This window comes from Helianthus annuus, chromosome 16 (genome assembly GCF_002127325.2).
Source record: "Helianthus annuus cultivar XRQ/B chromosome 16, HanXRQr2.0-SUNRISE, whole genome shotgun sequence".
In the NCBI taxonomy this organism is placed as follows: domain Eukaryota; kingdom Viridiplantae; phylum Streptophyta; class Magnoliopsida; order Asterales; family Asteraceae; genus Helianthus; species Helianthus annuus.
Genome location: NC_035448.2, coordinates 144,045,779 through 144,189,267, shown reverse-complemented (window position 1 = coordinate 144,189,267; position 143,489 = coordinate 144,045,779). Strand labels below are relative to the sequence as shown.

At 37.4% G+C, this 143,489-nt stretch overlaps 4 protein-coding genes, 1 non-coding gene and 1 pseudogene across 5 annotated transcripts; 2 read left to right on the top strand and 4 right to left on the bottom strand.

Annotated features, from left to right (window-relative positions):
• Nucleotides 1-13,486: 13,486 nt before the first annotated feature.
• LOC110880463 (extensin-like) lies at nt 13,487-18,001 on the bottom strand. Its single transcript, XM_022128986.1, has 3 exons — nt 17,900-18,001; nt 14,069-14,695; nt 13,487-13,975 (listed from the first exon to the last, which is right to left on the bottom strand). Exons 1-3 carry the CDS (start codon nt 17,999-18,001, stop codon nt 13,487-13,489), a joined length of 1,218 nt encoding a protein of 405 aa, XP_021984678.1.
• Nucleotides 18,002-30,919: 12,918 nt separating this feature from the next.
• Nucleotides 30,920-35,100, top strand: LOC110883871. The gene is made up of 8 exons (XM_022131524.2): nt 30,920-31,524; nt 32,104-32,418; nt 32,500-32,710; nt 33,284-33,393; nt 33,470-33,669; nt 33,973-34,076; nt 34,173-34,360; nt 34,437-35,100. The coding sequence occupies exons 1-8, from the start codon at nt 31,257-31,259 to the stop codon at nt 34,886-34,888; spliced, it is 1,848 nt and encodes a 615-aa protein (XP_021987216.1). The 5' UTR covers nt 30,920-31,256; the 3' UTR covers nt 34,889-35,100.
• Nucleotides 35,101-38,429: 3,329 nt separating this feature from the next.
• LOC110880464 (histone H2B-like) lies at nt 38,430-42,593 on the top strand. Its single transcript, XM_022128987.1, has 2 exons — nt 38,430-38,605; nt 42,437-42,593. The coding sequence occupies exons 1-2, from the start codon at nt 38,430-38,432 to the stop codon at nt 42,591-42,593; spliced, it is 333 nt and encodes a 110-aa protein (XP_021984679.1).
• A 4,988-nt stretch (nt 42,594-47,581) lies between these two features.
• On the bottom strand, nt 47,582-47,688 carry LOC118488589. Its single transcript, XR_004885133.1, has one exon. It is a non-coding gene; the product is annotated as a small nucleolar RNA R71 (small nucleolar RNA).
• A 12,273-nt stretch (nt 47,689-59,961) lies between these two features.
• On the bottom strand, nt 59,962-80,302 carry LOC110880465 (annotated as a pseudogene).
• Nucleotides 80,303-84,942: 4,640 nt separating this feature from the next.
• LOC110883872 (lipoxygenase 3, chloroplastic) lies at nt 84,943-89,675 on the bottom strand. Its single transcript, XM_022131526.2, has 9 exons — nt 89,254-89,675; nt 88,894-89,168; nt 87,819-88,056; nt 87,397-87,711; nt 87,212-87,297; nt 87,042-87,149; nt 86,623-86,924; nt 86,181-86,447; nt 84,943-85,975 (listed from the first exon to the last, which is right to left on the bottom strand). Exons 1-9 carry the CDS (start codon nt 89,630-89,632, stop codon nt 85,216-85,218), a joined length of 2,730 nt encoding a protein of 909 aa, XP_021987218.1. The 5' UTR covers nt 89,633-89,675; the 3' UTR covers nt 84,943-85,215.
• Nucleotides 89,676-143,489: the final 53,814 nt, after the last annotated feature.

Genomic DNA, 143,489 nt, shown 5'->3' with positions numbered 1-143,489 from the left:
AATCGATACATAGACGCATCGAACCATCTTTCTTCTTGACGAATAAAATTGGTGCTCCCCAAGGAGACGAGCTAGGTCTAATGAAACCTTTGGCTAGCAAATCATCTAGCTGCGTTCTCAATTCCTTCATCCCCGTTGGTGCTAGCCTATAAGGCGCTCGAGCAATAGGTGCAGCTCCAGGAACGATATCGATTTTGAACTCTACTTGTCTGTCTGGCGGCAAACCAGTCAGTTCTTCTGGAAAGACTTCAGGGTATTCGGATATAACGGGAATATCTTCAATCTTGGGCTTTTGCTCATCATTGGTTACTTGTGCCATATAGATGACACAACCATTCTTCAAACATTGGGATGCTTTAAGCATAGACATCTGCTTAGGCAATCCATGACGCGTATCTCCTTGAATGGTGAGAGACTCACCAGATGGAGTCTTGATTATTACTTGCCTTCTACTGCATACTATCTGGGCTTGGTTATGCGATAACCAATCCATGCCCAATACTACGTCGAAACCGGCTAATTTGAAGGGTAATAGGGATAGAGGAAAAGAGTGGTTCCTAATGGATATAGCACATCCATCTAACACAGTCGAGACTGTTTCTAAGGTACCATCTGCTAACTCTACCTCATACTTAGCACTAAGGGCTTTAACAGGCAATCCTAACAGCTCACAGAATTTACTATCCACAAAAGACTTATCTGCGCCAGAATCAAATAATACTCTTGCGAAAACGTCATTAATGAGAAACGTACCAGTTATGACGTTATCGTTCTGGATGGCTTCTTGAACATTCATTTGAAAGACCCTGGCATTGGTCTTCTTTCCTTCTTCCGCCTTCTTGGCATTCTTTGGGCAGTTGGTCTTGATGTGCCCTTTCTCATTGCAACTGAAACAAGTTGCATCTTTTAACTTCTTGCATTCAAGAGTCCGGTGTTCAGAAGACTTGCATATCCCACACATCTTAGACTGGGATTTCTGTTCAAACCTGCACCTCCCAAAATGGTGCTTTTGACAGGTCTTGCACTTGGGCTTATCGCCCGACCGATGCTCGTTCCTTCTGGCCTCAGAGCCTTTCTTACCGTCATGGTTTCCATTATGCTTCTTATTTGATCGACGTGAATTATCATCTTCACGTTTTCTCTTGTCAGATTCCGAACTTCTTAGAGCTCTCTGTCTCGCTGCATCCTGAGTGAGAGACAGAGATAAGTCGGTGACAGATCGGAATGTAACAGTCGCGAGGCCTTCACACTGGCCTTGATCTCTGGGGCCAAACCCCCAATAAAACGCGCGATCCTTTTTGGTTCAGGGGTTACCAAATAAGGAACCAATCTGGATAGGGTGTTGAAACTGGTGAGGTATGCTTGGCAATCAAGGTTCTTCATAACCAAGGATAGGAAATCGAATTCAATACGCTCAACCTCATGCTGAGGGCAGTAGTTTTCCTTGATAAGAGCAACAAACTGCTCCCAAGACATACTGTACAGGGTAGCTTTTCCAGAAGCCTGGATCAATGCTCCCCACCAGGCTAGAGCCTCACCTTTGAAAGACTGGGATGCAAACTTAACCATATCCCTCTCAGCACATCCACTGATGTCTACCACTGTCTCAATTTCATCAAGCCATGTCATACAGTCAACTGCCCCTTTCTCCCCTGTAAACTCTTGAGGTTTACATGACACAAAATATTTATACGTGCAACCCTTAGCACGTGGGGCTTCATCAACCACAAGCTTCTTGGGGTGAACACTGTTTTCATTTGAGGAATGACGATCCTCATCTTTCTTAGGTTTGGGAGAAGTAGGTGGCGGCTTGTTGCGAATCTCAGAATGATTCTTTGGTTTCGATGTGGTGCAGACAGAGTTCTACTGCGGGTTTCACTGTACTCACTGTACTGTCGTGCTAAGGCTTTCTCAACCGCTTCATTCACAATCGCTTTCAACTCGGCACTAGTCACTAGGAACTTTGCATCATCATGATTCTCAACCGGATGGCTATTGGCTTCCTCTGATCTGGTCATGTAGCTTCAACGCTACATATAATTAATAGACAAGATTTTCACTTAAAGGCTCTTTATAGTATTTTATGTTTTATTAACCAAGGTTTTAAATTGCCATTTTAGGTTAATTCATTAAAACATTAGGATGTCGTTATTATCCTATAATACTTTATTATTAGCACATAAGGCCTAGTCATAAAGACAGTTAAGATATTTAATAACCAAGATTTTACAGTATCTAGGTGTTTTAGGTCGAATCATAGTTCTCTACCATTAATTAACAGGGAGTCATAAACTGCCACTGTCTTTAGTCACGGAGGACATTTAATTATTGCCCACAGGCACTTCACTTTCGAAGAAGTGGTTAAATAATTTAAGGGAATTTAAAATTAACCCAAATATACATGGCCTGTATGACTTTACTGATTCACAGTTTGCCAAGAGCATTATCATACTAGATGTTAATGATTGGAATCTTTTATGTGGGTTATACCATCTTGGCCAGGTTTGAATAACACAAAGGCTAGGTTTTACCTCTAAGATTCTTTTAGTAATTAACGCAGAATAATCCTAAATTGAGATGTTAATTATGGATCTTAACCTAATTATGGAACTACCATCTTGGCCTTGTTTTATAAAGCTAGGTCCTGGTTCACTTTAGATTTTACCAATTAATTATAATGGCAGATCCTTTTAAATATTTCATTTATTTTCATAATTTATGCATGCAATAAAATGAAAAACTTAATTAAAACATCTCACCAATTGTTTTAAAACAGTACAATAATTGCCCAAACGGGACTTATATTAAAAATAAATAAAAATGCCCACGCAAGGGCGGGAAATAAGAACAAACCCACGCAGGGGTTAACTAACCAAACTTGCTCACGCAGGAGCGGAATACAAACCACATGCCCACGCAGGAGCTGAATACTGGAATAACAAGTCCACGCAGGGACTGAATTATAACATAAAATATAACAAGGGTTATTAATGACCCTTCCTCTTCGACTTCCCCTTAGCAAGTCCTGACAGCCTTTGAAGAAACCTTGCCGCTCTCTGCGGTCTTCACGAACTTCCTGTTCAACTTGGTTTAAGCCTCTCAAGGACTTCCTGCTGAATCTGTGGTTGTGGCGGCTGATACACCGTGGAGGAGGTGGCTGATGCTGGTACCCACATAAGTCGGGTAACCAGTAGTCCATGGTCCTCCATAATGGTCCTTCAGGATGAAGGGCATTGTAGTCCCGAGCTACTTGATACGGATCTACCTCCGCATAACCGTAGTTGTAGTTGTAGTGGGTGTGCACCGGATGCTCGAATGGGTTGTATGCTGCTGACCCAGCATACGCAGGAATCAGGTTATCGAAACCCAAAGGTGGTAACACAGGTACTGAGTTGACATCTGGTATAGGGCTTGACGGACCACCATTATATGGGTCCTCTTCCTCCTGAAGTGGCGGATAATGGCTGCCACTTGATGGCTGGGGAGTACTAAATCCGAACTCCACCTCGCACAGGACATTCGTGCATTTGACCTTCTCCGCCTGGTGCTCCGGAGGCGGCTGCTACTCCACTGGCGTGGTGGCGGCGGCGTGACTGCACAAACTGTTGACCCACTGAAGGATCCTGTTGCTGCTGATGATGGCGAGTGTTCAGACGGGGTGAAGTACCAGTCAATGTTTCCGGACCTCTCCTCGTAGCTGTCTGGACCACGATAAGGCGATCCGTGGAAAGACGATCCGTCAGATATCTCTTTCGGGTGGTTGGGCGTCCCCGTAGCAGGCTCCATAGGGTCAGTATCCTCATCCATGTCGTTTTCCCCTGAAAAGTGGTCTTCCGGTCCAAGTGGGTTAAAACCCACGGGTTTCAGGCAGAAGTTAAGCCGGGTTAATATCGGCTTTGGAAAACGGGTGTTGGGTCGCCAAAAAGAATGATGAGAATTGGATCTCTGAAGGGGTATGAAAGCTGGCGGCTGTTGTTGGGCTCGTTTCAGAATGGGGCCCAAATGAGTGTTGGTACGAAGGAGAGAGCTAAGGGATACTGATCGCCTTCCGGGTTCGACATAGAGCCTCCATGGCTCTTGCGGGCTGGTTGCTCATGGTGATGGAAGGAAGTACGTCGATGCGACGGCCCGGCCTCGGATCATGTCCTGACACGGGTCCTTTGCCTCTACGCGGAAGGAATCTGGGTGGCATGATGACCTGCATACGATAATCAGACAACAACAACAACATAATAAAAGACTCAAAAATAAAACAAAACAGAGTTTGTCCTAATGTTCGATGTCTAGACTCGGAACTCGAAGAATGTGCAATTTGTGACTGAGATTAAACACAAAAGGCTAGTGTTTAATTCACTCATGTTGGCTCTGATACCAACCTGTCACACCCCTAATTTCCAACGTTTCACCGGTGGGCCCGGTGGGGGATTACGTGACGTAGTTGATATCATCATTTGTCAAACAACACAAATTATAATGCCAGCGAAGCAAATGAAAATAGATTTATTTCAACCATTATTGTAATATCAAGTATCACAACCAGTCAAAATAGATCCACAGGCGGATCGAAGAAAAAGAAAGAAATTGTTCAACAGATAATTGCATCCCAAAAGCTTTGCGAGACTCTACGATGCTAAGGAGAAACCAGCCTATTGCGTATAGCACCTGCACTTAATCTTTTGGGGAAAATACGTCAGTTTGCACTGGTAAATACAATTTAACTGACTCATTTTGAAAAGGTTTAAAAAAATTGATTTGAATGCACAAGGCACAAAACATTTATAACTTGGGAATAATTAAACAGAGTTAAACTTGTAAAAGATTTACATGTTTGTTAACCGTTCAGTCGCCCGAGTCGTATCGGGTTTAAGGTTAAATGACACACCACATGGTATAAGTCCGCGGCGGGAAGCCAACGTTAATACCGGGTGTACGCCTACACCCGGGTGTCAAGGTCGTGGCCAAAATGATGCCAAGGATATCCGGGACATGGTCATTAAGCTCCCAAAGGCATAAAAACAAACAACACCAAGTTTTTAAACGGGTCCCATTGATAATACCCAACTACTAATGAGATGGGGTCAATCGCCCGACCAAGCGGTATTTTATATACCGTACCCCCAAGCCCGTATAAGGGAAAATAAGTTAAAAGTATTTACCTGAGCAAGTATAACCACAAATTCAAAAATGCACGTGTCTTTACTGGGCTCCTATTCTGGAACGAAGGTTATAATAACCTATTAGAATCCTAACGGGTCTTTTAACATAGCCTAAGCTTAGACCGGTTAGTTTCGAAGAATAAATATGGTTTAATCGCGAGGAATGCGAAAATCCGGGAAGGAATGTGATTTAGACCCTACAAGCTTGGATACTTGTATAATATGGGTAAACTAAACACATTCTGAATTTTGAGACTTAGATGATATGGTTTGACCCGTTTTGGCTAATATGCGTGAACTAGTCACATAAACCGATCCGAACGCGAAAGTGCGTAACGAGTAACCATATAAGTCATATGCAAGTTTTCCTGAGATTATATGCAGCAAATATATTGTAATATCAGTAAGGTATGTCCAAATACGCCCCAAATGTTTTTATACGCCAATTACGCCTCATAAGGGCATTTTGGTAATTTTACATAGGCTAAAAGGGTAAAAACGGAAAATCTGAGTTTCCAACTTTAGTCTACTGTTATAATATATATTTTTATAGAATATATCAGTAGGTATTAAACTTTTATATATAAACTCGTTCTGACATATACTATGTCGTAAAATGCCTAAAAGGCGATTTGGAGCCATTTCCGGGTTTTAAAAGGAAAGCTGATATTTTTATATTTCCAGAAGGCTCAAAATATCGTATTTAATATAACAAATCAGTAGGAAAAGGTTTGGGGTCAAAAGGTTACGTAAAACTCATTTTATGACCGTAAAGGGTAAAACCGGCATAAGCCGAAATAAGCTTAGAACCTCTAGTTATGCTCAGCCTAAAAATGAATAAAAATCTTTAAAATTCCCAAAATATTATTATATAACAGTGGGTATAAAGTTTTGGTATAAAATTCGGGTTTAGATAGGTTATGCGTTAAATACGCTAATTATTTATTAAGAAAGCTTCTAATTACGCTAACGAGCATAACTCTTAATCTAGACCTCAAACTGATGTCAAATTTTGGGGACAACTTTATATTTCAGTAACTAAGGTGTCTACCCTTTTACATTTTCAAAAATTATAATCTTTGGACATTCGGGCATAATGGTCAACATATGGGCATTTAACGGAAACATGCATATGAACAAGATATCTAATGAACCATATTGTATAATCACAGGAGGATACACTAACATGTTAATAGGTTCAAAAGAAGCTCTAAGGTATTTTTAATCTTGACTAAAACGGGTCAGAACTGAAAGTCAAAGCGAAAGTCAAACTATGCGACTTTCGGTTCCGAACCGGGTCTAAACAGAAAATTGTCGAGTTGAACATGTTGGAACATGTTCTTATACTTATTACCAAGTTATATTAATGTTCAAACAGGTTACATACAACCTACATTGCTAATTATGCGTTAATTTGAAATTAAGCATTCTGTTGACTTTTTATAATTAGCTTTGACTCGACAATTAGCATGCTTAGAGTGGGAATCTGGAAACACCCTTTTAAGGGTTTGTTACCCACTTAATTACCTTCCTAAAGGTATCTTTAATTCGTGATTAGACAAAGCACATTATGCTTAATCACGAAGTCAAACCTTAATTACGACGGTTTGACTTTTACTTAATTAACTAAGCTAGAAAGGATTAAAGACGGTTAAGGACACTTACAAGAGTCCTAAGATGGATTAGAGAGCCTAATAAAATGTGTTGGTGACCAGAGGAGTTCCAGAGAGCTTTTATCCAAGGTTCCAAATGAGCAAGTTCATATGGTCACACTTCAAGCTCTTTATATAGTGAACTAGAAGCTCCAAGATCTTGACAAGCAAGTCTAGGGTAGTTACAAGATCAACCCAAATGTCCCTAAGGGTCTATATACTGCCTAGGAATCCCATAGAATCAGAATTTTACGTTTTAAGTCGGTTAAAGGGCTGGACAGGCAGCTGTCCAAAACATACTGCCAGCGACGGTCTTACGGACCGTAAGCTTGAGGCCTTACGGTCCGTAAGGACCTCTTGCGGACCGTATGCTACATGATTTGCGGTCCGTAACAGACTTTACTGAAACATGGTTCAGGTGCCCACCTTACGGACCGTAAGCCTTGGGCTTTGCGGTCCGTAACCGGTCCATGCGGAACATTCCCAGGTACCCTGCTTACGGACCGTAAGCCAAGGGCCTTGCGGTCCGTAAGCGGTGGCCAGAAGACAAAAGTTTGCAAACTTTTAAGTCTTGACCATGCAACCACAAAACTCGAAACATGCATTTCTTTTCAGATGTGGGACTTCAAGGCCAGCCATTGCATGTCCTACTTCTTCTTACATGTTCCTATTCAAATCAACTCAATAAAGGACTTGTATTTTGACGGAGATTCAAAGAAATGAGTCTTGGAATTTTATAGAAATTGGCCAAGCTTATAACAATTCTTATTCATAAGAATATTATTAAATTTAGGAGTAGTAACAACCTATAATTCCATCGCCCTTAATAAAGATAAAAGTTTATTTATTCAAGAGCAACCGGTTATCGAATGAGATGATCATCAATTGATTTAAGGATCTCGGGATTTATAAAATTTGGGTCGCTCAGAGGTGATTTAATAACGTGTCGCCCTTGGGTTGTTCAGAGGTATTTTAAATAACATGACGCCCCTTTTTATTAGAAATCCTACCACAAATCTCTTTATTAAATCCGGTTTTTCTGACATGTCTGTCACGGAGGACACGTGTCTTTATTCAATTGGACAGGAATTTTCGAGGTGTTACATCCTCACCCCCTTAAAAGAAATCTCGACCTCGAGATTTACTGAAACAATTGAGGGTATTTCTCCTTCATCGTGGATTCTAACTCCCACGTATAATCAGGACCTCTGCGGCCCTCCCATCTAACCTTGACAATGGGTACGTGCTTCCTTCGAAGCTTCTTTACCTGTCGGTCCTCAATCGACACAGGTTTTTCTATAAACTTCAAGCTTTCATCAATATGCACATCTGTATGTGGTATGACTAGTGATTCATCAGCCAGACACTTCTTCAAATTGCAGATGTGGAACACATTGTGAATACCACTAAGCTCTTCTGGTAAGTTCAACTTATAAGCCACTGATCCTACACATTCGATGATCTCGAATGGTCCAATGTATCTTGGGCTTAACTTACCTTTCTTGCCAAATCTCATTACCCCTTTCCAAGGTGATACCTTGAGCAAAACTTTATTGCCAACCTCAAACTTGAGGGACTTTCGCTTACCATCGGCATAGCTTCTTTGCCTATCACGGGCAGCTTTTAGGTGCTCAGTGATTTGGGTAACTTTGTCGGTCGTCTCCAGGACTAATTCGGGTCTTGATACTTGAACGTCTCCTACCTCTGCCCAACAAATGGGTGTTCTGCATTTCCTACCGTATAGTGCCTCAAAAGGCACAGCCTTAATGCTGGTGTGGTAGCTATTATTGTATGAGAACTCGATCAGAGGCAGGTGTCTATCCCAACTTCCTCCTAGGTCTATCACACATGCACGAAGCATGTCCTCCAGGGTTTGAATAGTACGCTCGCTTTGTCCATCCGTCTGAGGATGATAGGCTGTACTAAAATTCAGTTGCGTACCCAGAGACCTTTGGAAACTTTTCCAGAAGTGTGATGTATATCTGGTATCCCTATCAGAGATGATGGATACTGGTACGCCATGCAGGGCTACTATCTTATCCACGTACAGTTGGGCTAGCATGTCAGAACTAAAAGTTTCTCTAATGGGTAGGAAATGAGCTGACTTAGTCAGTCGATCAACTATCACCCAAATAGTGTCATTTCCCTTCGGCGTTTTAGGTAACTTGGTAATGAAATCCATTGTTACCATTTCCCATTTCCAGGTGGGAATCTCAGGCTGTTGCAGCAAACCTGACGGTTTCTGATGCTCAGCTTTAACTTGAGCGCACGTCAGACATTTAGCCACATGGGTGGCTATAGACTTTTTCAAGCCTATCCACCAGTAATTTGCCTTTACATCCTGATACATCTTGTCCGCTCCAGGATGGACGGAATATTTGGAACTGTGGGCTTCCTTAAGGATAACGTCACGAAGACCTCCAAAAACAGGAACCCATATTCTTCCATTTAACCTCAGGATTCCGTCTTTGCCATAGGATAACTGTTCTTCAGTCACTCCTAGCTTTTCATTGGGGTAGTTAGCTTCTAATACTGCCTCTTTTTGTGCGGCTAACAACCTTTCATTTAGACTGTTCCTGACCTCAATGCTTTTGGCATTGATTCTGATTGGCTTTATCCTTTCCTTCCTGCTCAAGGCATCTGCGACTACATTGGCCTTGCCGGGATGGTATCTTATTTCACAATCATAGTCGTTTAGAGTTTCCATCCAACGTCGCTGCCTCATGTTCAATTCTTTCTGGTTGAACAGGTGCTGAAGGCTTTTGTGATCAGAATAGATCACACATTTGGTGCCATACAAATAATGTCTCCACAACTTTAGTGCAAATACAACGGCACCCAATTCTAAATCATGAGTGGTGTAATTCTTCTCGTGCACTTTCAATTGTCGTGAAGCGTAGGCAATGACCTTGCCTTTCTGCATCAACACACAACCCATCCCGGTGTGTGATGCATCACAATATACTATAAATTCATCGATCCCATCAGGTAACGTCAACACGGGAGCGTTACTTAATTTCTGCTTCAAAGTATCGAATGACTCTTGCTGCTTAGGTCCCCAATTGAACTTGCTATTCTTGCGAGTCAGCAAAGTTAGGGGTGCTGCAATTCTTGAGAAATTTTCGATGAATCTCCTGTAGTATCCAGCTAAACCTAGGAAACTGCGGATTTCCGTAGGCGTCTTTGGCTCCTGCCAATTCATGACAGCTTCAACTTTAGCGGGATCCACTTGAATACCACGCTCACTAACCACATGTCCAAGAAATTGGACTTCTCTCAACCAAAACTCACATTTGGAAAACTTTGCATACAGCTTTCCTTGATGAAGCAGCTTTAGAATACTGCGGAGGTGCTTCTCGTGATCAGCTTTACTCTTGGAATAAATGAGAATGTCGTCAATGAAGACGATGACGAATTTATCCAAGTAAGGTTTGCAAACGCGATTCATGAGATCCATGAATGCGGCAGGTGCGTTTGTGAGCCCGAAAGGCATCACTAGGAACTCGTAGTGGCCATAACGAGTCCTAAACGCAGTCTTATGCACGTCTTCTTCCTTAACCTTCAACTGATGATATCCCGATCTCAGGTCGATCTTGGAGAAGTAGCTTGCCCCTTGAAGTTGATCGAATAGATCGTCGATCCTGGGTAGAGGATACCTATTCTTAATGGTAACTTTGTTGTGCTCTCGGTAATCGATACATAGACGCATCGAACCATCTTTCTTCTTGACGAATAAAATTGGTGCTCCCCAAGGAGACGAGCTAGGTCTAATGAAACCTTTGGCTAGCAAATCATCTAGCTGCGTTCTCAATTCCTTCATCCCCGTTGGTGCTAGCCTATAAGGCGCTCGAGCAATAGGTGCAGCTCCAGGAACGATATCGATTTTGAACTCTACTTGTCTGTCTGGCGGCAAACCAGTCAGTTCTTCTGGAAAGACTTCAGGGTATTCGGATATAACGGGAATATCTTCAATCTTGGGCTTTTGCTCATCATTGGTTACTTGTGCCATATAGATGACACAACCATTCTTCAAACATTGGGATGCTTTAAGCATAGACATCTGCTTAGGCAATCCATGACGCGTATCTCCTTGAATGGTGAGAGACTCACCAGATGGAGTCTTGATTATTACTTGCCTTCTACTGCATACTATCTGGGCTTGGTTATGCGATAACCAATCCATGCCCAATACTACGTCGAAACCGGCTAATTTGAAGGGTAATAGGGATAGAGGAAAAGAGTGGTTCCTAATGGATATAGCACATCCATCTAACACAGTCGAGACTGTTTCTAAGGTACCATCTGCTAACTCTACCTCATACTTAGCACTAAGGGCTTTAACAGGCAATCCTAACAGCTCACAGAATTTACTATCCACAAAAGACTTATCTGCGCCAGAATCAAATAATACTCTTGCGAAAACGTCATTAATGAGAAACGTACCAGTTATGACGTTATCGTTCTGGATGGCTTCTTGAACATTCATTTGAAAGACCCTGGCATTGGTCTTCTTTCCTTCTTCCGCCTTCTTGGCATTCTTTGGGCAGTTGGTCTTGATGTGCCCTTTCTCATTGCAACTGAAACAAGTTGCATCTTTTAACTTCTTGCATTCAAGAGTCCGGTGTTCAGAAGACTTGCATATCCCACACATCTTAGACTGGGATTTCTGTTCAAACCTGCACCTCCCAAAATGGTGCTTTTGACAGGTCTTGCACTTGGGCTTATCGCCCGACCGATGCTCGTTCCTTCTGGCCTCAGAGCCTTTCTTACCGTCATGGTTTCCATTATGCTTCTTATTTGATCGACGTGAATTATCATCTTCACGTTTTCTCTTGTCAGATTCCGAACTTCTTAGAGCTCTCTGTCTCGCTGCATCCTGAGTGAGAGACAGAGATAAGTCGGTGACAGATCGGAATGTAACAGTCGCGAGGCCTTCACACTGGCCTTGATCTCTGGGGCCAAACCCCCAATAAAACGCGCGATCCTTTTTGGTTCAGGGGTTACCAAATAAGGAACCAATCTGGATAGGGTGTTGAAACTGGTGAGGTATGCTTGGCAATCAAGGTTCTTCATAACCAAGGATAGGAAATCGAATTCAATACGCTCAACCTCATGCTGAGGGCAGTAGTTTTCCTTGATAAGAGCAACAAACTGCTCCCAAGACATACTGTACAGGGTAGCTTTTCCAGAAGCCTGGATCAATGCTCCCCACCAGGCTAGAGCCTCACCTTTGAAAGACTGGGATGCAAACTTAACCATATCCCTCTCAGCACATCCACTGATGTCTACCACTGTCTCAATTTCATCAAGCCATGTCATACAGTCAACTGCCCCTTTCTCCCCTGTAAACTCTTGAGGTTTACATGACACAAAATATTTATACGTGCAACCCTTAGCACGTGGGGCTTCATCAACCACAAGCTTCTTGGGGTGAACACTGTTTTCATTTGAGGAATGACGATCCTCATCTTTCTTAGGTTTGGGAGAAGTAGGTGGCGGCTTGTTGCGAATCTCAGAATGATTCTTTGGTTTCGATGTGGTGCAGACAGAGTTCTACTGCGGGTTTCACTGTACTCACTGTACTGTCGTGCTAAGGCTTTCTCAACCGCTTCATTCACAATCGCTTTCAACTCGGCACTAGTCACTAGGAACTTTGCATCATCATGATTCTCAACCGGATGGCTATTGGCTTCCTCTGATCTGGTCATGTAGCTTCAACGCTACATATAATTAATAGACAAGATTTTCACTTAAAGGCTCTTTATAGTATTTTATGTTTTATTAACCAAGGTTTTAAATTGCCATTTTAGGTTAATTCATTAAAACATTAGGATGTCGTTATTATCCTATAATACTTTATTATTAGCACATAAGGCCTAGTCATAAAGACAGTTAAGATATTTAATAACCAAGATTTTACAGTATCTAGGTGTTTTAGGTCGAATCATAGTTCTCTACCATTAATTAACAGGGAGTCATAAACTGCCACTGTCTTTAGTCACGGAGGACATTTAATTATTGCCCACAGGCACTTCACTTTCGAAGAAGTGGTTAAATAATTTAAGGGAATTTAAAATTAACCCAAATATACATGGCCTGTATGACTTTACTGATTCACAGTTTGCCAAGAGCATTATCATACTAGATGTTAATGATTGGAATCTTTTATGTGGGTTATACCATCTTGGCCAGGTTTGAATAACACAAAGGCTAGGTTTTACCTCTAAGATTCTTTTAGTAATTAACGCAGAATAATCCTAAATTGAGATGTTAATTATGGATCTTAACCTAATTATGGAACTACCATCTTGGCCTTGTTTTATAAAGCTAGGTCCTGGTTCACTTTAGATTTTACCAATTAATTATAATGGCAGATCCTTTTAAATATTTCATTTATTTTCATAATTTATGCATGCAATAAAATGAAAAACTTAATTAAAACATCTCACCAATTGTTTTAAAACAGTACAATAATTGCCCAAACGGGACTTATATTAAAAATAAATAAAAATGCCCACGCAAGGGCGGGAAATAAGAACAAACCCACGCAGGGGTTAACTAACCAAACTTGCTCACGCAGGAGCGGAATACAAACCACATGCCCACGCAGGAGCTGAATACTGGAATAACAAGTCCACGCAGGGACTGAATTATAACATAAAAATATAACAAGGGTTATTAATGACCCTTCCTCTTCGACTTCCCCTTAAGCAAGTCTGACAGCCCTTTGAAGAAACCTTGCCGCTCTCTGCGGTCTTCACGAACTTCCTGTTCAACTTGGTTTAGCCTCTCAAGGACTTCCTGCTGAATCTGTGGTTGTGGCGGCTGATACACCGGTGGAGGAGGTGGCTGATGCTGGTACCCATAAGTCGGGTAACCAGTAGTCCATGGTCCTCCATATGGTCCTTCAGGATGAAGGGCATTGTAGTCCCGAGCTACTTGATACGGATCTACCTCCGCATAACCGTAGTTGTAGTTGTAGTGGGTGTGCACCGGATGCTCGAATGGGTTGTATGCTGCTGACCCAGCATACGCAGGAATCAGGTTATCGAAACCCAAAGGTGGTACCACAGGTACTGAGTTGACATCTGGTATAGGGCTTGACGGACCACCATTATATGGGTCCTCTTCCTCCTGAAGTGGCGGATAATGGCTGCCACTTGATGGCTGGGGAGTACTAATCCGAACTCCACCTCGCACGGACATTCGTGCATTTGACCTTCTCCGCCTTGGTGGCTCCGGAGGCGGCTGCTACTCCACTGGCGGTGGTGGCGGCGGCGTGACTGCCACAAACTGTTGACCCACTGAAGGATCCTGTTGCTGCTGATGATGCGAGTGTTCAGACGGGGTGAAGTACCAGTCAATGTTCCGGAACCTCTCCTCGTAGCTGTCTGGACCACGATAAGGCGATCCGTGGAAAGACGATCCGTCAGATATCTCTTTCGGGTGGTTGGGCGTCCCCGTAGCAGGCTCCATAGGGTCAGTATCCTCATCCATGTCGTTTTCCCCTGAAAAGTGGTCTTCCGGTCCAAGTGGGTTAAAACCCACGGGTTCAGGCAGAAGGTTAGCCGGGTTAAATCGGCTTTGGAAAACGGGTGTTGGGTCGCCAAAAGAATGATGAGAATTGGATCTCTGAAGGGGTATGAAAGCTGGCGGCTGGTTGTTGGGCTCGTTTTCAGAATGGGGCCCAAATGAGTGTTGGTACGAAGGAGAGGAGCTAAGGGATACTGATCGCCTTCCGGGTTCGACATAGAGCCTCCATGGCTCTTGCGGGCTGGTGCTCATGGTGATGGAAGGAGTACGTCGATGCGACGGCCCGGCCTCGTGATCATGTCCTGACACGGGTCCTTTGCCTCTACCGCGAAGGAATCTGGGTGGCATGATGACCTGCATACGATAATCAGACAACAACAACAACATAATAAAAGACTCAAAAATAAAACAAAACAGAGTTTGTCCTATGTTCGATGTCTAGACTCGGAACTCGAAGAATGTGCAATTTGTGCACTGAGATTAAACACAAAAGGCTAGTGTTTAATTCACTCAGTGTTGGCTCTGATACCAACCTGTCACACCCCTAATTTCCACGTTTCACCGGTGGGCCCGGTGGGGGATTACGTGACGTAGTTGATATCATCATTTGTCAAACAACACAAATTATAATGCACAGCGGAAGCAAATGAAAATAGATTTATTTCAACCATTAATTGTAATATCAAGTATCACAACCAGTCAAAATAGATCCACAGGCGGATCGAAGAAAAAGAAAGAAATTGTTCAACAGATATATGCATCCCAAAAGCTTGCGAGACTCTACGATGCTAAGGAGAAACCAGCCTATTGCGTATAGCACCTGCACTTAATCTTTTTGGGGAAAATACGTCAGTTTGCACTGGTAAATACAATTTAACTGACTCATTTTGAAAAGGTTTAAAAAAAATTGATTTGAATGCACAAGGCACAAAACATTTTATAACTTGGGAATAATTAAACAGAGTTAAACTTGTAAAAGATTTACATGTTTGTTAACCGTTCAGTCGCCCGAGTCGTATCGGGTTTAAGGTTAAATGACACACCACATGGTATAAGTCCGCGGCAGGAAGCCAACGTTAATACCTTAAAAATAATGGACATAATACCGGGTGTACGCCTACACCCGGGTGTCAAGGTCGTGGCCAAAAATGATGCCAAGGATATCCGGGACATGGTCATTAAGCTCCCAAAGGCATAAAAACAAACAACACCAAGTTTTTAAACGGGTCCCATTGATAATACCCAACTACTAATGAGATGGGGTCAATCGCCCGACCAAGCGGTATTTTATATACCGTACCCCCAAGCCCGTATAAGGGAAAATAAGTTAAAAGTATTTACCTGAGCAAGTATAACCACAAATTCAAAAATGCACGTGTCTTTTACTGGGCTCCTATTCTGGAACGAAGGTTATAATAACCTATTAGAATCCTAACGGGTCTTTTAACATAGCCTAAGCTTAGACCGGTTAGTTTCGAAGAATAAATATGGTTTAATCGCGAGGAATGCGAAAATCCGGGAAGGAATGTGATTTAGACCCTACAAGCTTGGATACTTGTATAATATGGGTAAACTAAACACATTCTGAATTTTGAGACTTAGATGATATGGTTTGACCCGTTTTGGCTAATATGCGTGAACTAGTCACATAAACCGATCCGAACGCGAAAGTACGTAACGAGTAACCATATAAGTCATATGCAAGTTTCCTGAGATTATATGCACCAAATATATTGTAATATCAGTAAGGTATGTCCAAATACGCCCCAAATGTTTTTATACGCCAATTACGCCTCATAAGGGCATTTTGGTAATTTTACATAGGCTAAAAGGGTAAAAACGGAAAATCTGAGTTTCCAACATTAGTCTACTGTTATAATATATATTTTTATAGAATATATCAGTAGGTAATAAACCTTTTATATATAAACTCGTTCTGACATATACTATGTCGTAAAAATGCCTAAAAAGGCGATTTGGAGCCATTTCCGGGTTTTAAAAGGAAAGCTGATATTTTTATATTTCCAGAAGGCTCAAAATATCGTATTTAATATAACAAATCAGTAGGAAAAGGTTTGGGGTCAAAAGGTTACGTAAAACTCATTTTATGACCGTAAAGGGTAAAACCGGCATAAGCCGAAATAAGCTTAGAACCTCTAGTTATGCTCAGCCTAAAAATGAATAAAAATCTTTAAAATTCCCAAAATATTATTATATAACAGTGGGTATAAAGTTTTGGTATAAAATTCGGGTTTAGATAGGTTATGCGTTAAATACGCTAATTATTTATTAAGAAAGCTTCTAATTACGCTAACGAGCATAACTCTTAATCTAGACCTCAAACTGATGTCAAATTTTGGGGACAACTTTATATTTCAGTAACTAAGGTGTCTACCCTTTTACATTTTCAAAAATTATAATCTTTGGACATTCGGGCATAATGGTCAACATATGGGCATTTAACGGAAACATGCATATGAACAAGATATCTAATGAACCATATTGTATAATCACAGGAGGATACACTAACATGTTAATAGGTTCAAAAGAAGCTCTAAGGTATTTTTAATCTTGACTAAAACGGGTCAGAACTGAAAGTCAAAGCGAAAGTCAAACTATGCGACTTTCGGTTCCGAACCGGGTCTAAACAGAAAATTGTCGAGTTGAACATGTTGGAACATGTTCTTATACTTATTACCAAGTTATATTAATGTTCAAACAGGTTACATACAACCTACATTGCTAATTATGCGTTAATTTTAAATTAAGCATTCTGTTGACTTTTTATAATTAGCTTTGACTCGACAATTAGCATGCTTAGAGTGGGAATCTGGAAACACCCTTTTAAGGGTTTGTTACCCACTTAATTACCTTCCTAAAGGTATCTTTAATTCGTGATTAGACAAAGCACATTATGCTTAATCACGAAGTCAAACCTTAATTACGACGGTTTGACTTTTACTTAATTAACTAAGCTAGAAAGGATTAAAGACGGTTAAGGACACTTACAAGAGTCCTAAGATGGATTAGAGAGCCTAATAAAATGTGTTGGTGACCAGAGGAGTTCCAGAGAGCTTTTATCCAAGGTTCCAAATGAGCAAGTTCATATGGTCACACTTCAAGCTCTTTATATAGTGAACTAGAAGCTCCAAGATCTTGACAAGCAAGTCTAGGGTAGTTACAAGATCAACCCAAATGTCCCTAAGGGTCTATATACTGCCTAGGAATCCCATAGAATCAGAATTTTACGTTTTAAGTCGGTTAAAGGGCTGGACAGGCAGCTGTCCAAAACATACTGCCAGCGACGGTCTTACGGACCGTAAGCTTGAGGCCTTACGGTCCGTAAGGACCTCTTGCGGACCGTATGCTACATGATTTGCGGTCCGTAACAGACTTTACTGAAACATGGTTCAGGTGCCCACCTTACGGACCGTAAGCCTTGGGCTTTGCGGTCCGTAACCGGTCCATGCGGAACATTCCCAGGTACCCTGCTTACGGACCGTAAGCCAAGGGCCTTGCGGTCCGTAAGCGGTGGCCAGAAGACAAAAGTTTGCAAACTTTTAAGTCTTGACCATGCAACCACAAAACTCGAAACATGCATTTCTTTTCAGATGTGGGACCTTCAAGGCCAGCCATTGCATGTCCTACTTCTTCTTCCATGTTCCCATTCAAATCAACTCAATAAAGGACTTGTATTTTGACGGAGATTCAAAGAAATGAGTCTTCGAATTTTATAGAAATTGGCCAAGCTTATAACAATTCTTATTCATAAGAATTTTATTAAATTTAGGAGTAGTAACAACCTATAATTCCATGGCCCTTAATAAAGATAAAACTTTATTTATTCAAGAGCAACCGGTTATCGAATGAGATGATCATCAATTGATTTAAGGATCTCGGGATTTATAAAATTTGGGTCACTCAGAGGTGATTTAATAACGTGTCGCCCTTGGGTTGTTCAGAGGTATTTTAAATAACATGACGCCCCTTTTTATTAGAAATCCTACCACATATCTCTTTATTAAATCCGGTTTTTCTGACATGTCTGTCACGGAGGACACGTGTCTTTATTCAATTGGACAGGAATTTTCGAGGTGTTACAGTATGCATAGTTTTCTAAGAAACGACCTGTGTTTGCACACGGGTCTTACCGCTAGTACTATATAATAAAAGAAACCACTTTAGACTTGTCATCATATTAGGCAATCTCTTATAGATAATTATTATTTTAGTTTAATCTCTTCTAATTAATTATAAATAATACTCCTACTAAATATTAGTTAATTTAATATCTTATATTATACATAATCCTCCTACTAAATATTATTAGTTTAATATCTTATGGATAATTATTATTTAGTTTAATCTCATTCTCATTTATAATATTATTTATTTGAATTAATTATATTTGAACGTTTTGTTTAGTTTGGTATCAAATAAATTTTACGAAACTTAGAATAAATTTAACTAATATTATATATCATTTATACATTTACGGAGTTTTAAATAAATGGCTAAATTTATTGAGACTTCGTTAACAAATTTTGCAACAACAGAATAATCTACTTTTATCACCAAAACCAAACTTTGTATTAATATATTAAATATTTTTATTTTCACTATACAAATTACATTTACTCGACCCATGTAACACATGAGGTTTTTTAAGATAGAGTAAATTACAAGTTTTGTCCTTTATGTTTACATCAAATTGCAGGCGCTGTCATTTTGGCCAAAAGTTTACAAGCAGTGTCCTTAACCTTTCAAAATCTTACACGTTTTGTCTTTTAGGCCAAACTTGGTTAGAAATTTCAGTTAAAAACTGTCATGTGCAATGCACATGAGGGTAAAATGGTAATTTCCCTCACAACAATAAGAGCAGCAACAACAACATTATCATCAATCATCATTGTTAAAGTAAAGAAAAAATTTAGAAATAAATCATTTCAGTAAAAGCCATCCACCCTTCCGATCTCCGATCAATTAAACTCCGATAACCCACTGTATATCCGTCGTAACCCTAAACATACAAAACCACCGTAATCTCGCCGGAGTTTGTTCATCTAACCGAAAGATGATGGTTCCGGCGGTCAAATTCTCTATATTCTTATGCGTCCGGAGCTTAGGACTATTAGTGGCGATCTTTGTTCTCCTCTGGAACATTCATTACAGAGGAGGATTAGCTCTATTCTCCCAAAACAAAAGTCTACTCTTCAATGTAATTCTTCAATTTCATTTTCTCTTTACTTTGTTGAACACTGTTCTGTTGAATTAATATGTTCTTAGCATGTTAATTTACAATAATTTCAATCTAGTAGTTAGTTATATGGATTAGGTTAACCTAGATTAATCGTTTGTGTTGCTGCTTTTATTGTTGTTGCTGCTTGATGATAGAAAGGGGGAATAGAAAGTGGATTTCCGGGCCTGGAGGCTTGATGATGCTTCGCGTTCTCAAAGTCCGCTAAATTTGCTAAAACAAAATAGTTTCCCCATGAAATCAAGGGGTGTTCAGTTTGCTCCATCATCTTGTCCTATATGTTGTGAAGATTTAGACATAACCGATTCAAGTTTTCTTCCTTGCCTGTGTGGGTATAGACTGTCTTTTCTGCCACAAGAAAATTCTTGAAGATAATGGTCGGTGTCCTGATGTAGGAAGCAATATGGCCAATGTTGAAGAAAGAGGGTTGAGGGTTATAAATGGGGGAATATAAAGGGTTAAGAGGGAAATTATCATTTTACCCTCATTTGCATTGCACATGATAGTTTTTAACTGATACTTCTAACCAGGTTTTGCTTAAAGGACAAAACGTGCAAGATTTTGAAAGGTTAAGGACACCGCCTGTAAACTTTTGGCCAAAAGGACAGTGCCTGCAATTTGATGTAAACATAAAGGGCAAAACTTGTAATTTACTCTTTAAGATATAACTTTTTTATTATTTAATATATAAAATTAGATTTATTCAATTCGTAAAATATACGGGGTTTTTAAGGATATATATTTTTTATTATTTAGTACAGAAAATTACTTTATTCAAACCGTGTAATGCGCATATTTTTAAAGATGTAATTTTTTTTACATTTACTCAACCCGTGTAATAAATGAGGTTTTTTAAAGATGTATTATTTTATTATTTGGTAAACAATATTACATTTATTCAAACCGTGTAATACACGTGATTTTAAAGATATAACTTTTTTATTTGGCATATAAAATTACATTTATTCAACCCGTACAATATGATTCTTATAGATATAACTTTTTATTATTTAATATATAAAATTATATTTATTCAACCCGTACAGTAAATGAGGTTTTTAAAGATATATTATTTTATTATTTAGTATATAAAATTTATTTATTCAATCCCGTGTAATACACGGGGTTATAACCTAGTAATACTATAAGCCACGATGTTGTTCGACTTTAAGTAAACTAAGGGTGTCCGGAGTGGTGCGGCAAAGGGTTTTGCCGCGAGGCAACACCGCTGCTGACCCCTTTGCCGCGCGGTAATCAAAGATGAATCGGTAAGGGCTTGCCGCTGCGGTGAAGGGAGTGTATGAGAGAGAGAAGGTAGTGTGGGGTTGGGGTCCATTCCAATCTCAACCAATCACACTTTTTTTCTTTTTTTAAAGTTTACCACTTCACCAAGTGTCTAATCATTGCCAACACTTTTCAGCAAAGTTTAAACACTTTTCAGCAAAGTTTAAACACTTTTCACTGATTGATGTGGCGCACTCTGATTGGTTGATTTTTTAATTTGCCACTCTCAAATGTTTAACTACTTCTTACACCCTAAATATATTGAATATCAACCAAAGGGTGTAGCAATGCAAAAGTGTTTTGTAAAGTTACGATAACTTAACTGGGCACATTGTAATATTTTTTTTTGAACGACAAAGGTTACATAACACTACTCCTAAATTACATCAAATTTTACCCCATACCAGGAATTGAACCCTGGTCACTCCTCAAGAGACACAAAGCCTCTACCACCCCACCAAAGTGGTGATGGGGGCACATTGTAATATTTAGAACTTTAAATTGAATTTTAATCAATAAGCGACACGTGCATCCCGACCATTATTTTCAATACATACAATTTCAAGATGATGATGTCATCGGGTAATAGGTCCGCCACCCAATTGGGTGAAATGGGCGGCAGGCTCAACAGTGCCAGGCACCTGCCTGGCACTCCCTTATTGGCCAAGCAAATTTACGATTTTGTCACGCCTTAAAATTACGACTTTGCCATCAGTATAAAATTATGTTTTTGCCCCCACTTAAAAATAAATTTGCGCTTTTACTCTTAGCTAAAAATTTTGATTTCGCCCTCGGTTAAAAATTACGATTTTGCCCCGTTTAGTTTTACACTTTTGCCATTAGTTTTTCCCCTTTAAAATTACGATTTTGCCATCAGTTCAAATTATGTTCTTACCCCACTTAAAACAAAATTTTCCCTTTTACTCCCAGCTAAAAATTTTGATTTTGCACTCGGTTCAAAATTACGATTTTGCCCCGTATAAATTTATAGTTTTGCCATTAGTTTTTTTTTTCTCACAGCCAAATTACGATTTTACCCTCAACTTTACATTTTCCCAATCGTTTTTGTTTGTTTTCCTTGTGATATTACAATTTTCCCCCCAGTGTAAAATTGCAGTCGTGCCGGCAACTTCCTGGCACTCCCCCGTTGGTCCATTTAGTTTACAATTTATCCCCGAATTAAATTTATGATTTGGCTCTCAGTTAAAAATTACGTTTTTCCCATCATTTTTGTTTTTTTACGAAAACTATAAAGATTTTTTGTTTTAATTGGTTTACTACGGTCTTATCATCGTTTTTGTTTTTTTTTCCCTAGAAAAATTATAGTAGTCTTTTTTTAATTGGTTGAGAATTATTCGGCCCTCGCCCCGCAACGCGGGCGGCGCATCTACTAGTTAAGATACAGTTGTTGTATTACATGTATGAAACGATCATGAGTCATGACAGAACGAATTGAATATGTTATATTTAATATTTAATTTAATGAAATATATAATTATTCAAATAGTGTGAAATTATGAATAAGACGTGGTATATTCTGGATGATAAATTAATACTTAATAGAAAATATTGAAAAATAAAAGTGTGACAAACGGGATCTCCACTGATTATGTTGACTGATTAATTATATGATTTAGGAAATTAAATTCGTTTCAAATTTCAAAATTTCATCCTATTTTTTTAGGTATTTAAAACCTTTTTTTTTAAATAATTAATTAATTAAATTTTAAATATTTTATACATTACTCGATGACTTTTCAAACAATCACTCTTACTTTTCTTGTTAGAAGTAATCGCCATTTTTATAAATCACAAAACAAAACACACTTGTGTATGAATATATAAATTAGGACAAATCAATAATAGAAGAACTATGGTTGGTGGACAGATCAATTGTATCATATTTGTGCAAATCAAATAAGTTTAATCTTAATATCTCAAATTAACAACGATCCTACACACTTCTTAGCATACACATCATGACACGTTTATTTAAAAACAATTAGCTTGTGCTTAAATTTAAGGATAAATGATTTGTGTTTTTTAATTTAAAAATCAATAGGAGGTCCTGTTTGTGGTGTGCACACATAATGTATAAATGTGTGGGTCCTCAAGGGGCAAAAGTGACATTGCACTAATTTTAACGTTATTTTACTAATTTCATTAATCATGCATCATGTGGTGGCGTTTATAGCCGAAAGACAAACGTCATTTGTCCCGATTGCTGAGTGTTATGTATCTCATGTTCAAGGCTTGATACATAACTACCATCGAACCGAAGGTCTCACTAGAAGCAATTTCTCTATTCCTACGAGATAGAAGTAAAGCTGTCTAGTCTACATCTTTTCTTTCTTATATCCTACCTTAGCTTCGTTAGATAGGATTTACTAAGTATGATGATGATGAATTTAAAAATAATTGGATGATTTGGAGTTCGTTTCACTTAGAGCATTCACATCCTAACCATCAAATTATGTGAGGAGGGGTTTTTATATTATAAAGGGTATAAAAAGTGGTTGTGAGTAGAGGAGAGAGAAAATGTTACTGTTCATCTGTATATTTGGGGGGATACTGTTCACCCGTTATAATTTTTTAATATATTTTGAAAGTGGTTGTGAGTGGAAGTTAGAGAAAAATGTAATGATAATATTATTTAATTGAAAGGAGAGAGAAAAAGTATTTGTTTTTAGTGGAAATATATTGATATAGGAGTTGTTTTTTAGTGGAATATATGTATAATTTGATGAATTGGATGTGAATGCTCTTACACCATCTTTCCCCAAATTGTTGATATGATCATTTACCTATTATAAATTAACAACATTGTGATGCATAGAGTAGTTGTACTCTTTGCTTAGTGAGGGTTTCAAAAAAGTTTGATATAATTACAATTTTAATCTAAAACTATTTTGATTTTTTACTTTTAACCCCAAAGCTTTCTATCTTTGTCAATTTAACCTTATAATTTTTTTACTTTCAACTTTGGTACCATATACTTTTCGTATTTCGCAAAAATTCCGTTTTACGTTTTGTTCTAAATTTTGCGATATAACACAACGCAACGTTCATGTGTTGTTCAACGTTTTTACCTTTTGTTGCTTCGTTCTAAATTTTGCGAGTTAACATTACGCAACGTGCATGTATTGTTCAACGTTTTTATGGTTGTCTAATTTTTCCCGTTTGGTAGGTTCATCGTGACGCACGGGTCCTAAATCAAATTAGTTATAATTTTCTATGTTTTATGTTTCGGTCTAATTTCTCCGCATTAGCACGTCACAACTTCAGTGTTGGTGGTCGTTGACGGTGTTGTTGCCTTGGTGCTATTTATCACGGTTTTACGCCCACACCGCAACGCGGAGGATTAATACTGGTTTATCTTTAAATTCATCTAAAATCAAAGCTACGTGTTTAAGTTGGTTACGCTGGCTGGAGATTTCATCCAAAAGTTTTAAATTCGTCCAATAAAGTTAGCATCAAGCAAAAATATTATAAATAATATATATTGTAAAAATTAGCACCAAACAGTTAACATTCGTCTTTTAAACATATCTTTTTTGAGATCACTGATGATATACGATGTACCAAAAGGTCTTTCAACCAATATTAAAACAAACGTTTTTAACCCGACAAAATGGTATTCTTGTCAATTGTAAAGTATACCTAAAAGCTCATTTATTTCTAAATATGGTGACACATTGTCCAAACAAATACTTTACTGAAATTAACTGCGTACCAAAATTGTTGATGAACTTTACATAAAAGACCATTAACGATAAAAAAAATAAATATTTCTATATGCGCTATAAATATATATATTTTAAAAAATTCTATAATATATGTTATATTGAGGGAGCTTGTGACAAGACAATAGTACATTGCTTCAACGGCTTATAAATCAATAGTTTAAGCAAACCTAACTACCTAAGTTATTAAACATTGAGTCGTCTAATACATGTTTGATTTTGTGTTAAGGCAATGATTAATGATTTGATTTTGTGTTAAGGTGTTTTTGTTGAGCCACACTTAATTTGAAACATTATAGAAACAGTTAAAATATAGTTCTAAGTAGGTTTTAGTTAACATTTTTTTAATGTGAAATAACCAAAATAGTAAATAGTAGTAACAATAATAGTGGTGGTCCTGGTTATGGTAGTACAGGGATAGTAGAAGTGATAATAATAGTAGTGGGAAATGGGAATAATAACAATGAATTGGTATGATAATAATATAAAAAAAAATATTACTGTGAGGATGTTCAAACCCACTCACTCAGTGTGTATACATGTCTTAAAGTAAAACTCAAAAGACAATGTTTGTCAAATTTTGACTTATTTCTTATAAATCCATTTCAGGTTTGTTAACTCATGAGATAGTTGTTCATTTGTTACCTTCTTTTAGGTTTTATTTCAAATATCATAACAAGTATTCACATTTTATTTATCTTAACTCATTGCAAAGTTTCCATTCAAAAGAACATAAGACGGTAAATTATCTATTCTAATGTTCCCGTTAAAGTCAAACCCATACTATATTTACTCACAACCGTCCGATCATGTTGAGGTTAAATCTCAGCCGGTAAATTATCTATTCTGATGTACTTGGTTTGTGGATTTTGTTTTTTCAATACACTTACCTACTAAATTTTAAATGTGATGGGTTATAGAACTTAATTGGTTTTATATTAATCAGTTTGTCCTGGCTAAACAGCCTTGCTCAAACCTGCTGGTTTTGGTCAGACACCGTCTAAACCCAAAATCGGATGCGTATGATGCTGAAGATTAGACTGTCTTTATGTTTTGGAGGCTGGTTGGTGAATCAGTAAGCAACGGGGTTGACGTTTTAAACGTACTGTTTTAGTAAAACAGGTCTGATTAATAATTTTTATTGAACGCGTCAAAGTTACCATTTTCACGGAACAGGTCAAATTTACCATTTTCAGGATAACGACTTTAGGTGAAGTGAGTGCCTAGCTTTTAGATACTCAGGTGAACCCGGCCGTGTGGGAAATTAGTGGACGCATGGTGTTGAAAACAGAGGAATATTATCATCTCATTAAAGAAAAAGCATGGCGACTGCTTGCAGAGGTTTCTTTAATTCTTTGTTGAAACAAGGTTTCAAGAAGTGATGATTATCTTCGATACAGTTTCATGTGCTGCCATTGAGAAAATGTTGTCGGAGGATAAGCAAGATGCTGCTGAAGTTGGTACTTTTAATAATTTTCACGGTGCAGCCATCATGCAGCGAGGCATTAAATACACAATTTTCTTTAAATATTATGTTATGTTGTTTAAATGTTTTAATCAGTTTTCATATGAGTACATCGAAAAACCCGTCCAACAGACAGGTATAGAACTAGTTGTTGTTGTTGTTGTTGTAAGTTAGCAAAAATATTTTTGTCTAGTTTTTGAACAAAATTCACTTGCAAATAAGTGTTGCATTTCATACAACTCATTAGTTTGGAGTTATGCTCAAATGTTCTTTTCATTTACATATAGTCTAACCACTATAGAGACAAGGAAGCAGCATCATCATCATACTCAGTAAATCCTATTAACAGCAAAGCTAAGGTAGGGTCTGAGGAGGGTAAGATGTAGACAATCTTACCTTTACCCCGTAGGAATAGAGATGATGCTTCTAGTGAGACGTCCGGTTCAATAGTAGTTTTGCATCAAGCTGAAGTGTTTTTCATAGTATAAGATCTCAAATATAAATACACCCTTAGTGTTATTTATACCTTTCATGAAATATAGAATATCCTATAGCTTACTCACAGTTAGGGGTGCAAACGAGTCGAACGGTTTGCGAGCTACTCGAGATTGAATCGATTAAAAGCTTAAATGAGCCGAGCCTTGTTGAGCCCGAGCTTGAAATAAGGATCGATTAGATATCGAGCCTAAGCTTGAGCCTTGTATGTGTAGATCGTTTAGGCTCAACGAGCCTTATCGAGCTTAGTATACTTTAGGGTTCAAACTATATTTTACATTTTGAATGTTCTAAATGTTTTTTTTATTTGAGTTTTCAAACTGTCAAGCCGAGCCTTGGCTCATTAATAGCCAAAAAATGAGCTAGAGCCGAGCTCTAGCTTGTTTAAACTCGCGCCACATATACTTAGATTGAGCTTTTGAGCTGAGCTTGAGTTTTAAATTTTTCTAGCGAGCCGAGCTCGAGCTCCAAAATCCAAGGCTCGAATCGAGCTCGAGCTTCAGAAAGTCTTAACGAGCCGAGCTCGACTAAGGTAAAGCTCGGGCTCGACTCGTTTGCATCCCTACTCACAATTTACATCTATATCATAAGCCATATAATAACACTAATAATAATATCCTTTTTTACAATATTGATTTCTGATGAAGCATTTTAATAAAAACAAGGGTTATTAGATTTTATCACTTCTAACTATTGGCTATTGGCCGCTGCCATCCCAACTATCACTTTGATGCCCGCCACTTTCAACTTAACACTTAACCTCTGTTCCCGAGTTAACTTAACGAGGGATAAGAAAGGAAAGCAAAAGTAAGAAAGGAAAGGATGAGAAAGGAAAAAAAAGATGACTTTCCCACCGCTTCCTCCCAAATCGGAAGGAAAGAAAAATTAAAGAATTTAGCCTGGTTTTCCTGTCATTTCCTTTCTTTTCCTTCCTTAAATGAAACTCGGGAACACGACTTGTTTTATTTTCCTTTCTTTTCCTTCCTTAAATGAAACTCTGGAACACAAAATATTTTTACTTTCTTTCTTTCTGTTTCCTTTCCTTTCCTTCCGTTAGTAAACTCTGGAACACAGTGTTAGTCTGTTCTATCACTATATTATTAACTGATCACTAACTTTCGATCATATTACTATACTTTTGGGGGTGTCCTAAGATCTCTAAAACCTTCCTAAGATCCCTATGACATTCCCAAAAGTATAGTAACATGATCAAAAGTTAGATCAGTTAACGACGTGGTGACAGAACACACTAAGTGTTAAGTTGGGGGTGACGAGCATCAAAGTGATAGTTTGGGGTGACATCGGCTAATAGCCAATAGTTGGGGGTTATAAAATCCAATAACCCTAAAAACAATCAAATATTTTTAATTTTATACATACCCTCATGGCCGGCCCTGGGGGTGGGCAGGGAGGACCACCGGCCAGGACCCGATATTTCGAGGGGCACGTTTTTTTATGGAAAAAACCCGATATGTATATGTAAAATATTTTTTAATAGGGTACACCCATACAAACACCAATATAGGCCCTCTTACAAAACTATTCTTATGGTTTAGATTAGTTATTAACCCATTTGTCATTAGGTTTAGACCTTTAGTGAGTCAAATACCCAATTTCGTTAAGGGCCTAAGGACACATTTTTTCGAGCTCGAACAGAGTACACGAATTCTCAGGGCCGACCCTGATACCCTGCATGACATATGCTCAAGCACGACAAGTAAACAAAATTAAATGGTTATAGCATTAAAATCTTTCGCTTCTAGAATAGAGAGAAAACACCTTATCAACACACATGTTTTTTAAAGCCAAATTTTTATTGACAACACGGAAAGAAAGAAACATATACAAGGCTACATGAAATTAAAATCACATCAGTCACTTCAAAGCAAAAGGGAAGCTTGGCTCTATATTTATCCAAAGGAACCCAAGTGACGTATTATCCTGAAAATCTTCTCTACCAAGATTGCCGCCTTACGTGTCGCCGCATTCCTAGCTCTTCAAATACCCCAACAAAAGATGTTGATGGCTTGAATGATCTTCTTTTAAACATTACTTCTAGAGATAAATTTGTGAATCTCACAAACCAAAAAAGTAAAGACGTTAGGGATTCCGCACCATCTACTAACCCGACTCCAAATGACATATAACAGAATGTTTAAAGGTGACCAGCCGTTTATGAGGAGTCTCCACATTATAAGATGCAAGTTGAGAAGCGAACGGGACATTCCTTTTAGATAAAGCTACCAATGTAAGAATTTGATCCATCTCCGCTCTCCAATAAAAGATATTGCACTTAAGAGGACCCATTTGTTCCACTCCGTAACAAAGATAAAGCTATTGTCGGCTGCCAAACAAATTAACCTCTTGACTAAGCCAACCCAGAATCATGCTGAGTTATTACCAATCCACATCCACCCATAAACTAAAGCTGACCAAGATGCTAGAAAACTGCTAAAACTCGTGATTATTGATTGCCATCCAAGGGGGTCGATTCCAATCCCAAGAACAAACATTTTAACTAGTAATGCCGCACATGTTAAGGGGCATAATTTTGTATTTAGCAGGGTAGAGTTTGCTATACAGAAGGAGATAACGGCACAACTTTTTACCGTCTACCTGCTATTAGTTTGTAATCATCTATGTTTTAATGAAATATTAATACGGTATAAAAAAATTAGATTTATGACACACAAATAATTGCATTAGGATTATCGGCCTAAAAAACGATATCATGTTGAAACAAGTTGTACGATGATTCCACTTGTCCCTATAGATAGTGCCTCATTATAGAGTAGATTGTAGACTATTGGTGGTACATAATTTTCATCAACATTTTTAATATTCTTATAATTAAACAATAATGGAGGTGAAGTGTATATCATCAAAGATTAGTTTATTTTTTTCTTAAAGGAAATCGTTTATTTAATCTTTTATGTGTTAGGGGTTGGAGGCGTTCTCAGTTCTGAGCCAACAAGTAAAAGTTGAGATTATTTAAATTTAATAACTATTTAAAAATGCAACAACATTATAGTATATGTATATGTATTGAAGTCAAGGACCCCTCTACGTCATCTTCACCGGAGTTGTCCTTACCAAAAACCATTTTCTCTCTTAAAAGTCATGGACTTCTATACATTCTCTATATCACTTTCTCTCTCTCTTTGTGTCTCCCTCCTTTAAGGATGGTCCTCCAAGAAGTTTTTCTTGGAAACCTACGAAGTCCATGATCACCACCCTAACATCCTTATGTAAAAGAAAACATTGTCGATGGTCTTATGTTGTAGTTATTATTAGAAATTAAAAATATTTCAATTGTTTGTTAAAATGTAGTTATACTTGACATTGGAAGTTAGTTTTTGAGGCGATTTTAAAATATGGTTTCAGACAACAATATCCAGTGAATATTCTTTTAATCATCTAGGCGATAAACAACTATACTTGGACCATAAGCAACTATACATGCAAACCCAATAGATGAATGAGGATATAGAGAAAACCTCTTTGAGTTTAAGAAACTCAAAAAACTTAACCTCCACCATTCATAAAAAAGATCTATGGATGAGATTGAATATTACAAAAAAGCAAAATTTCTCACCATGTAACACACTGACAAAAATAAATGTAATGGGTTTTTGCTTTTTTACTATTCTATCTGACACAAAAAGTATAACAAGTTTTATCTGTCACACTAAAAATTTTCTATAAAACATATTTTTTACATGCACTACACATTAAAAACTCGTAAAAACTAAGTTCGAAAATGTTATAGTTCGTAAAACTTGCAAGAATCTACTATTGAAAAAAATGTAACTTGTGATGTTACATATATGTAACGGATGAAAAAGGTGTAACATATACATTTTCTCTCTCCTAACAAAAATTGTTACGTGTCAAGACTCTGAAAAAGGTGTAATACGTGACAACATGTGGTCCATCCATTGAGTTTCTTGAGTTTTTTTTCTTAACTCACATGGATTTTTCCTTATTACTTGCCCCCAATAGATAATTTACAAGTATTTGACAAGTATGGACCATACGTAAAACCTGGTTTAATAATAAGGTATGAGAACTGAGATTATCAATAATCATACAAATTTTATACATGACCCATCAAGGTTTTGATAAACACTACACAATCAAATTAGATAAGAGATAACCCTCAAAAATAAAACATCAATGTTAGACTTGCTTTCATTCTAGGGTACACTCTTATGACTTATCACATCACATCGCAAAAATAAAACAAAATATTAAAATAATAATAAAATTCAGCAACAAAATGATGGGACCGTAGGATCAAAAGTTACACGAATTCACCACCCATAGATTGTGCCACTAAAATCTTTAAAAGGATCTTTTACAACTGAAAATAACCGAGCAGCTGAAACATGCTCTGCACATCTTCTTCTTCTTCTTCTTCACCTCAGCAACAAAACCCCAATTCTTTGATCTAACACAAACCCCAATATCAAAAGCTTTGTGGGTGTTTCTGAAAACCAATCAAGAACACAAGAAAACCATCTAGATCTGCAAAAACAACAAAAATTTAGGATCTTGAGGCTGCCAATGAGGTAAAGTTTCTTGCTTTAATGTCTTTATAGGGTTTCGAGATTCAATCAATTGTGGGTATTGTGTGAATGAGATGAAAGAGATTTTGGGGGAAAGAAAGCAATGACTAGTGGGTCATTGGGTCTAAGATCATCAAGCTATGGGTCTTTGTTACAACATCAACAACAGTTTCAAAATGGTGGAGTGTTTATACAACAAAAAGCAAATCAATCTACTCCACCAATTGCTTCAAGGAAACCTTCAAAGATGTTTGTTAAGGAGAATTTGTTGTTGTGGATCTTTAAGCTTGCTCATAGGAAGAAGGTTGGAATGATGTTCTTGTGTCTTGTTTCATTAGCAGCTATGTTGTGGGTACTTTATGTTGGCAAAGGTTTGATTTTTATCCTCTTTAAAGTCCAATTTTTTACTTGAATTTGCTTGATTTTAGCTCAATTTTGTACAATTTTAATTCATTTAACTTTCTTATGTCGTAGTTGTAATTCATTTTTGTGAATATTAACTTTTTTTTGACTGATTCTGAGCTGAATTAAGTTTCTGGGTCCTTATTAAATTGTCCAATTTGTACAATTTTAGCTCAATTTAATTTTGTTGTTTGTACCAATATTTAAGTTATATTAACTTACTGCATTTTGATTAATTTTGGGCTCAATTTCATTTATGGGTCTTTAACTTGACTGCATATTGTACACATGTTGATTGATTTTTAACTCAATTTGGATTCAGGGTCATTGTACATTGTACTGCATTTTGTACATGTTTAGCTTAATTTGTATTTTTTATTGTTGATCGCAATCAAACCGTCGTTTTAATTGGTATTTACTGAATCTTGATTGATCTTGACCTCAATCTAATTTTAGGTTTTTTTTTATTCTAACCGTTTTTCACTTCATATTTTTCGATTGTTGTTAAATATGATTAGTTAAGAGTTCATGTTTGGGGTTCTTTGCAGGCGAAGTTACACAAGAAGTTCACAATATCCAAAGTTTAGACTTCAAGAATAATTCCGTCACTGATTTTTCACCGATGAGTGATGATGAACTAAAAGTAGATGTGGTTAATTCTTCATTAGCACATCATGAAATCATGATCACTTTAAATAGTGACGAAACAATTATAACCGTCTCACCATCACCGCCACCGCCACCGCCATCACCGCCACCACCACGTGTTTATTTCACCGGATACACCCTTCCTCATGGCCATCCTTGCGAAAACTTCCCAATGCCGCCACCACCCGCAGACAAGAAAAGAACGGGCCCACGTCGTATGATTTCATATACTCACACTTCATTATACACTTCTATGTTTTTTTGTAATTTTTTTTTTCGTTTTTGTCACATGTTAGCATGTCCGGTGTGTTACCTTCCTGTCGAAGAAGCTATTGCGATGATGCCAAACGCCCCATCGTTTTCTCCCATTCTCCAAAACCTAACATACATTCATGAAGAAAATCTAACCAAAAGTGAATTTGGTGGCTCCGAATTCGGTGGATATCCTTCTTTGAAACAAAGACTTGAATCTTACGACATAAAACAGTCAATGACTGTCCATTGCGGGTATGATTTCTTATCCAAACGGGTCAAGTGGGGGTGAGTAACTGGTCAAAATGGGTCATTTGTTGGTACGGGTCGAAACGGGTTGACGGGTCAAAATGAGTAACACTTGACCCCGAAACACTTCTTGTCCATATTTTATAAGAATTTTCGAAAGCTAGTCTATAAAATATGATTATGGTAATTATATTATTTAAATTATTATCTATATTTAAAAAATATATATGATTTAGGAGGTAACAAATAATTTTTATTGATTCTTTACTTTTACATGTTTGACCCGTTAGCAGTGGCGAAGCTTGAGATTTCCGACCGGGGGGTTGAAAACGTATATACCAAAATTTTCTATAAAACCGGGGGGTCAAAAACGTATATACCCAAAAATTTCTACACGAAAACTACATACTCTCCACTAACGAGCGAAAAGTTCGGGGGGTCGGCCGCCCCCACAAAGCTACGCCCTTGCCCGTTAGGTAATACATAACCAGAATCAGCCCGTTCATAAGTAAATTGTTCAAAATATATTTAATTAATTTCATCAATTCTTCTTTGATTAATGCATAACTATGCAAGCAGATTTGTTAGAGGAGATAGGCCGGGCAACAAAACCGGATTCGATATTGACGATTCGGATCTTTTTGAGATGGATCAGTGTCGGGGAGTGTTGGTTGCATCAGCGATATTTGGTATCATGTTATAACACTCTACGTAAACTTTCCCACTTTTAACCTGTCGGTTTTTACTAAAGTTGGTGTTTGGCAGGTGCTTATGATTTGATTAAACAACCCAAGAACATGAGTGAAACCGCAAAGAAAGATGTATGCTTTTTCATGTTCATTGATGAAGAAACCGCTAGTTTTTTGAGAAACTCAGGTGATCTTGATAATAGCAAACGAATTGGATTATGGAGAATTGTTGTTGTCCATAACTTACCGTATACTGATCCAAGACGCAATGGAAAGGTATATTATTTTCATGGTTTAACTTTTTTTTTTTTCTACAAAAAGCGGTCATTTTCCCTTTTATCTCGTGATATATAGTGAAACACCCAAAAAGTTGACAGCATTTGTAAGAAATTCTTTTGACCCATTACTTAAGAATGGGCCCGTTTGGGCTGTGTGTTTTGATCTCAAATGGGTCAAATCTCTACAATAAATATCGGTGATGTATAGACTTGTTTAACCCGAATTAGTTTTGACCCGTTACCAACAAGCCCTATTTGAAGTTACATATAGAATATTCCTAATGAAGTTACATATTTGCAGGTTCCAAAACTTCTGTTACATAGGCTTTTCCCAAATGTTCGTTATTCGTTATGGGTGGATGGCAAACTCGAGCTCGTTGTGGATCCTTATCAAATTCTTGAAAGGTGTTATTTTTTTTTTCCGTAACGTTTATATATACTCTTCTTATATAAGATTAAATGCCAAGAAAAACAAAAGGTCTAATCGTTAAAATTATTCAGGTTCTTATGGAGGAAGAATGCTAGTTTTGCCATATCTAGACATTACAAGCGGTTCGACGTGTTTGTAGAAGCCGAAGCTAATAAAGCAGCTTCAAAATACGACAATGCTTCCATTGACTTCCAGATTGACTTTTATAAAACAGAGGGTTTGACCCCATATACAGAGGCTAAACTTCCTATTAGAAGCGGTATGATACACACAATTATAATTAGTTTGTATAATTTATATATCAGCTTGTGTTTAATTTGTTTTTAAATATGCAGATGTACCGGAAGGCTGTGTGGTAATACGGGAGCATATTCCTATCTCGAACCTTTTTACGTGTCTTTGGTTCAATGAAGTTGACCGGTTTACTTCACGAGATCAGATTAGTTTCTCAACAGTGAGGGATAAGATCACGTCCAAAACGAATTGGACCGTTCATATGTTTTGGGATTGTCAAAGGCGAAATTTTGTAGTTCAGGGATACCATCGTGATATTCTCGAGCATTGGCCTCCGCCACCACCACAGCCGCTGCTGCTGCCGCTTCCACAGGCACCTGCTGTTACTATGCCGCCCTCCATTCTAATCGATGAAACACCAAAAGTTTCGGCTTTAGACAAAACCATGGAACATATTGTAAGTAATCCCACAAAGATCCCATCAGCAAGACGCCGAAGAAGAGTCGGTTCAAGGCGGCCCCGCAAAGTTGCTGTTCGGACAACTCCAAACTAAAAAGATTTGTATATCAAAAAGCTTTTTCCTTCCCTGTTTAGAGAAATCATTTTCGGGCTAGGAAAGATTATGCAAGATGAGTATTTTCCACATACCGGTCTCGATCTTCATCTTTATATACGTGTTAGTTTTATCGGTTTATCATTTTTTGTTGTATATATACTTTTAAAAAAAATCATGATCACGAATTTCACCGCCTATTTTGCTTCTAATTTGTAATTCGAATATGTACTATTATTATTACACATTTTTTTAATTCATTATTTATATGGTAAAAAGTTGAGGGAAAAGGAAAAATACAAGTTTCAAGGTGTATTAAACTCCTATGCAGCTGAAGTGCAGCCAATTGTTGCTTCATGGGCTGCAAGTGTGCAATATTGTTATTATTATAATATAATTCAGCTTGTGTACATTATTATTATTATTATTATTATTATTATTATTATTATTATCTATATTATTATTATTATTATTATTATTATTATTATTATTATTATTATTATTATTATTATTATTATTATTATCTATATTACATTTATCAATTTATCAAATTGCATGAACAGTGCAATATTGTTATTATTATTATTTTTTTTTCTTTTTGACTTTTTTGTTTTTTTTCCCTAAACCAATTTATGATTTTGTCCCGCTTTAAAACTATGATTTTACCATCAGTTTAAAATTCCGTTTTTACCTCCACTTCAAATTATCTATATTACATTTATCAAATTGCATGAAGAGTGCAATATTGTTATTATTATTATTTTTTTTTCTTTTTAACTTTTTTGTTTTTTTCCCTAAACCAATTTATGATTTTGTCCCGCTTTAAAACTATGATTTTACCATCAGTTTAAAATTCCGTTTTTACCTCCACTTCAAAATAAAATTATACTTTTGCCCCGGTGAAAAATTACAATTTTGCCATCGATTCAAAATTACGATTTTGCCCCGTTTAAATTTACAGTATCGCCATTAGTTTTGTTTTCTTCCTCCCAGTTAAATTACGATTTTGCCCTTAATTTAAATTTACATTTTTGTCATCGTTTTTGTTTGCTTTCCCAGACAAGTTACGATTTTGCCCCCAGTGTATAACTATAGACACAAGATGGAGTAGTGCCAGGCAGCTGTCTGGAACTCACCAATTGGCCCAACCAATTTACGATTTTATCACCGCTTTAATATTACAATTTTGCTATCAGTTTAAAATTATGTTTTTACCCTCAGTTCATAATAAAATTATGCTTTTGCCCACAAAAAAAAAAAAAAAAATAGAATTTTGCCATCGGTTAAAAATTATGATTTTTACCCATTTAAAAAATACAAGTAAAACACAGGTAAGTACCGGTATTTATGAGTAAAACACCGGTAAGTACCAGTATTTACGAGTAAAACACCGGTAAATAACGATACCGTTTCGGTACCGGTACCGCCCAGACAAATTACGATTTTGCCCCCAGTGTATAACTATAGACACAAGATGGAGTAGTGCCAGGTAGCTGTCTGGAACTCACCAATTGGCCCAACCAATTTACGATTTTATCACCGCTTTAATATTACAATTTTGCTATCAGTTTAAAATTATGTTTTTATCCTCAGTTCATAATAAAATTATGCTTTTGCCCACAAAAAAAAAAAAAAAAATAGAATTTTGTCATCGGTTAAAAATTATGATTTTTACCCCTTTAAAAAATACAAGTAAAACACAGGTAAGTACCGGTATTTATGAGTAAAACACCGGTAAGTACCAGTATTTACGAGTAAAACACCGGTAAATAACGATACCGTTTCGGTACCGGTACCGAACCGGCGTATTCGTTACCGGTACCACTTTTCCCCGTTTTCCAGTACCGGTACTTTCACTACCGGTTTGGTACCGAACGGGTACTGTGCTCATCGAAACAAATCCATAATGTTCAAATTTCCCACCGCGCAGCGCGGGGAATTTTACTAGTTATTTTATAATCATGAATAGAAATTTATCACGACTAAGAATACTAACATAAGTATTATACATTATATCACGAGGGGTTGATAAGCTAACAGAAACAAGTACCGCGTTATAAATTGTCGCCGCCGCAGCATCACACGAGTTTCTACTAATAGTATATATTCATTCACATTTTGTTTACCGTTGAAAACTATAGCTTCTACCCAATCAACTAGTATTAGTGACGGCTTCTTCACGGAACAAAACTGTCACCATGTTATGACTGATTTGAAGATGGGAAGTGTCAGTCGTCGCTAGCTTGCATGCGATGAGATATTTTACGACGTTTATTGTGATGAAATATCTGTCAATTGCAATGTGTTTTTCTATATAATTTATGTCAACCTCCGTGCAGCCTATGCGAGCTCTGTGAAAGACAAAAATTAGCTTGTGTAGGCCAATAATCTAGCATAGCTTACGCTGAAGTCAATGTAGGCTGTCAATCAAGCGTAAGCTACGCTGGAGTCAACATAAGCAACTCTCCAACTCAAAATCCATTTTTTTGTTTGAACGTTTCTTTCTGATCTCGAGCTTCTTGTATATGTTTCTAACGAGTTGACGTAAACCCGCGCATTGCGACGGGTTGTTTACTATAATTTCTCATTTTCTAACCACAAACCAATAAGTCTCTAGAAGTGGCAAAAACTCATTTTATCCATGTAAAAATCAAATAAAAAGGACAACAGATTCTTTTTAATTATCTTTTATTTATGTATTGTATTGAAGAAAAAGTATAGAGTAAACTTCCGTTTTGCTCCCTGTGTTTTGGTCACTTTAACGGTTTTGCCCTAAATCTTTAAAAATAGCCATTTTACTCCCTCATCTTTGAAGCCTTTTATGATTTCACTCCCCGGCTCTAACTCCATCCATATTGCATGTTAATTAAAAGGGTATTTTGGTAATTTCAAGTATAAAATAAGGGGCATTTTAGTCTTTCCTATCCAACCTAAAAAGATATTTTATTATATTATTATTATACATATATAACACAAAGATACACCATCTCCTCTCTCTAGTTTCTCTCTTTGCTCTCTCTCCATAACCACATAACCAGACATCACCACCAAGAACCTCACCGGCCACCACCTGCCGACACTCACCACCATCATCACCTGTCGACCACCGGCCATAACCACTAACCTTCATATCATAACCCCCAAACAAACAACCTGTTTATCCCTAAATTTTTACACACATATGAGTTCACACCCTCAAACCCACCTGCAGCAATGGCGAAATACGGCGAAAGAGACAAGCGTTGGATCGTCGAAGACAAACCCGACGGAGCCAACGTCCACAACTGGCACTGGGCCGAGACCGACTGTCTCAAATGGTCGAAAAATCTGCTCACAAAACTCATCGCCAACCAAACAATACTCGTCGGAGAAGGTAACCTCTTCATCAAAACGACGTCACCGATCCGCATAACAACCCAATCATCCAATAAAACCCATTCACCTCTCATATATAACCAACACCCGTAACCTCTTTCAATCACACACAATTCCCCCAAATTACATTACAAACCCTAGAATTTTAATTTCCCTCAAAAAATCAATGGCACCAAAGGCAGAGAAGAAGCCTACTGAGAAGACGCCGGCAGAAGAGAAAGTACCGGCTGAGAAGAAGCCAAAGGCCGACAAGAAACTGCCCAAAGAAGCCGGATCTGCAGTTGCTGATAAGAAGATGAGCATACATGTGTTAGGGTTTCAGTCTTTTGATGTGCATATATGGTAAATCGTTGCTAATTGTTGATGGGGTTGTTAAGATGAGGGTCCGATTGGAAAGGGGTTAAAGGATGCGTCTAAGGGGAATGAGTTTGTGTTGAAGCAGGTTAGGGTTTATGTTGATGCTATGGTGGTGGTGGTGGTGGTGGTGGTCTTTCTGTTGATTTTGTAGAATGAACTGATAGTGGTAGGGTTTCAATCTTTTGATGAGCATATACAAGGTATTTTTGGATGATAGAATAAAAATTAAATAATTAGATATAAATTTACTTAAATACCCTTACTTTAACTAAAAATTTTAACTTAGTTAGAGCCGTGGAGCAAACTGGCGACAAAACTGAAACATCAGGGAGTAAAATGGTTATTTTTAAAGGTTTGGAGTAAAACCATTAAAACGACCAAACCACAAGGAGCAAAACGGAAGTTTACTCAAAAGTATATTATTACCTGATTTTCAACGCAAAATGATATGATTATGTTTAGAGTAAATTACAAGTTTTGGCCTTTATGTTTACATCAAATTGCAGGCGCTGTCCTTTAGTGCAAAAGTTGACAAGTTTTGTCCTTAATGTTCCAAAATCTTGCACGTTATGTCCTTTAGACCAAACCTAGTTATTTTTTCTGTTAAGTTATGTCATGTGCAATGCACATGAGGGTACTATTGTAATTTTATCTATTTAATTAAAAAAAAATTGCATATACACCCATTAACTTTCTCTCTCTCAACACTATTTCTCCCTCAACACTCTTTCCCTTTCTAAATTATCTCTCTTTCATTCAAGAATGGTGGTGTTCGGCTGTGAAGTATGGGAGGAGTGTTCGGTGGTGGTGTGCGGCATGGGTGTTCGACGGTGGTGTGCGGCGCTGGTACAAATGGGTGGAATGAGGGATGGTGGTTTGGGGGGTGAACGGTGGAGCTATGGCGGTGGTGTGTCGGTGCAGTGGTGGTTGGTGACTTGGTGGTTAGGGGGTTTTGTTTATGAATGATGGTGGTGATTGTATCCAACGATTCCAGCCACAAGTATAGCTTAATTAGCCACCACTTATACTTATACTAACACAAAACAAAACTCAATAAAAAATTCACTCATAGAACCCATCTTTAGTTGAATTACAAGAATGTTAGGTGCCAGAAGAATAGACATTTGCTTTCTTGCTGGAACCAACTTTTTACACCTACAAAAGCATCTTTAAGAGAATTGCTATTTAATACATCGATACTAATGTCCAATATCTCGTTAACCTTATTGGATTCATTGACACAAGCAAGAGACTTTACCTGGCTCTGCAAAGCTTCTCTAAATATCTCCTTAACTACTGAACTGCCACTGAAGCCATCACCACCTCCATTACTGGTAACCTTTCATCTTTGTTGCTGCAATTTCTTCAAGCGAAGACAAGTGGTATGACAGGCGTCAATGACATACCGAAGAAATTCATGAGCATCCTCTTGCCTTCCTAGACGAAAATGCTCCGCAAATACTTTCAAGCCACCAATGATCTTGCCAGGTGTATCTAGGGTTAAGTTGCTACTAAGAGAACGAAAAATTCTCTCCTGTAGTAGACAAAACGGACAATCACTCTTGTCTTGCTGCGCTAGTAATTTGGGGGTTTCGTTTATGAGCGATGGTGGTGGTTGCAGTGGTTGTTGGTGATTTGGGGGTGGTGACGGTGAACAAAGGGATGGTGGGTTTTAGTTGGTGCAGTGGTGGTTAGTGATTTGGGGGTTATGTTTATGAACGATGGTGGTGGTTGTAGATGGATGCTTATGGTGGCGGTGATGTGTTGACGGTGGTGAAGAGTTGTGACAGTTTGATGTGGTGTTGACTGTTTAGTTTTCCGGCCGGCGAAGCTTTCGTGAACACAGGAGTTGAGAGAGAGTGAAGAGAGAGAGAGAGAGAGAAGAAAGAGACTGAAGAAAGAAATGAGTATAATGTTTTAATTTTTTAATTAAATGAATAAATTACAAAATTACCCTCATATGTATTCTAAAATTACAAAAATACATTTATTTAATAGAAAAAAAAAACTTGGTTTGGCCTAAAGGACATAATGTGCAAGATTTTGCAACATTAAAGGCAAAACTTGTCAACTTTTACGCTAAAGGACAGCACCTGCAATTTGGTGTAAACATAAAGGATAAAACTTGTAATTTACTCTTATGTTTATGATTAACATGAAGAAACTGAACCTTGAACTTTGCAAAAATTGAATTGGTTTCTTCCTTGTTAGTCATCAACGTTGTTAATGAATGTATTAATCATGATTATAAACTTATCATCATTTGAAATATTTCATAATATATTATCTGTTGAGAATCATTCTGGTTTGCAGCGGAATTAAGAGGGGCATTTGGATTCATGTTTGTGTTTCACAAGAACAAGTATGTGCAGACTTGTAAGAGTAAATGGACAATTCGAATAAAATTCAGAATGTCTTGGTACCCGGCAAAGATTGCCGGCAAGTGTCTTATATACATCATGAACGACGGTTATGTGGTGGTTAATTTGAGTGGGAACAACCGTCATTTAAACGGTGTCTAACCAACCGACATAACTCTTTGCTAATATTGTCACATATAGATATAATCCTAAGTTTAATTATCTTAACGATACATAATATATAACTATAATTAAGTTTACATGCTAACATTATCCCGATGTTGTAAGCTTCAAGTCGTATGAAAACAACATAGGTCAACAAATCCTTCTTCTTACACAAAATATCTATGGTTGATGCCATATTGGAGTAGTGAATCCATCGTCGGGTGCACTAAACCAATATCAAAAATCATGTTGAGCCAAGATGTATGGTAGACACCATTGTGTAGTGTGTATCTAGCTAGCGTTAAGGATACACGATAATCCCCATAATCGCCGACCATAATTTCTTTATTTGAGTTCCAATAACATGTGCACAAAGGATATTAGGCATGTCCACATTGATGCAATGGTCGTACCTAGGTGTTCAAATTTACATTCTATTCATCTCTTTTTGCACACAATAAGGCAGAATCACAGGTAGAAATGGTCATCAATTTAGAGTGACACATTTTTTATTCTTAAAAAAACTCAAGACTTGTCAAAGGAGACATGTGAACTGGGATGAACTAATAGATGGAATAAATCTACCCTCCAAACCTGTTAAAATACTATGAGACATTGGTCATCCATTTGGGCTTATATTGTTTATCTGGGCATATATTGTTTCGTTGAGATTGGGCCTGTTAAAGTGGGCTTCTTGTTACTAATGGTTTAAGTTGTTAGTCTGTTGCAACAGTTATCTTGGGCATGGTATTTTGGAGGATGTGAAGTGTAAAATACAAGGGTTGCGATCGTCATCTTGATATCTTGTGGGGCAAAGTGTAATTGTGGTGAACTGGCATATAAAAGGGTGCACTCTCTCTCATTCATTCAGTTGTTCACTCCCAAAAGTTGTTTACATTCTCTCTGTTTAGATCTAGGGTTTCACTGCAAGTGTTGCAGCTGTATTCATTCCTGTGATTGTCTCTCCTTTGTTTTGAGAGATTGTTGATACGGTTTGGTTGATGATCATCATCTGTAGATGATCATCAGATTTGTTTTGTACTTCTGTATTTGTTAGATCTTACTATTGTAAGATCATTTGGGATTTGGGGGGTAATCTTTTTTGTTTGGGTTAATAAGAGTTTTGTCACGTTTTGTCGCTATTTTTGTTGTTTATCTTTGTTAGTTTGTTGTTGATTCACCACAATACCATTGTTTTGACATGGTATCAGAGCTATATAGCTCTTGGTGCTGTTGATTCTTGGATTATCCGCTGCATATTTGTCTGATTTTTGTCTATTTTTCCGTTTAGGGTTTCTGATTCTTGGAAATTGGTGACAGATCTTCTCAGATCTGTGGTGATTGGTGACAGATCTTCTCAGATCTGTGTTTCTGGTGTTTTGTTTGTTCTTGTTGGACGAAACCCTAAGTTAGGGTTTGGTGACTTCTGGTATTATTCTCCGATTTAACTCCTGCGTTAGTCTCTGAAACCCTAGTTGGTTCAGGGCAAACTAACCAGAAGAGTTTCTTGCTGATTTTCTAGAATCAGGTCTTGTAGTTCTTGAAAACTACAGATCTGGTGTTTGTTGAAGATATCTGCACCCGCTGTAAGATCGTTCTTATCCCTCTGTTTCTTTTCTGTTGTTGGTTAGTTGAAGTCGGGGTAGTGAGGACCAGCACTTTTTATTTGTTTCTGTTGTTTGTTTGGCTGTCTAGGTTTTAGTGTGGCTCCTGAGTAAAGGCTTGTCCAGGCACCTCTGAGTGGCGAACCTGGAATCTGGTCCCTGACTCAGCTTCGCCCTTGTTTGTTTGATATTTTGTGTGTTATCTGTTGCTTCTTGTTGATATCTGTGTTATCTGTTGTTGTTTGTTCATTATGACTGGTGGTGAGGGAACTTCTGTTACCCTGATCAGTAAGTTGGACATAGGAGACCCTCTTTATATACATCCTAGTGACTCAAGTACCCTGACCATAGTTAACATAAAACTAAAAGGCACTGAGAATTATTCTGTATGGTCCAGTGCAATGAAACTTGCACTGGAAGCAAAAAACAAGTTTGGGTTTATAAATGGTAAATGTGAGAAACCTAAAGATAATGATGTCCTAGCTGCTCAATGGGATAGATGCAATTCTATGGTGTTAACTTGGTTATTGAATTTTGTGTCTGAAGAGTTGTTTTTAGGGCAGGTCTTCTCCAAACTTGCTTCTGAAGTTTGGACAGATCTGAGAGAGACTTATGATAAGGTTGATGGTTCTGTTGTCTATGACTTATATAAAAAGATCAATTGTATTTCTCAAAACGGTAGTTCTGTGGCTGAGTATTATAATAAATTGACAACTATGTGGAAGCAGTTTGATGCAATGGTGCATCTGCCTTCATGTTCTTGTCAAGCAGCCAAAGACTACAATGATTTTTCTACTTTAATCAAACTAATGCAGTTCCTCATGGGTCTTGATGATGTGTATCAACCTGTGAGGACTAACTTGTTGACAAGAGAACCATTTCCTTCTGTTAAGGTTGCTTATGCCTTAATTTCTAGAGAAGAGTCACATAGACTTTCAAGTAGTGGGTCTAAGGGCCAAAGTGTTTCATATGTGGCTAGGTCTAACCAATCTAATCAAAATACATCTAGAAGAAACTTTAGAGGACCTAATTCAACTTTAAAATGCACTCATCGTAACATGATAGGTCATACAATTGATAGATGTTTTGAGATAATTGGTTATCCACCTGGTATGAAAAAGAGAAGTAGTGGGTCTTTTGTAAGAAACAACAGTAGTAATAATACTAATAAATCTAGTATGTCTTCTGGACCCTCTAGTTCTGCTACCTCTGTATTACCTTTTACTCCTGAGCAGATTGCAAAGTTAATAAGTCTTGTTGGTGAGAAGTCTGAGGGAGATCAGGAGAAGTCCAATATGGGAGGTATGTCTGCTTGTGTGTCTGAGTTTGTTAGTTGTTCCAGCAGTGTGAGTTTTAGTCATGATTATAATTGGGTTGTTGATTCAGGAGCTAATCAACATATGGTTAAAAGTGATAAAGATATGTTTAATTGTGTTGATGTTTCTGAATGTGGTTTAAAGGTTGGTCACCCTAATGGAACTAGTGTTAATGTGCTAAAAATTGGAGAACTCAGGCTGATTAATGATGTGATAATTAAAGATGTGTTTTATGTTCCTGATTACAGTGTTAATCTTTTGTCTGTTCATAAGTTAGCAAAAGATAATAAAATAGGAGTGTTGTTTAATGAAAGTAATTGTATGTTACAGGATTTGAGATCAAAGAAAATTCTGGTGATTGGTAAACAAGAAAATGGGTTGTATTTTATAGGTAAAAATGGTAATACTGTGAATATGTGTTTTAATAATGTTGTAAGATCAAATTTGTGGCAGTAGGTTAGGTCACCCTTCAGATCAAGTTTTGGCTGTGTTAAAAGATGATTTGAATGTTAAATCAATTGAACATGGTCCTTGTGATATTTGTCATAGGTCTAAACAAGTTAGAGTCTCATTTCCTTTGAGTGATCATAAATCTAAAGAGTTAGGTGATTTAGTTCACCTTGACTTATGGGGTTCTTACAAAATATCTAGTTATGAAGGGTATAGGTATTTCTTAACTGTTGTTGATGATTTTACAAGATCTGTATGGTGTTATATGCTTAAAAATAAAATGGAGGTTTTTGAAAATCTAAAATATTTTTATGAACTTATTTTAACTCAGTTTAAAAGGAAAGTTAAAATGTTTAGGAGTGATAATGGGACTGAGTTTATAAATAATCAAATGTCTATGTTTTGTAAACAAAAAGGTATTATACATCAAACTTCTTGTTCATATACCCCACAACAAAATGGGGTAGTTGAACGGAAACTGATGTGTGTAAAATGCAACATATAAATCACATCAATTAAGGCATAAAACTAACCCTTTTTAAGTACTAATGTTGGAAAAAGAGTGTTTTTGTCTTCCTTTTGTATTTCCAGGATGAAATGAGCTCAAATTCACAAAAGAAGCAAAAAGACAACTAATTCAGCATAAATACAAGGGAAGGAATAAAAGTAGACTGCCCGGACCCTCAACGGCATCCTCCAAAGCAAAGAAGAGAAAACAGAAGTCTGAACACGCCCCGTGCTCAGCCAGCACGGGGCCGTGCCCAAGAAGCAGCATAAAAGACAAACTTGTAGAAGCTTCTATTGCCCACCACGGGGCCGTGTCCAGTGAGCACGGGGGCGTGGTGAAAGTACAGCAGGCGCATTAATTGTAATTGCGAATTACAATTAATGAGGAGAGAGAGTGTCAGACGGGCACGGGGGCGTGTCCAGCGGACACGGGGCCGTGCCCAGCCTTCTGTTCAGCCTATAAATAGGAGTGCTTGGTTTCATTCAATCTCATCCCTTGGCACACCACCTCTCTCACACTTCATCCACCACCCACCACCACCATAACACCATCATCCACCACCATCATCCATTGTCCATCGTAGAGTGTGTGAGTCGTCTCGGGATCCAAGATTGATAGTAAGAGTTCTTGACAATCAAGGCCATGTTTGCCTAAGTCTCTTACATCACTTGGTGAAGACAAGTGTTTAGTATAATACTTTTTATTTTTAATCTTTTGCACTTTTTATTTGGTTTTGTATTAATGACTTTAATAATTAGTTGCTTATGTTGAAGCTGATCTTTCCTTATCGTTTATCCGTGGTGTCTTGGCATTATTTTACTGTCTATATAAAATAAAAGATTTTCACCATTCATATCTCCACGGTCTATATGGAGGTATGTTGGCTACCTGGTCGGGGGTTAAGGGAACGGTTTGGTAAGGGTCTTGCCCTTGTTCAGCGTTTAGAGGTCCTGCAAGGGACCTGGGTCAAATTTAGTAGGATCTCCTTCAATGCCCATAGGTATTGGATGGCGGGGATCCAAACTCTTTGACCCCCTCATAAGTTAACTACTATTAATACTATAACCCGGCTATTTAGGACTGTATCCCTGCTGACTCAGACTACTTAGTCGAGGGTAACGTCACCGCCAAAAGCGGGGCCTACCATAATTTGCATTAATAACTTAATTCATTATCTTCCAATAATCCGACCCTTTAGGATTGTATCCTTACTGACTCAAACTACTGGGTTGAGGGTAACGTCGCCTTCAAAAGAGGGGCCTACTACAATAACTAAGATAATCTCTTAAACAAGTGCAAAAGTGCGAAAATAATCAAAGGTTATACTAATACACGAGTCGGATCCACGTGATTCATCTTGTCTATCTGTTTTTATTGTATTTTATTTTTCAGCATTTAGTTAGTTTTTATTTTCTTAGTTTAAAAACATTTTTCTCACTTTTTGATTTGATTAGACGTTAAGGATAAACCGGTATTAAAAGCTCTTGTGTCCTTGGACGACCTCGGTATCTTACCAACACTATACTACGTCCACGATGGGTGCACTTGCCCATATGTGTGTTTAGTGTTAGTGAATATCGTGTTTATATAAATTTAAAACTTGGCTAAAGGTGTAAAAAAGGGCTTAATTATACATATAAATTATATATACACCAACACACATCAAGTTTTTGGCGCCGTTGCCGGGGACACAAGGATTTTAAGAAAGTTAGGAATCAACGGCCTAATCATATTTTTATTTTTCTTTTTAATTTTTAGGATTTTTCTTAGTTTTTCAGCTTCTGCAGAGCTCAGCACGGGCTGTGCCTGGTCGGACACGGGCCGTGCCCAGCATCGTTACTGGCAGTTTTTAGTTTTCCAGGTTACAGAAGGCTGACCACGGGGCCGTGTCGGTGCAACACGGGGCCGTGTCCAACTTCCAGTAACTGGGATCTGGAAAGCATTAACTGTAACTCCGACCACGGGCCGTGTTCGCTGAACACGGGGCCGTGGTGAACCTTCTGACCAGCATTCTTTTCTGTTTTTATTGCAGGACTTGGAACCCGACGCCAACCTTACATAGTGTATGAGCTCCAGTTCTAATAAGGACATAAAAGAACCTCTAGAAGAACCCGAACGCTTTCTCAGAAAAAGATTAAAAGCTAAAAACCAAGAGAAAGTTTCGGGTGATCCACCTCCAATGGCGGACCAACGTACCCTCATGGATTATCTACGACCCACCGTAGGTAACCTAGGCGCCGCTATCAATGCTCCGAATGTTGAAGCTAATAACTTCGAACTTCGGCCGCATTTGATACAAATGCTCCAAAACTCCGCAACCTTCCATGGGCTTGCGGACGAGGATCCCCATCTACATATCACTAATTTCTTAGAAATATGTGATACCTTTCGGATCAACGGGGCATCAAATGACGTCATCCGCCTCCGTATGTTTCCTTTCTCACTGAAAGACCGAGCGAAAGCTTGGCTCAACGCCCTCCCAGCTGGATCGGTAAACACCTGGGATGAACTAGCCCAAAAATTTTCTATATAAGTATTTCCCTCCCGCTAAAACTGCTAAATTAATGACTGAAATTAATACATATTCACAAGATGACGGGGAATCCTTATATGAAACTTGGGAAAGGTTCAAGGAATTATTACGCAAGTGTCCACACCACGGCCTTGCAATATGGCAACAAGTATCCACTTTTTATAATGGATTGTTGCCACACACAAGGCAGAGACTTGATTCTAGCTCCGGGGGACTTTTAGGTAATCGTCGCCCGCACGAAATATATAATCAAATTGAGGAAATTGCTCAAACCAATTTTCAATGGCACACCCCCCGGGGGAATAAATCTATTGCCCCGGGCGCCCATAAGGTCGATGAAAGCACTTCTTTACAAGCCCAAATCGAGGCCCTTTCTTCAAAAATAAAAAAATTGGAAATGACAAAAACAGTCTCGGTTATGGCTTGTGAAGGGTGTGGTGGGTCACATGAAAATTGGAGTTGTATGAAAGAAACAGACGATCAACAAGAAATGGTAAACTACATTGATAATAGACCTAGGCCGTCGGGTCCCCCAGCGGGAACTTACAACCAAGGATGGCGAAACCACCCAAACCTTGGTTGGAGATGTCACACCCTCAGAATACCACCTAGGGAGTGTCCCTATTAGGCGTGTGACCCACTAGCAACGAGCCACCAATTACATTGAATCCATAAGTTTAAAAATAAAGTTTCATCACTTTATATTAAAATCCAAACATAAGTTATTCGGAATCAGCAAGTTCAGCGGAAGCGTTAACGTATCACAATATAAACATTTTCCCAACAGATGTAAGAAACAATGTTCAACAAATAAAACCAATCGGTGTGAACCATGACCACTCATGCCCTCCAGCCAGCAAGTTCCTATTCCAAGATACCTAACGACCTGCGAGCATGTAACAAGTGTATCAGACAAAGCTGCGAGTTCACAGTTTAAGAAAACGTTTGTTACCAGTTGTATGTAAAATAGTTCACTGACAAATGCAAGTAATATTGTTAATATCTCAATTCCGAACAAGACGGCTCCTGATGTACATGACTGCCCTTCCCACGTACTCCTATCTAGTACTGGGCCACGACTGGGTCATTAGTTCACATCCGTCCTCTCTAGGAGCGGTGTGAGGGTGCCAAACCTAAGTAGCGCTACCAACTAATACCCGTTACCCTCCAGGTAACATAATAAGGGACTTACAAAAATGATAGGTGAGAATATTAACCAATATACCCGTTTTTACCCAAAAGACTTATCCCTCCACGGGATACCCACTGACTGTCCCCAACCACTGGGACGCATGCTCGAATGTAGTGAACTCACATTCGGTTTGCTCGGTAAAATTAGTTACGTGTTCAGGTGAGTCAGCCAAGCCCTAATACGGTAAATTCACAATTAGTTCACAAGCACTTACATTACATGATTACATAATTAACATCTTGCAGAGTATGCATATAATCTCGTGGCACGCCTTATGCATTTAGCACACATACTGAATCAATCATAGACTAACATAGCATGTCATAATTTCATAACAATTCTTCACTAGTTGTTGGCTCACATACAACACATACACAACATATCATGCCTACACTACTTAACAGTCCACCTCCGTTTTCTTAACAGTGTGCGGCCCCTTTGGGCACCGGCCCAAATAAGTCAAGTCCAGCCGGGTGTGCTGGATGTGTGCATTTACAGTTGGGTACGGCCCAATGTTAACCCTCGGCCCAATTCCGTTACACCATCCGATCCCCTATTATTTTTTTGTAAATTGCCGCAAGCAACAATCATCAAAACCACACTTGGTTCGGATTGATCAACACGAGAGTTCTCAAAACAACTAATAGTTCATCGACTAACCACATAATATCAATATTGATTTCAATAACAATCAAAATCATGTAGTCAATTTAACATAAACGCCAGTCCATTCAATAGTCATGACTATCACAGTATGAACTCATTATATGGTCATTAACCGAAGTCGGCGTCCTAACCCAATATCCAGTTGGATCGAGTAGTACACATGTACTAACTGTGCAGCCCTAAATCATTGTCATTGATTAGCATCATAATTCTTAATCACCATTTATATATTAACCCGTAAATCATCGTTAATCAATTAATACACAAAACATTGCTTACAGGTTTGTCTTTTATGCATATAAGTCATCGGTCCTATTTCATGCAGTTCACCATGCTTACAATTAATTGTCATGCATGAACACTCCTCATATGATTCATACGGCCCCAACAATAACACACATCACAAGCATATACTGATCATAATAGCACTTTATCATCGAAACTCACAAATGTTATTATCATTTACCACTTGTTCTTCAATCCACATAAACATTAATAATATCATCATGTGACCGTCAATTTTAGATTGACATCCTATCCAACCAATTGCACAAGACCCGAGAGCACCCACCCACTATACCCTAGTGCACATAAACTTTATATAATAACTGTTTCAACCAACTGAATTCGATGCATGCTAGACCATGGGTGGATCCCCAAGTCTTCCCACTAACGTGTACAATCATTAGCACACATACAATTTTAACCAAAACATATTACCACTAAAACATATTAAACAGCCTACAATACTTTCAGAAATCGGTCAGCATGAAGTCTTATCACATGATTGAAATCAACATCCATACCATTATAACCGTAATGAATCATCGTCCTAAGCTACCTATTACCGACAATGTGTACATCCCTAACAAGTTAACATCTGTGGAGGCATACATCGAACCAGATAAATCACCCCTTTGATTGCCTATACGCATTGATATCACCCAACACATATGTGCATAAACGAAACAGTAATAAACATACTAACCAGACCAAATGAGAGAAGGAGACGTGGACAGTTAACACGCCAATGGGAGAGGGGTAGCGATTGCACTGGTTCTCTTTCTCGTTGCCGCACACAAAAATTAGGGTTTGATGTGTTTTATTTTGCCAAACAAGATGAAAGCCACGTACATGTATATATGCGTTCAAATCTTCAGTTATGAGGGTTGGGCTTAGTTGGTTTAGTTTGGGCTTAGGGAAAGTGAGCTAAGAAGTAAGAATAGAATTGGGGAGTGTGGTCATACGGGTTTGCAAGTGACCGATTGACTATACTTAAACTCTAAACATGTATCATTTGATATGTAACCATTCACAGTCATACAAGCATATAGTCACATATAAATCCCTTGAGCTTCACATAAATCACAATGGAACTTGATGTGTGTGCATGATTAAATGGTGGCAACAAGGCCGGCCCACTTGTGGTGTTAGTAGGTGCGTGTGGACTCGAGTTTGGGCTTTAAGTGTAATGAGCTGAGAAAGAACAATGTTCGGGTTGGGCTTTAAATGTATGCGGCCCAACCAGGATGGCCTAACCCACACCCAAGCATCACCCCAATACGTTTTCGTTTTAGCAAAATGATCGTTCATAACAAGAACACGAAAGAGAAACAAAGACATTAACCTTGAAAGTTCGGGTTGTCACATCATCCCCAACTTGAAAGAAATTTCGTCCCGAAATTTGACAAGTAAACACAGAAAGTGAAGCGATAGAAACTCTAATTAAACTATATTTAATACTACAACAATAAAATAATAAAAAAAAACAAGCATTACACGCAATCACTTAGCATTCAGATAACTGCACAGACACCACGTAAACCAAATTGTGAAAACAGGATTGCGAGGTCAGTTGGGTGTCACAGGAGAGAACCTGGCAATAGTAGTAACCAACAAACCCAACGAACAAACTTTCAACAACCAAGAAATGAGTCACAAAATTTCACTCAACAACAAAGTGGAAGAGAAAGGCTTGAAGATACTGTATCTCGCCTCATCTCCGACACTGAAAAGAAAAACTCGGAAAGATTTCTACAATTAGAATCAAATTTTAGAAATCAACAAGCTAGTATTCAAAACATAGAAAAACAATTAAATCAAATAGCTCAAAATTTTGCCGAGAGACCGCAAGGCGCATTACCTAGTAATACCGAAACAAACCCAAAAGCGCAAGTTCACCTCATCACACTACGAAACCGCACCGTAGGGCCTGCAGAAGTGCCGCTGCCAAACGAAGAAACAATACCCACACCTCTACAGGAGAAGAACTCCCCTCCATCACCAGAGCTTACCAAAGCTCCTCGCGTTCCGTACCCCGGTAGGTTAATTCGTCAAAAGACCAATGAGCAATTCGCAAAATTCGAAAGTCTATTAAAGCAATTGCATGTCAATATTCCTTTTATCGAGGTCCTAACCCAAATGCCAAATACTCTAAATTCATGAGGGACTTCCTTACGCATAAAAAGAAAATTGAAAATTTGCAATTAGTCAATTTAGGCGAAGAATGCTCTGCACTCGTACTCAATAAACTTCCCCAAAAGAAAATCGATCCCGGAAGCTTCACAATTCCCTGTTCAATAGGGGAATCCCCCGTTCGTAATGCTCTAGCCGACCTTGGGGCTAGCATTAACCTAATGCCCTCATCTATGTTTAAAAGACTCGGCTTGGGAACCACGAGTCCCACGAAAATGAGCATACTACTCGCTGATCGCTCCGTCAAATTTCCACAAGGTGTCATCGAAAACGTTTTGGTAAAGGTAAGCAGATTCGTCTATCCAGCCGACTTTGTCATACTAGATATGGAAGAAGACACCGAGGTTCCCCTCATACTAGGAAGACCCTTTCTTGCCACCGCCCAAGCGGTGGTAGATATGAATGACGGAACACTCACTTTGAGATATGGGGATGATGAAGTAAAATTCGGAGTCGGGAAAAGAATAGAGGACGACGACCCGGTCAACTACATGAAGGTTATTGATTCGAGCTTGGATGCTGCTCTCCGACGGTGTAACATGGGACGCCAAGCATCCCACTCAGAAAACATATAACCTCGCATTGGGTCTAGCCAAGGACCCTTATAAACGTGGCGCACCACGGAGGCATTCCGCGGAACTATCCTTAGTTTAGTTTAATCTTTTAGTTTTAATTTGCAGGAATAAAACACACTCATGGTGGTAATGGATGAAAAGGGGAACGAGAAAAATGGCCCCATGCACAAAGAACAGAGCAACCCGACACAAATCTCCATCACAGAAGGCTCAACACGGGCCGTGCCCAACCAACACGGCCCCGTGCTGAGCCACCTGCAGAAAAACGCCCAGTTCAGGTAACTGGACACGGGCCGTGTTCACCAGACACGCCCCCGTGTCCAGGCTTCTGTTTCATTTCTTTAATTTCTGTTACTGGCACCTGACCACGGGGCCGTGTCCAGACTGCCAGTAACATAAATCTTTGCTTTTTAACACCACACCACACATCCAATCAACCTAAAAATTTATTTTTGGGACACATTGAGGACAATGTGTAATTTAAGTGTGTGTGTGTGGGGGGGGGGGGGAAGCTAACACTTTGAAATTTTGCAAGTCCTAACAACAAGCCTTACACAAAACTCTATTGGAACCGCTAAACACCCCAAATTTTTTCAAAAATTTTCATTTTTTTACTTGTCTAAAGTTTAAGTTGGGAATCACAAGATTAATAAGGTTATATTTTTATAAAATTTACAACCGAAAGCGTCGTGATAACAAGAACCAACATAAGAAATTTATGAAACGGCATAACAAGTCTAGTTAAAATTTAATTATATATACTTGATCACATTAAAAACCCATTCCCACAAAAGTGAGTTTTGAGCCTTTATTGAGCATACAAATTTACATCTTTAGACTAAATGCTCATTTTTCGTTTCTTGTGTGAATAGCCGCTTGGTTCTTACAACTCTAGAACTTGCCACGACGATTCATTCCCGGTCCTTACCAACTTAAACCCAAGTAAGTAAATGATGGAGGCATTCGGACTAACCATTTTTCTTTCTACACCATTATTTTTCATTTTTTTTACCACCTACCCAAAATCCCCTTAGTTAACCCCTTTGAGCCTAAACCTTTCATTTCATTACCCTAAAACCCTTTTTACCCACCAAAAACCTTTTTATTTTTCACCCCTTATTTTAGTAACAAAGCTCGGTTTTTCGCAAGCTCGTTCTTTTATGTGACTAAAAAAAAAAATATATGATGATGAAGTTAAAAACAAACAAAGCTATACAAACAAAAGCTTGTTTGGAGAAATACTTCAAAATAAAAAAAGTCACTAAAAATTTTTGTTACGAAAACCGACGTTTTTTTATGCTTTTCGCCCTTTTACTAACCACTAACCCAACCACCCACCTTTAGCCCAAGCCTAACCCTTCGCCCAAAAAGTCCTCTTGATATTTACAAAGGTATAAAGTTAAAAAGGAGGAGGATTGATTGCTTGGCAAGCCTATGGAAGGCGTAAGCTCCATGCCGCTCTCGAGTGATTCACTAAAAATACACCTTCGGCCGAGTGTTGAGTGATTTCTCCCGTGAGGTATGTGAACTTGTATATAAATAAAATTTTAAAAAGGCATGTTATGCCCAAATAAGTAATTTATCCTATGAAACGTTCTAAATAAATCATAATGAATAGGATTGTAAATAAATAAAAAAAATAAAACCCGAAAAGATCTTGGATTCCCGACACTCTATGACAAGCAAAAAACATTCTCTTCTACCTATTCCATTTGGGAGTGTAAGCCACATTTAAAGAGTTTTGCTTGAGGACAAGCAAAAGTTCAAGTGTGGGGGTATTTGATGTGTGTAAAATGCAACATATAAATCACATCAATTAAGGCATAAAACTAACCCTTTTTAAGTACTAATGTTGGAAAAAGAGTGTTTTTGTCTTCCTTTTGTATTTCCAGGATGAAATGAGCTCAAATTCACAAAAGAAACAAAAAGACAACTAATTCTAGCATAAATACAAGGGAAGGAATAAAAGTAGACTGCCCGGACCCTCAACGGCATCCTCCAAAGCAAAGAAGAGAAAACAGAAGTCTGAACACGCCCCGTGCTCAGCCAGCACGGGGCCGTGCCCAAGAAGCAGCATAAAAGACAAACTTGAAGAAGCTTCTATTGCCCACCACGGGGCCGTGTCCAGTGAGCACGGGGGCGTGGTGAAAGTACAGCAGGCGCATTAATTGTAATTGTGAATTACAATTAATGAGGAGAGAGAGTGTCAGACGGGCACGGGGGCGTGTCCAGCGGACACGGGGCCGTGCCCAGCCTTCTGTTCAGCCTATAAATAGGAGTGCTTGGTTTCATTCAATCTCATCCCTTGGCACACCACCTCTCTCACACTTCATCCACCACCCACCACCACCATAACACCATCATCCACCACCATCATCCATTGTCCATCGTAGAGTGTGTGAGTCGTCTCGGGATCCAAGATTGATAGTAAGAGTTCTTGACAATCAAGGCCATGTTTGCCTAAGTCTCTTACATCACTTGGTGAAGACAAGTGTTTAGTATAATACTTTTTATTTTTAATCTTTTGCACTTTTTATTTGGTTTTGTATTAATGACTTTAATAATTAGTTGCTTATGTTGAAGCTGATCTTTCCTTATCGTTTGTCCGTGGTGTCTTGGCATTATTTTACTGTCTATATAAAATAAAAGATTTTCACCATTCATATCTCCACGGTCTATATGGAGGTATGTTGGCTACCTGGTCGGGGGTTAAGGGAACGGTTTGGTAAGGGTCTTGCCCTTGTTCAGCGTTTAGAGGTCCTGCAAGGGACCTGGGTCAAATTTAGTAGGATCTCCTTCAATGCCCATAGGTATTGGATGGCGGGGATCCAAACTCTTTGACCCCCTCATAAGTTAACTACTATTAATACTATAACCCGGCTATTTAGGACTGTATCCCTGCTGACTCAGACTACTTAGTCGAGGGTAACGTCACCGCCAAAAGCGGGGCCTACCATAATTTGCATTAATAACTTAATTCATTATCTTCCAATAATCCGACCCTTTAGGATTGTATCCTTGCTGACTCAAACTACTGGGTTGAGGGTAACGTCGCCTTCAAAAGAGGGGCCTACTACAATAACTAAGATAATCTCTTAAATAAGTGCAAAAGTGCGAAAATAATCAAAGGTTATACTAATACACGAGTCGGATCCAAGTGATTCATCTTGTCTATCTGTTTTTATTTTATTTTATTTTTCAGCATTTAGTTAGTTTTTATTTTCTTAGTTTAAAAACATTTTTCTCACTTTTTGATTTGATTAGACGTTGAGGATAAACCGGTATTAAAAGCTCTTGTGTCCTTGGACGACCTCGGTATCTTACCAACACTATACTACGTCCACGATGGGTGTACTTGCCCATATGTGTGTTTAGTGTTAGTGAATATCGTGTTTTTATAAATTTAAAACTTGGCTAAAGGTGTAAAAAAGGGCTTAATTATACATATAAATTATATATACACCAACACACATCAGAAACACAGACATCTTTTAAATATAGCTGGAACTTTGATGTTTCAGAGTGGCCTACCTCTGAGATTTTGGAGTGATTGTGTGCTAACTGCTGTTTATATTATCAACAGGCTGCCATCTTCTGTGTTAAATGGAAAGAGTCCTTATGAGCTCATGTTTAGTTTTAAACCCTCTTTGTCACATCTTAGAAATTTTGGGTGTCTTTATTTTAGTACTATATTAAATGAACCAGAAAAATTTGCTTATCATGCTGATAAGTGTGTCTTGATAGGTTATTCGAATGTGAAAAAAGGATATAAACTTTGGAGTTTAGATGAAAAAAAGGTTTATTATTCAAGGGATGTTAAATTTTATGAACATGTTTATCCTTTTAAATCAAAACAAGCTATTGGTAATGTTGAGCATGATGAGAGTTTAAATCTGTTAAACTTTTTTTGATAAATACGAAACAAATACACCTGAAGTTTCTTCAATTCCCAATGATGAAGAGGGTGCTACTGAATCTCATGACACAGTCAGTGATGATCAGCAGCCAGCTCCCTCTACATCTGCCACTCTAGAACAAACTGACTTGAGTCATGGTTTTGATTCTAGTGTTGATAGTAGTAATGGAGTGGAGTTAGGCGAGGCAGAGGACACTGATGTGTCAGCAGATGAGATTAACCCATCTGAGGGGACCCAAGTAGGTCTAAGAAGATCTTCTAGGAATGTTTCTGTGACTAAAAAATTTCAAGATTATGTGCTTAATTGTTTTGTTAAATATGATCTTAATAAAGTGCTGAGTTATTCGTGTTTGTCTGCTGAAAATACTAGTTTTATTAGTTGTTTAAGTAAGTCTCCTGAACCTGGTAGTTATGGTGAAGCTTCAAAGGACCCCAAGTGGGTTGAAGCTATGAACCTTGAAATGGAAGCTTTATTAAGAAATCAAACATGGGAACTGGTTGAGTTGCCTAAGGGTAGAAAACCAATAGGCTGCAAGTGGGTTTATAAAATAAAATATAAGGCAAATGGTGAAATTGAACGTTATAAAGCTAGGTTGGTTGCGAAGGGGTACAACCAAAGGGAAGATCTTGATTTTGGTGAAACATTTTCACCGGTTGTGAAAATGGTCACAATTAGGTGTGTTTTAAGTTTAGCAGTTCAACATAATTGGACTTTATACCAGTTAGACATCAATAATGCCTTTCTATATGGTTCGATTACTGAAGATGTTTATATGACCTTGCCTGAAGGTTATTATGATAAAAGTGAGTCAAAAGTGTGTAAGTTGGTTAAATCTTTGTATGGGCTTAAGCAAGCCCCTAGAAAGTGGAATGAAAAACTGACTGATGTGTTAGTTAATGTTGGATTTGTACAAAGTTCATGTGATCATTCCTTGTATATTATGTGTAAATCTTCTGTGATGGTTGTGTTACTTGTATACGTTGATGATATAATTGTTACTGGTAATAGTGATGCTGAAATTAAAAGGATTAAAAGTTTGTTAAGTGACAGTTTTCAGATCAAAGACTTAGGTGTTTTAAAATACTTTCTTGGATTAGAAGTTGTGTATGATAAGTCTGGTTTATGTCTGAATCAACGAAAGTATTGTTTGGAGTTGTTGGCTGAGTTTGGGTACCTTGGGTGTAAACCTGTAGGTACTCCAATTGAGTTGAGTCATATTGTCAATAAGAAAAATGTTGGTGAACAGGAAGAGTTAGTTAATGTTACAAATTATCAAAAGTTGATTGGTAAATTGATCTACTTGTCATTGACTCGTCCAGATATAAGTTATGCTGTGCAATATTTGAGTCAATTTATGCATAAACCATTATCAGCTCATCTTAAAGTTGCTTTAAGGCTGTTAAGATATCTAAAACTTAGTCCAGGAAGAGGTTTATTGTTCAAAAGAAGTAATAGTTTTGAACTGTCATGTTTTGCTGATTCCGATTGGGCTAAGTGTGTTGATACTAGGAAGTCAGTTACTGGTTTTTGCATATTTTTGGGTGAGAATCTTGTATCATGGAAAAGTAAGAAACAGTCGACTTTTTCTAGATCAACAGGAGAGGCTGAGTATAGAGCTATGTGCTCAGCCACCTGTGAACTTGTTTGGATAGTGAATGTTCTTAATGAGCTTAATGTAAGTTGCAAATTACCTATTCAGGTATTATGTGACAGTAGTGCTGCTATATCTATAGCAGCAAATCCGGTGTTTCATGAACGTACAAAGCATTTCGAAATTGACTTGTATTTTCTGAGAGAAAAAGTATCAATTGGGTTTATAGTTACAAGAATGGTTGATACTGAAGATCAACTTGCTGACATTTTTACTAAGGGGTTGAACATTACCCAGCATAATATATTTTGTAAACAGCTGGGTATGATAGACATGTTTAAACCAAATGGATGAAGGGGGGATGTTAAAATACTATGAGACATTGGTCATCCATTTGGGCTTATATTGTTTATCTGGGCATATATTGTTTCGTTGAGATTGGGCCTGTTAAAGTGGGCTTCTTGTTACTAATGGTTTAAGTTGTTAGTCTGTTGCAACAGTTATCTTGGGCAGGATATTTTGGAGGATGTGAAGTGTAAAATACAAGGGTTGCGATCGTCATCTTGATATCTTGTGGGGCAAAGTGTAATTGTGGTGAACTGGCATATAAAAGGGTGCACTCTCTCTCATTCGTTCAGTTGTTCACTCCCAAAAGTTGTTTACATTCTCTCTGTTTAGATCTAGGGTTTCACTGCAAGTGTTGCAGCTGTATTCATTCCTGTTATTGTCTCTCCTTTGTTTTGAGAGATTGTTGATACAGTTTGGTTGATGATCATCATCTGTAGATGATCATCAGATTTGTTTTGTACTTCTGTATTTGTTAGATCTTACTATTGTAAGATCATTTGGGATTTGTGGGGTAATCTTTTTGGTTTGGGTTAATAAGAGTTTTGTCACGTTTTGTCGCTATTTTTGTTGTTTATCTTTGTTAGTTTGCTGTTGATTCACCACAATACCATTGTTTTGACAAAACCCATCAAAGAACATTATCAGATCTGCATAATATCGATGCCATTTGATGTTTGACAAGTCCCTTGAAACAAATTCCAATATAACTAAAACAATACAGAATCCCATTCTACGGAACAAATACCGCCAATCGCCACTCTTCACAAATGAATATTCATTTCGATTTGTCGTGTCTGATGTTGGAACCAAAAATATCGACCGAACGTGAAACAGAGACTATCGACAGAGGGGTTGATAAATTTTGATTAATATTTATAAGTTTTATGCTGAGATCTAAAAGGATAACTACTGTAGCACACTTACAATTAGCGCTGACACGGTTTAGATGAAATGTATCAAATCATGATTTGCTTTTAAAGAGAGTTATCTCAGTTAACATACTGACAGTGGCTCCTCTCCCTCACAACTTATATAGTGTCGATGATTAAACTATATTGGGTAATCGAGATTTACTTGAAGACCAAATGGACAATTATAATAAACATTGGTGTAAGTAAAGAGGTGTGGAGTACACACTTGTCCAAGACTATTGTAATTCCACGAACCAAGGGGTTCAAGGGGGCAGCAACCATCTGCATCTCTCATGTGTTTGCAAGGGTTCAACCCCATATGAACTTTAGTAGTGACAGAATGACTACTGAGCAGTCACAAATGTAACTGCCATAACAGTAAAACCACCAACTGAAAAGTTTGCGATGGTTCAACCCTATATAAATGTTTTAGGTGTGAGTGTATATGTATATGCAGAAACAATTTTATATATGTATATGCAGAAACAATTTTATATATGTATATGCAGAAACAGTCTTGTACAAGAGTTAGATATTAGTAACCACTCACTCTACTTATGATCTACGTGAGCTCATTTCCTACTCGTAAATCAGAAATGTTTTAGGTGCGCGTCTATCCTATTCAAAGAAAGGCATCGCGCCGAAACTTTCAGGGAGCACTGGATTTAATGATAAAACAAATGCTAGTATTTTATCATATCGTTATGCTGCACTGGATTTATTGATACTAGCATTTTATCATATCGTTATGCTGTTTGGTACACCTCTTCCAGTAACCCCAGGTTCTGAAGTTGGTATGAGCAGCTCGTAAGGTGGAACACCAGCACCACATCTGTTCCTAAGCCTTGGATCAACATTCCTTCTATGTATCTCATTTTTAATTTTTTTAATATTCACCGAAAATCTGTAGAATGCATCAATAATATCTGGTTCACCTGGCCACCTAGTGTATGCATCCTTAATCTCCCCAAGATACTCCTCCTCGTGCGAGTGTGCTGAGATAATATCAATTACAGCCATGTATTTTGTTGAATCAAATAAACTAGGCAAGGATGAAAGAAAATAGCCCTGTGGATCAGCCATGAAACTTGCATACTCATGATCATGTGGTTGGGGTATAAGTTTTTGCATAAGTGGTGGCCTATTCGGAACATATGTGTCACACCCCGAATTTTCCACGTGTCACCGGTGGGCCCGGTGGGGGAGTATCGTGACGTAGTTGATATCATCATAGTCAAACAACACAAATTATAATGCACAGCGGAAGCAAAAGAAATAGATTTATTTCAACCATTGAATGTAATATTTAAGTATCACAAGTAGTCGAAATAGATCCACAGGCGGATCGGAATAAAAGGAGAAAATTGTTCAACAGATGAATGCATCCCAAAGCTTGCGAGACTCTATGATGCTAAGGAGAGACCAGCCTATTACGTATAGCACCTGCACTTAATCTTTTTGGGGAAAATACGTCAGTTTGCACTGGTAAATACAATTTAACTGACTCATTTTGAAAAGGTTTTAAAAATTGATTTAAATGCTCAAGGCACAAAACATTTTATAACTTGGGAATAATTAATCAAAGTTAAACTTGTAAAGGATTTACATGTTTGTTGTGCGTTCAGTCGCCCGAGTCGTGTCGGGTTTAAGGTTAATTGACACACCACATAGTATAAGTCCGCGGCGGGAAGCCAACGTTTATACCTTAATAATGGACATAATACCGGGTGTACGCCTACACCCGGGTGTCAAGGTCGTGGCCAAAAATGATGCCAAGGATATCCGGGACATGGTCATTAAGCTCCCAAAGGCGTAAAAACAAACATAACCAAGTTTTCAAACGGGTCACATTGATAATACCCAACTACTAATGAGTTGGGGTCAATTGCCCGACCAAGCGGTATTTTATATACCGTACCCCCAAGCCCGTATAAGGGAAAATAAGTTAAAAGTATTTACCTGAGCAAGTATAAACCACAAAAGCAAAAATGCAAGTGTCTTTTACTGGGCTCCTATTCTGGAACGAAGGTTTAATATAACCTACTAGAATCCTAACGGGTCTTTTAACATAGCCTAAGCTTAGACCGGTTAGTTTTGAAGAATAAAATATGGTTTAATCGCGAGGAATGCGAAAACCTGGAAGGAATGTGACTTAGACTCTACAAGCTTGGATACTTGTATAATATGGGTAAACTAAACACATTCTGGTTTTAGAGACTAAGATGATACGATTTGACCCGTTTTGGCTAATATGCGTGAACTAGTCACATAAGCCGATCCGAACGCGAAAGTGCGTAACGAGTAACCATATAAGTCATATGCAAGTTTCCAGAGATTATATGCACCAAATGTGTTGTAATATCAGTAAGGTATGTCCAATTATGCCCCAAATGGTTTTAAATTCAATTTACGCCTTATAAGGGCATTTTGGTCATTTTAAAGGGTATAAAGGAGTTAAACTAAGATTCTGAGTCTTATATCTGAATAAATCATTAATAATACTTAGTTTATCATGTTATAACAGTAGGGTATCATATATATGTGAATTTTATTGATTACAACCATCTTATGTACCAAAAGGGCATTTTGGTAATTTCACATAAGCTTAAAGGGTCAAAACTGGGAATCTGAGTTTCTAACTCGGGTTTACTGTTATAATATAAATTTTTATAAAATATATCAGTAGGTATTAGACCTTTTATATAAAAACTAGTTTTGACATATATTATGTCGTAAAAATGCCTAAAAAGGCGATTTGGGGCCATTTCCGGGTTTTAAAAGAAAAGCTGATATTTTTATAATTCCAGAAGGCTCAAAATATTATATTTAGCATAATAAATCAGTAGGAAAAAGTTTGGGGTCAAAAGGTTTTGTAAAACTCATTTTATGGCCGAAAAGGGCAAAACCGGCATAAGCCGAATTAAGTTTAAAACCTCTAGTTATGCTCATTCTAAAAATAAATAAAAATCTTTAAAATTCCCAAAATATTATTATATAATAGTGGGTATAAAGTTTTTGTATAAAATCTAAGTTTAAATAGGCTATGCGTTAATTACGCTAATTATTCACTAAAAAGGCTTCTAATTACGCTAATGGGCATAACTCTTAATCTAGACCTCAAACTGATGTCAAATTTTGGGAACAAGTTTATATTTCAGTATCTAACATGTCTACCCCTTTTATTTTTCGAAAATCATGATTTTTAGACCTTTGGGCATAATGGTCTACATATGTGCATTTAACGGAATCATGCATATGAACAAGATATCTAATGAACCGAGTTGTATAATCACTGGAGGATATACTAACATGTTACTAGGTCCAAAAGAAGCTCTAAGGCAATCTTAATCTTGACTAAAACAGGTCAGAACTGTAAGTCAAAGCGAAAGTCAAACTATGCGACTTTCGGTTCCGAACCGGGTCTAAACAGAAAATTGTCGAGTTGAGCATGTTGGAACATGTTCTTATGCTTATTACCAAGTTATATTAATGTTCAAACAGGTTACATGCAACCTACATTGCTAATTATGTATTAATTTGAAATTAAGCATCCTGTTGACTTTTTATAGTTAGCTTTGACTCGACAATTGACATGCTTAGAGTGGGAATCTGGAAATACCCTTTTAAGGATTTGTTACCCACTTAATTACCTTCCTAAAGGTATTTTTAATTCGTGATTTGAAAGAGCACATTATGATTAATCACGAAGTCAAACCTTAATTACGATGGTTTGACTTTTACTTAATTAGTTAAGCTAGAATGGATTAAAGGAGGTTAAGAGCACTTACAAGAGTCCTAAGAAGGATTAGGGACTTAATGAGCACTTGTTGCTGTCCAAGGAAGTTCCAGAAATAAGCTCCAAGTGAGTGACACAATGAAATGATCAAAGTTCACCACTTCACTTCCTTATATAGGGACCAAGATGCTCTAGGATCAAGACATGGAAGTCTAGGATAGTTACAAGATCACCCCAGGTGTCCCTAAGAGCCTAAATACTGCCTAGCAAGCCCCTGATTTCGAAAACCATCCTTCTAAGTCAGTGCAACGGGCTGGACAGACAGCTGTCCAAAATCTGCTGCCAGCGACGGTCTTACGGACCGTAAGCTTGAGGCCTTACGGTCCGTAAGGACCTCTTGCGGACCGTAAGCTGAAATGGTTACGGTCCGTAACCGACCTTGCTGAAACATGCCCAGATACCCCCCTTACGGACCGTAAGCCTAAGGCTTTGCGGTCTGTAACCGATGGCCAGAGGACAAAAACTTGTGAACTTTTAAGTCTTGACCATGCACTCAAACCAACTCCGAAATCAGTCCCTCTTTTTCAGATGTGGGACCATCTTGATTAGCCATTGCATGCCTAGCATGCTCTTACATGTTTCCCATTCAATTTCAACTCACAAGGGTCTTGCAAAGTGACGGAGATTACCAAGAATGAGTCTTGGATTCTCATAATAGTTGGCCAAAGAAAATAACTATATTGATTCCTATTTACAAGGATTTTATTTAACAATTTCAGTAGTAACAACCTATAATTCCAAAGTCCTTAATAAAGATGCAACTTTATTTATTTGAGAGCAACCGGTTATCATATAGGATGATTATCTAATGATTTAAGGATCTTGGGATTTATAACAATTCGGGTCGCTCAGAGGTGTTTTAATAACATGTCGCCCTTGGGTCGTTCAGAGGTATTTTAAATAACATAACGCCCTCTTTAAAATCCTACCATACATCTCTTTATTTGATCTGGGTTCCTGACACGTGTCCTCCATGACACGTGTCTTTATTTTATTGGACAGGAATTTTTCGAGGTGTTACATCCTCACCCCCTTAAAAGAAATCTCGACCTCGATATTTACTGAAACAATTGAGGGTATTTTTCTTTCATCGTGGATTCTAATTCCCACGTATAATCAGGACCTCTGCGGCCCTCCCATTTGACCTTGACAATGGGTACATACTTCCTTCGAAGCTTCTTTACCTGCCGGTCCTCAATCGACACAGGTTTTTCTATAAACTTTAAGCTTTCGTCTATATGCACATCCGTATGCGGTATGACTAGCGATTCATCAGCTAGACATTTCTTCAGATTGCAGATGTGGAACACGTTATGAATACCACTAAGCTCCTCTGGTAAGTTCAACTTATAAGCCACCGATCCTACACATTCAATGATCTCGAATGGTCCGATATACCTCGGGCTTAACTTACCTTTCTTGCCAAATCTCATTACCCCTTTCCATGGTGATACCTTGAGCAAAACTTTATCGCCAACCTCGAACTTGAGGGATTTTCGCTTACCATCAGCATAGCTCTTTTGCCTATCACGGGCAACTTTTAGGTGCTCACTAATCTGGGTAATCTTGTCCGTTGTCTCCAGGACTAATTCTGGTCCTGATAACTGAACGTCTCCTACCTCTGCCCAACAAATGGGTGTTTTGCACTTTCTACCATATAATGCCTCAAAAGGCGCAGCCTTAATGCTGGTGTGGTAGCTATTATTGTAGGAAAATTCGATCAGAGGTAGGTGCCTATCCCAACTTCCTCCTAGGTCAATCACGCATGCCCGAAGCATGTCCTCCAAGGTTTGAATAGTACGCTCACTTTGCCCATCCGTCTAGGGATGATAAGCTGTACTAAAATTCAATTGCGTACCCAGGGACTTTTGGAAACTCTCCCAGAAATGAGATGTGTATCTGGTATCCCTATCGGAGATGATAGATACTGGTACGCCATGCAGGGATACAATCTTATCCACGTACAGTTGGGCTAGCATGTCGGAACTGAAAGTTTCTCTAATGGGTAGGAAATGTGCTGACTTGGTCAGTCGATCAACTATCACCCAAATAGTGTCATTTCCTTTCTGCGTCTTAGGCAACTTGGTGATGAAATCCATTGTTACCATTTCCCATTTCCAAGTGGGAATTTCAGGCTGTTGTAGCAAACCTGACGGTTTCTGATGCTCGGCCTTAACTTGAGCACACGTCAGACATTTAGCCACATGGGTGGCTATAGACTTTTTCAAGCCTATCCACCAATAATTTGCCTTTACATCCTGGTACATCTTATCCGCTCCAGGATGGACGGAATATCTGGAACTGTGGGCTTCCTTAAGGATGACGTCTCGAAGTCCTCCATAAACAGGAACCCATATTCTTCCATTTAGTCTCAGGATTCCGTCTTTACCATAGGATAACTGCTCTTCAGTTACTCCTAGCTTTTCATTAGGGTAGTTAGCTTCTAATACTGCCTCTTTCTGTGCGGCTAACAACCTTTCATTTAGACTGTTCCTGACCTCAATGCTTTTGGCATTGATCCTGATTGGTTTCACCCTCTCCTTTCTGCTCAAGGCATCTGCGACTATATTAGCCTTGCCTGGATGGTATCTAATTTCATAATCATAATCGTTCAGAGTTTCCATCCAACGTCGCTGTCTCATGTTCAATTCTTTCTGGTTGAACAGGTGTTGGAGGCTTTTGTGATCGGAATAGATCACACATTTGGTACCATACAAATAGTGTCTCCACAACTTTAGTGCAAATACAACGGCACCCAACTCCAAATCATGGGTGGTGTAATTCTTCTCATGCACCTTCAAGTGTCGTGAAGCATAGGCAATGACCTTGCCTTTCTGCATTAACACACAACCCATCCCGGTGTGTGATGCATCACAGTAGACTACAAATTCATCAATCCCATCAGGTAACGTCAACACGGGAGCGTTACTCAATTTCTGCTTCAAAGTGTCGAATGACTCTTGCTGCTTAGGTCCCCAATTGAACTTGCTATTCTTGCGAGTCAGCAAAGTTAGGGGTGCTGCAATTCTTGAAAAATTCTCGATGAATCTCCTGTAGTAGCCTGCTAAACCTAGGAAACTGCGGATTTCCGTAGGTGTCTTTGGCTCTTGCCAATTCATGACAGCTTCGACTTTAGCGGGATCCACCTGAATACCGCGCTCACTGACCACATGTCCAAGAAATTGGACTTCTCTCAACCAAAACTCACATTTTGAAAATTTTGCATATAGCTTTTCTTGATGAAGCAGTTTCAGAATACAACGGAGGTGTTTTTCGTGGTCAGCTTGATTTTTGGAATAGATGAGGATGTCATCAATGAAGACAATAACAAATTTGTCCAAATATGGCTTACAAACGCGATTCATGAGATCCATGAATGCGGCAGGCGCGTTAGTGAGCCCGAAAGGCATCACTAGGAACTCGTAGTGACCATAACGAGTCCTAAACGCAGTCTTGTGCACATCTTCATCCTTAACCTTCAACTGATGATATCCCGACCTCAGATCTATCTTGGAGAAATAGCTTGCCCCTTGAAGTTGATCAAACAAATCGTCGATCCTGGGCAAAGGATACCTATTCTTGATAGTAACCTTGTTAAGTTCTCGGTAATCGATACATAATCGCATCGAACCGTCTTTCTTCTTGACAAATAAGATCGGCGCTCCCCAAGGAGACGAACTAGGTCTAATGAAACCCTTGGCTAGCAAATCGTCTAGCTATGTTCTTAATTCCTTCATCTCCGTAGGTGCTAGTCTATAAGGTGCTTTAGCGATAGGTGCAGCTCCAGGAATGATATCGATCCTGAATTCCACTTGCCTGTCTGGTGGCAAACCAGGCAGTTCTTCTGGAAAAACTTCAGGGTACTCCGAGATAACGGGAATGTCCTCAATCTTGGGCTTCTGTTCATCAATGGTCACTTGTGCCATATAGATAACACAACCATTCTTCAAACATTTGGATGCTTTGAGCATAGACACTTGCTCAGGCAATCCATGATGTGTATCTCCCTGAATGGTGAGAGGCTCACCGGATAGAGTCTTGATTACTACTTGCTTCCTATTGCATACGATCTGGGCTTGGTTATGCGATAACCAATCCATGCCCAATACTACATCGAAACCGGCTAACTTAAAAGGTAGCAGGGAAAGAGGAAAAAAGTGGTTCCTAATGGATATAACACATCCATCTAATACAGTTGAGACGGTTTCTAAAGTTCCATCTGCCAATTCTACCTCATAATTTGCACTTAAGGCTTTAACAGGCAATCCTAACAGCTCACAGAATTTACTATCCACAAAAGATTTATCTGCTCCAGAATCAAACAATACTCTTGCGTAAACGTCATTAATGAGAAACGTACCAGTTATGACGTTATCGTTTTGGATGGCCTCCTGCACATTCATCTGGAAGACCCTGGCATTGGTCTTCTTCCCATCTTCAGTCTTCTTGACATTCTTTGGGCAGTTGGTCTTGATGTGCCCCTTTTCATTGCAACTGTAACAAGTTGCATCTTTCAACTTCTTGCACTCAAGAGTTCTGTGCTCAGAAGACTTACATATCCCACACATCTTGGGTTGGGATTTCTGTTCGAACCTGCACCTCCCAAAATGGTGCTTCCTACAAACCTTGCACTTGGGCCTATCGCCCGACTGTTGCTCGCTCCTCCTGGCCTCAGATCCCTTCTTACTGTCACGGTTTCCCCTATGTTTCTTGCTCGATCGACGTGAATTATCATCTTCACGTTTCCTCTTGTCAGAATCCGCATTCTTCAAGGTTCTTAGTCTCACTGCATCTTGAGTGAGGGACAGAGATAAATCGGTTACATATCTGAATGTGATAGGTCTAGAGGCCTTCACACTAGCCTTGATTTCTGGGGCTAAACCCCCAATAAAACGCGCGATTCTCTTGGGTTCAGGGGTTACCAGGTAAGGAACCATTCTGGACAAGGTGTTGAAACTGGTGAGGTATGCCTGGCAGTCTAGGTTTTTCATAACCAGAGATAGGAATTCAGATTCTATTCGTTCAACCTCATGCTGAGGGCAGTAGTTATCCTTGACAAGAGCAACAAATTGCTTCCAAGACATATTGTACAAGGCAACTTTTCCAGAAGCCTGGATCAACGCTCCCCACCAAGCTAGAGCCTCCCCCTTGAAAGACTGGGATGCAAACTTAACCATATCCCTCTCAGCACAACCACTGATGTCTACCACTGTCTCTATCTCGTCAAGCCATGTCATACAGTCTACAGCCCCTTTTTCTCCAGTAAACTCTCGAGGTTTACAAGATACAAAATATTTATACGTGCAACCCTTAGCACGTGGGGCTTCGTCAAACACGATCTTCTTGGGGTGAACACTGTTTTCATTCGAGGAGTGTCGGTCATCATCTTTCTTAGATTTGGGTGGAGTAGGTGGTGGTTCGTTGTGAGCCTCAGAATGATTCTTTGGTTTAGCATGCGGTGTAGGTAAGGTTCTACTACGGGTCTCACTGTACTCACTGTACTGTCGTTCTAAGGCTTTTGCAACCGCATCATTCACAATTGCTTTTAACTCAGCACCAGTTACTAAGAATTTTGCATCATCACGGTTCCCCACCGGATGGCTATTGACTTCCTCTGATCCAGCCATGTAGCTTCAATTGCTACATATAAATGATGGATATGGTTTTAACTCAAAGGCTCTTATAGTATTTTATGTTTTATTAACCAAGGTTTTAAATTGCCATTTTAGGTTAATTCGTTAAAATATTAGGATTTTACTATTATCCTATGATACTTTATTATTGGCACATAAGGCCTAGTCACAAGGACAGTTAAAATAAATAATTAAGATTTTATAGTATCTAGGTGTTAGGTTGAATCATAGTTCATTTCCATTTAATAACAGGGAGTCATAAGCTACCACTGTCCTTAGTCACGGAGGACATTTAATTATTGCCCACAGGCACTTCACTTCAAAGAAGTGGTTAAATAATTAAGGGAATTTAAAATTAACCCTTTATGAGAGATGGCCTGTGTGACTTTACTGACTCACAGTTTGCCAAAATCATTAACATACTAACAGATGTTAATAATTGGAATCTATTGTGTGGGTTGTACCATCTTGGCCAGGTTTGCAATAACACAAAGGCTAGGTTTTACCTCCAAGATTCTTTAATAATCAACGCAGAATAGTCCTAAATTGAGATGTTAATTATGGATCTTAACCTAATTATGGAACTACCATCTTGGCCTCATTTTATAAACCAAAAGGCTAGGTCTTGGTTCTCTTTAGATTTTTACCAAATTTAATATAATGGCAGATCTTTTTAAATTTTCATTAATTTTCATATTTCATGCAGATAATTAATCAAAATGAAAACTTAATTAAACCATCCCATAAATTGTCTTAAACAAGTACAACATTTGCCCGAACGGGACTTGTACAAAAACAAATGCCCACGCAGGGGCGGAATTCAAGAACAAACCCACGCAGGGGTTAACTAACCAAACATGCCCACGCAGGAGCAGAGTACAAAATAACAAGCTCACGCAGGAGCTGAATACTGAAGCAAAAAGTCCACGCAGGGACTGAATTACAACTAAATAAAAATAACAAGGATCTTCAATAGTCCCTCCTTTTGGACTTTCCCTTGATCAGGTCTGATAGTCCTTTGAAGAATCCTCTGTTGTGTCTGCGCTCAGTCTGAATTTCCCGTTCACAACGGTCTAGTCTCTCAAGGACTTCTTGCTGGCGTTCTGGAGGAATTATCTGTGGCTGTGGCGGCTGGTACACCGGTGGAGGAGGCGGCGGATGCTGGTACCCAAAAGTCGGGTAGCCAGTAGTCCATAGGCCACCATAAGGCCCCTCTGGGTGACTAGCGTTGTAATCCCATGCTTCCTGATATGGATCCACACTAGCGTAGTTGTAGTTGTAGTGGGTATGCGCCGGTTGCTCAAAAGGATTATACGCCGCTGAACCCGCGTAAGCAGGGATTGGGTTATCGAAACCCAACGGTGGTGCCACAGGTACTGAGTTGATTTCTGGAATGGGGCTTGATGGACCCCCCAATTGTGGTTCTTCTTCTTCCTTCTGAAGTGGCGGATAATGGCTGCCACTTGATGGTTGGGGTGTGCTGATGCGGACACCCCCTCGCACGGACATCCGTGCGTTCGACCTCCTCCGCCTCGGTGGCTCCGGAGGCGGCTGCTGTTCCACTGGTGGTGGTGGTGGCGGGGTAACTGCCACGAAACGAGAATCCTGAGAAGGATCCTATTGCTGTTGCTGTTGCTGTTGTTGCTGCTGGTAGGGGGACGAGTGGTGTGAGGGGGTAAAATACCAGTCGATGTTTCGGAACCTCTCCTCGTAGCTGTCTGGACCGCGATAAGGCGATCCGTGGAAAGATGATCCGTCAGAGATCTCTATTGGGTGGTTGGGCGTCCCCGTAGCAGGCTCCATAGGGTCAGTATCCTCGTCCATATCGTTATCCCCAGAGAAGTGGTCTTCCGGTCCAAGTGGGTTAAAACCCACGGGTTCTGGAAAAACGTTGGCCGGGTTGAACCGGCTCTGGAAGGTTGGGGTTGGGTCACCAAAGGAGTGGTGAGAGTTGGATCTCTGCAGAGGTATAAAGGCTGGTGGTTGGTCGTTGGGCTCGTTTTCTGATTGGGGCCCAAAGGAGTGCTGGTAAGAAGGTGAAGAGCTAAGGGAAACTGACCGTCTCCCGGGTTCAACATAGAGCCTCCATGGCTCTTGCGGGCTGGTGCTCATAGTAATGGATGGGGTTCGCCGGTGCGAAGGCCCGGCTTCGTGATCATGACCCGTGACGGGTCCCTTGCCCCGACCGCGGAGAAATCTTGGTGGCATGATGACCTGCATACATGATTTAAATAACAACCACAATATAATTATAAAAGACTCAAAATAAAACAAAACAGAGTTTGTCCTATGTTCGATGTCTAGACTCGGAACTCGAAGAATGTGCAATTTGTGCACTGAGATTAAACACGCAAAGGCTAGTGTTTAATTCACTCAGTGTTGGCTCTGATACCAACCTGTCACACCCCGAATTTTCCACGTGTCACTGGTGGGCCCGGTGGGGGAGTATCGTGACGTAGTTGATATCATCATAGTCAAACAACACAAATTATAATGCACGGCGGAAGCAAAAGAAATAGATTTATTTCAACCATTGAATGTAATATTTAAGTATCACAAGTAGTCGAAATAGATCCACAGGCGGATCGGAATAAAAGGAGAAAATTGTTCAACAGATGAATGCATCCCAAAGCTTGCGAGACTCTATGATGCTAAGGAGAGACCAGCCTATTACGTATAGCACCTGCACTTAATCTTTTTGGGGAAAATACGTCAGTTTGCACTGGTAAATACAATTTAACTGACTCATTTTGAAAAGGTTTTAAAAATTGATTTAAATGCTCAAGGCACAAAACATTTTATAACATGGGAATATTTAATCAAAGTTAAACTTGTAAAGGATTTACATGTTTGTTGTGCCTTCAGTCGCCCGAGTCGTGTCGGGTTTAAGGTTAATTGACACACCACATAGTATAAGTCATACCTTAATAATGGACATAATACCGGGTGTACGCCTACACCCGGGTGTCAAGGTCGTGGCCAAAAATGATGCCAAGGATATCCGGGACATGGTCATTAAGCTCCCAAAGGCGTAAAAACAAACAAAACCAAGTTTTCAAACGGGTCACATTGATAATACCCAACTACTAAAGAGTTGGGGTCAATTGCCCGACCAAGCGGTATTTTATATACCGTACCCCCAAGCCCGTATAAGGGAAAATAAGTTAAAAGTATTTACCTGAGCAAGTATAAACCACAAAAGCAAAAATGCAAGTGTCTTTTACTGGGCTCCTATTCTGGAACGAAGGTTTAATATAACCTATTAAAATCCTAACGGGTCTTTTAACATAGCCTAAGCTTAGACCGGTTAGTTTTGAAGAATAAAATATGGTTTAATCGCGAGGAATGCGAAAACCTGGAAGGAATGTGACTTAGACCCTACAAGCTTGGATACTTGTATAATATGGGTAAACTAAACACATTCTGGTTTTAGAGACTAAGATGATACGATTTGACCCGTTTCGGCTGATATGCGTGAACTAGTCACATAAGCCGACCCGAACGCGAAAGTGCGTAACGAGTAACCATATAAGTCATATGCAAGTTTCCTGAGATTATATGCACCAAATGTGTTGTAATATCAGTAAGGTATGTCCAATTATGCCCCAAATGGTTTTAAATTCAATTTACGCCTTATAAGGGCATTTTGGTCATTTTAAAGGGTATAAAAGAGTTAAACTAAGATTCTGAGTCTTATATCTGAATAAATCAGTAATTATACTTAGTTTATCATGTTATAACAGTAGGGTATCATATATATGTGAATTTTATTGATTACAACCATCTTATGTACCAAAAGGGCATTTTGGTAATTTCACATAAGCTTAAAGGGTCAAAACTGGGAGTCTGAGTTTCCAACTCGGGTTTACTGTTATAATATAAATTTTTATAGAATATATCAGTAGGTATTAGACCTTTTATATAAAAACTAGTTTTGACATATACTATGTCGTAAAAATGCCTAAAAAGGCGATTTGGGGCCATTTCCGGGTTTTAAAAGAAAAACTGATATTTTTATAATTCCAGAAGGCTCAAAATATTATATTTAGCATAATAAATCAGTAGGAAAAAGTTTGGGGTCAAAAGGTTTTGTAAAACTCATTTTATGGCCGAAAAGGGCAAAACCGGCATAAGCCGAATTAAGTTTAAAACCTCTAGTTATGCTCATTCTAAAAATAAATAAAAATCTTTAAAATTCCCAAAATATTATTATATAACAGTGGGTATAAAGTTTTTGTATGAAATCTAAGTTTAAATAGGCTATGCGTTAATTACGCTAATTATTCACTAAGAAGGCTTCTAATTACGATAATGGGCATAACTCTTAATCTAGACCTCAAACTGATGTCAAATTTTGGGAACAAGTTTATATTTCAGTATCTAACATGTCTACCCCTTTTATTTTTCGAAAATCATGATTTTTAGACCTTTGGGCATAATGGTCAACATATGTGCATTTAACGAAATCATGCATATGAACAAGATATCTAATGAACCGAGTTGTATAATCACTGGAGGATATACTAACATGTTACTAGGTCCAAAAGAAGCTCTAAGGCAATCTTAATCTTGACTAAAACGGGTCAGAACTGAAAGTCAAAGCGAAAGTCAAACTATGTGACTTTCGGTTCCGAACCGGGTCTAAGCAGAAAATTATCGAGTTGAGCATGTTGGAACATGTTCTTATGCTTATTACCAAGTTATATTAATGTTCAAACAGGTTACATGCAACCTACATTGCTAATTATGTATTAATTTGAAATTAAGCATCCTGTTGACTTTTTATAGTTAGCTTTGACTCGACAATTGACATGCTTAGAGTGGGAATCTGAAAATACCCTTTTAAGGATTTGTTACCCACTTAATTACCTTCCTAAAGGTATTTTTAATTCGTGATTTGACAGAGCACATTATGATTAATCACGAAGTCAAACCTTAATTACGATGGTTTGACTTTTACTTAATTAGTTAAGCTAGAATGGATTAAAGGAGGTTAAGAGCACTTACAAGAGTCCTAAGAAGGATTAGGGACTTAATGAGCACTTGTTGCTGTCCAAGGAAGTTCCAGAAATAAGCTCCAAGTGAGTGACACAATGAAATGATCAAAGTTCACCACTTCACTTCCTTATATAGGGACCAAGATGCTCTAGGATCAAGACATGGAAGTCTAGGATAGTTACAAGATCACCCCAGGTGTCCCTAAGAGCCTAAATACTGCCTAGCAAGCCCCTGATTTCGAAAACCATCCTTCTAAGTCGGTGCAACGGGCTGGACAGGCAGCTGTCCAAAATCTGCTGCCAGCGACGGTCTTACGGACCGTAAGCTTGAGGCCTTACGGTCCGTAAGGACCTCTTGCGGACCGTAAGCTGAAATGGTTACGGTCCGTAACCGACCTTGCTGAAACATGCCCAGATACCCCCCTTACGGACCGTAAGCCTAAGGCTTTGCGGTCCGTAACCGATGGCCAGAGGACAAAAACTTGTGAACTTTTAAGTCTTGACCATGCACTCAAACCAACTCCGAAATCAATCCCTCTTTTTCAGATGTGGGACCATCTTGATCAGCCATTGCATGCCTAGCATGCTCTTACATGTTTCCCATTCAATTTCAACTCACAAGGGTCTTGCAAAGTGACGGAGATTACCAAGAATGAGTCTTGGATTCTCATAATAGTTGGCCAAAGAAAATAACTATATTGATTCCTATTTACAAGGATTTTATTTAACAATTTCAGTAGTAACAACCTATAATTCCAAAGTCCTTAATAAAGATGCAACTTTATTTATTTGAGAGCAACCGGTTATCATATAGGATGATTATCTAATGATTTAAGGATCTTGGGATTTATAACAATTCGGGTCGCTCAGAGGTGTTTTAATAACATGTCGCCCTTGGGTCGTTCAGAGGTATTTTAAATAACATGACGCCCTCTTTAAAATCCTACCATACATCTCTTTATTTGATCCGGGTTCCTGACACGTGTCCTCCATGACACGTGTCTTTATTTTATTGGACAAGAATTTTTCGAGGTGTTACAATATGCACCATAGTGGTACTGCCCAAAGTTAAGTGCCGCATGTTGTGCTGAAGCAGTCCATATTAGAATGGTCAATATCTCGGTAAGACTGTCAGGATTGCTTAGTTTAGGCCACCAATTAGCTTCACGAAGATCAGCATGACCCACATTAATGGCTTCACTATACCATGATTATAGTTCTTTGTCAGATATAACATCATTTTCATCTGGGTAGTAGTGGGTAACATATGTGTGCACCAGCTCTTGAATTGCAGACCAAATAAGAAGCCCATCATTGGCATATGGGTAGTCTTCAATGAGGATTCTCAGTCCATGGGGCTTTGTCTCATCACATACTGCCATTCCTCTACAACCAAAGTGATGTAAAATACTTAGAACAATGTTATAGACAATTTTTAAGCTATCATCATTATTCTGTCTTATTTGCATATATTGATGAAGTCATAATCTTGGCATCAATATATTCATTTTATATGTGTAATATAAAACAACAGGTTAAGACATTTATTATTCTACTTTATTTGCATATTTCAGTTTTGATTTAGTGGCTTTGTATTCGTACCTTCGTATCAAATCTGCAGGAAGGCCTTCTAAGTCGAAGCGCCACCAGTCACGATAGGCAGCACTTATTATCTCCGTTCTATATTTTCCAGGAGAAAAGCCACATTCTATAATCCCGTTTGCGGATATAAGACTCTCACGGGCCATCGCATTTATTGCAAGTGCATGTTCCATGTGGTGACTAAGAAGCTTGAAAATCGGATGCATTATGCTCAGGTTTCGGTGAGTGGCTATTATGAATGGTTCGATACACGCATGAACTCGTAACCTATATATCAATTACACCAAATCATAGTCATTTATTTGTTTGCCATTTTGGTAGCCAACATATTTTATTACTTCCATACATATAATGAGCATTTAGGAATATAGATTAGGGATAAATAAACACTTTGGATCCTATCTGAATAAGTGTGCAAACTCAACAAATAGATGTGACTTACCAATGATGGACAAGTTGGTGAACACCATTGTCATTAGAGTATACATGAGCTTTGCCTAGTCTCCACAACCAATTGGTGGTTGCATCAACCGGAGGAGTGAGAACTTGTTTTGAAGGGATATTGGTGTCATTAGGAGGAAGGCTAAGCTCGATTGCAATGGGCTTTAGAGTTCCCATTGTTGTCAAGAAGAAGATTGTACGGGTTGCATATGCTTTTCGGTTTTCTTGAGCATTTATCTTCTCCAAAAATGGTAGGTAAATGTCATGGTACTCTCAACGAGCTTGAGCACGCGCTTTGGCCTAATAGACTATGTTCTTACCTGAATGCGGCTACAACATTTGTCCTTCTAGTTACTACACGGCTCGAGTCGTTGGAACAGTCGAGACTTTGGTGAGAGTTTTTGAAAAACCATTTTAGGGGGGGGGGTGGAACGGGGTGTTAAGATACGGGTTTCACCCCTAACTTAACAACTTCGCTCCTAGCTGTGGTTGTGCTCACCGAATCAATCCGGGAGTTCCACTAGATAGAAATGAAGATTTCCGTTGAGATGTGGATGTCACCCCTAGTTCTTCGAAAGGTTCTCGTGCTGAGAATAATGCGCTGAGTAAGTGATCTTATCGAGAGTTCTTGGTTTTCACACCTAATCTTGATACGATCACTCGTTGTGGTATGCGGTATCGTCAAGCGTGTGTATTGTGTTAGCCTTAGGAAAGGCAAAAGTGTGTTTTCAGCCTTAGGAAAGGCTCCTTCGTACGAAGCTATATGTGCGGGAGTCCGTACGAAGATGTAGTTTTCGCGAGTTCGAATGAGAGCATAACAGCATGTTGGTTCGTATGATACCCCAAGTGGGTTCGTACGATGGGTCTGTTGATACTTAGACTATAGACTAGGTCAATCCTAAGACATCAAAACCCGGACTAGGTCATGTCTTTCCTAATTCCCTAGAGTTATGGCTCTGATACCAATCTGTCACACCCCAGCTGATGGCGGAATCATCGGGGCGCGACACTAGGCGAATCAAATTGCTCAAGAGAATCCATAACAACTATTTAGTGACAATATTTAATGCGTTCATTATCCTATACTAATAAACAATATATCAGCAAACAGTTATACAGATTTCATGTTCTCTCAAACAATTCAAATCCGACAACCTAGATTTATTGTGAGTTTCTAGACTTCCTAGCTTGTTTTCGAGATAACCTGCGATTAACCTGCAACATACGTTAAAATAATGTCAATACAAAAGTAATGGCGAGTATACAGGTTTGAAATAGTAATAAAGTAGATAAAAGCGCTGCGAATTTCCACATACATAAACGAGATACACCACATACACACTACAAGACAAATACTACCAGCTAAGTCACTCGATGACTGCGATGGGGATCCCAAAGAGGGCGTAATTTTCCTTAACCAGACCACGTCGGGTGCGAGTCCAACTATAGTACCATACTAGCTAAGGTGGGATGTCGCGAGTAAAAGTCCTAGCACATATGTATTAAGCAACACGTGTAAATATGTACGTCAGTTATTCGCATGTGATAATAGTTTAGAGTATGCACTGCATTTTGATAGTGCATTTTCGATAGGAACGTATGTTACACCCCAAAGTGTGTTTAAAGTGTTTAAAAGGGGGTCAAGTATATTCACAGTGGGTTCGTAGCTGCTACACACACACATACTGTATTAGATTGAGGGGGGCGCGTTGAGTTAGCCTGAGCATGGAACAGTAGCGTAAGCGTTGAATGGTGCGTAACAGTGTGTCGGATGTGTTGGGTGACGAATGATGATTCGATCGAATGAGCATAGCCCATCTGAGCAGATGGTCATCCGAGCGGATGACCATTCGAACGGATGGCCGTTCGAATGAGAGTTGTGTGTTTGTAAATCGGTTTCAAAACTTTTGAAGTTTTCGTTGTAGTATTTTAACAAGTCATCAGGTCGGATGGTCATCCGGACGGATGGCCATGCGATCGGATGGCTATTCGATCGAGAGTTTGGTGGTTTGAAGTTTAACTAAGTTGTTTTTTAATAAGGAATAGTATAAAGGTATAGTCACCTGGTCGAATGGTCATTCGATCTCATGGTTATTCGATCGGATGGCTATTCGATTGGATGATCTGATTGTTTGAAAACTTCACACAAGTTTTCTAAGTTAAAAAGTTTGAGGTTTAACGGAGACGGCATGATGATGTGTCAAACAACGGAAACCACACCAAGCCCAGCTCATTCGATCGGATGGGAATCACCCCATTCGATCAGGTTCACTGTGTTGATGGAGTTTTATGTTCAACCTGTGAATCGGTCATCTCTTCGGTGGAAATCAATCCTCAAGCCGGTTCTCAACTAGAGAATGAGTAGAGAGCCTAAATGAATCTAGATTCCATCGGTTTTGAGTAGAATGTTGAGGAAAGCTTGAAGAAAAGTAGAAAACAGTTGAAAAATGTTGAAATCTTGTTGAGACTCGTGTTGAAGAGTGTGGAAATCCTTTAGATCTGAACCATTCTTGATGAGGTGACGTCACACTACAATTTGCATAAGAAACCGAGTGAGAACCATCTTCAAGACGTCCAAATTAGACGATTTCAAGAAGAAAACTAGTGATTTTGATGGAGAAGATGATGTAGAAATGTGTGGTGATGATGATTGTACAAGATTTGGGGAGAAATACTTACGGAATAGCCTTGAATCGTGATGAAAAGTGACTTGGGAGCGAGTGATTGGATGAGAGAACCAAAGTGTTGAAATGAGACATAATGGCCCTATTTATAGGCAAAGGCGAAAGTTAAGGCGATTGAACGGGTCGGATGGCTTCCGGTCGAATGGCCATCCGGTCGGATGGCCATCCGGGCGGATGGTCATCCAGACGGAAGTCCATTCGATCGGATGTCCATTCGGACAGCCCGACTTCGTTTGTTAGTTTTCCAACTTTCGTTTCGTTCGACGTGTGTTGTTGCGTTAACCATTTTGGGTACTTTACGCGTTGTAGCGAGATAAGTAGCGTCGTGTTAGGTTGCGTTTCAGTGCGACAAATTGAGTTGCGCGTGCTAGCGAATGCGCGTTTAGACATGTTTAATATTCAGATATTATAATATATATAATAGGTCATAGCATAAGTAACTGCATTTCGAGTTTGCGTTGCGTTTGTGTTGCATCACGACGAGCGAGGGGAGTAGTTTAAGTACTCACGCGATGTCATTGTTAGCATTAGTGTAGTATGCGTTGTGTTGTGCGATATAGCGTGTTGAAAGTATGTGATATATGCGAAGTAGCGTTGTTAGCGATATAGTTACATTTTGATCCGAATCTCTGGTGCTAGGCGTAACGAGTGTAACGAGAGTAACAAGCACGAAAGTGCGGGTTGTTACAGTAAATCCTTTTGGTTTGGGTTAATAAGAGTTTTGTCGCCTGATTTTGTGGCTATATCTTTTGTTTACTTGTATTCTTGATCATCATATCATGTTTGTTAACAGTAACTATATAATATAAATAAGGTTATATATCTTTTGTTTACTTGTATTCTTGATCATCATAACATAACTTGCATATTCTAAGAGTAGATTAGAATATCATCCACAACGAATTTTCCATGAATCAACCCAAGACAATTGGCTCTACTACCTAACAGTATTATCTCATTATTTACTGTGGTTGGTTAATATTTATAAGTTTCATGCTGAGATCTAAAAGGATAACTACTGTTGCACACTTACAATTCGTGCTGACACGATTTTGTTGAAATGTATCAAATCATGATTTGCTTTTAAAGAGAGCCATCTCAGTTAACACGCCAACAGTGGCTCCTCTCCCTCACAACTTATATAGTGTCGATGATTTAAGTGTGATTAAACTATATTGGGTAATCGAAATTTACTTGAAGACCAAATGGACAATTATAATATATACATTGGTGCAAGTAAAGAGGTGTGGAGTACACACTCGTCCAAGACTATTGTAATTTCATGAACCAATAAGCCCGGGTTCAAGGGGGCAGCAACCATCTGCATCTCTGATGTTAAGAAATGTTTGCAAGGGTTCAACCCCATATGAACTTTAGTAGTGACAGAATGAGTACTGAGCAGTCACAAATGTAACTGCCATAATTATACCCTAACAGTAAAACCACCAACTGAAAAGTTTGCGATGGTTCAACCCTATATAAATGTTTTAGGTGTGAGTTGTTGGCCATCAGATTGTGATGCAGCGGAATTACCACATAGATTTGAATTCATGATATCAAAACAGATTGATAATGAATTGATAATAAGTCAATAGTGTAGTATTAAAGTGGACAATTAAAGGCGGTTAAATTTTCTTGGTACCGAGTAATGTTCCTGGCAATAGACATAAGTACATTGAGAGGAGAAACGGTTGGGATGGCAGTTGAATTTTGGCGGGAATAACCGCCATTCGAGACCGGTGCCAACCATCAGTCACACCTCTTCAAATTATTACACACATACATATAGGTATACATATATCCTAGGTTTAATACATAACATAAATACAAAATTATGTTTATAATATTCTAACACTCTCCCCTAAACATAATCGTGTTTACGGGAGTATTTAAGAACACTCTCATTCGCCTCATCCATGGCTGCCCTTGCTCTGTTGAAGTCGAAGGTTCTTCTGATCTATCTTCTCCTTTTGATCTCATTTCATCCATTATTAGTGAAAAATGCATAGTGCTCCTTTGGACTCCCAGCAACCTCTTGACTGTCATCTTCACCTTCAACTTGTTTGACGTCTTCTCCTTCACTTCGGCTGCTCCGCAGATCCGTCTTACTGACTGGCACTTCCTTCACATCTGTTATCTCTTTCTCACAGGCTTTTGATTGAATGATCTTGAATTTATAGTAATAAACGAGGACGTCCAGGTACATCGCATACATGAGACGCATAAGTTCATCCATCACTGTACTCGAATCCCATATCTTTGGCCACCTTAGGCCACAGATTGTTTTCAGTCACTCTTCTATGTCCTCCTTCCTTCTCTATCTCTAAATACAGATCCAAGAGACTCACTCTACGATTGTTTGACGCATAGGCCGAAACTGGTCTAGTAGTTACTCCTAGTTTCTTTGTTATAAACCTTTCCACCATTTCTTCAAATTTTGTTTGAAGAATAAACTTATATTTCCCGATATACTCATCATCGTCCATCATGTCAAGTAAAGCCTTGCAATCTAAGAACTCCTTGAATTCCATTGTTTGAAGTATCATCACGTTCCAATCCGGTTCGTTGGATGATATTTCAAGTTCTTCGAAATAATTATTCAAGTAGTTTGTTTTGAATACCATAAAATCTGTTTCTTTATTCATCATCTTCTGTTTTTCCACAACACCCATTTCTTCTTCTTTTGTTAATCCAGTTTTTGCACTTATATTATTGTTTAGGGGAACACTAAAGGTAGGATACATTTTACACTTATCCCCAGTGAATTTTACCGTAAAACCCTGAGTGATTAACTGATCATAACTTAATACATTCCTATCAATGTCTTGTGAGTAAAATACACTTTGAACACGAACTTTTTCAACCCCTGAAATAATATCCACAACCCCGATACCCCTTATAAAGTAAAACTGATTCTCACCCGTGTTTGTCTCTACACCATTCATACTCTTAATGCGCTTAAACATGTTTAAATTTCCAGAGAAATGATGTTTTAGAGTTTTACTGACATACCACATATCCGACCAAAAACCCCCGCCGGTTCCGGCCACTAGAAATTCTTGTTTCTGACTTCTTCTGAGATCTTCATTCTCGACATCCCGTTGTTGCACCCCGGTGTTAATAGCAAGACGTATTAGTTGGGATTCTTCATCATCCTCTTTCCTTTTACAATTTGAAACCTGATGGCCTGGGTTGTTACAATAGTAACAACGTTTCATTAGCCATCTTCTTTCCCTTTTTTCGTCTGCACAGTGTTGACACGGAACTGTTGTAGATGTTGCCCTAAGATCGGAATAACCTGGCGCTCTGATACCACTTTGTTGGCCATCAGATTGTGATGCAGCGGAATTACCATATAGATTTGAATTCATGATATCAAAACAGATTGATAATGAATCGATAATAAGTCAATAGTGTAGTATTAAAGTGGACAATTAAAGGCGGTTAATGTAACACCCTGTGTTTTCGAATGTCAAAGTCAAAGTCCAAGTCAACTATGACTTTCTTTGACTATGATTAGTCTATTTTCAGTTTTATTTGTATTATGTGGAGTAAGTGTTGTAATCAGGAAGAACTGAGGTAATCGAATGTTTTATCTACGCGAACCGACTTACGACTGCGAATAGTAGGAAGTAACAATGCGATAAAGTTAACTAATCTATAATCAAACCGATCTAACTATCATCGAACTCGAATCTCGAATTATGCGAACTTTGGTTGTTGTATACGTGTGTGTGTGCCTTATGTTTGGTGTGTTACTCATGTTTGGTGTGTTACTCAATCGAATCAATCGAAACTCGAAACTCAAATCGAATACAATCGAAATCGAACTACGACGAATGGTAACGTAAGGATGGGGTAAAATATAGATGATTGTATGTTAGATATAGTGGTTGGGACTGAAAGTAATTTGAATAGGAAACTCTATCGTGCTCGTCTTCAATCGAAATCGAAATATTGAAAATCGTTGCACCGAACACTCGAACAAGGCTGTTGATCGATCAGGCTGTCAGCGGATCGAACAGCCCAGCCGATCGGACGGACTGTCCGATCGAGCAGGCTGTCCGATCGGGAAGCCTGGCCGATCGGCCAGTCCTTTCCTCTTTTGGAGCCTATAAATAGGGCTGTCATTGTCACTCTTTACCACTTTTGGAAAGTTCTGACCGACCAGCTCGTGCTCCTCCTTTTTCCTCAGATTTCTTCCGATTTCGGTAAGTTTCCAACCTAAATCTTGTACTTTCCTAATCAAAACATGCTCCTACACCTTTCTATCTTGCAAATCTTGATTTCTAACCGTGAAATCATCAAGATCTAAGCATTCTAGGATGATGTCATCATGGTGTTCTTCAAGAACATCATGTTTTGGCCTCAATCCGCCATGAATAGCTCGGATCTAACCGATTTCCACATAAACAAGTCAAGATCTATCAGAGATCTAAACATTTACATGATGTAAAGGATTGAAAGGAGGATTTCCAACTTTCTTTCAACTCTTTTACACTCAATGCCTTCACACCGGTAGAAAAGGAGCTTGAGCCAACTCACTAATCATTCTAATGGTTGTGTGATTCAAGATTCGTGTTCTACCTACGAGGTTCACCGACTTCAGATTAAACGTTAAACCGACGTTTCGAACCGTTCACCGGCCGGACTTGGGTGATTCCTGTCCGAGCAGGAGAAACAAGTAAGAACTAAAGTGTCATGGTTCAATTCGTTGTCAAACTACCTCGATATAACGTCAAATAATCAGAACGGTCAAGTGTTAGACGAACAGGCCGACCAGGTCAGGATGCTGACCGAACGGTTAGGCTGTTCGAACGAACAGCCCAACCGATCGGACTTGTCAGCCGATCGACCAGGCCAGCCGATCGACTAGCATGTGACCCCACACTTTGACAAATTCATGAAGTATGGTATTGAACGAGGTGATGTTCGATCGAACAAGCTGTTTGGTAACATTACTCCTCGGATCATGAGATACTATGCTTCAACACGTAATCGATTTTCAAACTCGTTCGACGCATTGGGGTGCCACCCGATCGAACATGCTATCAGAACGAACAGGTTGTTCGATCGGATATGCTGCTCGATCGAGTGACAACCTGATGAGGACTACTACTGAAGTTCCTAACCGATCGGATAAGCCGACCGATCGAACAGACCGTTCGATCGATCGATCTGGAAGGTAAGAACACTTCAGTGTTCTCAAATGCTACAACGAAAACTTCAAAAGTTCAAACCATCATACACAAACACATCCTACTCAAAGGAAGAAACAACCCACTCGAACAGTCCAACCGATCGAGCCTGCCGGCCGATCGAGCAGGCTGTCCGAGCGGATTGTCCAGCCGAACGAACAACCCACTCGATCGAACCTGCCGTTCGATCGACCAGACTGTTCGACCCACTTACACTTGTTTCCATTATTCGTGTATTCATCGTTGTGCTATCGAACTGTTCAGGCTAACCCTACTCTCAAGCGCTCCCTTCAATCCATCAATCAATCGCTGTGAGTATACTCGATCCCTTTTTGCTTTTAGCACTTTTGGGTGTTACATACGTTACTTATCAAAATCACTATCGAACGCACTACTCAATTATTTGAACGCTAACCGATTCGCATGTATTACGTGACTAAATGAATGCTTGTTGATTGTGTTTACACGTGGAATGCTGTCTACCTGCCTTAACGACATAGTACTATAGTTTGGACTCAGCACCCGTTCACACGGGGGTTGTTAAGGACAATTACTTGCATGGATTACGGTGGTAATCATGTATTGCGAACCATCTCGGACGGTCAACCCGCAGTCATTGGTATCGATAGATCCATGTCGATAATTAACATGCTTCGTTTTCCTCTGTGTACGTGCTGGTTATGCGTAAACTATTCGAACTCTATATGCTGTATCAAACTTGTATGCTCACCTTTACATTTATGTATTGACTGTATTTTAACGTATGTGACAGGTGTTTAAGATGTTTGCTTGCTAGGAAAGCGAGGCTAGAATAAAGCTCCAGAGGCCCCCAACAAATAATTGTCTGTCAGAAAAGAGCAACTAGAGCATAGTTGTCTGTAGATCTTGTTAGGCTGGGTCTTTAGGAGCCTTTGAACAATATTTATGTTTTGTATTAAATTATATCTGAGTTGTCGGAACAGAATTACTTGTTTGGATGTTATCTGTAATAATGTATTTGTTTATTCGGGATACGGTATGGGACGTATCTTTAACTGGATTATATAGATAGTTGATGGAAACTTCTGGACAATCTGTTTCGCTCAGTGCCATGCCCCGATGATTCCGCCATCGGTTGGGGTGTGACAGTTAAATTGTCTTGGTACCGAGTAATGTTCCCGGCAATAGACATAAATACACTGAGAGGAGAAACGGTTGGGATGGCAGTTGAATTTTGGCGGGAATAACCGCCATTCGAGACCGGTGCCAACCATCAGTCACACCTCTTCAAATTATTACACACATACATATAGGTATACATATATCCTAGGTTTAATACATAACATAAATACGAAATTATGTTTATAACATTCTAACATGAGTGTATATGTATATGCAGAAACAATTTTATATATGTATATGCAGAAACAGTCTTGTACAAGAGTTAGATATTAGTAACCACTCACTCTACTTATGATCTACGTGAGCTCATTTCCTACTCGTAAATCAGAAATGTATTAGGTGCGCGTCTATTCTATTCAAAGAAAGACATCGGACCGAAACTTTCAGGGAGCACTGGATTTAATGATAAAACAAATGCTAGTATTTTATCATATCGTTATGCTGCACTGGATTTAATGATACCAGCATTTTATCATATTGTTATACTGTTTGGTACACCTCTTCCAGTAACCCCAGGTTCTGAAGTTGGTATGAGCAGCTCGTAAGGTGGAACACCAGCACCACATCTGTTCCTAAGCCTTGGATCAACATTCCTTCTATGTATCTCATTTTCAATTTTTTTAACATTCACCGAAAATCTGTAGAATGCATCAATAATATCTGGTTCACCTGGCCACCTAGTGTATGCATCCTTAATCTCCCCAAGATACACCTCCTCGTGCGAGTGTGCTGAGATAATATCAATTACAGCCATGTATTTTGTTGAATCAAATAAACTAGGCAAGGATGCAAGAAAATAGCCCTGTGGATCAGCCATGAAACTTGCATACTCATCATCATGTGGTTGGGGTATAAGTTTTTGCATAAGTGGTGGCCTATTCGGAACATATGCACCATAGTGGTACTGCCCAAAGTTAAGTGCCGCATGTTGTGCTGAAGCAGTCCATATTAGAATGGTCAATATCTTGGTAAGACTGTCAGGATTGCTTAGTTTAGGCCACCAATTAGCTTCACGAAGATCAGCATGCCCCACATTAATGGCTTCACTATACCATGATTGTAGTTCTTTGTCAGATATAACAGCATTTTCATCTGGGTAGTAGTGATTAACATATGTGTTCACCAACTCTTGAATTGCAGACCAAATAAGGAGCCCGTCATTGGCATATGGGTAGTCTTCAATGAGGAGTCTCAGACCATGGGGCTTTGTCTCATCACATACTGCCATTCCTCTACAACCAAAGTCATGTAACAATGTTATAGACAATTTTTAAGCTATCATCATTATTCTGTCTTGTTTGCATATATTGATGAAGTCATAATCTTGGCATCAATATATTAATTTTATATGTGTAATATAAAACAACAGGTTAAGACATTTATTATTCTACTTTATTTGCATATTTCAGTTTTGGTTTAGTGGCTTTGTATTCGTACCTTCGTATCAAATCTGCAGGAAGGCCTTCTAAGTCGAAGCGCCACCAGTCACGATAGGCAGCACTTATCATCTCCGTGCTATATTTTCCAGAAGAAAAGCCACATTCTATAATCCCGTTTGCGGATATAAGACTCTCACGGGCCATCGCATTTATTGCAAGTGCATGTTCCATGTGGTGACTCAAAAGCTTGAAAATCGGATGCATTATGCTCAAGTTTCGGTGAGTGGCTATTATGAATGGTTCCATACACGCATGAACTCGTAACCTATATATCAGTTACACCAAATCATAGTCATTTATTTGTTTGCCATTTTGGTAGCCAACATATTTTATTACTTTCATACATATAATGAGCATTTAGGAATATAGATTAGGGATAACTAAACACTTTGGATCCTATCTGAGTAAGTGTGCAAACTCAACAAATACATGTGACTTACCAATGATGGACAAGTTGGTGAACACCATTGTCATTAGAGCATACATGAGCTTTGCCTAGTCTCCACAACCAATTGGTGGTTGCATCAACTGGAGGAGTGAGAACTTGTTTTGAAGGGATATTGGTGTCAATAGGAGGAAGGCTAAGCTCGATTGCAATGGGCTTTAGAGTTCCCATTGTTGTCAAGAAGAAGATTGTACGGGTTGCATATGCTTTTCTGTCTTCTTGAGTATTTATCTTCTCCAAAAATGGTAGGTAAATGTCATGGTAATCTAATATGAAAAGCTTGTTTTCATCCAAGGCCTGAAAGCAAAAAAAAAAAAAAAAAAAATGTTTGAAATCTAAACAAAAAACCCAACACTTGGTGTATTAATTTTTTTTTTGTGCTCATATATTATTAACTATTGGCAGCTGCTATACCTGTTGTACAGACATTCCATTGAGGTGGCCTATGATATGTTCCTCTTTAAGATCTGATTCTGGTGGGCCGTATATCGATGGATCAAGTTTGCTCACAGGGGGATATACCTGTAGAAGCAAATTTAAATGGTGTGAAGTTATAATAACTAAAGTACTTAATATATGTTTACCTTCAACTTTTCTATGCTAATAGGGTTCATCCCAGCAAGTGTTTGGCGGCCAAGTTCATGATCATCTTGTTCATAGCTTGTTACACCTATAATGTCAATGATGTTTTATTATAATGCTTTATATATAGAGAAAAAATATATACAATTTGTTAGAAAGATGTTTTTTTGATTAGGGTGACACTTACAGGACAAGTTTTTTGGAGTCTCAAACTTGAATATTTCTTCAATAGATCCACTTATATCCAAAAACTTTAATAGTCCATGCATATTTACATTTATCTCTGCTTCTGATCTACTCCTATAAAGACGAGTAAGATCTGCGAAGTCCATACAAACATCATTCTCATTGCAGAAGGTGGCCACCATGGGTGGAATGTTGTGCAGCACTCCCTTCCAAATTCCCATCTGGATATCATTGCGCCTAGTCCCCTCCATAGCTTCATCTCGTGGCACATATGTTGAAGAAATCAAGGTATTCACTGGTATTTCACTAGTTACATCTGCATAATATTGCTGAATTATATTAATTTTTGTGTGTTTTCATGAGTAGCATGTTACATTACTTCAAATGAACTAATAGTAGGATTAGAAAAGAAAAGAATCCGACCAGCAATCGTGGAGGGACGTCCTGTGCGACAACGTCTGGGATGTGGGTTTGTTTCACCTCCTAGTGTTGGCCTTGCATATTCAGGTCCTTTATCAGGATTTCCAAGATCATTATAAGTGTCATAATCATATATCCTGTCGGAAGGCAATCTTTGTCCATTTCCATCACCTCTCTTATATTTGAGCTCCTTAGTTCTCAAGAATTTCAACCCCATAGGTGTTTGACTTGGTAAGTATGCCTATTAAACCCAAGAATACATAAGTCATTTAACCATCTTTATTAGTTATGTAAATTGTCACTACATATACTTTTGTTAGTTATGTAGATGGCATAAGAAATTAGACTTTGGCATGCCATGTGTGCACAATTCCAAATGTGGCAAGGACTTTGGGCATGTATTTTATTTTAATATTGAGTTATTTGTCGTTCATTACTATTGATTTTATCACTTTATATATATATGGTTTCTATCACAGTAAGTTGATTTTATCACTTTATATATATATGGTTTTTATGACATCAAGAATAGATATTTGCATAAACTGTCAAGCTAGCATATGTACATCAAAATGTCTTTGTAATAGCATCCACATTAATATTGCTTAGGGTGAACAGAGTGGATCGATAAACACAACGTCAAAGCGGTTTACCGAGCGGTAACATCGCCGCCGTCTGTGTTTACCGCTAGGCAAACATGGATGATCGGTGAACCTTTACCGACTCGGTGAGAGGGAGGGACAGGGGGGAGAGGGAGGGTGTGTGGTGGGGTCCATTTCTTCTCAACCAATCACACGTTTTTCCTTTTTTTTTAAATAGTTTGCCTAAACCCCATTAGGTAAACCACCGCCAACGTTTTTGAGCATTAGGTAAACAATTTAGGTGAATTGACGTGGCACTGTTTGATTGGGTGAATGAGGAGTTTACCTATTCCAAATAGGTAACCACTCCCTTCACCCTTACTTAACAAGTTAGTTGGAGTCGCATTATCATTTTTGTTACTAATTAAATGGCTCCAATTAAGTTATAAAGTGTAATTTAGAATCTAAATGAACTAGGTGAATGATGCTATATGCACCTTGTTGGAAAAGAATATCCTTTTTTCTTTGCTAATGTGAGCTGGTTGAACCCAAGATTTGCATGAAAAATGGACAAAACCATCCAGAGAGATGGTCTCCACATACAATTCCTTTTCATAATTGTTTCCCACTAGGATGGCCCCTGGTTCTCCAAAGTCTGCATCAATTACCAGCTCAACTTCAAAACTGAAACACCCGGTACCGATAGCTTTGCGAGTAGGACATTTGCTCCAATCTTTTACACATTCCTTGCTCACCTTTGGCTTCATGGTACCTTTCATGCACAAATTTACAATACATACATATATCTAAAACAAACATAAACAAAATATTAAAAATGAACCCATGTAATTACATACTTGGATCTAATTCAGTGCTAACAAGTCGAAAACGGACACCCTTTTCCACAGGCTCCATATCATTTTGTGAATATGGCCATGGGATCTTTACCAATGAGACGTCGTTGCTTATCTTCACGGTAACTGTTGCTGTTACCTTCAAAATCGAGGAGACTTCAACCTTAACTTCCTCCTCCAGGAAATCCATAGCCAATGTAGCTCTTGCAACCCTTAGAGTACTTTTCGAATTCTTCTTGCAAGAGGAAAAGGACGTTGGCACACTTAGTGTTGTTCTTTTCCCACACACACTAATACATTGGGTAATAGGGTAGATGGGATCAGTGTTTAGTATACTCTTCCCCCCTTGAGAAAAAGAGATGAAAGACTTTGTTCCGGCCATTTGGTATTCACAAATAATTAAACTTAAACAGCCTACTTAGGTTATGTGGTTGTGAGTTATTTTGAACTGTATATATAGACAATGGCATCTCAATAAAACCAAAACACACATTTCAATAACCAAAACTAACACATACATAACAAGCATCCCACGTTGAGCACGTGTGTTTTTATTAGCTGGTTGTAATCTTTAAAAATATACACGAGGGGCAATGTTTGAGTCTATTATACACATTTGACCATTTCGTTTTATGCTAATCATTTTATTTGATCGATTGGCATCGATTTTAAGATATAACTCCATAGTTACAAGTTAATTTTTTTCTATCGATTACTCTGATTAGTTTAGATCATTAGATGGGCAGTGGAACCAATCAGTGGCTGATGTCACATTGCATGTATATATACAAATCTAAACGGATTCAAAACACCATGAATCAAAACGGATACAAAACATATAAGGCTATACGCTATCGTTTTACGTCCTTTCATTCCATATCACTCTCAGCAACTTTGCTTAAGAAACCTTTTCCAGTTTCTTTATGCCCAGGCTATATAAGTGATGCTTCCCGGACGTTCTCACCAGCCTCACGTGGCAGAAGAGGATTACCCGCATGACTATCCTGTAGCGCATCAAAACTCCCGTCCTGTAGGTCACCATACCAATAAGTAAATGTCACCTCACTGACACATCAGCACCCTACTTTCTTTCACTAACACCATATTCACTCCACATCACCCCTTCGCAATTATTTTTTAAGCATTACCAATTTATTTAAATCTTATTTTTATATAAACTAATTTACAATAATAATTAAATAAGTATAACAATATATTATAAAAAAATGAAAAACAATTAAATTTATATTAACTAACATAAAATTTCATTAAAATACAAATAAGTTAATACATTAATATTCGAACAACTTAAAAAAGGCCAATTAAAATTAAAACATGCAAACGAAAATATAAAAAATAATCTTCATCATCGGCATCCATAGCATCTTCAACCCGATCTGACCAAAGATGGTCTACTAAGTCCGTGTAGAGTGTTGCATTTATTGCTTCTAAGCAAGTTTCTCATCGAATCTTCAGGTTGTTCAGCACCTTCTTCGTAATTTTGACAAATCATTTTCCCCTTTTCCTCCAATATCATAAAAAATAGAGTATGATACAAGTGTACATAATGTCTCTTAATAAACGTCTTTCCAATGATTGTGCCCGTCGTGCGATGATACCCCATCTTATTTTTAAAACTCCAAATGGCACGCTCAATATCATTTGTAGCCAATTCTTGTTTTTTTGTGAAATCTTTTCTTTTTAAGTAAATTACAAAACTCGTACTTTATGTTAACACTAGATTGCAAAGTGTGCCCGCTGTCTCCAAAAAGTATAAAAAACGTACTCAATGTTTGCAAACCCTTACACGTTATGTCCTTTAGCCATAACTTAGTTAGTTTTCATGGTTAAATCTGACCAAATAGACCCATGCGAGGGTATTTTGGTCATTTTAGCCTCAACACTAAAATAAATAATCCAAAACCCATCTCTTTCCCTTAAATCTCTCCCTCTCTCTCTCTCTACAAACTCTCTCTATATATATACACACACATATCCACCTGTCCATAAATCCGTCGTCGTCCATAAATCCGCCGCCGCAACACCGCCATAGCTCCGTGCACCACCACCATAGCTTTTCGTTCACCACCGCCATAGCTCTGTTCATTACATCACTAGATAATGAACTAACGAATCTCTAATTCCAGTCACACTTACACCAAAAATCACACAAAATTGACCACATTCTGTTACACGTTCACAGAATCAAATTCAAATAGATACTCGCATAAACCAATAAACACGAAAATCAAAATCACCGATTAATCCTGTATACCAAGTAACACCACGGTAGATAGAATCCATTTTCTCGCAGCACACGGTGGCATCTCACTGATCCGTTCTTTCGTCGTACAACCTCTCTCCTTCGATTTCTTCAATCCTCTATACTTAACCATCAACTTGTAAGACCCAGTCTTAATTAACTAAAAAGATTATAAAAATTTTTGCATTTATATATATAATGCAAATACACGTCCATATATATTTTTGAGTTTCATAAAACGTCATAAGTGTTAGGATATTTCAACATGTTATCGTTGTTCACTTTCGGAAACGACTAAACAAAATGCAGAAGTTTCATCTTTGACTGTGATCGGTTCTTCACTATGCTTGATTGCAATCTGTAACTTCAAAATCATTACCTAGATTTCATAAATCATCAAATATGTTAGTTATAAAGAGTGTATAACGTAACAAATTAAATTCGAAGGCCAAAAACATCAAAATCATAAATCAGCAAAAACCCGATGTAACCTACGTTTGAGTGGCCGTAGTTTACGGCCAAATTATTCACACGAAACAGTCAATACCTGCCGTAGCCTATAGCTGGCATACCGACATGGTGAGATGAATGTCTGGGCTGTGACAATTCATCTAGGTTATGTCTCAATTGAGTCACGACTGATAACCAAGATGACCAGGTAAATCATCTGGGTTATGCCTCAAAAATTAACTAATAACCCAGACAAAGATTTAACAAGTCTGGGTTACAGAACTTAACCATTTTTGTCCTTTTTAGTAAAAGCTGCGTAACTTCTCCGATACTTATACGTTTAGCTTGAAACTTGTTTCAAAATGACCGTAAAATGTTTACCCACATAATTAACCCAAAATCCTTGACATGGATTCATAACTTTTATGAATTACGTAACCATTACCTGGTTTAAGCGCATTTTTATTTTGACCCGTTATGGATCTAAGCACTTAAACTTAATTTATCCACATCCCTTCACATCTCTTATTCCCACTTAAACTTAATTTATCCACAACTTCAATTGTGATGGATTATAATAGGAAAAATCATTATATTCTCATTCTACCTTAGAGTTTGCCACTTTTACGAAATTTACTCATTATGTATTATTAAGCCAAATTGATTTAAACCTTCCACTTTATATTACCAGAAAGATTGTTCAATTTATAAAACTCATATTTAAACCACCCTTAAGGGTTGTTTTCCCAGTTTGTAATCTGAGGGCGTATTGGTTAACATAGTCCTTTTTACCACGAAGGACTTTTAAATGCATATTTTGATCAAATGAGCACCTTAAACCGTTGTTCTATTTAAATCATTGAATTCCTAAGAACATGATGTTCTCAGATTTCAAATTATTAGATATACATCACTTTAGGTAATCCAAAGCCCACTCATGACTCGATTAGTTCTCATCGGACCTTAAGTCCTCATTGAGAGTTTGACCCATTACACATACCTGACTCAGGTTTTAGCATTGACCCGTTTTAATACCTTGCACTATTAATTGCTAATTAATAGAAATGCAAGCCATACGCTATCCTTCCTGTGGCACAAAACTCGGCAAGCGACCATTAGTCATTATTGTCAAATGATGATAACATCACCTTTTGACCTCTTTGGCCTAAATGACCATTTTATTATTGTGAGATGGTAATTATTTGTCATCTCCCTCATTTAGCCCGTTACCGCTTGCACCATATGATCATTTTACTAAAAATTCGTTTCTTAATTCATTTGACCCATTATGGCTTATGCCATAGGGTATCTTTTTCAAAACTCATTATTTATCCGTCAACTCGTGACCAGATTACTATTTTACCCTTTTTACCCATTATGAACTACACCATAAGGTAACTTTTCAAAACTCTTTGTTTATTCGTCATCACATGAACAAATTACCGTTTTACCCTTTTTACCATCAAAAATGGTTTCTTACCATTTTCACTTGTTTCGACCCGTATCATTCCGCGTCGGAACATCATATTTCAAATACTAATTTACCTTGTTCATAACCAATACAATAAGTAGGTGTTCTACTAGAAGGGTGTAAGCTTTACTTACCTTGCATCCAATTATGCTTTTCCACGTGTTTGATCCGTTTGACTCGCTTCTTCCCAAGCTTCCACCTTGCTTGCTAAGCGTTAAACAATTATTTTATCATTCGCGAGATGGTTAAATTAGCAATCATTTAAATTGCTCCCACCTTACGCATTTTACATCAAAATTACCATTTGATCTTATTATAGGTCAGTTTGACTTTTAAAAAGTCAACTGCCTATTAACATGTGTTAATGCATAAATAAGTTCAACAACTCATTTAGGCAATACGTCAAATACCTGGTAGGCGTTATTTTTAAGCTACCATTTTAACTAGATTCCCAACCAAATTCATATCATTTCTTTCACTTTGACAAGTTCGAGCGATCATTAACATCAAGTTATCTTAGCTCCTAATTATCAATGCTAATTTATCCATTCATTGTGCTAGAACTATGGGTTTTCATCTCTATGTAAAACCCATTTTATCATATTACTAGACATTCATCCGAATACCTAATATAATCAAGTTCTACATACAACTAGTAGATAACATGATTTCAAGCATCTATTAACATGAATATAACATCAATTTCGTCATAACATACAAAACCCATTTCATGGCAACTATGAACATATACTCAAACTCATAAATTGTTTAAGTATCTTCCTATTACTACCATCCATGATGATTTTAAACATAAGTATATCCTCAACTTAATCTTATTATCAAAACCCACTTCATAATCTACTCGGTCATATGAGTCAATCATCATATTTATTTCATGCTAATCCTATAAAGATAAGTATATTAAACAAGTTTTAAATTTAAACTTAACCTTGACTGGTCTTGCCCGTTAGACTTATCAGTGGTTACCTTGTACCCCATCGCTCAGGTATACCCACATTGCCTTCCCGAGGCTGACAAGTGTTTATGACCCCCAGTTCCGCAGCTCGTGATACAATGGAGTCATATACCATGTTATGTTTTTCTTGGTCGTGATTGTATCACGTCATGTTTAAGTTCATATCAATCTTTTCGTTTTCGAAAATTTTCTTTTCGGATTTATCGTCTTGCAACTATTGGTGTCAAGACCTGTTCTTTTAATATTAATCGTTTTCCAATTCCTCTCATACTATTTATATTTGTTAAAACGTTATTTCTAACTAAATCTGAATTTAGTTTAACGTTTTCTCTTTAGCTTATGATAATTACTCGTATCAAGCAATTGGTAACCGAGCATTTCTTCTTTATTGTTATTATTTTATGCGGGGATTCGTAACCGATTCCCTCGCTTTGTCTAAGTAACCCATAAGCCCCTTTCACTTAGCCTCGTAGGCTATTTCTTTAGGCTTTCACCTTTTTAAGTGAGACCTCTAAGGTTCATTCCTCTCGATTCGTGACCCGAAGATCATTTTGGTCCCGTAAACCACCCCAAACCCGAGTTATTCTTTAAGTACGTTTGGTGTTAACACACTCATTTATCGTTAAAAGAAGTCAACTATCATTTACCTTGTCTTATCTTTTATCCGCCATTCATAGCCATTTTGACCATGAAGGCTAATTTATTTTGTATTTCTACTATGGCCCTTGGACCATGTTTGATCCGTATTGGCAATATTTGTGTTTCTATGACCCCATGAGTCATGTACGTGTCACATTTGCTTGCAAGATCTATTAGTCGTTTCATCCCAATTGGGTGATGATCACTTGCGCCTAAGCCTGGCGCAAGGGTTAAATAACATTGACCACCCATCACTACCGAGTCACAACTACCATCTTTAGTGGTAACCACCACATTTTTGTGTATGTTGCCTAAGACACCCTTTCTCATCATAGATGAGACACCGTCTGATGGTATCCGCATGCGCTCGCGTGATCGTAGTCCATGACTAGATCGTTTTCCGTTCGGATAACTCTTTCGCTTCTATGACTTCAGATGTCATTTTTGCGTCGGTTTGTTTCACGCTTTCCGTTACCCGACTTGCGTTTATGTTTATCTCAAATTGCGTCCCATCACCCGGGCTCATTATTCTAATGTATCACGCTCCCGTTACCCTGTTTGTGCTTACTTTTTTTTTGCTACAACTCATCACCCGAGTCCTTTATTCAAATGCTTTAACGCTCCCGTTACCTGGTTTGCGTTTTCGTTTATATTGAACCATGTCCCATTACCCGGACTCGTTATTGATGTGTGTCGGTGTGTATATATTTTTGATGAGTATTTAAGCCCCTTTTTTTACACTTTTATCCAAGTTTTAAATTTATAAAACACGATATTCACTAACACTAAAACACATATGGGCAAGTGCACCCATCGTGGACGTAGTATAGTGTTGGTAAGATACCGAGGTCGTCCAAGGACACAAGAGCTTTTAATACCGGTTTATCCTCAACGTCTAATCAAATCAAAAAGTTAGAAAAATGTTTTAAACTAAGAAAAATAAAAACTAACTAAATGCTGAAAATAAAAATAAAATAAAAACAGATAGACAAGATGAATCACTTGGATCCGACACGTGTATTAGTATAACCTTTGATTATTTTTGCACTTTTGCACTTGTTTAAGAGATTATCTTAGTTATTGTAGTAGGCCCCTCTTTTGAAGGCGACGTTACCCTAAACCCAGTAGTTTGAGTCAGCAAGGATACAATCCTAAAGGGTCGGATTATTGAAAGATAATGAATTAAGTTATTAATGCAAATTGTGGTAGGCCCCGCTTTTGGCGGTGACGTTACCCTCGGCTAAGTAGTCTGAGTCAGCAAGGATACAGTCCTAAATAGCCGGGTTATAGTATTAATAGTAGTTAACTTATGAGGGGGTCAAAGAGTTTGGATCCCCGCCATCCAATACCTATGGGCATTGAAGGAGATCCTACTAAAATTGACCCAGGTCCCAAGCAGGACCTCTAAACGCTGAACAAGGGCAAGACCCTTACCAAACCGTTCCCTTAACCCCCGACCAGGTAGCCAACATACCTCCATATAGACCGTGGAGATATGAATGGTGAAAATCTTTTATTTTATATAGACAGTAAAATAATGCCAAGACACCACGGACAAACGATAAGGAAAGATCACCTTCAACATAAGTAACTAGTTATTAAAGTCATTAATACAAAACCAAATAAAAAGTGCAAAAGATTAAAAATAAAAAGTATTATACTAAACACTTGTCTTCACCAAGTGATGTAAGAGACTTAGGCAAACATGGCCTTGATTGTCAAGAACTCTTACGATCAATCTTGGATCCCGAGACGACTCACACACTCTACGATGGACAATGGATGATGGTGGTGGATGATGGTGTTATGGTGGTGGTGGGTGGTGGATGAAGTGTGAGAGAGGTGGTGTGCCAAGGGATGAGAGAAAATGAAGCCAAGCTCCTCTATTTATAGGCTGGACACGGCCCCGTGTCCGCTGGACACGGCCCCGTGCCCGTCTGACATTCTCTCTCTTCATTAATTGTAATTCGCAATTACAATTAATGCGCCTGCTGTACTTTCACCACGCCCCCGTGCCCGCTGGACACGGCCCCGTGGTGGGCAATGGAAGCTTCTACTGGTTTGTCTTTTCTGCTGCTTCCTGGGCACGCCCCCGTGTTCGCTGGACACGGGGCGTGTTCAGACTCTGTTTCTTCTCCTTTGCTTTGGGAGGTGCCGTTGAGGGTCCGGGCAGTCTACTTTTGTCCCTTTTCTTGTATTTATGGTAGAATTAGTTGTCTTTTTGCTTCTTTTGTGATTTTGAGCTCATTTCATCCTGAAAATACAAAAGGAAGACAAAAACACTCTTTTTCCAACATTAGTACTTAAAAAGGGTTAGTTTTATGCCTTAATTGATGTGATTTATATGTTGCATTTTACACACATCAGTTATTCTAATGTAATACGCTTCCGTTACCCAGCTTGCGTTTACATTTTCTATCAAACATTATGCTTTATTTGACCAGTTTGACTTGTTCATGCGAAATCCATCACTTATGAACAATCAAACCTTATTCTTTATTTGACCCGTTTGACTTGTTCGTGTGAAGTCCATCACTTATGAACAATCGAACTTTATTCTTTATTTGACCCGTTTGACTTGTTCGTGTGAAATCCATCACTTATGAATAATTAAACTTTATGCTTTATTTGACCCGTTTAACTTGGTCGTGTGAAGTCCATCACTTATAAACAATCAAACTTTATTCTTAATTTGACACGTTTTGACTTGTTCGTGTGAAATCCATCACTTATGAACAATCAAACTTTATTCTTAATTTCACCCGTTTGACTTGTTCGTGTAAATCTATCACTTATGAATAATCAAACTTTATTCTTTATTTGACCCGTTTGACTTGTTCGTGTGAAATCCATCACTTATGAACAATCGAACTTTATTCTTTATTTGACTCGCTTGACTTGTTCATGTGAAATCCATCACATATGAACAATCAAACTTTATTCTTAATTTGACCCATTTAGGTTCCTTTTTAATTCGTCCCATTAGCTTCGTCTTTACTATATCGGATGTAAATGCACTCATTATAAGAAGTTCATGGTATCATGTGTTCACTACTTACTTGGCCAGGGTAAGTAATCAACACATGGTACGTATGACCTTGTCATAACTATCACATTACTTCCCATGTAAGTAAATCCTCGATTCATGTTTGGTAAAATCTTATTTAATTGTTATTTAACAATTATTAGTTTTACCCATTTTATCCCCAAAACATATAAAATGTTTTCTTTTTTATAAAACTTTTATGCAATCGCATTCGTTAATGTGATCATTACTTTTTCTCAATAGGATCCTATTAATAATGTCTACTTGGATGGTCAATCCCATTCATGTTTCTAAATCTGAATTCTTTTATTGTTTTGTTATTCACGATTGTGAATAGTGCGTATTTCTACTTAATTTCTCTTGAAACATCATCCTGGATAGGTATCCTATCCAAGTTTCCCAAGTTTTATATTCCGTATGCAACCGTCATTCACTATGTATTTGTTGCATAATACCATTTATACAATAAATTTAAAACGTGCACCTAGTAGATACTTGCCCTAATGGGCTTTCATTGTCGTTTGACCTTTATTCGATATCGTTACATGATTTAGGTCCTTGATGAGCATGCTTTACTTGTCATACTTTGGACTGTTCCATCGTCATGTCAGTAAATCATTAAACTCTCACCATCTTCAGATGCGAGCGTCCTTCAACTAAAACATTCACAAAATATTAGTAACATTGAAATTAATAAGCACCCGTACTAGAATACAAGGTCTTCTACAATACTTGTTAACACAAATAATTCACTAATTATACCGGTCTTTTACCAATTTATTTGAGGTAACGTGCGTTCACACGATAGCCCCATGCGTTGTTTACAACACTTTTAACCATTCTAGACAGTTAATATTCATAATAACTTACCGGATGTCTTGATCAAGCCTGGAATCGAACATATTTAATCTTTAACCTTGAGCTCTGATATCAACTTGTAAGACCCAATCTTAATTAACTAAAAAGTTTATAAAAATTTTGGCATTTATATATAATGCAAATACACGTCCATACATATTTTTGAGTTTCATAAAACTTCATAAGTATTAGGACATTTCAACATGTTATCGTTGTTTAGTTTAGGAAATGACTAAACAAAATGCAGAAGCTTGATCTTTGACTGTGTTCGGTTCTTCACTATGCTTGATCTCCATCCGTGACTTCAAAATCATTACCTAGATTTCATAAATCATCAAATACGTTAGTTATAAAGAGTTTATAACGTAACAAATTAAATTGGAAAGCCAAAAACATCAAAATCATAAATCAGCAAAAACTCGCCGTAACCTACGGTTGAGTGGCCGTAGCTTACAGCCAAATTAATCACATGAAACAATCAATGTTTGCCGTAGCCTATGGTTGGCATACCGACAGGGTGAGATGAATGTCTGGGCAGTGACAATTCATCTGGGTTATGTCTCAATTGAGTCACGAATGATAACCTAGATGACCGGGTAACTCATCTGGGTTATGCCTCAAAAATTAGCTGATAACCCAGACAAAGACTTAACAAGTCTGGGTTACAGAATTTAACCATTTTTGCCCTTTTTAGTAAAGCTGCGTAACTTCTCCGACACTTATCCATTTTGCTTGAAACTTGTGTTGGTCCATGCATTCAAGCCCAAAAGAACAGATGATAAGGAAAGCCAAAACTGGTTCAGAACAGTTGATCCTCATAAGCAGTGCTTGTACTGAATTCTCCCCTTGACATTGGTTTAAACCTCGAAATCGTTTAATACATATGAATCACCCCAAAACAATTGAAAACAGTAAAATAGGGGAACTATGTACTCACATCGAAGTGCGAAGTATCCTCAATCTAAAGAACTTCAACAATCTCAAGTAAACCAGAGAAATCAAGCAGCACCTAGTAATCGAATCACTAGATAAATAATCGACCCCTAAATCGGAAGATCGGACAGAATGAGGTTTCGTAAACCAAATGAGTATTGGAACTCATGTGATATGGTTTAACAAAGCCTACATCCTAAATCGGAATTTAACCTAAGTGCTTTCGACCCATTACGACTCATTAAGGTAGCTTATGCTACTTTAACGCGTCCTTCGCGCAAACGCGCGTTCGAGACGTCTAACTAGTCCTATGACAAGTATTATATGCCCTAACATGTTTAAATATGTTGCGTAATTAGTTAAGTGACAGAAGTTTAGGTTACATATGCTTAAAATCCAATTTTGCATGAAAAGGGCATTTTGGTCATTTTCCTAAGGCATATAAACTACCTATCATACAACTACTTAAACTAGGTGACCATAAGGTATAACCTCGGAAGGTTATTCTCTATGCAACTATGGTCACTAAACATGCTTGGTCGGATCCTAATGATCGACCAAGCGGGTCGAGTTCGAATGTCTAAGCGGTGGTTTAGACCACTTGACTTACGACTCTAAACAAGCACTAAACTAAAAGTGACGAGCTAAACATGTTAGAACATGTTTAACTAAGTTAGAAAACAGGTTTTGATATCTAAACAAAGTGTTTTGATACCAAGAGTAGTTTGGTTGCAAAATACGCTTAAATGCGCACTTTGACCGAAACTACGACTCGTCACTACGCCTAGTCAACGTGGTAATCAGTAGGTATAGTCACTAGGGACTATAACCATCGTGATTACGCTCACGTTGCGAAGTTCAAACGAACTTCGTGTTGACCAACTCGTGGTCAAAGCAGAAAGTCAAACACTGTTTGACTTTCATGCTCGAAAAGCGATAAAAGAACGAAAGAAGCTTAGAAAGGGTCCAAGCTAGGGAGAAATTGATCTTAAAATCTCATGGTATGAAGTATTATAACTTCAACTTAGAGAAATCAGATCAATGGTGCAGAAAAATGAAAGAGGGCATGGCTATATATAGTTTTCGGTTCACCGTTAGGATCATTTCTTGCTAAAGAGGAAAAGATCTTGGCCATCCATGTGGGCTAGTGGTATTGTAATACAAGGGGGACGTGTTAAACCATCAAAACAAGCAGATGGTATCCCAAAACAACCATTAAAACCATCAAAAACAAGCCCAACGTCCAGATTCAATGTTTCTGTCTGGCAAGACCTCGTGCCCTGCGTAAGATTGCTCTTCATCTTACGCGGCCCGCCAGAGCATCTTTGGCAGAATTGCACTTTTAGTCCCTGCAGCTTAGAAACTTGTGTTTTGATGCATATTTGACGCGTTTAAGGCCCGTTAACCTCATTTCAACGCTCTAAAATGAAGTTAAAGTATAGGGAACTTAAAATATGCTCAAAAACATCTCGGATGTCGGTTCGTTTGGTCGTACGGTCGCGTTATTCGGTTAATTACGACGAAAGTCGTAACGAATGCAAAAACGACCCAAATTAAACGACGAATGGAATTTTATCATGTCAATCACTAAAATAAAATATTTTAATGATTACATAAGTTTTTGGGTGTCCGGATATATTCAGAACGTAAGATATGCGCGAAAATGCAAACTTATGCACTTTTTGACGCTTTTAGTCCCTATTGATCAAATAAGTTTATTTTAGCATACCGAACCCCTCAAAGCCTATTTTTAAGCTATGTAAAGGATATTTATGGTATGTTTAACTTATGATCAAGTTCCAGAATGTTCGTTACCATACAAATTGGTATAGTTTCGCAGTTTGACACAATTAGTCCCTGCGATCGAACAAACTTGTTTTCAACACACCAAACCATCCAAAACTTATTTCTAAGTTATGTGAAGGTTATTTAGGGCATGTTAAGCCTATTTCACTATCCCAGAGTGTTTGTCGCATTAAACTGACTGCGTTTACGCACCAGTTTGCGTATAACCTTCCAGAAAGCGATTTAAAGCTTGAAATCGGAATCGAATCAAATCGTAAAATCACCAAACACAAATACACACATAATAACACCAAAGCACATTGTTTTATTAATAATTAACATTGTTTTACATTGAACATCGATTATAGAGCACAGTTGTCACAAATTGCTTTTGTGACTAGAAACTCCGTTGGATTCAAGGAATTAAGTTTGACCCAACTTCATGGTCGACTCCTCACTTATGAAAGGGAGTTGAACCAAAAAAAGAAGTTCCAAGAATCAGGGAAAGTTGCTGATGATTACACCTTTGGTAACACAGCACTTCTGGGTCAAGAAGAATCTGGTAGTAGTAAGTATCAGAGTTATGATCATTACATTGACATAACTGCTGGTGGAGCTTTTAACAACTCTGATTCTTACTCACCCAACTATGCTTTTACAGCTAGTGGAGAAAACCAGAATTCTGATAACTTATCCTTTGAACTTATTGATCTTCAGCATTTTGATCCAACTGATTTGGAAGAAATGGACATATTGCACCAACTGGCACTGCTGAGTGTAAGAACCAGCAAGTTTTATAAGAGAACAGGAAGAAAATTTCTAGGGTTACATGGGAATCTAAAAGTAGGGTTGGATAAATCAAAGCTAAAGTGCTACAAGTGTAATAGGCTAGGACATTTTGCTAGAGAATGTAGGAGCCAAAATAGTGGACCAATCATAACACATCCTAGCCCTAGACCTTAAATAATCAAAACACTATGCACTATTACCAAAATACCCCTGCTGCTCATGTAAACACTGCTCACTATGCACACCCTGTAACACCTGTTCCAGTGCAATATGTTCAAGCTCCTATCCCACAAATTCAGTATGTCCAAGCCCCAGTCTCTCAGGTTCAAGTGCAACCACCTGCACCACAACATGTTGCACAAACATCTGCTCCAGTAGAGGCCAGTCAGCAAAGCTTCTTTACCCAAGGCTTTGTTGATTGGGGTAGCATGCCTGATGAGTTATCTGATGAAAACTTTTCTCTAATTGCTAAGAATGATGCTAGCTGTGATGAATTTTGTTTTGTAGCATTAGAGTCAATTCCAGAAGGGCTAGAAACTTAAGAAGGAGAATCCAATGCTGAAACAGTGGATGAGATTGCTGAAGCAGTGGTTAGTGCTGTTGTCGGTGAACAGCTGTTAGAAGAGGAACCCAAACCACTGATAGAACCTCTTGCTGACCCATGGTGTGCTGAAGAAGTTGAAAAGAAATCCTGTGCTTGTGAGAATGTCTGTGACTGTGCCATGATGGCTGCAGCTAAGGTATCACCTTAGGTCTTGAAAAACCTATGTTCAGACAAATGCATCATAGCATTTGCTAATGTTAAAGAGGTGAATGAAAACCTTAGAGACAAAATTTTAAAAGATGAAGTGCAATTTGAGAAGTCCGTTAAAGAACTGAAAAACAAATTGTCTGAAAAGGATAATGAGATCTGCAGTCTTAAACATGAACATAGCATAACCAAGGATCAACTCCAAGCCATGATAAAGAAATATCATGCTTGCAAAAAGGAGTTGGAATCCACCCAAATCACATGTGAAAAATGGGTTGAATCCTGCAAAGATTATGAAGTTATGTTAGAAAAACAAATCAAAAGCAATGTAAAATTTGGCATAGGTTTCATAAAAAATGACCAAGTTGAAAACACTGCTGAAATTGAGTCTGGAACTGTTGAGGTTAAACCAACAAACAAGGATGGTTAGGAAATTAAAATCACTGATAAAAATGGTAACAAAATCATCTTGGAAAAATCAAGTGGGTCATCAACCTTTGAAGAGATAGAAAAATATCAATTCAAACCCACTTGGTCAGATTAGTGTGACATCCTTGAAAATTTCAAACCAATGGATTTTTCCACCATTGAAGGGGTCAAAACTCTCAAAGACATCCCAACAGTGGTTCAAAACTCTATTGCAAAGGAGGTTGAAAAGAAGAAAAGAAGAGAAAAGCTTAAAAACATGTTTTGTGATTTCTGTGAAAAGAAAAACCATTCCACAAAGGATTGTTTTCATTTAAAAGCATATGACATTAACAAAACAAGCATAATTGAGTCTGCAGAACACTGCATCATCTGTGGTAAAACCAACCATCTCACTCATGAGTGTGTGTACCTCAAAATTTTTGAGGTTAAAAGAATAGAGTACACCTCAAAAACACCCATGAGTTCATTAAAACAACCCATCATGAAACAACAACCTTTTGGGCCTGTCCAAACAGCTGTTACAAAACAGCTGAACAAAAACTCTGCTCTAAGAGATGTTCAAGTGACAGATGCACCACCCTCAAATCAATATCAAAGAGGAAAAGGTCAACCTCCATTCCAAAGGGTCCCACATGTTTATGAGACTTACAAAAAGCCTTCTAAACCAAAAGAGAACATGCACCCCTTTGGATTTCAACATCTGAAAGGAAATGGCCCACAACAGTGGTTAGAGAAACATTTTTCAAAAACTGTTCTAACCACTGTCCATGTTCCTAGACTTGACACTGATACTGTTTTGACCCCATCCAAAGCCTTATTGGCTTTGGAAACCCTCCTGAACTAATTGTTTACTTGATGTCCAAGGAGCTTCTGCATGCTTAGATAGTCTTTGGTATGTAGATAGTGGAGGCTCCAGGCACATGACTGGATGTAGAGCCCTACTCAAAGAATTCAAAAAATCATGGAGGGGTGATATATCCTTTGGTAACAATTCTAAGGGAAAGGTGTTGGGGTCTGGAACAGTTCAGTTAGGAAAAATCAAGTTTGATAATATTAATCTCATTGACAATCTAAAATTCAACCTCCTTAGTGTTTCTCAAATGAGTGACAAAGGCTACGGGTCATTCTTTACTAAGGAGAGTTGCAAGATTGTTGGACCAGAAATGGTCAAAAAGATTGAAGAAATAATAGCCAATGGAAAAACTCAACTTGTTGCTCAAAGAAGTGGCAATGTTTATGTAGTTGATTTGTCAAAAGAGAGCCCTATGACTGATGACTGTCTGTTCTCAACTGCCTCTAACAAAGAGACAGAATTATGGCACATAAGATTGGGGCACACAAATCTCAAGACAATCACTGCTTTATCAAAACGAGGCCTTGTAAGAGGCCTTCCACAAAAATTGTTTTCATTACCAAGTGTTTGAAAATGCTTCACATGGACTTGTTTGGCCCAGTAAAAATCACGAACCTGAAAAAGAAAAGATATTGTTTGGTCATTGTTGATGATTTTTCTAGGTTTACATGGACTTACTTTTTACACTCTAAGGATGAGACTGCAGGAGTTTTGCAAGATTTTGTTAAACAAGTTGAAAAGCAATTTGTCCTGCCAGTAAAAATCTTCAGAAGTGACAATGGCATAGAGTTCAGAAATAAGGAGTTGGATGCCTTCTGTGTGTCAAAAGGGATTGTAAGGTAGTACAGCATCCCAAGAACACCAGAGCAAAATGGGGTAGTTGAAAGGAAAAAACAGAACTTTGATTGAAGCAGCCAGAACCATGCTTGCAGATTCAGGTTTGCCAATAACTTTCTGGGCAGAGGCTGTAAACACTGTCTGCTATGTCCAGAACAGAGTTTTGGTCAACCCCAGGCATCAAAAGACTGCCTATGAAACTCTGTATAAAATCAAACCACTGATCTCATATTTTAAAATCTTTGGCTGCCCATGTTTCATTTTAAACCTATAAGATTCAATTTCAAAATTTGCAGCCAAAGTAGATTGTGGATACCATCTGAGATACTCAACCACTGCTAAAACCTATAAAGTGCTCAACACTAGGACTAAGTGTGTGGAAGAGACTTTGAATGTAAAGTTCAATGAACTTTCTTCACTGAAAATCCCAGCAAACCCTGCTAAATTATTTGATCTTGACAAATTTACTTTTGAATAAGTGTCTGTCAAGACTAACATTGCAGGTACACCACAATCTCCACCACAAGATTATGGATATGAAGTTGTGATTCCACAACAAAAATTCACATCCCCCATAGCAGCAGATGTACAAAACAGTTGTCAAAGCCCAACCACTGCTACATCAACAGTTGTTGACCAAAGTAGCCCTTCAACCTCTATCACCACATCATCCACAACTACTGTTGATAAAAATCCACCAACAGTGGATAAAAATCAACATTGTGCCACACCCATTCCTCCTATTTCTCTACTCCCATTTCAAATAGATGTTGGATCATCAAAATCACCAACAGATGTTAACTCAGATGATTCACATCTGCAGCCTTCACCGTTTAATGCCATTGTTCCATACAAGGGAGATTTAATCTTCCTGAAGTCTCATCCACCAGATCAAATCATTGGCAACATCAATGAAGGGGTTCTCACAAGAAGTCAATCCCAAAACATTTGTCTTTTTTGATGGCTTTCTATCACTCCATCAACCAGTCAAGTACCAAGAGGCACTGAAAGACAATAGTTGGGTATAAGCTATGCAAGAAGAGCTCCAGCAGTTTAAAAGACAACAAGTTTGGGAGCTTGTACCACTGCTAGAGAATGTGAGTCCTATTGGCACAAAGTGGGTCTTCAAAAATAAAACTAATGAAAATGGCATTGTTGTCAAGAATAAAGCTAGGCTTGTGGTTCAAGGCTTTAGACAAGAAAAGGGCATTGACTATGATGAAACTTTTGCCCCTGTAGCAAGACTTGAAGATATCAGACTTTTCTTAGCCTTTGCTGTCAACCACAACATTAAGGTGTATCAAATGGATATCAAATGTGCATTCCTCTATGGTAAAATTCAATAAGAGGTATATGTTTGTCAACCTCCAGGTTTTGAGGATCCATTTTATCCAAATCATGTCTACAAGCTAAACAAAGCTTTGTATGGCTTGAAACAAGCACCTAGAGCCTGGTATGAAACTCTTTCCACTTTTCGAATCTCTATTGGCTTCACAAGAGGTAAAATTGATAAATCATTGTTTTTAAAATGGAGAGGAAAAGATTTGATGATTGTCCAAATTTATGTGGAGGATATCATTTTTGGAAGCACATGTAATAAAATGTGTGAAGATTTCAGAAGACTCAAGACAGCTGAGTTTGAAATGAGTGCAATGGGTGAACTACAATGCTTTCTTGGTCTCCAAGTTAAGCAATTGCAAAACGACACTTTCATTCATCAAAGCAAATATGCAAAAGAACTTTTAAACAAATTTGATATGAATGATTGTAAACCATGTAGTACACCCATGGCAACTACAAAGTTGATCATGTCTGATGAGAAAGATGATTTGGTTGATCAAACTCTTTATAGAAGCATAATTGGGTCTTCAGTGTACCTAACTGCATCAAGGCCAGACATCATGTTTGCAACATGTGTTTGTGCAAGATCTCAATCATCACCTAGGAAGTCTAATCTCATAGCTGTGAAAAGGATATTCAGATACATAAAAAGTGCTCCCACACTTGGTATCTGGTACCCTGCTAATGGGAATGTTAAGCTTTCAGGTTTCTTAGACGGTGATTTTGCTGGATGTAACACAACAAGGAAGTCCACTTCAGGAGGGTGCCAATCTCTAGGTGATTGCTTAGTATCTTGGCAAAGCAAAAAGTAAAAAGCAAGCAGCTGTTTCCACATCCACTGCTGAGGCAGAATACATTGCTGCTGCAGGCTATACAGCCCAACTGTTGTGGCTTCAAAATCAATTGCTGGATTTTGGTATCACTGCTTTAAAGACACCCCTCATGTTGGATAGTCAAGCAGTAGAAAATATCATCAAAAATCCAGTTTCCCATTCAACCACCAAGCACATTGACATCAGACATCACTTTATGAGGGATTACTATGAAAAAAGGTTTGATTTCTCTGCATCATGTTCCAACTAAGGATCAACTAGCAGATGTGCTAACAAAAGCATTAGACACATCCACCTTTGAAAGCTTGATCTCTAGAATTAGCATGCTTAACATGGAATAGCAAGCAAAATCTTGTTTTTCTATGAATAAAAAGCATTAAAATGTTTTCAGAAAATCAAAAATCCATCCTTAAAAATAGTTACAATGAAAATTTTTCATAAATGCTCAAAAGTCTGTTCATAACCACTGATTGTTTCAAACATCTGATGCTGATAATACAACTGCTGCTAAAGGCAACCTCTGTTCTCTCAAGACACTGTTGTTCACTATTGTTTAAAACATCCGTGTTTCAACCACTGATGTCTATCCTCTGATAGTTAAAATCAGCCACTGCTCATATTATTCACTGCTCTCAAACCACTGAGATTGTCCATCATTGGTTGTTGCAACTACTGTCGTCCACTTTATCATCAGAGGTTGCCACGTGGTCAATTGTTCACCGTCAGATCTTTAAAACCGATGCCACGTCAGCATTCACTTTTCCATCTCAATAAAACCCTAATTAAAACCCCCAAATAGAGTTTTCATCGCCGTATCGAATTCAAAATTCTCAAAAGCGGTTACACTCTTCTTCTTCATTAGCTCTCAATCATTCACAAATTCTGCTATCACCATGGCTCTCTCTCTCAAAAACCCACACAACTACTTTTGTACACTTGAGAAAACAAGTAAAAACAAAGATTTTCATTTCATTATTGATACTCTTTCATTCTCAAAGTATAAAACTTTGTTGACCTGCAACGCACCCATCTATCAAGATTCCCTACGTGATTTTTGGGAAAATGCTAATTTGGAAGTTCAAGACAAAAAGCCTTGGGCTATTACTTCTAAAGTAGGAGAAATTCTAGTCTCAATCACATCCCAAACCATATCAGAAGTTTTCGAGATGAATGATCATACAGGTAAAACTTATTTCCCTAAAAAAGAATATCAAAGGGATTTAATTGAAAGAGGGTATGAAGGACAATGCTCAAAAGCAACTATGCGAAAGGGAGAATTTCCACCTCCCATGAAGTTCCTTTTTCATACCCTGCTTACTGGTGTTTCAAATAAAACAACTGCTTTCAACGAGATACCTTTGAAAATTCAATACTTGGGGTATGCTATTATGGCTAAAAAAGATTTCAATTACTCCCAATAAATTTTCAATGATTTAGTCAAAAATGTAAATAATATCAAAGAAAAGAAGAAACCATTCTTGTTGTTTCCAAGGTTTTTGAGTTTCTACTTACAGCAGAAAATACCAAAAGACAGTGCACAAGTACTTCTCAAAGGTCAAACTTTTCAAATAAACAGTCTTTCTGCTGCAACTTTTACAAGATTGTCAGAGTCAAAACCTTCTAAAACACAAGTAGGGGAGTCTGAGCAACCTTTGTATGAGTACACATCTGCTACTCAGACTTCAGTTGCTGAGCCCACTGCTCTTGGTGAACACAGCAGCACAACCATTGTTGTGCAACCCCCACCAAAACCTACTAAAAAGACCAAAAAGAAAATATCCAAAAAGCCCACCAAACCCTCTAAAAAGGACCTTCTGGAAGATGAGATCCCAGAAGTTAATCCAGTGACAACACAAATGTCACCAATAACCACTGTTGCTACTTCCTCACAATAGTTGGAAAGATCTCCACCAAAAGCCTCAACTCCTTCTGCTTCCTCACAAAACGAACAGGTTGTAAGCACAGGGACACCATAATATGAAGTATTACCCTCACTTGAGAGTATGCTTAATAGCCCTCCTCCCGGGGCAAATTCTCTTTCAACTCCTATCCCTACAACTCCACTTCCACCATCCATACAACCACTGTTTGATGCCATTGAGCTTCAGACACAAAACAACCCCTCTCACCAACTCATTACTGAGAGTACAACCACAACAATGGCTATGTCTGAACCAACTCAATTGGTTATCCCACAAACAGATGAGGAGGTTACACCACTGGAATTCTATGAAATTCATGTTGGTAGTTCAAGTGGAGCAACTACTACAGGTCTTGGATCCACTGATCTACATCTGGACAGTAGTTTAGTGAGTAAGACTCCCTTGAAGGCAATTTCTTCTATGGGAACCAAGGTATCCACTGGTGTGTTCAAGCTAACCACTGGTGAGATTTCCAAGGTAACCACTGCTGAAGAAAGAACTCCCCAGTACCAAGAAAAAAGGGCATCAACTGATGAAACCTTGGAGACTCCTCCTACTTCAACAGCTGATAAAACCACTGCTGGTGGGAAATCAGATGATCCCATTAACTTGGGTGATAGTTTAAAATACCAAGATTTGACGAAGAGGCTCTCTACCATGGAAACAACTGTTACAAAAATGAATGAATCTATTGAGTTTTTGGTTCAAGCTTTCAAAAGTTAACCCACTCCACAACAATATTCCCAAGAGCTATGGAATGCATTTCAGCCTATCATTACAGCTCAAAGGGAACTTACTGAAACTCAGCACAACCATCAAATGGCACTACTTAGAACTATGGTTGATGCAAGATATAAAGACACTCAGGCAGATATCAAGGCTATCAATGAAGCCTTGACAAAATTGACTGGCACTACCCCTGCATCTATCTACAAAGAGGATGATCAAGATGATGCCAAAAAGGGGGAGAAACATGACATGAAGAAGTTTGGTAGACCTACTCCTAGGCAAAAGCCAACTCAAAAGCCAGAGTCTGAGAAAGAGAAAAAGTCTTCTGAAACCACTGCTAAAACACCTGTCAATGAAAAGAAAAAGGGAGTTGATGAAACCCTAAATATTTTAGCAGGTGAAGTGGAGAAAAACAGAAAGACAATTCAAAATCAGAATAAAACTAAGGAAAGGCAGTGGAAAAAGGAACAAAAGGAATTAAAGGAATGGGAAGTAAAGACAAAGGATCTTGTCACTTCAAAAAGAAGTAAATCCCACAAACACAACAAACCACCACTTGCCACATACCCAAAATCTCCTTCACCACCAAAAGAAACCACTGAAAAACCTGTCAAAAAGTAGAAAACTAAACCATCCTCACCAATGCCAACCACTGCGGTAACAAATGTTGACACTTCAACAGTTGTTGTGACAACAGCGGTTGAAACACCAGTTGTTTCAACAGTTGTTAGTCAACCATCCACCACTTTCCAATTTCCTTCCCAAGCCACAATCATTCCTGTTTCCAAATCTCCAACAAAAAACTCCTTCTCCTACAAAGTTTTACACAAGAAAAAGAAAGTTTCAAGTAAATGATGATGATATCCCTGCACCTACTCCTATATCATCTGAACCTTTCATTGAAACCAACCCTGAACCATTCATTCATCCACCATCACCATCATCAAACCCATTCACTAACCCAAAAATACTTGAAGGTCAGGATCCTTCAAGATTACAAGACATTCCATTACCTTTGAATTATCCTTTGGAATTGCATGTAGTAAAAGATGAAATGAAGCAATTCTACACAGAGGATGATCCAGCAAAAAGAAAATTCCCATCCCTTCAAGGCTTTAGACCTCCAAAGAACATGGATGAGTATTTGAAACTTAAGGCCAGACAAGCTGAATTGTAAGCCAAGTATGAAGGTCAAGGGAAAGGTGACAGTAACATCTCAAGTCGAATGCAGCATGGGCTTAGTAAAGTAAAGAAATTGGAAGACTATGCAATAGACTTAAGCAAAGAGATGTCCAATCTACCACCAAATGCTGATCTACAGAAAAAGTTGAGGAAAGATCTTTTATAGCTGATCATGAGCGAAAAGTTCTATCCTGCCAAAGTTGAACAATTTAAACACTGGCCACTCATTGCTCTCAAAGCTGAAGTTAACAGAATTGAAAGAATAAAGAAAGATCCTCAGATGAAAAGGTATGCATCAGATTTGAATAAGTATAAAAAGACCATTGCAGAGCTCACATTAGAATACAAGAAGAAGAGAGCTGAGTTGGTTGCAGCAAAATATGGATCAGCAAAGGCCATATCAAAATGGTCTAGGCAGTACATTGATCAGATTTATGAGAAGCTGGAAAACTAAGAGAGACAGATCCTACAGCACCAAAGAAACCAGCATACAAGAACAAAAAGGTTGATGAGCCAAAGCAGCAGGCCTTCTCTCTAAAAACATTGTTCACATCATCTGACACATCCATCATTGCCTTAAATCAAAGAAAGAGGCAAAAGCAGATTGATAAAAAAATGCACAAAGAGAAGCTGAGATAATGAAAGCAGCAATCAAGCAGATGATTGAAGAGAACCCTGTCTCATCAAAGTTGCAAGAAACTGCCAAAAGTTTTATGAGCAGGCCTCCATCACCAAACTCATCAAAAATAAAAACTCTCCCAAGAAATCCACTGAACTCAAAAATACTAAAGTGGAAGTCTGATCAAAAGACCCATGTATTGACTTTGCTCAAGTCCAGTGGAAAAGTTGAACACATATCAAGGGAGGATGCACTAGGCCTGAGTGTAGCTGACCTCCAAGATCTTTTAGAACTTCAACTTTGCAGGGATGAGGATGATAAAGATTCCCTTAACTTTGAACTTCAATTCAAAGGGCAAGTTATGGAAATGTTGATGAGACAATAAAGATCATGAATAATGAAGTGTTTTGGCATCATCTGTTCTAGGGGGAGATTATTGGTCCATGCATTCAAGCCCAAAAGAGCAGATGATAAGGAAAGCCAAAACTGGTTCAGAACAGTTGATCCTCATAAGTAGTGCTTGTACTGAATTCTCCCCTTGACAGTGGTTATCTATCAGCACATGACTTTTAAGCACTAATCCTTCTCAACATCTGTTGGTCAAAGACCTGATCTGATATAAAGATTGAAGCCTAACTACTGATGTCTCTCAAGTACTAATGAAGACCAAAGCACTGCCCATTCAAGGACTGATCAACCTCTGAAGAAAGCACTGATTCTCAACATCAGTGCTTATGCTACAACAGTAGATATTGCATTAGTGTTTTATGTAATCAGTGTCTATGTATAATCAGTGTTTAATGTATCGGTGGTTAGAGGTTGTTAGGAGGTTAGATGTCACTTTCATGGTGATGTCAGCAAAGATGCTCAGTGGTTTCGTTTGTACTATAAATAGAACAGTACCTGTACTGTTCTATTAGCTCATTCTTACCAAGTCATCTTGTACGAACAAATCACTGAGCTCAGGCTGAGGGGGAATTTAGTTGCATGCATGCATAATTGAATCTTGTAACAAATACAATCTTTCGATTAATGAAATCATGTTTGCTCAAAGCTATTCTTCTTTGATTGTGTGTTAAAGTTTATTTCCATTTCCGCTGCATAATTAATCTCTGTTTTCATCTTCCATTTCTATTAAACAACAGAATCTAAGAAACTCATATCCTAACAACTTGTTTCTAAATGACCATAAAATGTTTACCCACACTAACCCAAAATCCTTAACCCGGATTCATAACTTTTATGAATTACGCAACCATTACCCGGTTTATGAGCATTTTTATTTTGACTCGTTATGGATCTAAGCACTTAAACTTAGTTTATCCACATCCTTTCACATCTCTTAATCCCATATTTTGATCTTTATTCATCCACCATCACAACTTCAATTGAAATGGATTATAATAGGAAAAATAATTATATTCTCATTCTACCTTAGAGTTTGCCACTTTTACGAAAATAACCCATTATGTATCATTAAGCCAAAATGATTTAAACCTTCCACTTTATATTATCGGAAAGATTGTTCAAGTTATAAAACTCATATTTAAACTATCCTTAAGGGTCGTTTGCCCAGTTTGTAATCCAATGGCGTTTTGGTCAACTTAGTACTTTTTACCACGAATGACTTTTAAAAGCATATTTTGACCAAATGAGCACCTTAAACCGCTGTTTTATTTAAATCATTGAATTCCTAAGAACATGATGTTCTCAGATTTCAAATTATTAGATATATCTCACTTTAGGTAATCCAAAGCCCACCCATGACTCGATTAGCTATCGTCGGACCTTAAGTCCTTATTGAGAGTTTGACCCATTACATATACCTGGCTCGGGTCTTAGCATTGACACGTTTTAATACATTGTACTATTAATTGCTAATTAATAGCAATGCAAGCCATGCGATATCCTTCCTATGGACACAAAACTCGACAAGCGACCATTAGTCGTTATTGTCAAATGATGATAACATCACCTTTTGACCTCTTTGGCCTAAATGACCATTTTATTATTGTGAGATGGTAATTATTTGCCATCTCACTCATTTAGCCCGTTACGGCTTGCACCATATGATCATTTTACTTAAAATTCGTTTCTTAATTCATTTGACCCATTATGGCTTACGCCATAGGGTATCTTTTTCAAAACTCATTATTTATCCGTCAATTCGTGACCAGATTATTATTTTACCCTTTTTACCCATTATGGATTACACCATAAGGTAAGTTTTCAAAACTCTTTGTTTATTCGTCATCATATGACCAAATTTCCGTTTTACCCTTTTTACCATAAAAAATGGCTTCTTACAATTTTCACTTGTTCCGACCGTATCATTCCGCGTCGGAACATCATATTTCAAATACTAATTTACCTTGTTCATAACCAATACAATAAGTAGGTGTTCTACTAGAAGGGTGTAAGCTTTACTTACCTTGCATCTAATTATGCTTTTCCTTGATCTGTTTGACCCGCTTCTTCCCAAGCTTCCACCTTGCTTGCCAAGCGTCAAACTATTATTTATCATTCGCAAGATGGTTATATAAGCCATCATTTATCATGACTATCCCACCTTACACATTTTACATCAAAATTACCATTTGATCTTATTATAGGCCAGTTTGACTTTTAAATGTCAACTGCCTATTAACATATGTTAATGCACAAATAAGTTCAACAACTCATTTAGGCAATACGTCAAATACCCGGTAGGAGTTATTTTTTAAGCTACCATTTAACTAGATTCCCAACCAAATTCATATCATTTCTTTCACTTTGACAAGCTTGAGCGATCATTAACATCCAGTTATCTTAGCTCCTAATTATCAATGCTAATTTACCCATTCATTGTGCTAGAACTATGGGTTTTCATCTCTATGTAAAACCCATTTTATCATATTACTAGACATTCATTCGAATACCTAATATAATCAAGTTCTACATACAACTAGTAGATAACATGATTTCAAGCATCTACTAACATGAATATAACATCAATTTCGTCATAACATACAAAACCCATTTCATGGCAACTATGAACATATACTCAAACTCATAAATTGTTTAAGTATCTTCCTATTACTACCATCCATGATGATTTTAAACATAAGTATATCCTCAACTTAATCTTATTATCAAAACCCACTTCATAATCTACTTGTTCTTCACTTACTAGTAATCTTACATCAAATATTTCATAATTTCATTATATCTAACGAAATTAAGCACACATATACACTGAATTTCATCTTTGGATCATAATCCAACAATCTAATTGCAAGTATTCTACTTGTCTCAAGTTAAGTCTTTCACCAATCTAGGTTTTTAAACATTCCTAATGATCCCCTAGTCTAGGTGATCGATTATTCATGCTCATGCACGGATTTGAGGTCTGATCCCCCCTTCAATTTTGATAATCTTGGATGAACTAGGGTTTCCCCTTGTTTCTTCTCCTGATGATCGACATACACACACTCTATGTTTGTGTTATGTCTAAACTTTTGTTTTTAAAACACTAGTTTCCTTCTTGACAACTTTGATCCCTAAAGTTTAGTTTTGTTTAAATAAGGCTACCTACTCATTGTTTTTATAACCTATATACATGTTACTAACTAGGTTAATTTGTTACTAGTTATTTTGTTTACGGGTTCACTTTTACCACTAACTGTATTTTACCCGCTCTTTAATATTAAGGTGGTTTGATTATCAAACTCATTTTTAGGGTGTTACACTCGATAGCAAGCAACGTAAGAATCGAAACGGTTTAGGTGTGGGCAGGGGCGGACCTAGGTTATAGGCTGGTTGGCGGGCGCACCCCTTGAAAAAAAAATAGTGTATTTTATATGAAAAATCCCGACCGCACCCCTTGAAATGTTGGTTAAGACATACGTCCGCACCCTTAGTAAATAATTTCTAGGTCTGCTACCGGGTGTGGGTTCGAAACTTGGAAGGAAAGATTTTTGCATTTAGTAATAGCGGACTCTTAATTAATTGGTTTCACAATTGTTATTATTTATATTAAATTTAGCAGTTAGTTCTAGTAATTATTGTTGAAAACTAAAAATTAGGCTTTAGTTTAAATTATTTAAGTTAGCCGTTTTTCATGTTTGTTTTTTTAACAAACCAAATGGATACTCTTATGTTTGAGTTTCTCTTTCACTTGATATAAAATGTATCGGTACCGTAAGAAAATACCATTACTGATCAAATTTTCGTTACGTCCACACAACAATGTAAGGGTTGAATCAAGCTAGTTAATAACTATATGCAACTGACGTAAACAATATCGTACAAGCTAGAAAGGTACGCCCATTATGGCTTTAAACTATATACTATTACTTTAACAATATAGTTATTTTTACGAGTTAAATGCATGGTTGGTTCTTATGGTTTGCAGATATTACAGACTTTGTTCCAGTACTTCAAAAATCACAAAGTTGGTCTTAGTGGTTGCAATTTTCGCACTTAGGTGATCCTTATCACTAACCCGTGTTAAGTTTTCCAGTTATTTGTGTGTGAAATGTCTGTTTTACTCCTAAGACTAAAAAAGAAATAGAAATAAGTGGGTCCCACCCATCCCACCCTTCTTCTTCCCCGTTCCACCCTTTAAAGCCACCCACCACCGCCACCTCCCCGAACCACCACTACCAAATCGCTATACGAACAACGAGTTGTATTCAAAATATAAAATAATTTTTTTATCTCGACATTCCGGTTTAATTTTTTTATTGAAAAAGGAGTTGTATTCAAAATAAGGTACTTTTTTGTATCACCATTTTTACCGAACCGATACCCCCCCCCCCCAAACGACATATGTAGTGATACCGGATTTTTTAATGTTTATTGGTTTCAGTACGAGTTGGTTTCGGTATTCTTTTCACTACCTGTACCGAAGCGGTATTGTATCGTATTGTAACGTAACTTTATGATGTAAATTTTATTTGATTAAGTCTGAATTTATTGTAAAGATGATTTTATGTTTTTTGCATAAATTATTATAGAAAACAAATATTCAAAACTAGTATTTAAGCCCCGCGTTGCGGCGCGTGAGATGTATAACCGTGCTAAGTAGTAAGTAAACGACGACCAAAACCGAGAAAAATTCCGTAAAATAAAAACTCAAATGTATACCATCAATGATGTAAAGCGTAGACAAACAAATGCAAACTTATGTGGCGACGTGATACAAAATGTAGACAAAAACAAACGCAAACCTATGCGACAACCTAACATAAAACACAAAGAACTCAAATTTACACCGGAAAAGTTTTAACTTTAAGGAAAAAAGCAAAACTAGGCGGAGAAAAATAAAAATGTAACCAAAAATGAAAACAATAAAAAAAAGGGTAAATTACTTTTTGAGTCCCTGTGTTTTAGTGATTTTAATTAGTTGAGTTCAAAAGCAAAAAGTTTAACGACCTGAGTCCCTATAATGGCTAGGGACTCATAGCGTTAAACTTTTTGATTTTAGACTTAAGTGATTAAAACCAGTAAAACACAGAAACTTAAAAAGTAATTTACTCTAAAAAAATCATCACAATAAGACAAAAACCAATAAAAAAGAAAGAAAAAGACACTGTTCCTAAGAACTTCATGAATTGTTATATAAAGTAATTTCCACGTTTAAGACAAGTACTTTGTAAGGTTTGCATCCCATTCATGGGCGAAATCTTTTTGTTGTTATTCTAGCACATGTGTTTTTTTAGTATCATGTACGTTAGACATTCTTACAAAAACTTGTGGATCCCACCATCTGGTTTTAACTAAATGTTAATTTTAAGCATCCATGCATGTGAGAAATACGCATGGAAGTCATACCAAGGTTTAAATAGATACATGTGTTAATTAAGAATAACAAGAAGCATGCATCAACATGAATCTCAAGAGGTGCTGAACAGCTCAAGAGTGTGTTGTTTCAATCAGATAAATGAAGCATCCTCCATGCATTGCCATTTTTCACATTGTTGTTCTAGACTACCAGATCATATTGACTTCTTTAACCCATAATTCACCAAGGACAAAGGCGAGTTGCATAAGCAAAAATGTGTACATTCTTCTCTAAATTGATGCCAAAATTATCTCCCAAAAAGAGCTCCAAGCATGGGGTCTACTTAAATGACTGTGAAATAACATTTACTATAAAATTCCGACAGTAAGTGGTAATTCGCCAGTAAAGTGGGTTGTCGGTAGTCCCTCAGCAATATCCGTTAGTAATTCGTTGTAAAGGAGATTACCTACTAAGAAAATTCTGATGGATATTTGAATATTTGCATTGGCAAGAAAACAATAAAAATAGTAATTTAGTTTGTTACACAATCCTTAAAGGGAATAAATTGTTTGTATGGTTGCAAGAAAACAATTAATCAATTATTATACCAGAATTAAGCCAATAATAATAATAATAATAATAATAATAATAATAATAATAATAATAATAATAATAATAATAATAATAATAATAATAATAATAATAATAATTCAATTTATTCTCAGGCTGTTCCCATGTCATCCATGCATTTGAGGGAACACTCTAGAATTTTACAATTCTGAAAACCCAACAAATCTGAAAATAATAACTTACCAAACCACTTCCTACTATTTTTCGATCATGATTTAAAAATAAATAAATAAATAAATAAAAATAAAAAAAAACCTTGAGTTGTTTAATATGTTTCATATATAATTAGACGGAGATTGATACAGTCACCAATCTAATTGAAGAAACATATGAAACATATGTTGGAAATTTGGTAAATGAATATTTAATATATTTATAATCTAACGAAATTATAAATATTAATTTGGTAAATGAATATTTAATATATTTATAATCTAATGAAATTATAAATATTAATTAGAATCTACATGATTGAAAAAAAAACCCTGAGTTTGTTTAATCTATATATATATTAATAAACTAGCTTAAGACCCCGTGTGTTACACGGGTGACCTCAAAAAAAAATATATTATTTAATGGTGTTTTCATGAATCTTTTATTGAAAGATTTGTTTCGGTATATATTCATTTTGGTATCACCGCGAACTCATCAAGACACGCAACATAATTACTGAAACACAATAATTTGATATATTCAAAGGCTCATACATTAAACAATTTACAACAAAGCCAATTAATCCACCTTGTTTTTGTTGCCCTTAAATTTATTTAGTCAAAGAATAATCTTGATATAGCTTGATAAGTCAACTTTTAGGTGGATTGATTGCCTAATAATCTCTTCCGTATATCTTATTACCCTATGCATGTGCTCATAACATGTTATGCATAACAATTCAGACATGTATGTATTTATACGGATGTATGCATGTAGTGCAAATAAAAACTTTCTGGCAACTTTGGTATGTTCAACCCAATTGACCCATTACCTTTCGAGTAACTATTTTATTTGACCCATCAAAGATAATGTATAGCCCAGAATCCACATCAACTTGTTTTAAGTACATACATGAAAAATCAAATAGATCTATCAACCAATTCAGATAGAAGTTTCACAAATGAACAAACTGGAACTTACATTACATTCGGTTCAATATAAAAATCCTTATTGAAATCTTCAATATAAAAACCATTCTAAAATAATTCAACATTATATAATACTATCCACCTTTGCAAACATGGATATTACATTAAAGCACACATAGCAGTAGTAGGGGATCCAGGATTTTCATCATTGGGAGACAAATATCAGTCACGTTGTAACAGGTCAGGCGTTCATAACTGGTCAGGTACAAAAGTTAATTGAATCATAATAAAATCTAGACTAAACTGTCTATCCATTGAATACTTATAACCATATATGTTTATCTTCAAACCATAAAGTTAAAAGCACGATTATGAACCTATCCATGTTATGAGCCCTTTTGCTTCAACATTTGAGATCTTGCTATAAACAAATCTGTCTTTAACACTGGAGCAGAGTTCCAGTTTGGCTGCAACACGCCCAACACAACTGAGATCAGCTCCAGAAGCAAACAAACTTGCACATTAAATATTTACTTATGTTTTCTTAGTTAAATTAATCTATATTCATTCAAATACTCAGCCTACATTTTTAAGGATTGAGCATAAGAAAAAAAAACAATAAACTTACAAAGATCAATGTTAGTAGTCCATGCTTCTACAAAGATCTATCTTCACTGACTGACCAAGTGTTAAGGTCTGGTGCATTCATAAAGAAAGGCATCATTAAGAAAAGCACGAACTAAAGATCTAACATTACAATATCAAGTTCGGGAAATATTTAAAAAGAGTTAAAGAGTTGACTAAGTCAACAAAATCAAACAAAAATAGACTTACCTGCAGCTATAAAATTAACCGTCTCCGGCTAACATGATGCTCACAGAAGCGCCCAATTAACTATCTCTTCCTAAACATCTAAATTAGATATTTCTTAAGCGTTTCCAACCCGACCCATATTTATTATGACAGATATGATCTATTTACCTATATATGAATCGAATAGGGTTATGTTTATCAAAAACAACTGAAATTCACCCAAGGTGTAATCATACCTTCAAAACCGTTTTGTAATTCGAAATATATGGAACTATTAGTGTAACCTCCGCCATGCCTGCATTAGGAACCGGCTAAAACTCCACGTGAGCTTATATAACTTAAGTGATACATTAAAAGCTTTAACTGGTATTATTCTTCTAATAACTGAGCTAGACACATAAACATTACTGACTCACAAAACTCTTTACTTTATTTATTTCCTTTTCCCATTGTTTATAAAACACTCACCCTTATTACATATAGTCAACATGATCTATTCAAGTGCAGGTACCTGATAGTCTTCATGCTTCCCAAAGAACATTTTCCACATAAATGAGGAGAATCGAGCAATCCGAGTTCCTGTTGCAAGCTGCAATGAAACACCATTTTAGGATCACAAATTATTCTTCTTTTGCTCTATGTCAACCACAAAATAAAAGGTAAAATATTAAGTATGAACTATTATCAAAATTGTTACTTACCATTATAATGGTAGCATTAGGATCCTTTGGCATCAGCAAATTACACCAAACGTCTTAATGAAACAAAAAAAGCAAGCAAAAGTTTACACTCAAACTTAACGATTGTAACCTCTGCCATGCCTGCATTAACTTTAACAAAGATATAATGAATGAAGATTAAAAAAACGGTCATTTAACTTGGGGTTGGTGTAAACAACAAAATTATAAAAATAAAAAGTGTTTATAGTGAGGAATGCCAACTGTCTTCCCATTTACATAATAAGGTTTTAAAATAAAACATGAATACCAAATGTTTGTTAAGCCAGTTAATGGATCAAAACCCATTTAGACTAAATTTGTAGGCAACTGAAGCATCCTCTCAAATTCAAATTAAGCATTTAACCATTGTTAATTTAAAATTTGTGTCCAAAATCAACAAATTATTCAAATAATAACATGAAATTGTGAAATCTAAAAAAATACAGCCAAAAGGTTTCTAAAGAAGCAAAGATCTTAAGTATCACATAAAAGCATAACTATATAATAATTATTTTCCTCTAAGACATATAAAAACCGATCACCAGTACCTTATCCACCATTGAAGAGGCGGCGGCTAGGTCTTCTAGACATCACCAACGCCGCAAAAAAGAAACTGAAAACACTGATACATACCTTATACTTCATCGTGGACTCTTTGTTATTGAATCCTAACTTCCACCGTATGACGTGTGCGTTCCCAATTCTGGGGATACTGGGAACCATATGGCTGACATCATCAAATCCACTAACAACAAAAATTCATGTGGCTTCGTATTGTCATTTACGTTCCATTAGAACCGTGAAAATTAGAAAGTTAATGTTAAAAAGTTTAATACCCATATCAATATAAGTTGAATATCAATATTGAATTAACCCTAAGGCAACAATGGAAAAAACAATTATAAGAAACAAAACCACAACTCGCCTGCTACACGAACACATAGTTATGTAGAACGCGCGAACCGAAGATGATGAATAGCATAGCATTCGAACACTAAATCACGCATCAATTCATTGATTTGGTAAAAAAACATGAGAGAGCGAACCTGCTACTTTATTCCAAGCTGATACGTGAAACGGACAATTGAGATTGAAAGATTGTGTGTGGTTTAGTACTTGAGTTAATGAAGAAGATGATGGAACTTTTGGTTGTATGAGGCGTCATGCCTTCTCTCCATCCTAAACAACTCTAGCAAAACAGGCCAAACATTCAAATTATGCCTTTATTTTTTTATTTTAAATGAACTGAATCTTTGTAATTCTTGTGGTTATCTAGTCTAAAACATATAACAATCAATCTCAAATTGTTTTACAACAAATGCATCATATACTAATCAATATTCATTCAAATCCTTGTTAAACTCTACCATATAATCTATATTCATTCAAATACTCAACCTATATTTTTAAGAATTGAGCATAAGAAAAAAAAAACAATAAACTTACAAAGATCAATGTTAGTAGTCCATGCTTCTACAAAGATCTATCTTCACCGACTAAGCAAGTGTTAAGGTCTGGTGCAAACATTAATAAAGAAAAGCATCATTAAGAAAAACACGATCTAAAGATCTAACATTACAATATCAAGTTCAGGAAATATTTAAAAAGAGTTAAAGAGTTGACTAAGTCAACAAAATCAAACAAAAATAGACTTACCTGCAGCTATAAAATTAACTGTCTCTAGCTAACATGATGCTCACAGAAGTGCCCAATTAACTATCTCTTCCTAAACAATCTAAATTAGATATTTCTTAAGCGTTTCCAACCCGACCCATATTTAATATGACAAATTTGATCTATTTACCTATATATGAATCGAATAGGGCTATGTTTATAAAAAAACAACTGAAATTCATCCAAGATGTAATCATACCTTCAAAACCGTTTTGTAATTCGAAATATATGGAACTATTAGTGTAACCTCAGCCATGCCTGCATTAACTTTGACAAAGATATAATGAAGAAAGATTAAAAAAACGGTCATTTAACTTGGGGTTGGTGTAAACAACAAAATTATAAAAATAAATAATAAAAAGTGTTTATAGTGAGCAATGCCAACTTTCTTCGCATTTACATAATAAGGTTTTAAAATGAAACATGAATACCAAATGTTTGTTAAGCCGGTTGTTTAAGAAGACAAAACGAATGGTCTAGCTAATTCTGTAATGGATCAAAACCAGTTAGACTATATTGTAGGCAACTGAAGCATCCTCTCAAATTCAAATTAAACACTTAACCATTGTTAACTTAAAATTTGTGTCCAAAATCAATAAATTATTACCAGAAAAAGTGCATTAATGCGGTGATACCAAACACTCTCTCTCAGATGGTTTGCCAGCAAAACAACTGCCTTTAATTCTTTTGATCGCGACATCTGAACCCTTCCATTTCCTGTGATAAAAAGCTCCATATGTACCAGATCCTAACTCCCGTACTTCCTCAAGATTGTCATTTCTAATAATTTGGTGAAGAATCTAAATCAAACTACTTAAAGATTATATTTGTTTTATATAAAAGTTAATATAGATAAGGGTTAGAAGTACCGGTAAACCCCTAGCAAAAGCTTTCTCCACGACCTTTATCAATTCAATCTTTGTTTTGACTTGGGTGTCATTGTCAAAATCAAACTCTAAATCTGCAGGTGCATCCTATAAAACAAATAAAATATTAAACAAACATTGTTTTATAATCTAAAAATCAACTTTATGCGTTTTAGGCTGCTAACTATAGCTTGTATGTTTAGTCAAGTTGCGATCGAGTAATAGTTTGGTATGTTCAGTCAAACTTGTATATTCCAACATAATCCCCCTCAATTACAATAAACAAAAGAGAAAAGTGTTGGCAAGCTGTGTTTATAATTATCCCATCTGACCTGCTACCCAAATTGCATGACCAACCCAGTTTCCCCAGTACCTTCACAAAGATTTATACATTCCTTTATTACTTAACCCACTTTGCATGCAGCCCTAAGTACACACCTTAAACTTTCAAGATATGCAAATTGCTAAAATTAGTTCAGAAATTAGCATGACTACTGAAAACTATCTCACCTTCATATGCTCTTTGTGGTTATGTTGCTTATTTTAAAAAAATACACAAAAACATTAGCAACCAAACTACAAACAAAAAAAAGCTTCATCCCACATGTTAAAATTTGAAAATCAGATTAGTGTGTTAAGTATTGATAGCCATAATCAACCACCTTAGAATTCAAACTCAACGATGATAAGACAATCGCTTTCTCTAGTTCTTTCAAGGCCTGAATGATTCAGATGCAATGTTAGAACATAACACAATAGAACAGATGCAATCTGGATACAAGTCATAATATGATAACCTGAATGAGCCTTAAGAAACTCACATTACATTGGTTGGTTACAAACAGCAAAGAACCATTTTAAGCTCCATCATTCTAAATTTCGTATAAAAGTTGTGTACTTACAAATGGTATCTTAGAAGCTTTATCATTCAGAGTAGCCATCAATCCAAAGATTGCAAAAATCCCAATCTACCACATAACCAACCAAGTGCTTCATACTGAAATCAAACATAACTTCAATGAGGTCAACACAAAGGGATAACTAAAATATATTGAAAAGCACGCATAAAATATTACCTTTCCAATAGTTTCGGCTCTACAATTAATAGACGGTTAAGAAAACGAAGTTCCATTGTACCAAACCAGCTCATAGCATATAAACAAATAGTTGGTGGGTGTGTTTAACCAGATTGCTTAGAAACAATCGGCGAGCAGACCCATCACATAAAGTACAACGTATGATATGAAATGAAATATATCAAATAATAAATAACAAACAAAATCCAAAGATTACAAACTTGATTCCATTATGGATCATTGCTGACAAAAATTTGGGGCTGGTTAAATGCGAAAAATCAAAAGAATGTCATTCAAAAAAATCGGAAATAAATAACTTCTTTACGGGTAGCCAAATGAAAAGGTGTTGCCCCTTTACCATCTATAATATTCACGAATCTTAAGAATCCCCTTAAAACCTTAATTTAATTTATAAAATTCAAGTACAGATCATGTAAAAGTATCATAAGTCCTTGAAATTACCTTCAAGTGAAAGAAACCTAGTCATCGCCGATGTCGCCAATGCTCTAATCAGAACCCAAACATCACCACTGGATGGATGGCTCCACCACTTGTTTCCATTGTCTCTCTCTCTCTCAAGCTTCAAACTTTTCTGAAGATTTTAGGGTTTCTCAATGGACGGTTGAAAGGAAGGAGAGTAACCAACACCACAAGTTTCATAGGATTGTAAGATTAAAAGCTTAAATAATCGATGTAAAAAACAATAAACATACCTGGATTCAATTCCACTGGTTACACTTTAGGGATTCCATTAATCGTTTTAATGAGAATCGCCTCTGCTAGAGATTAATCAGTGTATAAGACAATCATAGATGTATGAAATCGCCAGAGAATCACCTCACCTATATGACAATTAGGGTTTTTGAATGATACTAATGATATCTCCATGAAAGAAAACGAAAGAGTTAGGGAGAGATGTTCAGGAAGATTAAAGAAAAATTAGGGTTTTTGAATGATATGGATGAAAAGCGTGTCTAAGAAGCCGCGTGAAAGGAAAATAGAGTAAAAGAGAATGGCGCCCAAGATGAATTCTCTGGCCAAAGAGGGTGTCCACATAATCAAAATGATTGGCTAAGAATAGCCCTTGTAGCTAAAGAGAATTCATTTAGTATAATAGATAGATGAGATGATTTGGGTCATTTGTCTTTGAATGGTAGAGCCATTTTGCTTATATGGCATCCATTGGTTTAGTGGAGGTTGATTTTGGGAGGGAATTCATGTAATTTCTTTGTAAACAAACCAATTTTGACAAAACACAAACCAAAACCAAAACCAAAATCTAAATTCCACGCGGGATCCGGATTGCTTGGGTGGGTATTTCCGCGTTTCCCAAATATCCCAACTTTAATATGGATCATATATATAGTTTTGATTGAATTATTGTTCATAATATTCATCACACAGACAACCTCTTTATCTCTCTTCTCTCTCTTCTATCTAACTTCTCCGATCATAATCTTCAAAGAAACCTTTAAAAATCTAAGGTAAACTACATCATCTAACAGAAATACTCTGTATGTGATTTTCTTCGATCGTTTAGGAGGGTTTTTTTGTTCAAAACCCTTTCAGCTGATTTGCATTAATTTTTTTTCTTTTTTTTAGATCATTCCACTTATTCTGCAGGTATATAATCAAGATTAGATTTTATGTATTTTAAATCTTTAATCGCAATATTTTTTGATCATTTATATGTATTTTTTGTGTTGTTGATGATTATTTAAGTTTGTCTGATTATAATGTTTATGAATGGATCTATTCTTTGATGTCTTCAAAAGTGATGTTCATACTGATTTCTACTATTTGGTTTTTGTTTTTTAATGATAAACCCTAAATTTTTTCAACTGCAGGAATCTGAATCTTCCTCGAAGAGCAAGAGGTGAGTATAATTTTATCGTTGTTTTTGTGTTTTTTGATTCGGTATAATTTTAGGTTTCATTGTTTATGCTGATGTGTATAATTTTGTATTTTTTTTTTTTGCAAATTTAACTATGATATTTTTTAAAATTTGAATATTTGGGTTGTTTCTAATAAATTTTGTATTGTTTAATATGTATTAATTACAATCCATCAAAGATTTTGTTATTTCCTTAAATTTTAGTATTATATGGTTTTCCTAAATTAAGGTGTCTCTTTCTATAAATAAATGGTTACGCAATTTTGCTTGGCAAGGTTAGACTTTCCTAATAAGTTTGCTTAATTTACGGGATTGGATGTTAGTCATTTGATTTTCAGAATTTAAATTTTAAATTTTAAATTTTGAAGTCAATCATTATTTTAAATTTAAATTTTAAAGTCAATCATTATTATAAATCTTCCATTTTTTTGTTGTTCGAGATATTTAATTCGGTTAGAATTAAAAGAGTTTGGAAATAAAAGGTTTGGAGTTTAGGTTTTCAGTTTAGATCTACGTTAATTAAAAGATTCTACCGTTTTTTTTTTTTTTTTTGCAATAGGTGTTTTGCTTTCTTTAAAGTAAATCATTCAGTTGAGGTATCACTTTGATATAAATCCTTTATCTATTTTTTTATCTTTCTTGAAAGCAAATGGGATGTTGTAACTGGACTTTTGTTTGTTTCTTTTGTATGAGTCAGGTATTTTTTTATTTGTTTATTATTTTTTTATTCTTTTTTGCAAGTGAACACGACTAGAGGCAAACTATTAGTGTTTCAGTAAGCTTATAAATTTTCTATAGATAAGAAACGAAGGGAGAAGCATTCTTAGAGGTATGCTTATGAACACCGTTTGATTCTTGGTCATACGTATCACTCTTGGCTTTAGGACACTTCTGATATCGTGTCGAGAAAAGACAAAAGGTATATATTCAAACAATATTCAATTATAAAAACATTATTGAACAATTTATAACGTTAATAAACAATGTGTTTTTTCAGCATTTGGTTGGCATTTGGTGCATAAAGATTGATTATTATTATTATTAATTTTTTACTTAATGGTGTGGCTAGGGTGATTTACTAATCAAGTGGTGGCTCAAGTGGATGATTCTACCATGTTTGCTGGGTACGTGTCAACATTTCTGGGTAGTTTAATATATTGTTTGATTCGAGTTATAAAGCGAAAGGTATGGTTTATTAGGTTTATTTTGAGTTTTGATCCTTCTCCCACTTTATTCAATTGGATATTTTAAACTTTGCTACCTGGGCTTTATTTGGACTCAGTGACTTGAGATTTTGGGTTTTTAGGTCCGTTGGGTTACCTGAGGATTACATTTGAGCTTTTGGTGAAATTTGGTTTAAATCAAGATGATAGAACCTACCATAAAGATAAAAAAAATTATAAATACCTCCTCGCGTATGTGATGCGTGCATGTTCACCTCTGGTCTCCGTCTCTCGCCTCGGTTCCAAGGACCCTATTTCAGTATGCAGTTTTCTGATCTGATAGGAGGTGCCATTAACGACCAGATCGAGTGTCCATGTAAGAAGTCTCCATCTTAGCTCATTAACTCCATCTGATCTGAAATTTTAGGATTTTGGTGATGTTTAACGATTCAATGTGTATTGTTTCTTTGCTCTTTATTTGCCAAGTTTGATTCATGTTTTGAGGATTTTGTGTTTTGATATATGCTAACAACATACATTGATCTATTTCAGGTATGCGAATGGATCATAACATGTTGAGAGTTCGTCTTCGTGAAGCAGCATTTGATGAAGAATCGATTAAACGAAGGGATAATGGTTCATTAATCGCTCATATTGCTAAACTTGAAGCTCAGGTTGTTATTCTTTTCCATGTTGTAGACAACTGTATGGTTTTGTTAATTGGATTCAGTTGTTAGGACTGATGATCAATTTTTTTACTTGCTAAAGATTTTATTTTTAAGCAACATACTGACTAATTAGCTCCTAAAAATGTTGACTGGAGGTGGAGATGGTCAAATGAATTATTTAGTTTGCTGCTATTATCATTGGAACCGCGATTGGTTTAAACGTGGTAAATGGAGTTAGTTGAGCCAGTCCTCAGAGTGTTGTCATAACCGAAAGGTAACCTCAAACAGGTACGTTTTATAATTTTTTATGATATTTTTTAGTTGTGAACTAGATTTAACCCCCCGTCGCGTTGCGGCCAGGGCTTACTAATTAAGAACAATAGGTTTAACCTCCACCGGGTTGTGGCGGGGTTTTCTTAGAGAACATGAACACAACGGTGTCTTACAGCGGTACATTGCGGATAAAAGGATTTCTTTCTATGGTCAAAGCACTCTTAAACAACATAACAATTCTTTTTACCATATTTATTTATATTAATTTATGCCATTAATGGCGGATGAACCAATATACCCACCTATGTGCCCTCATGTTTTCACCTGCTCCTGTCAAAATAACTTGAAATATGTAATGTACAGAGAAATCAAATCATTTACATTTACATTGACTGATTTAGACAGCCTCCATTTTACTCTTTGAAAAACATGAAATATCCATGTAAAAGTAAAAGTGTAATTAAATAAAGTACACAAAATTATAAATCAGCCATGTTTATTTTGCGTTATTATAGGTTGAGTGTATCCACGTTTCTAAGGTTTAATATCATATTAACATCTCATAATGTATTAAACATTTATAATCTCATAATGTACATTCACAATTCAGTAGAATATCATGTTAGTCCACTTTTTTAATAACACATTGTGACAACCTTAATAAACTTTTTGTTTATTACCTTTCCAATTAGAGAACATTTAATTAAATTACTTAACAGGTATTAAAACTGATTAGTTTGATAAACTAATCAACCGAATAAAGAATAAGTATGTGTACTGTTTTATTATTTAATCGTATTATCTTCAATCAAGATCACATTGTACCATGTTAAGTTTACGCAATTCATTATTTTGTTGGCCCTGAAAAAATATCTCACAATATTCCTATAAACTCTTTTACAGTGCCTTGTTAACACACGTTAACCATTTCAGTAGGTAATACCACTTAAATCAAAAAAAAAAAAGAATTCAACCTATCTACTTTCGTTTAGCATACAACACCACCATCGTCACGACAACCTCCACCATCACGACCATAGACGCCACCACCACCAACATAACCGTTTCATTAAACTCTTCAAAAGAAAGAACAAAACGAAAACAATAGAAACAATCGACTCGGATCATCATAAAGAAAAAGGCTCAGATGTAAATTAACTTCCTCATGGTCGTCATCCGTAAACAATACTCGGATGAGATGTGTCTCATCGTCACCATGTGACAAAACGCAAAAGCCTAAAACTCTCAAAACATAAACCCCTGGCCGATGCTTAACTGACCGGCTTCATCAACACCAAATCACAACCACAAAAAACGACAGGTTTGTGATAAGCCACTTTACAAACTGCCAATGTACCAAAAAGTGATAACATCACACCAAGTTCATCACAACCGGACTAAACCACAACCACAAAAAAAAAATCCAAGAGGTTTATGATAAACAAAGGTACAAACTGCCAACGCACCAAAGAGTGAGAACATGTAACACCCCAAAATTTCAAGATAAATTGTTTAAAAATAAGGAAAGATTTAAAAAGAATGAATAAAATGCAAAATGACAATATAGGAATTAGAGGGGCTGAATTGTAATAAAACATATCATGGGAAAATGCCTAAATTATATACCTTTCAATTTAGGAGGGGTTAATATGATAAATTGTAACTAAAAAGGGGTTAATAAGGTTTAAACCCAAAACACACCCCCTGGTGCGTTTCTGGGATCGAACAAGAGCAGGAGAAACAAGGGTTTACCCTTATTCTTGCAAAACTCATCAATTGGCAAGGGAATTCAATGTTAATCGGCTGCATGTCTTAAATTCTCGATCATCTAAGCATACCTAGTGAAGTGGTAAGTCGAATTTCTTGATTTGGTGAATTGGAGAAAAAGGGTTTCAACCCAATCATGAGTTTGTGGTATGATGTGTGTTAATTAGATGTTAGGGTTAGACCCTAGAGTAGAAATCATGCTTGATTTTAGTTAATTGAAAGATTTTTTTTAGCAAAACCCACTTTATGAATTTGTGATATGAATAGGATGATTTAAGTGAATTTAGTCATGCGAAATCTTGGAAATTATGGTGATGTTGTAATGCCTGAATCTTAGAAAATTATGTGGGATAAAAGAAAGGTATGGACTTGGATTAATTTTGATGAGTTATGGGATGAACTAGTAGAAATTCATGATTTGTACGCTTGTAATTGATGTGTGTAAATTTGATGATCACCAAGTGTTTGATTAAATGCCTAGGAGAAAAATGTTTATAATTTGGATGATGAATGAATGAAAGTTTAGTTGTATTAAATGAATGAATGAATGTGTTATGATAGGCGTGAAAGAAGAAGGTTCTAATACTAGGAAATCGGAAGGCTTGCGGGATCGAGGTACGTTAGCGCACACCCTATTTCTATTATGATATTATATGCATTATAATCTCAATCAAATTGTGTTGTTATGCTAAAATTGTGAGGTTTGAATTCTATGATTTTCTTCGAAAGTAAAAGTAAGGTCCGTCATAACGGATTGTAAGGAATGAAGAAGATATGAAAGATAATGCATCATATCTGGTTCTTTTAGTTGAACCGGGTATGGGAAGTTATGTATGCAATGGACGAAAGCCTACTCGATCCATCTTTCTCGGATCGGGGTATGATGTAAGAATGAAATGACTATGATTGTTCATTATGAACAAATCGAATTAAGGTGATGTAATCATGCTAGTACCCGTTCCTAACGGGTATGTTAAGTAAAGTATGCTTAGCCTCTATTTGAGACAAGCATGTAAGGAACCGTTTAACGGTTAGTAAAGTAATTGAATGATGCTTATCCGAGAAAGAAATAAATGGGTTTATTACCGAAAATCGTTAGTGGCGAAATACTAACCTATTTGTTATGTCAAATGTAGGTAAATCCTCAATGTAGGCGACTTGGCAAATTGGAGCGAGCATATGCACACCTTATGAACATCAAGCGCTTCCGCTATTATGTATTAATGTTTTGGGTCAAATGCCCGTTTTTGTATGACATTGTTAGTAGTTACACTTGTTAATACTTGGTGTATGGTCTTAGTCGTGTCTAGTCGAACGGGTCGTAAACTTGTTTGTTTGTTGATGGTTAATACAGGGATACACTCGTCTTACGGACGGGTCATGCCCAAATTTTGTTAAAATCATGTGTTAATGATACTAGCGTTTTTTTTTTCCTTTTAAGTTGTGAAAGATTTGTACATTTTAAAAGTTTATGTTTTTAGCGTCTTTTGGATGTCATTTCTTCTAGACGCAAATACGGGCGTTACAAGTTGGTATCAGAACCTAGGTTTGAGGGATTCGAGCAATAGTAATAGTGCTTGAACTCAAACCGACGGCTCGTGCAAAAGTGTGCTCACTCCGAGATCGCCAATGAGGTTAAATTGTAAGTTTTTGCTTAATACAAGTATGTATAGTGTGTTTATGATAAATACTTAAGTTAAGTATGTGGAGTAGTAATAATGGGAGTTAAACATTAGGTTATATCAGATCTGGCGCCGCACACAGTTGTGTCGTTAAGTGACACAGCTGTGTGGACCATTGATGCTCGTTGCTGAGATCAGGGTGTGTGGCAAGGCTGACACAGCTGTGTGACATTGTACTCAGATAATCAACACAGCTGTGTCTGGGCAAAATTTCCACAAACTTCATATTTTTCTTGAGTTTTCCGCAACGAATCACCAACAAGCTTTCCAAAACAAGGTTTTTCAGTGTTTCAGCAAAGGAAGGGCCGTCGCCGACGGGCTGTGAGTCGTCGCCCGACGCCCTCATGCTTGTCGACGGCCTAACTGTCTGCCTACGGACATTGTGGGCGACGCCCATTTATGAAGCCCGTCGCCGACGGGGTGTAAGGCCGTCGCCGACGGCCAGCGGAATCTCAATCCGCTGAAAAGTTTATTTTTGTATTAGTTTCACGTTTCGAGATCCCGAGTTGTCTGAAAGCCTGTCTAATGATTATGTAGGGTTCACGTAAGGCCTAATATGACATATGTAATCACAAATGATGGTTACGAAGGAAAGAAATTTGTAAAGGTCGAAGGTAATGTATCGAATGACACGAATGAACGCTGAAAGTTTAAAAAGTAAGTAAAGTTTAAAATGTAAGAATGCGAATGAAGTAAATACGGAATAATGAATTATGATGTATTGAAAGCTTGTGAATTATAATTTAAGTTTCCATATTTCTCAGAAATGCCCTTCTTATATTCCTGCCAAGTTATTAGAAGATATAATAAGTTATGTAAAGTTATGTAGATCCTTGGCGATAAAGTAAAATTTATAAAAGTCGATTGTAACGTATGGGATGGCATGAAATGAATGACGAATGTATAAAGTGGAGTTGGAAATGTATGATAATGAATAATGAAGGAAGTAAATATAGACTAAAGTACTTAGATATGTGAAGGAACCGGCATTGTTAATAAATGAATATAAAAATGGTGAGAAAAGTGGTGAAAATAAATTAAGGAATGTGAGTTAGATGGAATTCGTATGAAAATTCAGATGAATGTATGCTTTGATCAGAGTTATGCATTAGAGGCTTGTACCTTGTACTTGAATAGTGTGATGCTTATGTGTAATTAATGATTTGCCTTGTTATGATTAAGAGGCGAATATGAGCTAAATGCGAATCATACGAGCTTATTAGTAAAGAATGTGTTAGAATTATGTTATATAGTTAACTTGAATGATATTTATTATTTGTAGAATCGTGAAGCATTAGCATGAGAAGGTACGTGAAGGTGAATGTATACATGTGTATTGTTTGGAGGATTACATAAATTGTATGTATGAGATACGTAGAGCATTATTATTATGGTCTATCATATTTAGATGATCACATGTTCAAAAGTTTGAAGTGTGTAAGCAAAACAGTTGACTAACTAAAAGTCAACAATATAGGAATATCATGGAATGGCCCTTAGACACAAATATTAAAGTAAAGAGTTAATGTGTTATGTATTAAGTGATTTACGTGTTATGCTTGACGATGATTTAGTGGTATGGATTGGAAATGAGATAACTGATAATAAATGTCTCATTTATACAAGTCAAATTTCATATAAACAAAAAAAGAAGAAGAAAATGAATAATAGTATGTATGCTCACATAAGCTAACAATATTACGAATGTAATAATATGTAAGGATGGAAATCTAGTCGGTTGATTCAAGTATGGATGGCGAACGGGGTAAGAGGAAGCAACGAGGCAAGCAAGAACATGAACACTAAAGGTAAGTGGTTTCGCAATAACTTCGAATTTATCTACATGAAGGCGTATACGTGTTGAATATTCGAAATCAAAGTGAAATGTATAAATAAATGAGAAAGGATATGGTACGTTTTGTTGAAATTATTGGCATAATGTTAAACCGATAAGACCTCTTTATAAGGGTAAATCGGTCATAAATTTTAGTTGAGAAGTTCTAAGGCGGAAATGAGAACTTGGTAATGTTGATGAAAGGTATGGAAAGATTATTAGTTAAGATGTTAGCTAAAGACATTGTGTAATATGTTCGAATTGAAAGTCAGTACAACGCGTACAACAATACTTATATACAATAAGTACTAAGTGTGATTAACTTTAAAAGGTCGAATCGTAGAAGTCAGTAAATAATAATTATTTACAAATTTTTGGAAACGCTACGTAAGAAATGCAACGTGTAATGTAGGATACTCATTAGTAAGAGACATGTTAGAGAACGTAGGTGAATTAACACCAAATACGGTGAACGAACAAATGGAAATGGTATGTTAAGGGATGGTCATGTATTGACCAAAGCTCGAGAAAAACACGAGGATCATCTCACTTATGTCCAGTTAAGCTAGTAAAAAGGGGACTAACGATTCTTAAAGGATCAGCTCAATATAAGAAAGAAAGACAAAAATGAAAAGTTTAAGCTTACGATTGAATGTAAAACAAACTTAAGACAGAAGGGTGGGAACACCACTAGAAATAGGAGGTAGAGTGTCGTGTTGAGACACGCTACATGAATAAGGACATGGAATCAAGTGCTAGGACCCAACACTTGATGTTGAATGAAGAAGATTAATATGAAAACATATCATAACAAATGACATGGTATATGATACGACAGAAGAACGAAAGGTACGGATGAAAATGTTTGAATCTGAGAAATGGATTCAACCATGTAAGGAATGAAATGTTGGATCCTTAAGCAAGCACGGATCAAGCCTGTAACACCTCGTAAAATCACGTCCAATGATGTATTGACACGTGTAATAAACCCTGATGAAGTCAAACAGTAATTTAGGGACTAATTTTTCGAAAAATCGAAAACTTTGATTTTGAAAGGACTGGAAGTGTTAACATATCTAAAATAAGTTTCTAAATAACCTCTCACGATGGTGATGTTCACAAATGTGCCACTTGATGATAAAGTGTAGCTGTTTGCGTAATTAATCGAAAGTTTGCGCAATGAAGGGTTAAAAGCGTCAACATGTTAATTCTTACCTCTGAGTGACCTTTTAACCAACCGGGAGCTTCATTATATTTAATTACACTCTCGGGAATGCCAAGTAATGGCCAACTAAGGTTTTTATGCCTATAAGTAAAGTTACGCGCAACTTTGCAAGTTAGAGGGACTAAAAGCGTCAATATGTTTAATTATAGCTCTGAATGGCCTTTTAGCAAACCCGAAGCATCGTGATGTTTAATAATACTGTCAAGGATGCCTAATATGGATTAGATGAGGCTTCAATGCTAATAAATGATGAAATGCGCAAGTTTGCGCAATAGAGGGGCCTAAAGCGTCAACTTTTGAATCTACGCCATTCGGTGACCAATTAAGCAAGCGGGAGCGTAGTAATATTTAAATATATGCTTGATAATGATTATTATGGGCCATGGAAGGCTTAGATATCATTAAACGGCATTTCGCGCTACTTTGCGCAATTAAGGGACTAATTGCGTCAAACTGCAAAAGGAGGTCGAATCGTATGGTGACGGACCTTCCGGAATATGTTCATAAGTTAAACATGCCCTATTTATCCTTTATATAGCTTAGTTATAGGATTAGAGGTGTTTGGTGCGCAAAAATAAACTTTTATGTCATACAGGGACTAAAAGTGTCAAAAAGTGCACAAGTTTGCACTTTTGCGCATATCTCGCATTCTGATTATCCCCGGACACCCAAAAATTTATGTAAGCACTAAAATATTTTATTTTAGTGATCGCCATGATAATCCATTCGTCGCGTCGTTTGGATCGTTTTTCGCGTCCGTTCGTGTTTCGTCGTAATTAGACGCACAACGTGACCGTACGACCAAACAAACTGACATCCGACATATTCTTGAGCATGTTTCATGTCCCTCATGTTTAGGCATCATTGTAGAGGCTTAAAAATGGTTTAACGGGCCTCAAACGCATCAGAAAGGGGCTAGAAGCATGCAGGGACCAAAACTGCCATTTCAGAAACTTAATTTCCAGCTGTTACCAGCTGTTACCAGCTGTTCCAGCTGTTTCCAGGTGTTTCAAATGGGTTTTTATCAACCTAGGGGCTGTTTTGGGGCGCTCATTGTTTACCAAAACCGTGGGTAAAGGTGTACGGTCCAGATTTGATCACGTTTACCAAGAAACGATCCTAACGGTCCTTGCTTTTCTATATAAACCCACTTAATTCTTGCTCTCATTTCACCCATGATCTGAATTGTTCTAAGTTGGGGCCTTAGTGCTTCATACCTGAACATCCAAGGTCATTTCCATCCTTGCTTGGACCCTTTGTGAGTATCCTTTCGTTCTTAGTTTTATATTTTTAGCGGTTATAGCCGAAAGGTCAAGCGTTTCGATAAACGCTTTGACTTTTAAACGGTTAAGCCATGGTTCGCAATGAACATGGCTACGTGACCGTAATTAGGTAGGTAATTAACCCTTAAAAGGGCGCCTCCTAATTACCACGTTTACTTAGTTTAATTGTCGGGTCAACTTAAAGTCAAACGGGTTAGTTTTACATAAAATGCATAACTATTAAATTAGAAGTTATAAAATCAGTTTTGCCACATTAATAACTTAGTAAATATTAGTTGAACATGTCTAAGCATAATTCAACCCGACAATTCTAAGTATAGGCCCGGTTCGGAGCCGAAAGTCGCGAAAGTTGACTTTTGCTTTGACTTTCAGTTCTGACCCAAATTAGACTTATTTAGATATGCCTTAGGATTCCTTTAGGATCATGTTATAGGTTAGTGTAACCCTCTGAGGTTATACAACCTGAATCCTTAGTTATCCTATTCATTTGCAAGTTTCCGTTATATGCCGAATTGTTGACCGTTATGCCCTTTTGACCTTAAAACGATATTTTTGAAAATGTGAGAGGATAGAAACCTTCACTACTGAATTATAAACTTGTCCATAAAATTTGACATCAGTTTGAGGTCTAGATTAGGAGTTATGCTCATTAGCGTAATTAGAAGCTTCTTTAGTAATTAAATAGCGTAAATTGCATATAGCCTATCTAAACCCAAATTTTTATACAAAACTTTGTACCTACTGTATTAAAATAATATTTTGGGATTTTTAGAAATTTTTATTTAATTTTAGGCTGAGCATAACTTAGTGTTCTAAGCTTAATTCGGCTAATGCCGGTTTTGCCCTTTTGGGCTATAAAATAAGTTTTATAAATCCGATTGACCCCAAACCTTTTTCTACTGATCTAATATGTTAAATAAATTATTTTGAGCCTTCTGGAATTTTAAAAATATCAGCTTTCTATATAAAACCCGGAAATTGCTCCAAATCGCCTTTTTAAGCGTTTTTAACGCATAAGTATGTGCTAGAACCTATTAAGCATATGAGGTTGAAACCTACTGATGTATTCAGTAAAATTTTATATTTTAAATAGTAGGAGAATATCTTAAGATCAGAATTCTAGTTTTGACCTTTTAAGCATATGTGAAATTACCAAAACGCCCTTGCGGTGTCTAGAATGATTAAGATTGATAAATTTAACATAGGATTAATACCCTACTGTTATAACTTGGTTAAATGAGTAGGTTTACTGAATTATTCAGACCTGTAACTCAGAATATCATTTAAACCCTTTTTATACCCTTTTAAATGACCAAAATGCCCTTATGAGGCATAGTTTGGGTTTAAAAACCACTTAGGGCATAATGGAAGGTATCATTCTGATATCACAACATGTTTAAGGCATATTAACTTAGGAAACTTGTATATGACTCTTATGGTTACTCGTTACGCACTTTATGCGTTCGGATCGGCATAGGTAACTAGTTTACCCATTATAGCCGAAACGGGTCAAACCATATCATTTCGGTCTCAAAATCCAGAATGTGATTAAGTTACCCATATTAAACAAGTATGCAAGCTTGTTGGGTCAAAACCACATTCTAAAAACGGTCTTCGCCTTATCGTGCGTTTAAACCGTAATCTTCATTTAAGAACTAACCTGTCTAGGCTTAGGCCAAATTAAAGACCCGTTAGAAATCTAATAGGATATTAAAAACCTTCGTTCCAGATTTAGGAGCCCAGTAAAAGCTTTATGTACTTGCTTGGTGGTATACGGCTGGGATTAAATTTATATTTAGCTCAGGTAAATACGTTTAACTTATTTTCCCTATACGGGCTTGGGGTACGGTATATAAAATACCGCTTGGTCGGGGAATTGACCTTAACCGGTCTTGGTTATGTGCAGTCAAATTAACCCGTTTGAAAATGTTGTTTTGTTTGTTTAACGCCTTTGGGGGCTTAATGACCATGTCCCGGATATCCTTGGCATCATTCAAAGAATGGCCACGACCTTAGCACTTGGGTGTAGGCGTACACCCGTAGTGCAGTACAACATGTATAATCGTCGGTACGAGAGAAGTCTCGCGGCGGAATTATATAAGTGGTGTGTCTATTAATCTTTAACCCGGCACGACCCGGGCTACTGAACGCATAACGAACATGTAATTCTTTTACAAGATTATTAAGCAAATAATTATCCCAAGTTATAAAATGTTTTGTGCCACGGGCATTCAAATCAATTTTTAAAAACCTTTTTAAAATGAGTCAGTTAAATTATATTTACCAGTGAAAACTAACGTATTTTCTCAAAAAGACTAAGTGCAGGTACTACGCGTAATAGGTTGGTTTCTCCTAGCATCATATAGAAGTCTCGCAAGCTTAGATGCCTGAACTCTGTTGAACAATGTTTTATTTTATTTGCGATCCGCCTGTGGATCTTTTACTTTCCGTATTGTAATACTTGGATATTACTTCATATCGGATTGTAATATATTTTTGCTTCCGCTGTGCATTTAAATTGTGTGGTTTGACTATGATGATATCAACTACGTCACGTACTCCCCACCGGGCCCACCGGTAATATGTGGAAATATCGGGGTGTGACAAAGCCAGTAAGAATGAAAGGTAATAAATTAAAAGTTCGAATCCGTAAGTGAAGAAGGACTAAAAAATAAGAATAAAAACAAGAAAGCGAAACTCAAATGAGTCATACGGGTCAAATGGCGATCGCCATTTGAACCCGGTGTTTAATGTTCGATTTGTCAAGTTTGGTACTCGTAGGTGAGCATAATGTATGGGCATGTATTGTCGCAGTTTGGAAAGTATTAACCGTCGCAAAGTATAAATAACTAGTCAAGGGATTTGACATGCGCCAGGTATGTATAAAAGATTATATTTTTAATAGGAGCCTAGGGCTCAACTAGAGAATGACGTGTCAAAATAAGATAACGGATTTACATAAGCAAGAAGGTAATTACAATCAGACTTCCGAAAAGTCAAACGAAGTGAATGAAGTCCTTGCAAGTATGCAAGTATAAAGTACGAACGTGTACCACGATACGACCACATTAAGTAAGGGGTGTTAGTCTGACCTTGAAAGGTCAAACTGCGAAAGTTGGCAAAATGACCAATAAAATGAAGGGATAGTATGTAAGAAATGGAATTTATGATATGTTTTAGCATGTACGTGAGAAAATTGTGAAAGAGACAATAGGCGAACAAATACCATGCAGGATGCAATTATGAAAGGTTATGTGCTAACTATTTATTTACAGATAAATAAGATGGAATTCTTAGTGAGATGATAGTAATAAAGCTAGTGGTAGGATGCTCACGAGTGGAAGCATATTTCATGAATGAATGAGACCAGTTCTAGTACGAAAGGTACATAAAAGGAAGCAGATCGATCCGGCACGCGGATAACTAATTTATGCAATAAAGTCGAGGTTAGTATAATAAGTAGTTCATGATAATAAAGTGTTGCGAAGGATTAAATTTGAGGCTAAACTCAAAGTGTAATTAGTTTAAGTAACAGTGGTAACCGTAGAACGATGCTTTATGCTCATAGTAAGCATGTAAAAGTAATTAGGAAGAGGGTAGCTTTGTTTCAATACTACTAAGTCATTAAATGTTTATAGTATGCTTATAATGATATGCTAAGCCCTCATATGAATAAGAAAGTAATTAGAAGAACGTTAGTAATGGGATGATAGGGTTTTCGTTTGGTTACACTAATGAATTATATCGTGTATGATACGTGAGTGGAATGAAATAAATCGAATTATTTTGTTAGCAAATGTATGAATATCTTATGCTAAGTTAGAAAGATAGAAACAAGCCGTAAACATAGGCTTGTACGACCAACAGTATACATTTGAAATAAATTTCAATGAACGAACCGCTAGTGATGATGTATGATAGGAACCTAGCAATATAAGGTGAAAACGACACTAATAAGAACTCTGGATCAGATTCTGACTTATATGCAATTATGAAAGTAATCTACTTAATTCAAGAATGGAGGGACAATGCGTATAAAAATGTTTGTGCATAAATGAAACTTTTGCCAAGATCCCGAATGCATCTAGGTTGTAGTAAGCATCGTGACTGAATGGGTGAAAAAGTAATAGTGGAATTGATCTAGTTGGAATGAGAAAGGTTTCGGGGACGAAACCTCTTTTAATAGTGGAATTGATCTAGTTGGAGCGAGCATATGCACACCTTATGAACATCAAGCGCTTCCGCTATTATGTATTAATGTTTTGGGTCAAATGCCCGTTTTTGTATGACATTGTTAGTAGTTACACTTGTTAATACTTGGTGTATGGTCTTAGTCGTGTCTAGTTGAACGGGTCGTAAACTTGTTTGTTTGTTGATGGTTAATACAGGGATACACTCGTCTTACGGACGGGTCATGCCCAAATTTTGTTAAAATCATGTGTTAATGATACTAGCGTTTTTTTTTCCTTTTAAGTTGTGAAAGATTTGTACATTTTAAAAGTTTATGTTTTTAGCGTCTTTTGGATGTCATTTCTTCTAGACGCAAATACGGGCGTTACAGAACATCACATTGAGTTCATCACAACGGCACAACCCAACCAAACCACAACCACAAAAAACGTCGGGTATGTGATAAACCATCGTACAAACTTCCGATGAACCAAAAGGTGACAACATCAACCGAGTTCATCATAACCGGTGGGTGTTAAACGACCGCCAACAAACCGGTTCATCACAACCGACACGAAAATTGCTTTAAAGTTTATATTGGCGGCAAATCAACCCGGTGTAAAGATGGCTTCGCTGTTCTAACTCCAGCAAACATTATGAATCTAGAAGAATATCCGAGACTTTAGAGAGAGAGGGGAAAGTTGAGAGAGAAAGAGAGAGAGGGGGAAAAAGTATCTGAGATTTTACAAGAGAGAGGGGAAAAGTGTTTTTCTTTTATACCAAAACCACAACCTAGAAATCTAGCAAATGGTTTCTATTAAAACCACCTTACAACCTAACATTACACAAAGTACCAACAACATTGCACATACTATAACTAAAGCATAGAGTACAACACTCAATGCTTAGAAATGTTGAAAATTAGAGTAGTATATAATGTTTCAAATTTTGAAGAAATTGATCGGTAGAATTGATTGATTTACTTCAAATGCTACTCAATTAAGAGTATTAAAAGTCTGACCCAAATTAAGCAGACAGCTGATTTTGTTTTGTTTCTTTGTTCTTTTTTTTTTTTTTTTTTTTTTTTTTTTTTTTTTTTTTGCAGATTACTTCTTTGGTTGTGAAGATCGTGTGGTTTTGGAATAAGAAGTTTGGGCTGAGATTCGTTTCGTTTGAGTCTCTCGACTGCGGCTTCTTCTAAGGTTCGTTTCGATTGTAATGGGTACATGCTAATGACAATTTATGATAAAATTGTTAGGGTTCTATGATGTTTGGTTGAGAGTTTGGATTTGGGCGCACAAATATTTTTATCAAGAAGATTTTACCGTTTTATACCTTCATGGTGTCCCTTTGTTTAGTATATTTTATGTAGTATGATATTTAGAATAAAAAAGAAATTACAAACAACAAATAGTGGTTGGATGCAACTTGGTCGATTTCATTTGGTTTGATTAAGTTTTTGTCTTGACCTACTTCAGTGGTATTCATTCTTGATTTATGTCTGAGTTTCTTTATTTGTTTATAAAATCTTAATCTTCTTCATGAAACAAATTGATAAGGTTCTACTAAATCCAAACATGTATTTTCTGGTTGATGTTTTTTGTTGTAGCTCATGTGGGTGGGGCAAGGTTCCGTGTCTTGGTTGTAACTCCGTCGTTCCACCGCGTCAAGAGGTAGTCGTTTTCACGCGGTCACGGATTTGCAAATGAGTGGGATTTGCCATCTCCAGCGTTAGTTGCAGATCCGTCACACACGTACCTACACTGCATTTCTCTCTGTTATTCTGATCTTAATCGTCGCCTCCCTGTTATTTTGGTCTTAATCTCAAAGGTATGTTTAGAACCATTAAACCTTTTCTGTTACTTTGGATATTTAGATTTTTGATGTGGGCGTGAATGTGTACATTATGTAGGTAGCTCCAATCGGTGAGTAGCAGGCCAAAATAATCTTTGCAAGTCTCCTTTTCCTCAACAGTTTAGCATATTATAGATTTGCTTATGTTCTATCAATGGTTAGGCTAAAAAAATAAGAGTTGCTAATTTCTACACATTAGCGGGTCAATTTATGTTTTATTTTATGGTTCCAATGTAGAAAATTAGCTAGAAATGATGGGTCAACAGTTGCTTAATGTGTATTCATACGCTTTTAGTGCTCTTAATTATCTTATTTTAACAAAATTAAATTTAGGGGTAAGTGATGTTAGTTAATTACAAAATTAGGGCTCTTACGTTTGTGAGGTACCTTACTTTTTTTGCTTAGTTATTTCGGATACATGTTCAGTATATAGTAGAAACTGTGGCATCATGAATAGTGACTTTATTACATTTTTTTTTCATTGTTTTCCTACTTACATACAATTTCAGTTGTATTTTCTTTGCTGAAATAGCAATCAAGGTGATAGTGCAAGTAGATGTTGAACTGTTGGAGCCACTTCTAATCCTCTGCGCATGCAACCTTCAACTTTTTTTTTTATTTATAGTCGTTTATTTATAGAGACATGCCTGTTTCTTTCGTAACACGTATCTACAAATGATGGTGCATAAAAGCCTAAATTGCATACGGACACATATCACACAGTCAAATGCATGAAGATAAAAGCCTAAATTTCATACGGACACATATCAAAACAGTTTGATTCAGAGTATAGAGTGACAGTGAGGTATTGTCTATACGTGTATACAAATTTTTAAAAAATAATCTGTTATACTAAAAAAAATATACATGATTAATATACATTCTTGCTTTTGTATGTTTTTATGGCTCTTTACAACAAGAAAAAGTTTAAGAAACCGAATTAAAAATTTATGATGGAGAAAATGGAAAGATGATACTTTAGATGTTAAAGGTGTTATTTTTTATTTGTTGTAAATTAAATTTCCTACCCGGAAAATTTCCGGGGTTATAACCTAGTATGTTTCATATATAATTAGTCGGAGATTACGTCTTTTCA

What these genes read in the sequence shown, in the direction of transcription:
- LOC110880463 (XM_022128986.1), bottom strand. Translation starts at nt 18,001, where the DNA reads ATGGAAGAAGAAGTAGGACATGCAATGGCTGGCCTTGAAGGTCCCACA. An exon ending in TGCATGGTCAAGACTTAAAA is followed by an intron (nt 14,696 to 17,899) that starts GTTTGCAAACTT and finishes TATCGTATGCAG; the next exon opens with GTCATCATGCCACCCAGATT. An exon ending in CGCCGCCGCCACCACCGCCA is followed by an intron (nt 13,976 to 14,068) that starts GTGGAGTAGCAG and finishes AGTACTCCCCAG; the next exon opens with CCATCAAGTGGCAGCCATTA.
- LOC110883871 (XM_022131524.2), top strand. Translation starts at nt 31,257, where the DNA reads ATGACTAGTGGGTCATTGGGTCTAAGATCATCAAGCTATGGGTCTTTG. An exon ending in GAAAAGAACGGGCCCACGTC is followed by an intron (nt 32,419 to 32,499) that starts GTATGATTTCAT and finishes GTCACATGTTAG; the next exon opens with CATGTCCGGTGTGTTACCTT. An exon ending in ATCCAAGACGCAATGGAAAG is followed by an intron (nt 33,670 to 33,972) that starts GTATATTATTTT and finishes ACATATTTGCAG; the next exon opens with GTTCCAAAACTTCTGTTACA.
- LOC110880464 (XM_022128987.1), top strand. Translation starts at nt 38,430, where the DNA reads ATGGCACCAAAGGCAGAGAAGAAGCCTACTGAGAAGACGCCGGCAGAA. An exon ending in TCTTTTGATGTGCATATATG is followed by an intron (nt 38,606 to 42,436) that starts GTAAATCGTTGC and finishes TTTTCCGTTTAG; the next exon opens with GGTTTCTGATTCTTGGAAAT.
- LOC110883872 (XM_022131526.2), bottom strand. Translation starts at nt 89,632, where the DNA reads ATGGCCGGAACAAAGTCTTTCATCTCTTTTTCTCAAGGGGGGAAGAGT. An exon ending in ACGTCCCTCCACGATTGCTG is followed by an intron (nt 87,712 to 87,818) that starts GTCGGATTCTTT and finishes AATATTATGCAG; the next exon opens with ATGTAACTAGTGAAATACCA. An exon ending in GACTCCAAAAAACTTGTCCT is followed by an intron (nt 87,298 to 87,396) that starts GTAAGTGTCACC and finishes TTGACATTATAG; the next exon opens with GTGTAACAAGCTATGAACAA.